The sequence below is a fragment of the Punica granatum genome, chromosome 5, assembly GCF_007655135.1.
Source record: "Punica granatum isolate Tunisia-2019 chromosome 5, ASM765513v2, whole genome shotgun sequence".
NCBI classification, from domain to species: Eukaryota; Viridiplantae; Streptophyta; class Magnoliopsida; order Myrtales; family Lythraceae; genus Punica; species Punica granatum.
This window is the reverse complement of record NC_045131.1, coordinates 11164811-11285088: the sequence shown is the minus strand read 5'-3', so window position 1 is coordinate 11285088 and position 120278 is coordinate 11164811. Positions and strand designations below refer to the sequence as shown.

General features: G+C 38.5%; 18 protein-coding genes across 21 annotated transcripts; 4 read left to right on the top strand and 14 right to left on the bottom strand.

Annotated features, from left to right (window-relative positions):
• Positions 1-11371: 11371 nt before the first annotated feature.
• LOC116208970 (exopolygalacturonase-like) lies at positions 11372-13505 on the top strand. The gene is made up of 6 exons (XM_031542547.1): positions 11372-11911; positions 12040-12168; positions 12284-12360; positions 12580-12891; positions 12979-13207; positions 13284-13505. Exons 1-6 carry the CDS (start codon positions 11372-11374, stop codon positions 13503-13505), a joined length of 1509 nt encoding a protein of 502 aa, XP_031398407.1.
• A 3297-nt stretch (positions 13506-16802) lies between these two features.
• On the top strand, positions 16803-18070 carry LOC116209539 (ethylene-responsive transcription factor RAP2-3-like). The gene is made up of 2 exons (XM_031543195.1): positions 16803-17102; positions 17195-18070. Exons 1-2 carry the CDS (start codon positions 16937-16939, stop codon positions 17731-17733), a joined length of 705 nt encoding a protein of 234 aa, XP_031399055.1. The 5' UTR covers positions 16803-16936; the 3' UTR covers positions 17734-18070.
• Positions 18071-19439: 1369 nt separating this feature from the next.
• Positions 19440-20460, bottom strand: LOC116206582. Its single transcript, XM_031539346.1, has one exon. The coding sequence runs from the start codon at positions 20253-20255 to the stop codon at positions 19677-19679; it is 579 nt and encodes a 192-aa protein (XP_031395206.1). The 5' UTR covers positions 20256-20460; the 3' UTR covers positions 19440-19676.
• Positions 20461-33986: 13526 nt separating this feature from the next.
• LOC116208036 (phospholipase D zeta 1) lies at positions 33987-43377 on the top strand. Of its 3 annotated transcripts, none has more exons than XM_031541226.1 (20): positions 33987-34418; positions 34955-35056; positions 35171-35286; positions 35381-35522; positions 36368-36538; positions 36898-37071; positions 37698-37940; positions 38074-38190; positions 38690-38829; positions 38924-39073; positions 39339-39495; positions 39616-40134; positions 40407-40517; positions 40845-40991; positions 41072-41269; positions 41450-41551; positions 41815-41946; positions 42135-42200; positions 42558-42619; positions 42741-42990. In XM_031541226.1, exons 1-20 carry the CDS (start codon positions 34194-34196, stop codon positions 42988-42990), a joined length of 3324 nt encoding a protein of 1107 aa, XP_031397086.1. In that variant the 5' UTR covers positions 33987-34193. The 3 variants fall into 3 exon arrangements, with proteins under 3 accessions (XP_031397086.1, XP_031397087.1, XP_031397088.1); XM_031541228.1 differs by having other exon boundaries at positions 34393-34418; positions 35364-35522; positions 42741-43377; XM_031541227.1 differs by lacking the exon at positions 41450-41551 and having other exon boundaries at positions 42741-43377.
• A 3263-nt stretch (positions 43378-46640) lies between these two features.
• Positions 46641-49659, top strand: LOC116206645 (probable protein phosphatase 2C 34). The gene is made up of 6 exons (XM_031539434.1): positions 46641-46890; positions 47766-48013; positions 48155-48460; positions 48740-48857; positions 48943-49166; positions 49299-49659. Exons 2-6 carry the CDS (start codon positions 47771-47773, stop codon positions 49521-49523), a joined length of 1116 nt encoding a protein of 371 aa, XP_031395294.1. The 5' UTR covers positions 46641-46890; positions 47766-47770; the 3' UTR covers positions 49524-49659.
• Positions 49660-51400: 1741 nt separating this feature from the next.
• Positions 51401-54711, bottom strand: LOC116208781. Its single transcript, XM_031542340.1, has 7 exons — positions 54153-54711; positions 53775-53972; positions 53113-53385; positions 52849-52951; positions 52590-52708; positions 52273-52449; positions 51401-52172 (listed from the first exon to the last, which is right to left on the bottom strand). The coding sequence occupies exons 1-7, from the start codon at positions 54444-54446 to the stop codon at positions 51435-51437; spliced, it is 1902 nt and encodes a 633-aa protein (XP_031398200.1). The 5' UTR covers positions 54447-54711; the 3' UTR covers positions 51401-51434.
• A 1149-nt stretch (positions 54712-55860) lies between these two features.
• LOC116208758 (pumilio homolog 24) lies at positions 55861-61062 on the bottom strand. The gene is made up of 17 exons (XM_031542309.1): positions 60672-61062; positions 60504-60557; positions 60338-60399; positions 60178-60259; positions 59957-60080; positions 59734-59817; positions 59232-59346; positions 58512-58662; positions 58291-58404; positions 58092-58163; positions 57895-57945; positions 57755-57805; positions 57432-57539; positions 57136-57339; positions 56888-56962; positions 56523-56770; positions 55861-56335 (listed from the first exon to the last, which is right to left on the bottom strand). Exons 1-17 carry the CDS (start codon positions 60906-60908, stop codon positions 56200-56202), a joined length of 1968 nt encoding a protein of 655 aa, XP_031398169.1. The 5' UTR covers positions 60909-61062; the 3' UTR covers positions 55861-56199.
• A 1033-nt stretch (positions 61063-62095) lies between these two features.
• Positions 62096-63981, bottom strand: LOC116207924 (leucine-rich repeat extensin-like protein 1). 2 transcript variants are annotated; one of them, XM_031541049.1, is made up of 4 exons: positions 63720-63981; positions 63523-63607; positions 62987-63434; positions 62096-62882 (listed from the first exon to the last, which is right to left on the bottom strand). In XM_031541049.1, exons 1-4 carry the CDS (start codon positions 63735-63737, stop codon positions 62426-62428), a joined length of 1008 nt encoding a protein of 335 aa, XP_031396909.1. In that variant the 5' UTR covers positions 63738-63981; the 3' UTR covers positions 62096-62425. The 2 variants fall into 2 exon arrangements, with proteins under 2 accessions (XP_031396909.1, XP_031396910.1); XM_031541050.1 differs by having other exon boundaries at positions 63715-63978.
• Positions 63982-66596: 2615 nt separating this feature from the next.
• Positions 66597-67656, bottom strand: LOC116207925 (pathogenesis-related protein STH-21-like). Its single transcript, XM_031541052.1, has 2 exons — positions 67266-67656; positions 66597-67165 (listed from the first exon to the last, which is right to left on the bottom strand). The coding sequence occupies exons 1-2, from the start codon at positions 67447-67449 to the stop codon at positions 66867-66869; spliced, it is 483 nt and encodes a 160-aa protein (XP_031396912.1). The 5' UTR covers positions 67450-67656; the 3' UTR covers positions 66597-66866.
• Positions 67657-69196: 1540 nt separating this feature from the next.
• Positions 69197-70478, bottom strand: LOC116207273 (major allergen Pru ar 1-like). The gene is made up of 2 exons (XM_031540177.1): positions 70231-70478; positions 69197-69727 (listed from the first exon to the last, which is right to left on the bottom strand). Exons 1-2 carry the CDS (start codon positions 70409-70411, stop codon positions 69429-69431), a joined length of 480 nt encoding a protein of 159 aa, XP_031396037.1. The 5' UTR covers positions 70412-70478; the 3' UTR covers positions 69197-69428.
• A 4333-nt stretch (positions 70479-74811) lies between these two features.
• LOC116209704 (major allergen Pru ar 1-like) lies at positions 74812-75649 on the bottom strand. Its single transcript, XM_031543440.1, has 2 exons — positions 75364-75649; positions 74812-75274 (listed from the first exon to the last, which is right to left on the bottom strand). The coding sequence occupies exons 1-2, from the start codon at positions 75545-75547 to the stop codon at positions 74976-74978; spliced, it is 483 nt and encodes a 160-aa protein (XP_031399300.1). The 5' UTR covers positions 75548-75649; the 3' UTR covers positions 74812-74975.
• Positions 75650-81344: 5695 nt separating this feature from the next.
• Positions 81345-82849, bottom strand: LOC116207229 (major allergen Pru ar 1-like). Its single transcript, XM_031540126.1, has 2 exons — positions 82567-82849; positions 81345-81862 (listed from the first exon to the last, which is right to left on the bottom strand). Exons 1-2 carry the CDS (start codon positions 82748-82750, stop codon positions 81567-81569), a joined length of 480 nt encoding a protein of 159 aa, XP_031395986.1. The 5' UTR covers positions 82751-82849; the 3' UTR covers positions 81345-81566.
• A 3812-nt stretch (positions 82850-86661) lies between these two features.
• Positions 86662-87632, bottom strand: LOC116207079 (major strawberry allergen Fra a 1-2-like). Its single transcript, XM_031539939.1, has 2 exons — positions 87349-87632; positions 86662-87174 (listed from the first exon to the last, which is right to left on the bottom strand). Exons 1-2 carry the CDS (start codon positions 87530-87532, stop codon positions 86879-86881), a joined length of 480 nt encoding a protein of 159 aa, XP_031395799.1. The 5' UTR covers positions 87533-87632; the 3' UTR covers positions 86662-86878.
• Positions 87633-91159: 3527 nt separating this feature from the next.
• LOC116206978 (major allergen Pru ar 1-like) lies at positions 91160-92070 on the bottom strand. Its single transcript, XM_031539824.1, has 2 exons — positions 91795-92070; positions 91160-91698 (listed from the first exon to the last, which is right to left on the bottom strand). Exons 1-2 carry the CDS (start codon positions 91976-91978, stop codon positions 91400-91402), a joined length of 483 nt encoding a protein of 160 aa, XP_031395684.1. The 5' UTR covers positions 91979-92070; the 3' UTR covers positions 91160-91399.
• A 1724-nt stretch (positions 92071-93794) lies between these two features.
• Positions 93795-94752, bottom strand: LOC116209522 (major allergen Pru ar 1-like). Its single transcript, XM_031543179.1, has 2 exons — positions 94477-94752; positions 93795-94364 (listed from the first exon to the last, which is right to left on the bottom strand). The coding sequence occupies exons 1-2, from the start codon at positions 94658-94660 to the stop codon at positions 94072-94074; spliced, it is 477 nt and encodes a 158-aa protein (XP_031399039.1). The 5' UTR covers positions 94661-94752; the 3' UTR covers positions 93795-94071.
• A 3882-nt stretch (positions 94753-98634) lies between these two features.
• On the bottom strand, positions 98635-99508 carry LOC116208969 (major strawberry allergen Fra a 1.06-like). Its single transcript, XM_031542546.1, has 4 exons — positions 99325-99508; positions 99040-99228; positions 98770-98888; positions 98635-98676 (listed from the first exon to the last, which is right to left on the bottom strand). Exons 1-4 carry the CDS (start codon positions 99506-99508, stop codon positions 98635-98637), a joined length of 534 nt encoding a protein of 177 aa, XP_031398406.1.
• An 8526-nt stretch (positions 99509-108034) lies between these two features.
• On the bottom strand, positions 108035-108643 carry LOC116208968 (pathogenesis-related protein STH-21-like). The gene is made up of 2 exons (XM_031542545.1): positions 108526-108643; positions 108035-108291 (listed from the first exon to the last, which is right to left on the bottom strand). The coding sequence occupies exons 1-2, from the start codon at positions 108641-108643 to the stop codon at positions 108035-108037; spliced, it is 375 nt and encodes a 124-aa protein (XP_031398405.1).
• A 1652-nt stretch (positions 108644-110295) lies between these two features.
• LOC116208967 (major allergen Pru ar 1-like) lies at positions 110296-110906 on the bottom strand. Its single transcript, XM_031542544.1, has 2 exons — positions 110723-110906; positions 110296-110588 (listed from the first exon to the last, which is right to left on the bottom strand). The coding sequence occupies exons 1-2, from the start codon at positions 110904-110906 to the stop codon at positions 110296-110298; spliced, it is 477 nt and encodes a 158-aa protein (XP_031398404.1).
• Positions 110907-120278: the final 9372 nt, after the last annotated feature.

The window sequence follows — 120278 nt, the reverse complement described above, 5'->3', positions numbered from 1 at the left end:
TTATTTTTTAGAATTTTTTAGTTTTCTTTTTTTGATTTTTTAATTTTACATTTTTTAAAATAAATAAATATAGATGGGATCGATCGTTATTTTCTCGGGCTTTTTATTGTTTTAGAAAAATGAATTTTAGTTTTATTTTCAAAATATATAGATATGAATTTTTGGGACCCATTGTTATTTTCTTGGATTTTGAGCCTATTTTTACAAATGAATTTTAATTTTTTGTAAAATATATGATATAGATTTATTTTTTTTATAAATATGATGTGTTATGCATTTGAGTATGTCATGATTAGATTTTCTGAGACTTATATTGGAAGTCTCTTTTTTTATGTAATTTTTGTTCCCATCTTATTCATGAAATTAAATTAACCTTAGTCTTAGATGTCTAATAATATACTATTATTGATTGTAAATTTACTATTTTTAAAAATTTCTAGCACAAATTTTATATAATAAAGTTAGTGAAAAATAATCAAGTTTAATCAAGTGCAATGCGCGGGCTCCACGACTAGTTGTTTTTTAAAGTGGAGACATTGATGGCAAGAATGCCTGAATTGCTTAATGAAATTTTCTAGTATTTTTTAGTTTCTTTTAAATTTTTAATAGACTACAAATTTCTTAATTCTAAATAGATATTATCTGGCAAGATCTAGATGAAAGATAATATATTTTAATAATATTCTAAATGAGATGATGTTAATGACTATTATTTAATAAATCACGAATTTCTTAACAAAATATAATTTGACTTTTCTAATAAAAGTTTTTTATCTACATAATATTAAATATCTTAACAATGATTTGAGGTTCGTCTTTCCACTGGGGCGAGTTGGGATTTTTTCCCAACTGTACTCTTCTTTTTTATTTTATTTTTTTATCGTTGCCACCTTTTTTTATTTAATTTCTCCGATACGTCGTATCCGATATTCAAAACTCGATGGGTCCGACTAATTGGTGATCGAATCAGCTAGTTGGTTTACTATTGGGTGAAACTCTCCCATTTGTAGATTTCTGCATTCCCAAGAGTTGAATGCATTACTGTTACATGAGCAATTATTTTATCAGTGTCCATTTAAAATAAGAAAAATAGAGAAGAGGAAACTATAGATAAAGTGCAAAATAAATACAACCGTATAGAGTTAGGCAGTTATTTTCTAACTATTCCGACAATGATTTTAATGTAGCATGAGTTTCATCGGAATTTCATCTTTACGAGGAATACCAAGATACTCATAGCTTTTCTATAACATTTTGGGCAGTATTTTAACACCTTATTTAGAAAATATGTGTATGACTTTTATTTTCTTATTTCACAAATCAAATCTTCTTCAATTATTTTCTCACTTGTTAATATAAGATTTCCACATATACAGAGTACTCATTACTACTATTCCACAAGTAACCCAGTTATTGACAATCTCATATAAAACATTTGATTAAGCGGTGATGTTGTTCAATAAACTCAAGTATCTAAATTGAGAATTTTGGCAATTGTAAAATTTTTTATTCCTGTGAGTAGGATTTTATAGTTCATACACATATAATGTATGCCTTATGAAATATAGTGCAATAATATTTAATAAGATAATTCAAGACCACAATCATAATATGTACTCATGATAAAAGTGTAATAATAATATTTCTTACTAATTAAGCATATAAATAAGCTAATTCATATAGTTGAATTAGTTATAATTGATTCAAATAATACCTAATTGAATTTGTTGTCTCCCGCCGCGAAGCGCGGGCCTTCTTGCCTAGTTAAATATATAAAGAATATATAATTTTTCTTTTTATAAGATTATTAAATAAACTATGATTTTTTAAACTTTTTCTAATTTTTGGAATGTTTTGATACTTTAGTTTTCAAATTTTTAATTTTTAATTTTAATATATAATGATAGGACATTATAGTTATACAATATTTTGTGATATTTATTAACTGTCTCCATCTCCAACTCTCCATATCATAATAAGAAATATTACTCACAGATTGTGATCGATTTCGTTATTAGAAAAACACTGCTTTCTGAAGACATAATTCACATTTTATCGATACATCTGCTGCAATTATCCACTTAATTATTATTTTTTCTTGCCTTATTGCTGAAATTCAACCACCTCGAGTTATCATCTATATATATATACATTTTTTATAGTATATTTTTAAATGATTGTAACTTACGCTTTTTTTTTAATAAGTGACTGTCTATCATTCCACCATTTGTATTAGTATAAATATATAAAACATATTTATAATATAATAAAAATGATGGAATAAAGTAGATCACGTTTTACACCATACAACGCATGGGCTCCATACCCAATAAGAAATAAACCATACTTTTGTTTAACAACTGGTATTTTGTGAGAAAAGAACGCATTTGCAGTGGCATATGTCCTTGACTTATAAGAACCAAGAGGGATCCAAGCTCGACCACTGCTACTAGCTTCCCCTTAATTTAAATTTATGTATTTCTTTGTGCTAAACTCATAGGCCATCTATGTAATTGGGAAGAAAAAAAATTGTATACCTTCCGAGTTGCTTGGCAACGGTTCATTAACATTGCAATCGTAGCTATCCCAAGGTTCTAAGCAAACTGATGAACAACTCGGAGGCTAATACAGAAAAATAGAAATTCTAATAGGTAATATAAAAGCACTGGTGGTCATACAACGAATATCGATTTTGAAACCTCTTGATTACTAAGAGAGACGCATGTTGTTGTGCTACACTCTCTTTGATACTAATCATTCTGATTTGAATGGGCAATAATAAATCTCCAAGAACAAGTCTAATGTGAAATGAAGTTATGAGAATGGAGAAAATTCACACTATGAGAGTTTTATCACTTAATAGACTGACCCTGGCTCCAATTGAATTAGTCGAGACCCATTGGACTTTTGGATACCAGAGTTTACATAGGAAAAAAATTTATGATTAAAGTTGATCTAACAAATTAATTAGCAGAAAGAAACCAAGTTAGTTCTTACCTCTTCAACATTTGCCTCACGGCGGGTCCCACAAGCAGAATCCTCTTTTTCCATTGGAATCAAATCATGTAACCGAGCTCTCTCATTAAAGCCTGCCCATAAAGACGATCCAAGAAGACCCAGACCGAGGCTTGGAAATTCGAGTTCGACGCGTTTTACATCTACCGAAAGAACGCTTCTGTTTACACTTCTTTAGCGATCCTCCCCTTTTTGGACGATGCTTTGGGCTTAAAATTTCCTTGGACAACTACATATCTATTATTTTGGAAGGAGGTAATGAGAGAGGAACAAGGTATCTATAAGGGCAAATATTAGCAGGCAAACTGAAAATCATCAGTTCATAATCTCATCGACATTAGTCCGTTGCATCTGTTAATCTGGAACATCGATTAATTTAGCAATGATGGAGATCGGCTTTTCTCGAAGGTGGATATGTACCAAACAAAGAATCAGTCAATCAGCTGCATGACTATAAGTCGCTTAAGAAATTAAATATTGTCAATACCCAGTCCATGGCTTAGACAAAACTCATTTAGAGGAATCAATAATGCCGTCCATGGCATTGTTATTTATGATGAGTAGAAACTTCTCGGTATTGTTTATAATGTTCCCTTGTGTGTTTATACTGCTTTCCCGGCTGAACTAGAGAAAGAATCAGTCCCGAAAAGGGGATTCTCATGATTGCCATATAAATTGAGGCTCCCCCTCAACATTTTTTCCCAGGAAAACATAGACAAGACACTACTCCTCCTAGTCTACTAAGACACTACTACAAACAGAGTCTCTTCCTAGCTCCCAGGAGAGCATTTCATGGCAACAAAGGAAGAGCTTTATCGAATTGGGCAAGCAGGTTTCGAGGCCATTGATAGATTCTTTGGCTTCCGGCGTGCTGTCGTCCCAGCTTCTGAAGAGAAGCGTTCTCTTTACCACCGAAACGAAGTCCCCCTGGAGACAATTGCCTCCCCTTACTTGGTTACCAAAGAACTGAAGTTTCCCATGGCCCAGAGCGGCTCTTTGCTCCTCCTCCACCTGCTGGACAGCCACATAACTTCCAGTTCAGCCGCCTCTTCCCAGTAAAGCATCAGAATCCCCCTAAAAGAATGGGGGAGAGGAGAGAATTCTCACCACCAGGACCTTATCAGGTCCAGTACCCACCTCAGGAAATATACGGTAACGGGCCTGCAGGCTGGGTTCCTGCAGCAGAGGCAGCAGCTATAGATAACATCAAGGCGGCTCATTTGTACGGTGGAATCACCAGGATTGATTACGGTCGGCTTAAATAGGTCGATCGCCTATATGTCTCGATATTAAGCACCAAGTTTCCATATGTACCCATTAAATGGTACTAGGAATAACGGGTACTCATGATAGTGTTAAAATGAGCTCGTAAACAAGTTACAGCCGAGCAGAATATTACTACTTTGCGTCCTATCAATTCCTGCTGTTATCTTCTTTTCTATTATGCAATTCTGATGAATCCTTCTTTTGAAGATTCAGACGAATATACGAGCCAAACTTGAAATAGTAAATTAGAGCAAGCATTGTGCAAGGAAACTTTTGCATAAGCAGGCAATGAACATGCGAAAATAAGCAACCCTTTAGTTCGTGCTTATAAAAATTTCATCCATCAATCTCAGAGAGTCAACCATCAGTTTGCCATAGGAGAATCTGGTGATGATAAAAGTGAACAACTGCAGGATCAACAGGACGAAGAACGCGATGACAGTGAAGACATGGCTGGGGTCCTCACGGAGCAATGCTTCAAACTTTTAGTGTTCAAGATCATGGAACATTACTCTTCCTTAGGCTTTTATTTTATTTCCGTTTAATTAAGCCATCACAATTGAACGCCTCCTGGAATTTTAATTCAGTCAGTGCTTTTCCAAACTCCGATTTGATTCACCATACTAGTCTGTGAACATCTCCTAATCGCCAGAGAAAATATCAAGAAGGCATTAACCATTTCAAGAAACGTTCAATGACAGCGTTGGAGGGCCATAATTTCATTTCAGCACTCATTTTCTCTCTCTCCACTCTGCAGCCGAGACACAGAGAGCAGAAACAAGGAGAAGAGTCAGAGAGGAGACGAAGAGAGACGAAGTGACCTGGTGACCCTGGAGGCAGAGGCTCAGACCATTAGGCAGAGGTCTCACGACCTTAGGAACGTTATTTTAATCGTTTGGTAAGCTCTCCGTCTTGTTTATAGATTGTTCATAATGTTTCTGGCGTGGTTCTACAAGTATTTAGAGAGAGGAAAGCTTAGAGGGTCGTTAATGGCAGGTCATCATAGCTATATTTACTGATCGAAATTGATCCTTAGGATTCTACAGGATTTTACATAATCGAATTTAGTTGAGTCTTTTGAGAACTATCGTGTTTTAAAATTTCTGCAAACGTGACAAAAGGTGGTTTTCGAGCTGTTTTTCCGACTTGTTTTCTTTGTTTTCTGGATCTCAATTTGATTCTATGCTGGTGTCTGTTATTAGAGGTTTACATAGGCGCCTAGAATGATGAATTCGGAGCTCTGAAGAGAGAGAAACACTTACTCGAATTTTGCCTGGCAAGCTGCTCAGACTGCTCGATGCAGCAGAGCACAGCCACTTCGAGAAGGCTGTGTGACGCGCTCCTGTCCCTTTTTGATGATTTTTCCGTGTACAAACTCGTATTTCGATTTCCTATTTTCTGTAATTCTCTGGTAATTTTCTGAAATGATAAATATTTGACCTTTTTTTGGAAATAAATGAAAATAGTCGTATTTTTTTGTCTCGTATGGACTGAATTACACGTTATGTTACAGTGTGGTTATTTCTAGAAATTTCTAATAAAAAAAAGTCCTGAATTGAAAATGTGTGTTTTTGATATCTTATAAGTTGAATTCAGTATTTTTGAGTCGAAAAAGAGATTTTTTAGAGATCTGGATTTTGATCCATAAAAGTATTTTGAAGTGCTGGATCTTGATAAATTATGCTTTCGAACATATTAGGTTGTTTAGATCGAGCTATGACTCTTTGCCGGCAATTAGGGGTATTTGAGCTTTTCGACTTCGGGGAGTTTTCGGACCATTACTTACATTAGAAGTTGAATATCAGTAGTGATATAATACTTCGATTATAGGTTTATCTCCTTATTTGGATCTTCATCTGTGAGTTGATAGCTCAGAGGCAGTCGAGGTAAGTAATCCAGACTTATTTCTATTATTTGCGAAATAACGACATAGAATTTCTATGCATGTTATCGAATTATGTGAAATGCTATAATATTAAAAAAAAAAGTAATTATTTTATTTGAGCATGAAATGATTTGTGATTTTTAAAATTAGGATCAAGTATCAAAACTTATTGGCATATGATATTAATTTTACTGAAATTGGTTCAAGTATGCCTTATGATATTCTTTTGAGTGTATGAAATTGTCTGGAAATGGAATTATTATTTATGATTATTGAAAATATATTTGAAGTACCTTTGAACATATTTGGATTATTGGCATATTTATAATGACCTAGAGGTATTCAAGATCATGTGATTTATCGAAAATCGAATTACTAGATTTTATTCTGTTATAAAGGCTCATCTGTCTATTACGTTCAGGTATCGCGATACTATTAGTGACCGTTGTCAGCGGGATATAAATTGGCATTAGTGACCGTTACCAGCAGGATATTAGTGACCGTAAAGTAGATTGCTAGATGGCTTCATGGCTTCACTTGCTATGAGGTTTGTCTTGACCTTTTAGTGAGCGGCCAGTCACATTCCAGTTGCTCAAAATGGGGTGTGACAGAAAATAAACATGGCAAAACCATACCTTGGACATGATGGAACGTCTCTAAAGTGAGTGACCGGTTACATGACTCTGTAAACTGTGTATTGTGTTGCATGGTGAAAGATAGCCTTGTACTATTCAGAAGGAAAAGTTCAGTAGTCTATCCATACAACTTTTCCTAACTGAATTAAGCTGAAAATGGGATATGGTCCTGAATTTGATTGCCAAGTTTGGGTGTACAAATTAAGGCTTAGCTTCTCCGGACATTTTTGGCCGACAAATACAGACAAGAACCACTCCTAAACCTACTATCTGATCCTAGGAAATCATTAATTTCATTTCATTGCACCCAAGGAAGATCCTTCAAAAATCGAGCAGGAAGGTTTTCAAGGCAATTGACAGGGTGTTGGCCTGTGTTCCTGCTGCAAAGGAGGCAGAACGCTGCTCAGTTGTATGCCGGATGCACCAGGATCAATTAAGATTTACGACGGTCCCAATGTACCGAACATAATTAAATACTGTATTCCTATATGTACAGGCATAGCACTAGGAATGTGAGTTGTACTAGTACGACTTAGATGTACTTATGAATTATTAATAATCTATGGTAAATCACTACTCTGCGCCCTTAATCACTGTTTCTCTGCTATGTCATTCTAATTACCGATTGGACCTGTGCCCTCATACATTTAAGAGTTCTGCTGTTTATCTAAAAGCTCTAGCTTTCACGGATGCTGCGACAACAATATGTACCAAAGATGGTCGACTAGTGACCTCTTTTGCCATCTAAGTGTTATGAAGTCGTCTCAAGGATCAAAGAATCCTCAAAAAATCAACGGTGGCAACACTACTTTTGCCAAGAGCATCGTCTTTAGCCTCAACTCTGGCCAAATAGTTGGCGAACGCTTGCATTTCAATTAAGATCAGGCAATGCCAGCCCCAAGTTGGTTTATGCAGAATTGGAACAAGCGCATAGAGATATACTGGAGACACTAGCTAAGGTAGGTCTGCCATAGCTGAACTGAAGTAGCTAAGATAACATTATTATTGTGCTGCTTAGGGCGATTCCAGAGCTTGGTCCTAGCAAATAAGTACAGAACATTTCTTAATAGTACAAGCCTACCCTAGCAGCATTATGACTTTAACTTTAACTTTAATTTTAACTTGATACATAACACAACAAAAATACATATTTCCCAACTCAAAAATTTTAACTTTAACTTTAACTCAACACACTACACAACAAAAACACACGTTTTTCAAGTCAAATTTATAATCACATCTCATTTGTCATTTTCCACAATCAAAATCAAAATCAAAATCAAAGTAACTTTAATTCTGAATCCAAACGGCCCCTTATTCACTTGGAAGAAAATATCATCAATACTGTGAATTGAAAGGGAAATGAATCAGCGACCTTAGCCTTATCTAAATCAAGGATCATATCAAGTCGGTTAGAACAGGTCCCATACACCCTTATATATGCTTTTCTTAGATACCGACTCCATTGCAAGTGGTTACTTCTTAGTCAGCTTAATCAAAATGAGTCTTCCCTTTTGATGCTTAACATATATATGTTTCTGATCCCTTGGGACTTCAAAGTATGGCCCCGAGCCTTTTTCTTAACAATATGTAACAAGCCGAGCTGTCATTAAGAACCGCACTTTCAGTCATTAAAAAGTTCAGTTTAAAATTCCCATTGCTGGCTAGAAAGTCTTTTTTGACTGGTTTGAGACGCATGAATTTTCTTTTGGAAACTGTTCTGCGCTCTTTCCTTATTATCAATTTTGAGAAAGCAATTTGACATATATCTATGGCACTCAATATTCTTTAGGGACTGTTGGTTCTGCAATGTTCTATTTTCTCGTAATTTTCCGGGTCAGACAAAAAAAAAATCGTATCTAGAGGATGCATGACAGAATTAACTGTTACAAGGTTCCACGTATATTGATGAGCAGAATTGCTTGTATGCCAGCTTCTTTCATCTAATATAGCTCGTAATAAATAACTGATCAAATTTTACGACATTACGACTTAGCAGCAGTTCAGGTACAAATATTCTGAAATCTGAACGGGCAAAAATAGACTAACATGAACTAGATTAGTGGGGAAATGGCATCATTGCAATAAACATTATGTTTTGCCTTTCTAATCAATTTGTGAATAGCAAGTCAAGTTGATCTAACAAATTAGCAGAAGAAACTGAGTTAGGTCTTATCTCTTCGACATGTGCCTCGCGGTGTGGGAAGAAAGAGTGTGTCCCACGAGCATAATCCTCTTTTTTACCATGAGAATTTAATCATATATATATATATATATAACTGAGCTCTTTCATCAAAGCCTGCCAACGGAAACAGGGTCCAAGAAGACCAAGACCAAGACCAAGACTTGGTAATTCGGATCAGATGTGTAAATGCTTGGGGCTCGAAACTTCCTTGGACAAGTAAAAATCTATTATCTAGGAAGGGAGTTAGCTAGAAGGGGATAATGAGAAAAGAACAAAGAATCTGCGAAGTATATTGGAATCACTAATCCATGATTTGATCATTAATAATCCACTGCATTTGTTTATCTGAAACATTTATTTATTTAATAACAAAAGGAAATCAGCTTTCTTCAAAGGTGGATACGTACCAAATGGAGAAGAATCGATCCAGCTACATGATCTTGCGCGAATTTTCCGGGGAAGGAAGTTAGAAGCGATTCGATACAATGACTTGAAGCAGTTAAAAGTCATCTACGAACCATATGCTTGGGCATTAAAGGCGGACATGTACCAAATGGAGAAGAATCGATCCGACTACATGATCTTGCGTGAATTTTCCATGAAGAAAGATAGAAGCGATTTGATAAAAATGATTATAATCTTGAAACAGGTAAAAGTCATCTTGATGCGGCAAAAGATGTAACAAATCGGTACCTCGATATAAACAAGTTCTGACGACCCTGTCTCGAGGGAAATGGCCTCCGAAACACAACTCACAACCGTGAAAAGACGAGATTTAAGCCGAATTCCATCATTTAGGGCCTCAAACAGGCATTTTATGCTATTTGGGCGTTTTTGTAATTTTAGAAAAAGTTTATGTCTTTCATGTAATTTAGGCCTTTTTAATCCTATTTAAGCGATGTAAACCCTAGGTTTAACAGTTGTTGTCTTTGATCATCTAATAAAGTTTAGAGCTACAGTGCTCTTTCGCCCATTCTCGGATTTGATTCGAGTTGGATACCAATTTCCTAGGAATTCAAAGAATCAATAGAAAATTGAAGGTCATAGTTCTGGTATTCTGCGGAATCAACGGATCTATGACAGGTTGTTCGTGTGTACGCTGCATCACATCTACTAGCCATATGGCTTGGGCATGACTAGCTCGTTTAAAAAATGATTATCATCGATGCCTGCTCATGGATAGGACATGACTAACTCATTTAGACGAATCAGTCACAATTTCCATTTTATTTAAGATGTGTTATGAGTAAAAAACATCCTGGTATTGCTCATGGATGTGCGTGTTTACACTGCTTTTCCTAACTGAACTACGTACCCAGCAATTAAGGAATCAGTCCCAAAAAGGGATTCTCATGATTGCCATATAAATTGAGGCTCCCCCTCAACAATATTTTGCCAGGAATACATAGGCAAGAAACTACTCTGAATCTAAGCCACTACAACATTAACAGTGTTTTCTAGTAGTTCCAGGGAGATCATTCCATGGCAACGAAGAAAGAGCTCTATCAAATTGGGCAAGCAGGTTTTGAGGCCACCGATAGTTTCTTTGGCAACGATCGGGCTGTCCTAGCTCCTCAGGAGAAGCGTTATCCTTACTACCAAAAAGAAGTACCCCTGGAGACAATTCCCTTCCCTTATTTGGCTTTCCGAAGAACCACAGTTTCCCAAGTCCCTGAGCAGCTGTTTGTTCCTCCTCCACCTCCGGGACCACATCCTAACTTCCAGTTCAGCCACCTCTTCCCAGCGAAGCAGCAGAATCCTCCTAGAAGGAGAGGGATCCCAACACTGGGACCTTATCAGGTCCAGTACCCACCTCAGGAACAGTACGGAAACAGGGTCCCGGCAGCAGAGGCTACGGATATAGATAACTTCAAGGCAGCTCAGTTTTATGGTGGAATCACCAGTATTGATTACGGTTGGTTTTGATAGGTCGATAGCCTATCTCTCCAAATTAAGCACATGTTCTTATTTGAACTGGTAAATGGTGCTAAGAATAATGTGAGTCGTGATAGTCTTAAAATGAGCTTGTAATCGGGTAACAACCTAGCAGAATACTACTCCTTTGCGTCCTATCAGTTCCTTCTGGCATTTCCTTTTCTATTATGCAATTCTGATGAATCCTTCTTTTGAAGATTCAAACGAATTTACTAGCCGAACTTGAAGTAGTAAATGAATAAAGCAAAAACTCCATGGAAGCAAGCAGTAACTGTTCAAAAACTTAAATTTCAGAGTTAACAACATATGAATTTAAGCAACCCCTTCAGGTTCTTGTTTATAAATTCTCATCCATCGAATTTAGAGAGTGAACTTTCAGTTTTATGCTATCAATTCAACATGAAAACTGAAATTGCATTGAGAATTTTTACGGCATTCGTTATTTCTCTCATGGCACTCGCCGATCATCCACTTGCTCCAGCTCCGAGCCCGTCAGTGAATCATCACAGAGCTGTTCCAACTCCAGCTCCGAGCCAGTCAGTCGGTCATCACGGAACCGTTCCAACTCCAGCTCCAGGCCCATCAGTCAATCATCATGGAACTATTCCAGCTTCTGCTGCAAGCCCATCAGTCGATCATCATGGAACTGTTCCAGCTCCATCTCCGAGCCTAAATGTTCTAGCTCCATCTCCGAGCCCATCCATCAATCACCACGGAATTGTTCCAGCTCCGTCTCCGAGCCCGTCAGTCAATCACCATGGAGCTGTTCCAGCTCCATCTCCATCTCCAAGCCCTTCAATCAGTCATCACGGTAATGTTTCAGCTCCAGCACCGAGCCCGTCAGTCGTTCATCACAGAACTGTTCCAACTCCAGCTCCAAGCCCATCGGTGGATCATCACGGACCCGGTCCAGCTCCAACACCACAAGGAGGGATATTTGATGTTGAGGATTATGGAGCAGTTGGGGATGGGAAAACCGACAGCACCACTGTAGATTTACTTTTCTTTAAACCATGTTCATTTCCTCTATCTTTACATAGATGAATAGCGATTAAAAACAGAATGTGTGATCTCAGGGATTTACAAGCATTGTTCCATTTGTCCGCATGAATTTTCAGGCATTCTCATCAGCATGGGAGGAAGCGTGTTCCCACCCAGGGGAATCAGCTGTCTTCATACCGGCAGGGACATTCTTCGTCGGTCACCTGATACTCCAAGGTCCGTGCCACAAGGGCGAGTCCCCAAAGGTAGATATCCAAGGGACTCTAAGGGCCCCGCGCCGTTTCATTTCCTCCAAGACCATGAACTGGATAGTCTTCAGAAACCTGCGTGGGGTTAACATAACCGGTAAAATCGAGACAGCTATTTTGGATGGACAAGGAGAGGAAACCTGGGGCGAAATCTGTCGTAAACACAGCAGGTGCAACGGCATTCCCTCGGTAACATTCCATGAAAATTATCTGATTTATTTTATTCTAATTGGATCAGTATGTATTGGTTTTTTACTAATCGTTTTCATATCAACATCTTGTACCAGACAGATTTCTTGACTGCACAATGTTTTGATCGGTATCCCTCGGAATTTATATATCTAGTTTCTTATACCGATTGTGTGAATCCTTGCAATTTCTGGTTAATGCCCGCATTGTAAATTCTAGTTTCCACGGCTTTTTCGGACAGACATTGAAGTTCAATAATGTGTCTGGTGGGACCATCAACAACATGGCGCTGCTGAACAGCAAAGGCTTCCATATTGGGTTATATAGGAGCAACAACATCCATGTCTATAACGTCAACATAACGGCTCCTGGAGATAGCCCAAACACGGATGGAATTCATGTGAGTCACTCCAAGAACATCAGCATATCCTCCTCGAGGATCGGAGTGGGGGACGACTGTGTCTCCATTGGGCCAGGAAGCAACAATATAACAGTCACAGACATCGAATGCGGGCCTGGCCATGGAATTAGGTACCTATTTTGTCTCAGGCCTCAGATCCTATATCTACATGTTATGCAAACCGTCATTATAAGGGCATTATGTTCATGATTATGCAGTGTGGGAAGTCTGGGGAAGAACGATCATGAGGAAAATGTGGCGATGATAAAGATAAGCAACTGCAAGATCAGTGGGACGCAGAACGGGGCCAGAGTGAAAACGTGGCCGGGGTCTTCAAGGAGCATTGCCTCGAGCATAGTGTTTGAGGACATTATCATGGACAATGTCTCAAACCCGATAATCATAGACCAGGAATACTGCCCTTCGGGTACCTGCAAGACTCACAAGGTAGTGATTTAATTATCGAACATGAGAGAACATATGCTCTTCCTTGGCCTTTTACTTTTTTGGTTTGCTTTTTCAGCCCTCACAAGTGAAGATTAGCAACTTGCTCTTCAAGAACATCAGTGGCACTTACACCTCCAAGTATGCAGTGTCCCTGCTGTGCAGCCGTGCGGTTGCTTGCGAAAACATCTCGCTTTTCAACATCGATTTGAGCTCCAACTCGAGCGAAACTGCTCGGACCGGCGGGTTGAATATCGAGGGGAGCATTGAGAGTCTTGAGATATTCAATTCTGATTTTTAGTTGGATGATATAGAGTTCAGTTTTTTATAGTGAGATTTTCTTATTTCTCTTGTGGAAATTTCTATAATCCCTTAGTCGGATTGTCCCTTTTAACTCCTAAAATAATTGAATGAGCATGAAACTTTTCAATAAGTGTTGATCTAACGGTATCGAGGATTATAATGGCATGCAGTCCCATTAAGGTATTGGATGATTTCTCTTTCTTGTCCTTTCTTTTTATAGGTTTCCCTTTCTTCTTCTTATGTATTCGTTTTGTCCCCACTTTTTTGGTGAAATCATTATTATGTGTTTCTTCGGATAATGGTAAAATCGTTTTGATGATGACCTAATGATAGGCCCATCCTGTTTTTGGGTCCAAAACTTTTTACTGGGCTGAAATTTTGGGCCAAACGAAGCCCATATAAACAAAATTTTCTTTTGAATCTTATTATTTATGATACCAAGCAATCCGTCTAACGTACTTTTGACATATAAAATGGGACATCTTGAATCTTATTATGTGCATAACATGATAATTGCGAACTAACTAGTCTCAGAAGTTCGACAATAGACTCACAATCGGCTCTTTTTGAAATCAGCAACTCGCGATCCGTCTAACATGCATGTTGATGTTTCTGTGTCAGTGATAAATAAGAGAATGACACTGATTTCACGAGGATGAGAATGAGAATAGATTGGATAAAAATCATGAAAAGAGAATTATGAATAACATATGATATGGTGTTGACGCGAGACATAATATTAACAATTTTAAGTTTTTTTTTTTGGGCTGGCGAACCGCGAAAGTAATACCAAATTCATTTCTATCATTTATTGCAAGGACCGATAACATAGTGATAAGTAACTCGAGTTGCACACAACCCTCCTAAAAACTCACAAAAACGTGTTGCATTAATATATGATATTAAGAGGGAGATATTCACCTTCTCATAACTGGTTCGTTCTTTTTGTTTATCTTACTTCAATGAGTGACAACCATTTAATATTGTTTTATTGTACCATGATCTCGACCAATTGAGGCCTCCTTAAAATAACAATATATATATATATATATACACATAATAGAGTATACTTTTTGTTGTAATTTTTATAGTAAATATGCAATTTAGTCCCTAACTTTGACAGATTGCGTCACTTCAGTCCTTGAGTAATTTTTTGCATCAATTGAGTCCTTGACTTTTTCATTTGCATCAATTTGATCCTCGTTACATGATTTAGGTCTCCAAGTTTGTAAAATTGCATCAATTTAGTCATTGATGCATCATTTGGGTCCCTCAATTAGTAAAATTGCATCAATTTGGTTCTCTGATTACATCAATTTGATCCTTTATCACATCATTTACGTCCCTTACTGCATTTTGTTAACTATAATGTTGACAGTTGACACCATTAAATAAGGAATCATTATTACATCAGTTTGGTCCAACGTTACATTAAATAGTTCTTTCTTCATTTTTCTTTTTCTTTTTCTCCTTCTTTTCCACCTACAAAATCCTACAAATAAAAATGACTTAAAATGACGTCGTTTAGTATAGTTAAAAGTTTATTTATTAAAAATAAATTTCAAACAAAAAAGAAAATAGAAGACAAACAATAGTTCATCTTCCTCTTCCTCTGATTCTCCCAAAATTTCATATAGTTCATGGTCTCCATTGCCAATATGGCCCCTCCTAGAACCCCTTAGCCTTTTCCTTTCTCCAAAAACCTTACCCACAATCCTCCCCCTAACCCCTCGAATGCAAACCCTAACCCTGATCTCGACCCTGACCGTCCCCCCACAGCCGCTGAGTCCAACCTCCTCTTGCCGTCGCCCGATGTCTTGGCCCTGTACCGCGCCACCCACCTTACGCGCCTTGAAGTCCTTCACCTCCAATGCCCCCGCCTGAAGTAGCTTGCCCAATGCTACCATGACCATTACTGGGCCCACATTGAGGAGCTCAAGGTCCTGTACGGGGAATACTATTGGACCTACAACATTAACCCTTTTAGGGACGCGTCGGAGCCATAGGCGCGTTAACCCTACCCCCGGGACTTGGAGCACTCTGGGGACGATCCCCACAACCAGTACCACCACAAAAATAACAACACCATTGCTACAGTCGCCCTTACGGTTGTTAAGGGTGATGCCATAGCAAAAGGCAACACATGCGTTTCCAGGGGCATGTCGATCCAAGGTCAAAAGCCCCTGGTTCGACGAGTCCGGATCTGGGTTCACGACCTTAGTGCGAAACCAAATTTGAGTTTGCGAGACCTAGCATGGCATGACGGGTTCCTGTGGTTCGTCGAAGCTCCGGCGAACCAGAGGAGGAAGGAGAAGTCTTTTTTTATTTAGTTTTATATTTTTTAAGATTAATTTTTTAATAAATACACCGATATAATGTATCAAAATGACGTGATTTTGAGATGTGCTGCCAAAACGACTTCATTCTAGGTGGAAAAAGAGTAAAAAAGAAAAAGGATAATGAAAAGGAATATATATATATATATATATATATATGAACAAGGACTAATGTGATATAAGTCTAAATAAAGTAATAAAAGGTTACTTCTTTCCGCTCAGCAGTTACATCCAGTAGGCCCGTTAATAGTTGACAGACTTATGCACCGTCAAGCAAACCAACGGTTAGGGACTAATCTGATGTGACACCGGGCCCAGAAGATGGAGCCCATGTTTCTCGCGGACCAAAATGATGCAATTTTTCAAACTAAGGGATCTAAATGATGTAATGAGGATTAAATTGATACAAAATGGAAAAGTCTTGTATTTGATTGATGTAAAAAAATTAGTCAGGGACTTAAGTGATGCAAACTACCAAAGTCAATGACCAAATTACATATTTACTCTAATTTTTATTTTCCAAACATATACTTGGTATAATCCAACTTGTATAAGCTACTAAAATGAGATTATATTAATACAATCACACAAATAATCCTCACTCAATTTTCAATCCCCTTTTGTTTACCTCGTTCTCTTTTCTCTCATTCTCTCACCTCTCATCCATAAAATCTCCGCCATTCCCGGCCCTTTTTCTTCTTTTCCCATTCAAATCCGTGCTAGATATGTGCTTTTTAAGTTCACGATATAATTTAAGTTCACGTTATAATTGAATGTATGTGTTTTTACTTTCACATTTTAATTGATACTACCGAAAAATCACACTTTAACTGATCAAATGGGAATGAAATACTATTTTACTTTATTTTATTAACAAATCACATGATTTAGCCGTGCGTACTCAGGGTTAATGTCTAGTATTTATGTATATATATAATTGTCAGTTGCTGACTATTAAGAAAGTGGCCCATCTGCTTTATAAATCCGCACTTCACCGTTCACAGTCTCCTCTCCTTCTCACTTTCTGTCACTTAGTAGTTCACCTCGTCATCTCTCTCTCTCTCTCTCTCCCTCTCAAACTAGCTAGGATACAATGTGTGGAGGTGCGATCATCTCCGGCTTCGTCGAGATAAGACGCGGCCGACGATGTGCCGGCGGAGACGATTTCTGGTCCGACCTCGACGCCATCTCGGACCTCCTCGGCCTGGGCTCCTCCGGCGGCGCCGATGTCCCTCACAACGCCACCCAACATGCCCAAGGTACCAACTCTTCTTTTTAGCTCATGTTTTGAAATTGAAACAAATCCCATATGCCTTTTTTTTCCCTTATTGATTTCTATTTTGGATGTTAGTGCCGAAAGCGAAGAAGAATCGGAAGTCGGCCGCGCGCCACGTGGCGGACGAGAATGGGAAGGGCGGCCGTGCCCAGAGAGCTGGGAAGAACGTCTACAGAGGGATCCGGCAGCGCCCGTGGGGCAAGTGGGCGGCGGAGATCAGGGACCCCAACAAGGGCGTCCGCGTCTGGCTCGGCACCTTCGACTCCGCCGAGGAGGCCGCCCTCGCCTACGACCGCGCCGCCCTCCGCATCCGCGGGGACAAGGCGAAGCTCAACTTTTCTCCTCCTCCTCCTGCTCCTCCTGCTCCTCCTACCCCTCCTCAGCTCCAGGCCAAGCCCCACCACCACCCGCCACCGGCCAAACGGAGGTGCGTCCACCCGGAGCCGGCTCCCTCTAATCGGCACCACGCAAACTGGGCGCCTGAGCTGAAGGAACAGATTTCGAGCTTGGAGACATTCCTGGGCCTGGCCGAGGCGGAGGCGGTGCGCGGCGGCAGGGAGCTGGCGGAGGAGCTGTGGATGCTGGAAGACCTCGGGACTCACCGCCAGCACTAGTGCAGTAGTGACGACAGCCAGCTCCTGTACTGATCAGGGACTAATACCGGAAAACCAGAGTAGTTTGGGGGCCTAAAGTATAATTAATGAAGAGTAGCTAACCGTAAATATAGAATAATAATGATAATAATTACTAACTAATCAGGTGCCTTGGCGTGTGGTCACGTTCACATGCATCCAGGCGTTTGTCGTTTTCTGCCCGCTTTTTTCTGTTCGGTTCCCAAACCTTGGATTATGCTAGGACCTGTCGGTGCATGTACTGTAGCCGAACCTCACTAATATGATAAATGATATGAATCCGTATTATTATGATATATAAAGATTATTGTTGGGTATATTTTTCCCTGTGTCCTAATAATAATGTCAATCACAATCGCGTTTACCGTGGGATCAATCGGGTGAAACCAATAAGGCTGCTCTATTCAAAGCTCAAGGTATAGAAGGGTCAAAACACGATCACCGTTTAAATTCAAAGTCATGGAATCTCCTGACACGAGACGTTGGATGCCTATCTACTCGCAAACGTATCGAATAAGCTGTCGATCGTATTCTCTGAAGCACATTATGCGAAGAAATGCGGAACTTCAAACCGGATATGGTATAGGAATACATCACGCACCTGCACAGAAAGTGAGAAACCAAAGGGAATCTGGAAAGACTTGAGTATTACCCCAACACCGTATCAGAAAAGAAAGTTCATGTCTCGTGACACTGACAACCCGTGACAATCTGAATCGGTCGATTTGATGCCCCTTTTGACATGTATTAAAGGTGCTTTCGGCAAAACTGACGCTATGAACTGCATTACAAGTCTCAAGCAGGACGACAGTAAAAGATCTCCTTGTCCCGTTGAAACTCAAAAGCCTGCCGCAGACAATCTTGATAGTCTCATGTGACCATTCATAACGGTGCACCTGACAATGCAGACCACTCTTTTTCTTCTTTTTTCTTAGCAACTGTTGTTTTGCATCGCCAATTAAAATGGAAAGCCCTTCCGGTCCCGGGGCTGAACCATCCAACGGGCACCCGCACCACCATGGGATGGGAAAACCTTCCATCTAGTAGAAAGGAATGGGAGAGGGTGCGGTCGCCAATCCAATGGTCTGGACCCCGAACAATCGAGAACTATAAAAGTGTTCACTAAAAGGGCATCTACCAGTGTGTTTGGTTTTAGAGTTGAGTTTTGATTTTAACTGAGTTGTAATGATTGCGTCGTTGAATTATGAGAAAAAGTGTTAAAAAATAATGAATAATTGAGAGAATTTAATATTAAAATTTAAATTGAATGATTAAAAAAATTGACGAAAAGAGAAAAGGTAATAATTGCATTGTTGATTTTTGTTGTGCAGTGTGTAGAGTTAACGTTAGAGTTCAAATTTTAAAAACCGACTCTAAAACCAGCCAAACGAGCTGGTACACATCTTCAGCTTCACCCCCACTTCGTTTGTCCTCTAGATGGCACAATATCTAATTATCATGTGAACTGAACCGATGCATGAGCCCTCTGGCTTCCATGCCTACAATGGAAGACCCGCATGGAACACAATTGTTTATATAACAAAGTACCTTGAAGTCCATCATTTTCATCGAGAAACTGCACCATTAACACGGACCTGGAGCAAATCGAGTTTCCATGTATATCGACATAGATTTTGGCCGATGAACCAACCCAATTTACCAACTAAAACAAATCAATAGCAGAATCATCAGCTCAGCTCAATGAACCGATCAATTGATCGACTGAATTATATACAGATCATCGACGGAGTAAGTCTGCAGCGACACGGAATCATACAACGGGTTACATTGAATATGCAATATATACATTATTTACATACGAACTATGACATGAGCACACCCAGCCCAATATCCACATTTAGATGCTGATATCAGCAATAAATTTTTCATCCGATTAATCACATTCATCGGCAATGTTAGAATGCCTAACACATTGCTGTCAGTCTAATCGGAACCTTCCCTCTACCCGCATCGGCAACCACATCGGCCGCAATCCTCACCACTTTCTTGAAAGCGAAGTGCACACAATTCGACAACGCAATCCAACATATGACCTCGTAAATGAAATCGAAAGCAAACCTCGAACCTGGGTGTGACCGGGAAGACGAGTCATCTGAACCGTACCCGCCAAAACTCCAACCTCCGCTGCCACCACCGTAGAATCCAGACCCTCCATCGAACGGACCATATCCGCCGGCGCTGTCATCTCCGTAAGGCGCGTAATCTCCCACGCCGTCCGAGTCGTCTCCGGAGAAGGAAATCCGCCTCGTGCTGCGCCGTTTCCGAAGGATTCTCCGAGGGAGGGTCTTGCAGGAGTTCGACTGCACGGGCGGGAAGATAGCGGTCGATATCTGGAGAGGCGAGGAGGCGGGAGGCGATTGGTCGGTGGAGGGCTCCGAGAGGGAGACGGAGGCCATGGATCGGCGGAGGAGGATGAGGTTTGCGAACCCTAGGCCTCGCGCCGCGGCTGACGTCAGATTATCGGTCATGAGCAGGAGATCCATGGCGGAGAGATCGGGTTCCGGCGATCGAGAAGATCTTCTGGGCTGATTACAGACAGAGGACGGGAGAATTAGGTTTTGTCGGGGCGATTTCCCCGGGGAAAAGGGACGGCCCCGGGACGGAAGGAAGGAGGAGGAGAACGAGTGAAGAACAAACGTGCTTTGCTTGCTGGCGGATTTTGGTTCCGTGGAAGACGATGACCGGTGGGAGGATAAATGATGCGACGTCGTGCGAACTTTGACCGGAGAGAAGAGACACGTGGTCAATATGCAGAGCTGGCGGTGGCGGGTCAAAGGGGAAAACCGATGTGGGCTTTGGGAGTATGGGCTGGGCCGAACTGATGGGTTTCATCAACTGAGGCCCACAATGTACAGGCCCAATATTGATCTTGTATGATCAATATTGGGAAAAAAAATTGGGGGGAAAAAAGGCAAAATATGTTCATATAAAACTAAAAAGTGAAAGGAGAATGAGATGAAGAATGTATGAGAATAGGAGGAGGTCCGGTTTCGACGAAGGGAGGTGGAGACCATAGGGATCGTTAGAGAAAACATCGAGAGCAGACGAGATACTAGACTAGTTTTGACAAAAGTATTTTGCTAAAGTTCATTTAGTAGCGGTATTTCTCCGTTGGAGTTGAAGAGAGGACGTTTCGAGAAAGTATAGGCAATAATTACATTCATATATATGTACAAGTATAGATATAGATATAAATATGCATGTCGGCCGTTGGCATCTGAGAAACGACTCGAAATTCCATGAAATTAATTATTTGGGGCCCTCGTTGACTGGTAGTTTTAACAAATATTGAAGTGGGCCCACTACTTCTCCGGTCCATCCCCGTAGCTTTCCATGCTTGATAGTAGCGAAGACTAATCTCAGTCTTTTCAATTACCATCATCCCTAATTCCTTCCTTTGAGTGTAAGTATACATGTTAATACAAATATACCATAATCCGATATGAAGGAACTATCAGCGTAAAGTTTGTCGGATCCAATCTACGTGCCTGTAAGTTGTAATTATTAATTTTTTATGGTTGAACCCATATTACAAAAAGTTGATCTGATAATGTAACAAAAATACTAAATGTTGAATATCAAAAATGTGTTTTTCAAGGATGGATTTTGCGGCCGTTTGATTTGTTATGGAATCTCCTGAAATCGAAAATGGAATCCGATTGTTGATGTTGTTTAAAAAAAATCGATTCTAATTTCCCAAATAACCAAATTAGAAGCCCCCAATTCGATTACAATAACTGAAATAGAAACTAATAATAAAACTACTTATTTTTAAAAATTATGAACCTCTATCGACAGTAAATAATCAATTTTTTTTCGAAAGATGGTATTATGTTATCATATATGATATGTCTTTTTATAGTTTTGCTCTCAAAAAGAGAAGTGCGAATAAATAATATTAAGTAAAGGGAGACATGATGGATTTTAAGAACATAAAAATGTTTGCATTTTATAAATTTTATGAGAATAAATTAATAATGATCATTTTCATTGTTGTGTTTTCCAATGTGGATAAAAAGAGAAAAAAGAGTATTATTTAAATTTCGTATATATTTAATTAGTATAATTTCTTAAGAAAAATACAATAAAGACAAAAGAGTCCGCCTATGTGAATGAATATTTATTAAAAAAATAAAGTATAAGATATGTATAACCCTTCAAAAAAAGGTTAAATAGATAGAGAGGTTATAGTGAAATACATAATGTCAAATCTTATAGTGATTAGGAAAAAATGAGAAAAGTTTATGCTCATATAGATGTAAAATATGATATTATATTTTTTATAGAGAATAACTGGTCAATTAATGGGGTCATTTAACTCGTTATATCAAATAAGTCACAACAATACATTGTCTGGCCAAGATTAAAAAAATCCGCACTCACGGACTAAAATTTGAAAAAGAATATTACATGTACTGTAATTTGTATATATAGTACTCCTAGTTTGAGATTTCTTGTAATTTTTCCAAATAAAAGTTGGGCTAACAGTATTTTTCTGGAAATAATCTGACTATAACAATCGAATCATTTGGCATAACGTATCAACGAATTACGTGATACCTTATTTGGATCAGATTTGATAATATTGAAAAGACGTAACTTTTCGACTAAACTATTGGATGATTTAATGTAACGCATCGACCGAATTACGAGGAATATTATTAGAGTTGGCTATGAAAAAGCTAAAAAAGCATAACTTCGACCTTATGATCAGATTAAGTGACACCTTATTTGGATCGAATTCGAAAACACAAAAGAAAGGAGGGAAATTTTAAAAAATAAATATTACAAAAATTAAAAAAGAACGGGTTACGATTGGATCATTTGGCGTAATACATTGATCGGATTATGTGATACCTTATTCGTTTAGATTTGAAAACACTAAAAGACGTAACGTTTTGATCATTTAGCATAATGTATTGGTCGAATTACGTGGAATCTTATTGCGGTCGGATATGAAATAACTAAAAAGGCTTACCGTGTCGACCCTACAATCGAATCTTTCGATATAATGTGTCGATCAAATTAGGTGACATCTTTTTCTAATTGGATTTGAAAACGAAAAACAGAAATGAAATTTGTTAAGATTACGGAATTCTGGTTCAAACCATGAGTTACATGCGTGCGTTTCGTCGATGAAGAGATCTGATCCATAGCCCACGTCTAGCCTTGAACACCTGCACAATGGGAGATCGGAGGGTGGTGCACGATTTTCCTCTCCAACACTCAAGTCAGTGTAAGCCGTGAATATTGGAAAAATGATGAATTGTTGATCAACCCTACAAAAATGTGAAGTGTATATATTTATAGATGGTTTAGAGATAGATTGTGTTATCACCATGACAAGTTATTCGGTCTATTTTATTATCACATGCCTCGATATATTAGAAAGTGTATTTTATTGTTGTAGGAAATTCCTTATAATAACTCTTATCGACAGGCCCTCGCCAATGGACCTCGCTATGACGATTGGACCTGTCTAATGAATGATCGGATTAGGCTTCGTTGGGCCTCGCTCGGGTCTCTGAACCTTTCGGGTCACATCTAGTCGGAGCTCGAAATCTTTAAAAAAAAAATTAAGAAAGAATTTTTTTTAATTAAAAAAAAGGGAGAGAAGGCGAATGGGGAAACCTCCTACTCGCCCCCTCCATACAATTGGCCCGTTTAAGATGTTTAAGATAATTACCCCATATGCACCCTCGGGAATGCTGAGGGTGCTGTTGCCCCTTTTCACTTTGGAAAAACTACAAAATCTCTAATATTATTATTTTATTTTTGCAGTTTTATCATTTTTTTACTTATTAGCGAGAGTATTTACTACTCCTTTGTTTTCCCTTGAATTTCTCGCCGACTAAATTCCCAGATTGGTCCCCAATTGTCTTTAATGGTTAAGTTGCTTTCGGTGGGGAAAAAAAAAGAAGAAAATCTCTGCTATCTGAATCTTAGACTCCCTCATATATGCATGCCTTAGTTGTTCAAGCACATGGAGCAATAATTCATTAACGATAAGAGAAACAAATATGACAAAGGCTTGATGCTGATGTCAATTCACTAATTTAAATTACATTTTCTCTCACGGAATCCTTACATTACATAACTTTGTCTACTTCCTCTGTTTAGTTGGCAAAATAATATGCTGTACATCCTCTCTAGATCCAATATTATGAAGAGTATATAGATTATATATATACGTATATACACATATATGCACCCATAGTGACCAATTATTTCTCCACTTAATCAATCCTTTCTCATTCTTAGAAAATAAAACAAAATAAAATGCACGAACATCCTCAGTACGAATCGGATAATTTAGATGTAGTCTGATTCCGAACTATATTATGAGATATGCTATATTCTGCAAATATTTCATTAATCTTCTAGATTAGGCATCACTTGATATTTTTCTAAAGTTAGTTTTTTGTTTCCTATTGTGGAGTAGAGAGGACTTGTATATCTTGTAGACTCTTCATCGTTGATGAACAGAATAACAGATACAATTCTTGATCTTGACATGGTATCAGAGAAAGGTTTTCTCAAAGACCTCTGAGACCGGGATTTTGTTTGAGGAAGGATGATGAGAAAGGAAGACAATGCTGAAGACTCGGGCAAAGGAGTGCAGACTTCAGCAATTTTCAAGATTGGAGCTTCGGATTCGACAGGATTACAGATTACTTCCTGTCTCCTTAATGGAGATAATTATTTGACGTGGTCAAGAGCGATGAGGATTGCGCTCACGGCCAAAGGGAAGTTAGGGTTCGTGGAGGGCAGAGTCCCGAAACCACCAGCAGGGGACCCGAACCTGGAGAGTTGGGAGATGTGCAACTCCCTCGTGTTGGCATGGATATTTAATGGGTTGGAGAAAGAACTTCAGCCGAGTGCCGCCTACGCCACTGAAGCGAAGACCCTTTGGGATGATCTCAAGGAAAGATATTCCCAAGGGAATGAAATGAGGATTTACCAATTGAAGTCGGATATCAATATTTACAGGCAGGAAGGCAAAACGATTCAGAAATACTATTCGGGCATCAAGACGCTATGGGATGAGCTCGAGAATTATCTCGATTCACTGGGATGCTCGTGCGATGCAGCAGCCCGTTACACAGCCCAGAGAGAAAAGGAGAAAATTTACCAATTCTTGATGGGGTTGGACAAGCAATTTCGAGGGGTACGGTCTGACATTCTCCGGGCCGAACCCTTACCTTCGATGAGCCGAATCTATCAGATGGTCTCGGAAGAGGAGAAGCAACACACTGTGGTGCGTTCCAGGGAGGTTGCACGCATGCCCGAAGGAAGAGCTGAATTGGGGGCTTTCGCTGCTAGAACCGGAAGCGAGAACGGGCAAGGGCAGAGATGGACCACGGAAGGGAGACCGATTTGCGATCACTGTGGCCGGGCAGGGCATGTCAAAAGCTCATGTTGGGTTCTCCATGGGCAACCTGCGAATGGGAATAACAGAGGGAAAGGGAAGAAATTGGGAGGCCAAGGAAAGCAAATCACAGGACAGTGGAAGGGATCGGGCCAGTGGAATGGAGGGAAGATGGCAATGGCCAACGCTGCACAGGAGGCAGCGGTGCCGAGCGGCTCTTCGGGACAAACCAAGCAATTTTCGGGCGGCTCCTCTGGACAAAACAGACAATTTTCTGGTCTGTCCAATGCCGTACATGAAGGAAGGGTTTCAAACAGTGCAGGGAACATATTATCGAGCTTATCCAATACACAGTATGAGACTCTACTGAGTATCATTGCAGCCCACGAAGGACGAAGCGAACCACTTGTCGGTAATACCGATTTCATTTCTGTTGAGAATACTAATTGGATAATTGATACTGGTGCATCGAGGCATATGACGGGTTGTGTGGATTGTTTGGATGATTTGAGATCGATTGATGATAAAATTCCTATTTATATTCCTAACGGGAATTCTACTCGAGCAACAAATATTGGCAATGTTCGACTTGGAGGTTCATTTATTTTGCGGGATGCATTGTTCGTGCCAACATTTAACTGCAATTTGATCTCAGTTAGTCAACTAAGCAAGGACATGGATTATTTTGTGACATTTTTACCTGAGTTATGCCTTATACAGGACCGCATATCGAAGAGGATAATTGGACTGGGTGAGCTCCGAAGGGGGGTATACTACTTGCGATGGGTGGCATCTTCGACTTTGGCATGTCAGGCACTAAGAATAGGCTCGGGAGATATCTGGCACAAACGTCTTGGGCATCCATCCAGTGGTATTAGAATAAAAGAGATTGATTTCGATTCTAGTTGCATGAGAAATAAGAATTGTGATGTATGTCTTCGAGCCAAACAGACTCGCTCACAGTTCAATTTGAGTTTGAATAGCTCAATTTCCGTTCCATCTTGTGCATTATGATTTATGGGGTCCTTATAGAGAGAAAACTATTTCTGGAGCAAGTTATTTTCTGACCATTGTGGATGATCATAGTCGGGAATTATGGTTATATCTGTTGAGAGACAAATCGGAGGCAAAGGAAAGTTTGATGGGTTTTTGTAATTTGATTAAAAACCAATTTGGAATAATGGTGAAGGTAGTTCGAAGTGATAACGGGTTGGAGTTTCTATCTCGCGATTTGCAGGATTTCTTCTTTCGAAATGGGATTATACATCAGACGACCTGTACAGATACCCCTTAGCAAAATGGAAGGGTCGAGAGAAAACACAGACATATTCTTAACGTTGCACGTGCCTTGTTATTTCAGGCATCTCTTCCAACACGATTCTGGGGAGAGAGTGTTGCGACGGCGGCATACCTGATTAATATGATGTCGACACCGGTGCTAGGAGGTAAGAGTCCCTATGAAGTTCTTTTTAAAAGGAAGCCGAATTATTCGAACCTACGGGTATTTGGATCTTTATGTTATGCTCATCACCGACCGCGTGATAAAGACAAGTTCGCGGAAAGATCTCGAAGGTGTATATTTGTAGGTTACCCTCATGGGAAGAGAGGATGGTGGATGTTCGACTTGGAGAAAGAAGATTTTTTTGTTTCGAGGGACGTTCGGTTTTGTGAAAGTGAATTTCCTTTTGAGAAAATTGGCCGTCCTACGATGAGCACCGGAAATCCTTTATTTATCGATCAAATGTGGAATGAAGAAAACATTAAAGCTGAGGGGGAGCCAGATGAAGTTCGGGACAGTGGTGGACACACCCGACGGAATTGGACGGAGCTATCGTTTGGAGACAAAGAAAGGGCCCGTGACAGAATGTTCAGCCCACGAATAAATGAACAGAGTGGGCTAGTAAAGGGAATGGAGGATGGCTCGCCATTGAACGGGCCCACAGAAAGCCCGAGTAATGCAGCCCAGTTCGTGGCCCAATAAGCCTTGGGACATTCTGGACACCATGGATCTGCCCAGCCCAGGCCGAATGTCAGTACATCAGCCCGAAAGGCTACTTCTTAGGGCCCAGGAGACTGAAATTCAGGATGTCCAGGAGATTGAAGCCTATCAGAATCTCCCAACTGAGCAGATTACCCGAGATGGAGGAATAGTATTTTCACGACGATTGGGCAGGGAAATTTTCGCGCCCAGGCATCTAAGGGATTTCATTGATCATAAAAATAAGGATTTTGTTACTCACATTGCCACCCATTACCCCACTTGCTCATTCCATCCATCGAAATCATCAGGTACGCCGTATCCTATTGAATCATATCTAGCTCATGCGGGTTCTTCCAATTTTGATTTATCTTACCTGGCTGCCATCGATTCGGATAACGAGCCCAAGACATATCGGGAGGCTGTTCGTGATTCTAGATGGAGAATGGCAATGGCAGAAGAAATTCGAGCATTAAGGTTGAACCACACCTGGACATTAGAGAATTTGCCCCATGGCAAACGACCCATAGATTGTAAATGGGTGTTCAAAATAAAACGACGAGCAGATGGGAGTATTGAGCGCTATAAGGCACGCTTGGTTGCCAAGGGATTTACTCAGGTAGAAGGTATTGATTTTCACGAGACTTTTGCTCCCGTAGCGAAATTAGTCACTGTGAGATGTCTGCTAACTGTAGCGGTGGCAAGGGGATGGGAAATACATCAGATGGACGTGCAGAACGCTTTCCTACATGGGAGTCTGGATGAGGAAGTGTACATGAAGCTGCCACCGGGTTTCTCTTCTCGTAGAGAAAGGGTAGTTTGTCGTCTCCGAAAATCCCTTTATGGTCTTCAACAAGCTTCTCGCAACTGGTATTCTAAATTTGCTGATGCCTTAAGAGGATATGGATTTCAACAGTCAGGTGCCGATCATTCATTATTCACCTTTTCAAGAGGAGACATATTTATGGGGGTTCTTGTCTATGTGGATGATCTCATAATTGTTGGCAACAACCCTACTCATTGCGCTTCTTTTAAGAAGTATCTTCATCAATGCTTCCGGATTAAGGATCTTGGTCCATTGAAGTATTTTTTGGGAATTGAGGTGACTTGTACTAATTCAGGTCTCTTCTTATGTCAAAGGAAGTATGCACTTGATATACTCACCGAATGTGGTATGCTAGGGTCTCGGCCATCTTATACTCCTATGGAGCAGAATCATGGACTCACCGCCACTTTGGGTTCACGACTTGAGGATGCTAGCAGATACAGACGCTTAATTGGTCGATTAATTTATCTGACTATTACCAGACCTGATTTGAGCTATTCGGTTCACGTATTGCCGCAGTTTATGCAGGATCCACGTCAGCCTCACTGGGATGCAGCCATAAGAGTTGTGCGTTATCTGAAACAGTCTCCTGGACAAGGAATTTTTATATAGCCCAACTCTCTGGATCTTGTGGCCTATTGTGATTCGGATTGGGCTAGTTGCCCTATAACTAGAAGATCGGTTACGGGGTATTTCATCACACTTAGAGGATCGCCAGTTTCATGGAAAACTAAGAAACAGTCTACGGTGTCTCGTTCGTCTGCAGAAGCTGAATATAGGGCTATGGCTGCTACTGTGAGCGAAATACTTTGGCTGCGGAGTTTGTTAAGTTCACTTGGAGTCAAGATTATTCATCCGACGCGATTATTTTGTGACAATCAGGCTGCTTTATACATTGCGGCCAATCCAGTGTTTCACGAAAGGACTAAGCATATAGAGATAGACTGCCACTTTATTCGTGAGCACATCCAGTCTCGGTTCATTGTCACTGCACATGTCTCCACCAAGCTACAACTTGCAGATATATTCACAAAGGCATTGGGTCGAGATCGTTTTACAGTTCTCCTTGGCAAGTTGGGCATTCGACAATCTCATGCTCCAACTTGAGGGGAGTATTATGAGATATGCTATATTCTGCAAATATTCTACAAATATTTCATTAATCTTCTAGATTAGGCATCACTTGATATTTTTCTAAAGTTAGTTTTTTGTTTCCTATTGTGGAGTAGAGAGGACAAGTATATCTTGTAGACTCTTCATCGTTGATGAACATAATAACAGATACAATTCTTGATCTTGACAAACTATTAATACATTTTAGGGCAATTGAAAACAGATCCATTAATACCCTGAGTTAGAAAATTAAAAAGAAAAAATCGAACATGAGAGAGAGAGAGGGGGAGAGAGAGAGAGAGAGCGAGAGCGAGAGAGAGTGACACGATGGTGGGACCACTTGCTGCCACCCACCGACCTGCATTGAGGTTGCCGATGGCCTTCGAAGCCTTCGGGGTAAGGGATGATGACCCCTCCCCGCTATGCATTTACTTTTCTCTCTATCTTTCTTTTTTCTTTGTTAAAATAAAATTAAATACGCAATTGAGAGAAAAGTTTATGGAAAAAAATTCGGTCAGTATTACACAGTTATATGACTTTGAAAAACTCAATCTAAAATCGATACATATACATATGAAGGTGGAGAGAATTTATGAATTATAATTACTTCTTTTTACATATGTAAGTTATTGTTGAGTTTTATACGGTCATGTAGCAGTGTATTACTTACTGAATATTTTTTTTAAGTTAATGAAATTATGGAGTAATAGATTTGGCAATACAATGAAACATTGTGCTTTCTTTAGCTGCAAATAAAAGTTGGAATATATTCTCGGGAAAGTTAGAGTGGTGGTCCTATAAGTTTGCCTTTTTTGAAAGTGATCTCTATAAGTTTAACTTTACAAAAATAAGTTCTGCATATTGCGTAAATGAGACACTTTTGGTTCATCTTATAACCAGTCATTAACGGGTGATGAGATGAACTTAACACCGTAAAAAATATATATTCACAGTTGGTCGTTAATACACACATATGGATCAATAGTTGCATGTCACCTCAGAAAAATCCAAAAAATTGATTGACAGGCCGCATTCAGATAAATATCCTAGTTCTTCTTTTGCCTCATACCTTGGCACATGTCCAACCTACCTCCCCTAAAAAAAAAATCCGTTGAAAGTTGAAACTGAAAAAATAAATAAAAGATAAAAAGCGATTTTTATTTTTAACGGTTTGGGAAATAGAAACTAACCTTCCTTCTGGTTCTGCTTGAAAATGACGTTCATTTTTTTAATCCATTTTCAAAGAACTAAAAAAAATTATAAAATTGCAAAAAGAAGTCTTTTATAGTTGTACAGCTTTTAAAAGAAAGAACAAAATTTTTTCTAAACATCTCAAAGAAAAAAAAAGGGTCATCAAAATCATTCTATTTATAAAGAGTATAATAAAAGAACTTTCAAAAATAAATCCAATTCTATTCTTTGGATTAAGAGAAATATATGAATTTAGTGAAATTAAAAAAGAAAAAGATTCAATAATGAGTAATAAGATGATTCATGAATCGTCCATTCAAATTCGATATTTGCAAGATTATTCATTGACAAAAAAAAATGAAAGATATGGCTGATAAAACAACCACAATTAGGAATCAAATAGATAAAATTACAAAAGATAAGAAGAAAGAATTTTTAACTCCGGAACTAAATGATAAAATAAATATTAGTTCTAAAAAAAGTTCTCCTACTAAACTAGTACAACCAATAAAAAATATTTCGTAGAAATTAAAAAGAGGAGAGGTTAGATTCATCCATAAATCATATTCTTTTTTATAATATATCAAATAAAAAATACTTGTATAGTTGAAGGGAAATATCCAAATACATATCGTATTATTTTCAATAATCCATATTTGTAGCAATGAAATGCCATTGTTCCTCCTCAAGTGATGAATGATTGATTACAAATATCTATGATCTATATTCTCTACAAAGGACCAAAAATACCTTGCTTACATATCATTAGAAAATGCATTAACATAAACAAGGCAGTAATAAGAGGTAATACAAAAAGTGTGTAGACTATAAAAATGAGTCAAAGTGGATTGTCCCAACCACTAAAGCGGTAGCCCAGTGGAACGGGTTTTGTTTTCCAAAGGGGAGGTTAAGGAGTCGATACTCGACTTAAATACGAAAGAGCTTTCGTTAGCAGATCATTGTCCTCAACTGTGTGGGAGCTGTTTCTGATCCATTGTACGCTTTGATAGGGTCATGATGACTTAGGTGAAATGATGTTTTACCTAGTCATTTACCCATTCTGACGAATAGAACATTCAATGGCGGTTGATGAGCTCCTTTGATTTTCAGAGGGGTTGTTACGCTGATCTTCCCCTCCCAGCCTTTATATTCAACCAAAAAAAAAAGTGGATTGTCCCACACCAGAACTTTCGATTACAGGAATAGCTTTTGGTATGCCTATTACAATTTTGACTGCCCAATATTCCAAAATTTTAAAAATAAAGAATAACTTCATAAAAAGGGGGTAAAATTCACAAAAATTCAAACCAAATTAAACAAAAATCAACAAATAAAAATTTTAAATATAAAAATTCAAATAAAACTCATAAACTTTTCTAAAAATTAATAAAATTCAAAAAATTATGAAAAGCTTAGAAATATTTTACAAAAATAGAAATTTAAAATATGAAAATTTAGTTATTTTATTTAAAAATATGAAAATGCATAAAAAATATAAAAATAATACAAAAATTTAGTTGTTGAATTTAAAGAAATTAAATAAAATTTTAAAAGTTTTAAAACATATGAAAATACAAAAAAAAAAATTAGAAAAATTATATAACATTAAAAGAAAATACATAAAATTCATAGAGAGAATGTGTTGTCTAAATCGAGGGCTGGGCTCTTCTTTGTGGCCACACCTCCCTCTCGGAAAGGTCGTAGGAGGCGTCATAACTACCGAGAGGGAGGGGTGGCTAGAATGGAGGAGCCCAGCCTTGATCTAGACCCATGCCTCTTTCTTTGTGGTGTCTTGACAAAACACAGAAAGAGAGTAAGGGGTATGGATCGAAGCTGGGTTCCCCCTCCCTCCCAACGAAGTCGTCGAAGGCTTTAAGGCCGTCAGTGATCTCGCTGGAAGGGAGGGGTAGCCAAAAGGCGAACTTGGCCTACGACCCAGTTCTTGCCCCTTGTTTCTTTATTCGAAATAGAGAGACAATAATGATTTTTAAAATTTTACTTAATTTTCATTTTTTTTTTGCATTTTCAATTTTTTAACTATTTCAAATTTTCAGTAATTTTTTAATTCTCAATTTTTAAGTCCTTTTTCCAAATATCCTATAATTTTCCTTTTTAAAAATTTTAAAATTTTTCTGATTTTTATTTTCTTTGTATTTCATTATGGTTAATTTTATTCCCTTTTTATATTTAATCTTATATATTTTTATAACTTTTTTAGAAATTTTTTAATGTGGCATATATTAATTGCCAAATCTCGTTTGTTAATGACATGTTACGAAATTGACCAAAAGTGTCTCATTTTTGCAACATTTAGGACTGTTTTTTAAAAAATTAAACCCATACATCTCACTTTCAAAAAAGGGAACCGTTGCGGTTATTTTCTTGTTTATTTGCCAAAGCATTGAATCTGTTTATACTTATTCTCCGCATTCCATAGAAAATAGCCTAGCCATGACGGATGCATGGTATCTTGATGATTTTCTTGGGTTCTGTAAAATGTCGGGTCGGATTGATTTGAGGAAGGGAGATGGGCTGAGTTTGATTTAGGCCACAAGTGTTAAGTCAAGCTATTGGGAGCCCGATTGAAGAGAGCCTAGCAAGGTGAGTCCATGATTTTATTTGGCAGCCAAATATTATTCTTAGAGATCAAGCATGCAATATTCATGTGATATTCTAGTGTTATTTTAGTTTTAAGAAGTCGAATAGGTCAGATATCCCTTCGATTTTATTTGATATCTTATTTCAGGCAATTTAGATTTGCTATGTAGTCAATTTCCTATTGAATTTTATTTCGAAATCTTATATTGTGGCGTATCCGATTATGATATATTCTCTATTATTTCATTGTAAGGCCTATATATACTTGTCGTCTCGTTCGTTGTTAGGTTATGCACACACTCAATAATCAAACTCGTACTTTTCCAATCTTTAGTTTATCGCACTTTACTTTACCCGTACTTTCGTTTGTCATACCTTACTTTATTGCACCTTTCAATTCCCGTTTCATTTATCCTTCAAACGAGTCCCCATGGATCGAGAAAATTCATCCTTGGAGCTCCCGGATTTTCAAGACGAAGATTTTACCTTCCTTCGGCACCACTTGCCGAAGATTGTCGAAGGGTTGGGTTCACTCATATCGGGTGAACTTCCTTTACCTTAAGCTCGGTTTTCTAGACTGAGTTATTGGCCGATTTTTATTAAGCGGGATGCATAGCTGCTTGATTGTTTTCGAACTATGTTCTTGTTCGTGTATAGAAAATTGGTGAAGAAGTCAAACAGATAGAAATCCGTGAGTCGTGTTATCTTCTGAGACGCAAACTATTACTTGAAGTTAAACTTAATCGCCGATCAATCCCGCAGACATTTAGCCATGATACACGCTTTGAATCGGTAGAGCCGACTAGTGGCACGTCTCATATCTTGGAACCGCTTCCTGACATGCATGGATCTTTTCATCGTATTGTCAATTAGGTGATCGTGCAATTTTGACATGACAGGAATGTATAGTTTATTTTTTTTAAAAAAAAAATAAGTAATGAAGAAACTCCGATTCTAGAAGTCCAGACTATCCATATTCAATAACCGTCGCCGCCGGCCCACCTGCTCGGACTCCACCGCCCCACCCAAAAAAAAAAAAAAAGAAGAGAGGAGAAAGTCTCACCTTTCTTCGTTGTTTTCGTGGGTACATTACGTAACAAACCCCCCCCCCCCCCCCCCCCCCCCCCCCCCCCCCCCCCCAAAACAATTCCGAGCTCTTCTTCTCCCTCCTCCTTCTCTGATCCAATCCAACCTCGCCTCGCCATCTCCTCGATCTCTCCTCCTCCGCCACTAATTCCTACAATTCAACTCCACTCAATCGCCCTCCCCGCAATTGACCAGACATGCCTTGTAAAAAAGCTCTGTTCTTGTTGTTCTAGTTTGTTGCGAATTGACGCGAGCTCGGGATGGCGTCCGAGCAGTTAATGCAGGGCGGGAGCGGCCCCCGCTACTTCCAGATGCAGTCGGAGCCGTCCGTGTCGGCGATGTCGTCCCTCTGGCCGGGCTCCGGCGAGCCCGCTCGGATGTTCGACGAGTTGCCCAAGGCCACGATCGTCTCCGTCTCCAGGCCCGACGCCAGCGACATCAGCCCCATGCTCCTGTCCTACACGATCGAGTGCCAATACAAGCAGGCACACCTTTCTTATACCATGCCTCTTCTCGTACTTTGTGAACCGGTTTGGGTCGTGCCGTCGGATTTTAAGGCATCTGTTTGCTTGTTTGAAGTCGTATAAGACTTGCAGCTTTACTGAATTGTGGTTTTTTGGGTCGATTCCGATCAGTCTGAGCTTCTTGTTGTTTAAGTGGACGTGGCGCTGGTGCCGCCGCTATGGGTTGCATGGAATTGTATGCTAAATGAGATGATGTATGCGCCTGCTTTGTATGTCGAATTCTGTCGTGAGATGAAAGACGAGGATTGGAAGACAATGATTTGTTTGCCAACTGTTGTTCTAACTCCCAAAATCTACGAGTAGATATCATAGCTCCACCTTCTCTTCGTTCGCTCGGATTATATAGAAAGAACTGCCTTGCCATACTCACAATTTATCAGCTCAAATGAGGGACATAGCAATTGGGATTTGCAATTTATGATGGCGAGATCCATCGAAAACTTCCTCCACCCATCAAACTGGAGCTCTGATTCTGGGAGGCATTTTTCTTTTTGCAGTTCAAGTGGCGCTTATTGAAGAAAGCTTCCCAAGTCTTGTACTTGCACTTTGCACTGAAGAAACGAGCTTTCATCGAGGAAATTCATGAAAAGCAGGAGCAGGTCCGTCGAGATTATTGTTGGTGGTTCTTTCAATGTTCTTCTTGCTTCTACTGTTTGCTGCTAATGATAAGATATTCCATTTGATGTGTTGTTAATTGTGTCCCTATGTTAAAGGTTAAAGAATGGCTTCAAAATCTAGGAATTGGAGATCATGCACCGATGGTTCAAGATGACGATGATGCTGATGACGAGGCGGTTCTGCTGCATCACGATGAGAGTGTGAAAAATAGGTGACCACTAGCATTGTAAAGTGCATTGAATTGATCCTTATGTCCTGAAGCCTCCATAATTGTTACAGTTCTTACAGGTCACTTTTTTGTCCAGAGATGTTCCCTCCATAGCCGCTCTCCCAGTTATTCGGCCAGCCCTGGGTCGGCAACATTCTATTTCGGATAGAGCAAAGAATGCAATGCAGGAGTATTTAAATCATTTTCTTGGGAACATGGACATTGTTAATTCTCGAGAGGTTAGCTATGCTGAGATTGCTAATGCTTAGATGGTTCATTCTGAATATATATTCAAACCATGGCAATAAATGGTGGTGTTGATGGGAGGTGCTTCTGGATAGGTGTGATAGTGTTTGCCAATTGATGTTGATCCATCTAGGATGACCTAGCCGAAGTAGCTGCTTTCGTGACAGGATTGTCTTATTATTAGTATCTCCCAGTGGCACAAAATCCTGGCCCCCATGGTAACTGTATTTGACGGTCATGTGATCTTTTCTAGTTAATATTTTTTTGAGGTTACTAAGAAAAATTCCAGAATGTTAAAAGTTTCCTAAACTATCGCTTCCAAATCAACAGTGGTAATTCATCCAGTAACTAGTACCAGTTACATATGACATCCGTTGTTTGGTGAAGAATCGGAGCTAATTTCTGATATTTTTTAAGCTTACACTTTTTATAGTTCCTCTTGGGTGAAAGGTTTTTGATGAAAAGGAAACTAGTATTTGATTAGTTCACCTTCATTGTGCTGCGTTATCGGTTAAAAAATTGGCCGAATGAATTGCGTTATAGCTTGTGAAGACAAAACTCATGCTTCCTCTTTATGATGACCATGAACTTGTAATCTGGAATTATTCGTCCAACAGATGTGTTATCTAATTATGTCTGGACATGAAAGCTGGATGTGTTTTATTGATTGCGTTTGAATTTTTTCTACCTTGATGTCTGTTGGTAGTTTTCAATATATTCATCAGTTTTCTTCTTGTTAATTAGGACATATATTAATATCATTCTCTCTGTAGTTCTGTCTTCCTTGATACAACATCCACATGACTTATGAATCACAGAAAGCGACCTTATTCTGTAGGTCTGCAAGTTCCTGGAGGTTTCTAAATTGTCTTTCTCTCCTGAATATGGTCCAAAGCTGAAAGAAGATTATGTAATGGTGAAGCATCTACCCAAAATTCCAAGGCCTGATGATTCCAGAAAATGTTGTTCCTGTGGGTGGTTCAGTTGCTGTAACGATAATTGGCAGAAGGTAATACTACTCTGACAATGCAGGCTGGGGGAGCATTCATTTAGTTGAGCCGGTTTTCTAGACTTTAGTTTCTTGTGTTGATTATTATTCTGCTTGAGGAAGCTTGTGGTTAATTTGTAGTATCCTCTCTATTTATGTTCATAGATGACAGGGATCATGTATTGTAGTGTAGGTATTTTATTTGTTCTGTGTCCTGCAGCCTTTCTGAACCCTTACAATATTCTGTTTTATTTGATTTTTAAGCTTGGCCAAACTTTGGGTTATTGGGTATGGACTGTTGCTTTGTTTTTGATATCTTTTTATCCCACGTGAGTAATATCTCGTAACTGTCTGAAGGGGGTTGCAACTTTTGCATTCAGGTATGGGCTGTGCTGAAACCTGGGTTCTTAGCATTGCTGGCGGATCCCTTTGACACAAAACCGCTGGACATAGTTGTCTTTGATGTACTCCCTCCCTCTGATGGTAATGGAGAAGGCAGAGTGTCACTGGCAAAAGAAATAAAGGACCCCAATCCCCTGCGCCATGCATTTCGGGTGAGTAGCATGATGATATCTTCATTGAAGATATTGTTTTCTCAAAAGCTTGTGTTTGAGATTGGAGTGAAAGCAGCATGAAAATTGCTAATTATTGATCCACTTAAGATTGTCTATATGAATCATTTATTTAGAAACTTAAGGTAATTGAAAGAAACACATATCATTTTCTCACTTGTTTAGGACAATGGCCTTGTTCGTGGATGATGCACTGACTTTGGGAACAGTTAAAAGAAAGTAGGAAACTTTTGAAGGCCTGGAAGAGACTTATTGAATGATTTTGATGGTTTCAGATCTAATGATGGAACAAAGCTTTAGATTTCTTGAAAAACACATTTTTGGGAGACATTAAGGCACAAGGACATGAGAGGATATGTTAGTAAAATTTGGTGATGTGGAGTGATTTGAAAGTAGTCAATTTGCGGTTAATGAGGATGATGTGAAAACAATACAATCGAACACACTAAGGTGGAAAGTTCCATGTTTTCTAGAAACCCCCCTTTTCCATAGAAACATGATAGGCAATGAAATGGCAAAAGTGAAGGTTGTTAGCATTTTATCAAACTCTACCCAATAAGTTCCCCTTTAAAGTTATTTTCTGACTTGAAATATGGATTCATGAAAAGGTGACTTGTGGTAATCGGAGCATTAGGGTAAGAGCAAAGAGTAGTGCCAAAGTCAAAGACTGGGTGGCTGCAATAAATGATGCTGGACTTAGACCTCCTGAAGGCTGGTGTCATCCCCATCGTTTTGGCTCTTTTGCGCCTCCACGAGGTTTGACAGAGGATGGTAGTCAGGCCCAGTGGTTTGTTGATGGGCAAGCTGCATTTGATGCAATTGCTTCATCGCTTGATAATGCAAAATCTGAGGTTTGTTTCCTGCTGCTTCCCGCTCATAGATTCCACCTACCTTTGTTTGATAAAAAGCCAACACCTAAGCTTATTATAAGTGGCTGTAAGGTATCTGCAAAAGAAAGTTAATTGGCTGAATTTCACAATGCAGATTTTTATTTGTGGATGGTGGTTGTGCCCGGAATTGTATTTAAGGCGTCCTTTTCATTCTCATGCTTCCTCAAGGCTTGATGCTTTACTGGAAGCAAAAGCCAGGCAAGGAGTTCAGGTATTTGCTACTTCAATATGCTCCAAAGCTCCCTTATGAATTTCTCCAAGGAAGAGACAACATCCCTCCTATTCTTATTCTACCTCTCCCTCTCCCTCCCCCTCCATGACCCTATAATCTCCTCCATCTCCCAGACAGTTAGCTTCTGAATGAATTGATTAGATAGCAAATTCACAAGGGACGGTTAGCTTTCTGAATGAATTGATTAGATAGAAAATTCACAAGGGACACAATGGGGCACTGCTTCATTATTATTGTCATTGTCAATATTATTGTTGTTGTTGTTGTTATTTTGGATAAGTAAGAGAGACTGCATCATTAGTTTGTTTAAGTAGTAACTCTATAAAATATGAAGAACCACCTCTTTGAAATAAAGTGATAGGTCGTTGGTAGTAAAAACTATTATTTGTGGTAATTTGGTTCGAAATGGGAATTTTCGCTTAACTTGGTGAATAGCTATGGCTATGCCATGTATGATGGAAAGGGTACCATGTTGCAGATTTACATTCTTCTCTACAAAGAGGTTGCGCTTGCTTTGAAAATTAACAGCATGTACAGCAAAAGAAAGCTCCTTAACATTCACGAGAATGTGAGAGTGCTGCGATATCCTGATCATTTTTCCAGTGGTGTTTACCTATGGTGAGCAATTTCAGAAATTCTGTTGCATATGCTTGGGATCCTTTTATTTTGTACTAAAACTTAACAATTCATCATAGTATCTGGCTGCGTACAGGTCCCACCATGAAAAACTTGTCATTGTTGATAACGAGATTTGCTTCATTGGAGGTCTAGATTTATGTTTTGGTCGTTATGACAACTCTGAACACAAGGTGGGTGATAATCCTCCCACTATATGGCCTGGAAAGGACTACTACAACCCGAGGTATATTAATACTTCCTTACTTCAAATCGTGGATTTTTCTTGTTATATTGTCAGGTTATCCAATAGAGAACTAATTCAAGGAATAGTTGTAATAAGTGATATCAGATTGTATTTGGGAGTAGTAGTCATTCCAATATCCGACCAGGCTATTTTTTCAATAGATATGTGGATGGCTGTGACAATTAGTTGTTCTTTCTGATCTCAAGCTATTAATGGATTTTGGTGGCCTTTTATGCTTATGTTACATTCTTTTTATTGGTGTCAGGGAGTCCGAGCCAAATTCTTGGGAAGATGCAATGACAGATGAATTGGATCGCAAAAAATATCCTCGCATGCCCTGGCATGATGTGCATTGTGCTCTTTGGGGACCTCCTTGCCGCGATATTGCCAGGCATTTTGTCCAACGGTGGAACTATGCAAAGGTTGGTATTTTGGTTGAATGCAATGAAAACATTGAAGTGTTAATAAGTGCAAATATTTCTTCACAAATGGTAGAAATGAAGTTATAAAATTTTGACTTCTGTTTTGGGAATGGACTCCAGAGAAACAAGGCTCCAAATGAGGAAGCAATTCCTTTACTCATGCCTCAGCAACACATGGTCATTCCACATTACATGGGAAGCAAAGGTATAGAGATTGAAAGAAAGAATGTTGAAGACAGTAACAAGATTCTCCAAAGACAGGATTCCTTTACCTCTAGATCATCTTTGCAAGATATTCCGCTGCTTTTACCCCAAGAACCTGGTAGCATGGATACTCCACTCACTGGAAGTCCAAAACCTAATGGTTTTAGCTCTACTGGTCATGTAACTGATCATCAGAGCAGGATCATCAGGAACCAACCTTTTTCTTTTCGGAAATCAAAAGCTGAAGCACTGGTTCCAGACATGCCCATGAAAGGTTTTGTTGATGACCGTGAATTGGAGCTTCATCGCAAAGTGCCTTCAACCAGTGGGAAAAATTTAGATTCAGAATGGTGGGAAACACAGGAGCGGGGTGATCAAATGGTATCGCTAGATGAAACTGGGCAAGTCGGTCCTCGCACTTCATGCCGGTGTCAGGTGAGTTATCATTGTGGAGCTACTGTTGTAGTATGGAATCAATAATTTAATCGTGGGCTCTGGTAAATTTGAAAACTGATTCAGCTCCTACTTGGTAATGGTCGCAATGCAATCTGGCTATTTTGCCTTTTGCAATTTTTTTTTCCTTTTAATAAGCATTGCAAAGAGGAGCATGATGTTTAGCATGCACACTCAGACATGCGTCTGCTGCTACTTTGAAATTTGTAATTTGCCTTACTCATGTTATTTAGTAAACTTTCATTCATTCTCAGGTTATCAGGAGTGTAAGTCAATGGTCTTCTGGAACAAGCCAAACCGAAGAAAGTATTCACAATGCTTATTGTTCTCTTATTGAGAAAGCAGAACACTTTATCTATATAGAGGTATGAATAAAGGATTTCTGTTTCTTCCTTGTTTGTTCTGGGGTTTATTTATCCAAGCATGATGTCTGCTGATTCTGTTCAATTAAAATAAGCTGCTGGAGAATTATATGCAGCAAAAATAAGGGTATTCTGAAAATTTTCAAAAGAGGGTGTTCTTTGAACAGATTTTTTTGTTAGTTACCGTTCTCTTTGCGAAGCACTTGTTTGCTTCAATAGTTACATGTACATTGGGATTTTTTTTTTAAAAAAATCTGGGAGGCTTGTATGAATATCTGTTTGTCTACTTTCCTGACTTTTCTATGCTATTCTCGGGCAATGTGTTCCCAGAATCAATTTTTTATATCAGGTCTTTCAGGAGACATGATAATAAGGAATCGAGTGTTAGAAGCTCTCTATCGCCGGATTCTTAGAGCACATAATGACAAGAAGCACTTCAGAGTTATCATTGTCATACCTCTCCTACCAGGATTCCAGGTTCTTTATTTTTTATCCGTATGCCTTGGAAAATTTGATTATCTTTCTTTCAATATTATGATAAAGTTCAAATTCAACAGGGTGGGCTCGATGATGGTGGCGCTGCATCTGTCAGAGCCATAATGCACTGGCAGTATCGAACTATTTACAGGGGGAGTAATTCGATATTGCACAATCTGTATAATTTGCTGGGTTCAAAAGCACACGATTTCATATCTTTCTATGGTCTTAGAGCTTATGGGAAGCTTTCTGATGATGGTCCAATTGCATCTAGCCAGGTACTGACAGAGTGAATCGATTTTCCTTTCATATCTATGCCTAATTTTCAGACCTATAGAGAAGGATGTTGCTTGCTTTCTTCCCTCACACATTATGTGCATCTCTTCCTTTTCATAGAGCTAATTGAAGCTTCTAGCTTGTCTAATTTTAACTGGCACTTTGATTATTTCGATTTCCAGATTTATGTGCACAGCAAAATCATGATCGTTGATGACTGTATGACGTTGATTGGGTCAGCTAATATTAATGACCGCAGTTTGCTGGGTTCCAGGGATTCTGAGGTACTAATATTTTGTAATGAGTTTCAGTATGATGATATCTTCCAGCTATGATAATCTCGGGATCAGGATATCTCGCATAACCTCAAGCATTTAGAGCCATTTTCTTGTCCTATCTTGCATCCCGTTTCCATTCTTGCTATCAGCTGTTAATTAGACATTGGTACTTCAGCTTTTTTTTTTTCTAACATTTGCATTTTTGCATGTACTTTTGTTCTTCTGTCACGTTAATGTTTTTTGTTGCTTCTGTGTCATTTGTATTTCAGATTGGAATACTTATTGAAGATACGGAGTTTGTTGATTCTGCCATGGGAGGAATGCCATGGAGCGCTGGAAGATTCTCTCTGAGTCTTCGTCTCTCATTGTGGTCTGAGCACCTTGGTCTACGCCCTGGAGAGGTAAAAGAGCGCATAGTCTATTATCTACAGAATTTAAGGTTTTTTGCCCTGTACTTGTTGAGATCAAAATTACAAGCAAATACCTGTTTTTCGAAAGAAAATGAAAATCCTATTAAAAATATGAATAACCGGCTAATTGTGCATTAGTTGGTTGGAAATTGTATCTTAACTCCTTCCTTTCTGTGCAGGTGAATCGAATAATCGATCCTGTGGTTGATTCTACTTACAAGGACTTGTGGATGTCAACTGCAAAGGTGAGATTGCAAAAAAAAAAAAAAAAAACACAAAATGTCAAGTGATAGTGAGAACTTTTGAGCTCTTTAAATTTTTTACTACAATTTGAATATGATGCCACATTCCAGAAGATGATCAATCAATGCTTTCTCATGGCCTGGAAACATAATATTAATTTTATGCATGTAAAAGTTTCTGTTATACGTGGCTGTCAGTCTTATTAGGTTAGTTTGTTTTTGCCCAATTAATTTCATCAAGTACATCAGCAAGCAGGCCGGAAACTTGCCTCAAAGATGGAAGTGATGTTACTCTTTCAACCCTTGATCTGAAGGTTTTCTTCGTTGTGCCTAAATTTATCTGGTTGGTATCGGTTGCAGATGAATACCGCGATCTACCAGGATGTCTTTGCTTGCTTACCCAATGATCTCATACATTCCAGGTACAGTATACTTGTCCAACTTCTCTTAATTCGGTACATCATGTTTCTTCCCGGAGGACCATCTCTTTTGTTCCATATGGTAGAATAGGAAAGGCGTTATTAATATGTGTATTATGAGCAGACTCGCTTTGAGAGAAAGCGCAGCGGGTTGGAAGGAGAAACTCGGATACACCACCATTGATTTAGGAATAGCTCCTGACAAGCTTGAGTCTTACCACAACGGAGAACTTAGACGGATCAATCCCATGGACAGATTAGAGTCAGTGAGGGGCCATCTCGTTTCTTTTCCCCTGGACTTCATGTGCAAGGAAGATCTAAGACCCGTGTTCAACGAGAGCGAGTACTACGCATCTCCACAAGTTTTCCACTGAGCTCTATCCCCCTCAGCTCCTCAGGAATGTCTGGGGTTACGCTGTATCTCACTGTTGCAAATAGGTTTTTTCTTGGAAGAGATTTTGCTTCATCGAGTTGGAGGAAGGTAGAGGGCAGATAAATTATTCTTTGCCTTTCGAGGGAATGTAACATAGCTCACATCAGAGGGATACTCTTCTCGTACTCATCTTGCGATTCTGCAGTTCATTGCTGCATGGTCAGTTCTTCGTCGATTTTTTCTTCCTTCTCTTATTTATTTCACACCAATTACAGTCAAATTTCGTCATGTACAGATTGAAACACAATGTAAAATTGATACTATAGTTCACGAATGGTTCATGGAACCTTTTCTTTTGTTCTCAACGAAGAAACGCTTCACTTTCGGAGATGTGATATGGTATTGAAAAAGACATCAGCACCAGAGAGTTCGGTAGTTGACAGACTTGGCTTATGGATCTGTTGTGAGATGAGGGAATGCCTCATCTGCCCCAACCAAATAAATAAATGAAGGAGTGCAAATTTTTAAATTTTTAATACCGTACAAGATCAATATGAGCACTCAGATCCTCTTTCAGTTAATATGGACTCTTTACTGTACATTTTTTAAAAGTATTTTTATGAAATATTGTCTTACGAGAGATTAAGAAACAACTAATTGTACATATTATATTTAATTGGCATTAAATATTTTGAAATAGTTAATAGTCATAAAAATGGTCATGACTCGTTCTACCTGGAAAAGAAATAGTCATGACTCAAGAGCCTATAGTTGAATATATAATTAATACACATATTTTACTACAGAGACATTTATTAAATACTACATTTTTTTTTCTAGTGAATTAAATACTACATATTAATAGATGAAAATGCATACTACCTTAATCAGAAAATTGTACAACGAAGTAAAAGAATTATTCAGAAAATTGTATAATCTATAATTGTCACATGAAAAAAAAAACTAAAAGAAAATTGTACATTTAATTGAGTGTTTTAATAGGGATAAAAAAAAGTATAAATTAATTTGAATGTATGGATAAGTATATTATAGAATTATTAAGCTCATTGTAAATGAAAATAATATGAAATATGACAATTAGAACTAATGACTTAAAAATTAATTTATAAATCTCAAGGACTACTTTCTAAGTTTTGATCCCCAAAAAAAAGTACGTTATTTTAAGATTTTCCATATACAATATTATATTAAAAACTATAAGAAGTAAAATGAATTAATAAATATTTAAAAGCTTGTAAATGAACTTAACTGAAAAAAGTACCAATGTAACAATGGAGCAGAAGTTGCATAATTAAAGTTATATTTTTGTTGGATTAAAGCATTAGAAATCCTTATAATTAGGTGTGCATATTTTTGTAATTTTTACCTAAAAAAATTTCATAGGACAACGATAATACAAAAAACATATAAGATCAAAATTATGAATTAAGATATTACTTGAAAAATGTTGTTACATTTAGCATTAAAAACTAAAAGCCTTGCGTTGCTTGGAATATGTAGAATTGGGACATTAATACGTATTAAATAATTGAAACAAATAATTTTAAATTAAATAATTTTTTATGTCAAAAAATTAATCAATTTCATTTTTCAGGAATGTTTCATACAGCAAAAAGTTAATGTTTTATGGTACTAAGCTGTTGCAAGTAGAATTTGATTTGTATTAGAGATACTTAAATTTGAATGCACAAAATAGTAACAATTTTTTAATTATAAATTTCTTTTTGCTCGAAAATTTTTAATTATAAGTTAGACTCTTAAAATATTTCAGGTAGAAATTTAAACAAATATAAATATATGAAAATCCTTGCAACACACAAGAAAAATGTTAGTTATATCTATGCCAATATCATATAATCCCAAATTTTCATCTATGAACTCTTGGGCCATAATAAATTAGGCCCTTCGTTAGGACTTTCAATTGATAGTAAGAATTAGCGTGATAACAGATGATCCACACCCCTCATTATTAGTATCCCATGAACAAAAAATCAATGGCCTTGTCAGCATCGAGTTTCGGTCACAAACCTAAAAAATGCGCCGTACCAAAAGTCCATTGGTTAATATGCTTCGGTGAGTCGCTATATTGTTATTATAAACTTTTTCACCTAACCCACTCCTACTACGTCCATATTCATAAATTGTTTTGTAGCTATGTGCTCTCATACTAGACCCCGAATCTAATTCTATCATATGGAAAGGATTAATAGTGCGGTCTATGATGTATTGGGCCGTCTTCTAGCTTTCGTCCCCATTTTGGATGGTGACTTTATATCACCTTTATATCCCCATTTAAATGTATGTGTCTGCATATATATATATATATATAAATGAAAAGCGAAGGTTTGAAGTGGATGTTAATCTTTTTTATAATAACAAAGACCAGAAAGATAAAGTCGTTGGATGAAATTTGGTAGGGGTAAGAAGCATTGAAATTGATTTGTTCCACCATAAATAGTGGCCATTAAACAGCCACGTGGCAACCCTTAAATATTGTTCGGAAGACTTATTTTACGCGTTCGACCGGTCGACTCATCTACTCGATATTTTTTCCATTTTCTGTGAAATGTTATTTGTATGATCGCATAAATCTGTATAAGCGACTGTCCTCGATAAAAAAGACCGGATCAAGACATTAAATCGATGCAGTTTTCCTTTTTGTCGTAGTTACGGTCTTTCAGGATTCACATCTAAGTCGTATATATCACTAACATCATGTCCATGATCAAACATGGTATAAGTGTCAACCTCACTTTCGAAAAAAAATGTAACGCTTCCATGGTTTTGTTATGAGGTTTTGTATGGCAAATATATATACCTTGAGGCTCTTAATAATGTGCTATGAATTTAATGAATTAGGGTCTTCTAAAAGTTTCCCTGGTAGAGCTGATAATCAGTAATAATCGTGACGAATTCTTCGGTGATCTTTTCTGGTTTTAAAAAAGAAAGAGCAATGTGAGATTATTGGTTGTATCTAAATATACCCATTGTAAATTAAAAAAAGGTGGATGGCGAGTCGGTCAATAAGAATACGACATACATCTTTAAGAGCAAAAAATTCCAGCCATGCAAATACATTATCATATCATCGATGATCTAATCATCATTGATTATTATAATGAATTTTTAACCGACGATCTGCTTAGTATATTGTAGTCATCCCATGATTATTGTTTTTGCTTATATGTCTCCATATGCACATTTGGCACTATTCATTACCAATATCTACTGTAAAACCCTCTATGCCAATATATATTTGATAAATTCTGGTAATCTTGTTCAGGGGAAAAAAAATCTAGTAATTTTTCGAATAATCGAGTGGACTAATACGATTATCGATTAGGGCCTTTCAGTCGAATAATTGCTCGATAATCATTCAATACGCAGGAAAAACCGTATTTGCCGCTTGATAATTATTCAAATATCTAATGACTTGATAAATGTTGTTGAGAGCACTATTGAAATGGCGGGCAATGGGACGGTGACTTACCAAGGAAAAGAAAAGATGTACCTTTCAGACAATTTTGATTACCCAAACTGCCCCCGAGAGCCAATGTTCGTCTGCCCCCCTATAGAAGGGCACTTTGGTAACTTCACAGGAACAGTTTTATAGTAGCTGCAAAGCCATACATTACGTACGCGCCCTTAAACCTTCCAGTGAAGGCTGAGAGGTTCATAGGAAATGGATTCTGGGCAATCTAAAGAAGAAGATCTGCTCTCTCCAAGCTTCAGCTGCAGTTTCCCGGACGGAACTGACGGATTCCGGCCATCGCCGAAGGTTTTCCGGGGAAAGTGCCTGGTCTCGGGCCTTCCCTAACAAGTGTTGTTCTGTCTCACAATCGTATAGATCATCAGCTGCTGATCAGAGGCAAAACAAAAGGTCTCCTCAAATCTTCCTCTACTCTCTGCTCTCTTTGTAAATCGGTTTTTTGGTCGATTGGAGATCTGTTGGAAAGCTTTGAGCTTGTATTCTTATATAAAATATTTAAAAGACTAAAACATATGGTACACAAACATTTTCAGATTTTGGAACTTTTGTCGATCTCATCAAGCAACGTAGACCAACCCGGAAAAGGGTACTCTTATTTTAGGAACGACAAACAGATAACCCGGATCTTGAAAGATCCAGGCTAGAAAGTTTCTGTAGGGAGTTTGTCGAATAATTTCCTCAGATGATAGTTTTGTTTCATCATAGAAAATTGTCTTTTGTGAAGAAAAAATAAATTGTTAGGGTGCTTATATGTGCTGATATACGAGACAAAATCAGATAAGAAGTTTGGTATCATATAGTTTGTGGGGCAATTTGTTTCGGCTTAATTTGAAAATAGCTGCTTGGGGAGAGTCCTCGGAATCAATTTTCTGCGCACTTTGCCAATGTTTTCTCAGCAAGCAAACAAGTTAAGGGTCATGTTTAAAGTTCAGCAGTTCCAATGGGTTCTGATGCTTTTTCAGCATGGAAGTTTTGAAAACCGAAGCCCGGGAATATTGTCAATCCTGCGTGTTTACGTCACGATCTTTACTGTTCATCCTGGTCTTTAATTGCCGACTTCTTTTAGATATTTATTCCTGGTTCGTTTAGATCTTTTACAAAATATTAGATGTTCACCCTAAGTACTAGACGTACTGGTTTCCATTCCATCCAGGACACAATGATAAAAAGTAACAGATTTCCTTTTTTCCATGGTCTTGCCAGGAAAGATATCTGTTTCAGATTATTGGTTTAATAGTTTACCTTTGGGATTGATTTGGATGCAGAAACAATGACTTTCTTCCCATATCTACTCGAAGGACTGGCTAGAACTGTGTCGATCAAGAGATCCAGAAGTTACGGAAACGATGTGGGGAGAGAGGCAGCGATAGCCTTGGCAAAGGAAGCGAGGAGGAACGAGTTAGTGCTGAGCTCTACAGGAACCATCAGGAATAACAAGTCCAGCAAATTCACCTCCGTTTGCTCCAAAAGAGGCAACAAAGGAATCAACCAAGACAGCTTTGTCGTGTGGGAGGTAATATGTCAGATTAATTTGGTAGTTTCATTACCAATATCACCAATATTGCTTGAATACCTGCATTCGATGACAATCCTCTAATCTGAAAGCTTTGTTATTTCTGCTGTTCTGATTTATGGTTGCACGTTCTGTTGGTAGGATTATGGATTTCAAGAGGACATGATGTTTTGCGGGATTTTCGATGGTCATGGTCCTTGGGGCCATGTTGTAGCGAAACAGGTCCGGCAATTACTGCCTTCTGCTTTGCTATGCAATTGGCAAGAAACTATAGCTCTAAGATCCCCCAGTGAGGATCCTGAGGCGGATTTCGAAAGCCTTAGTTGGTTCGAGATCTGGAAGCAGTCTTACTTGAAAACATATGCTGCAATGGACCTGGAGCTGAAGCATAATCGCAGAATCGACTCGTATCATAGTGGAACAACTGCTTTGACTATCGTAAAGCAGGTCCTTCCCATTTCAATGTCCTGTTCCTTGTTTTTCATTTTCGAATTTCCCATGCTTGAGTAACGAAGAAAATGAAGATTCAATATCTGAATACATATCCCACATATCATATCTCATAATCTAGTCTATCCGGTTTATTGCTGTTGAATGAACTTGTTGCACGTATTCTTTCGTTTTTTATCGAGAAAGAAAAAGATGGAAACCTGACTGGTGCCTCAGAGTTTTCCAGAGGCTTATTTTTGCTGATCGAGCTCTATTTCTTTCTGCTTACTAAATCAGGGTGATCATCTTATCATTGCAAACATTGGTGATTGTCGGGCTGTCTTGGCTACTACTTCGGATCACAGCTCGCTACTACCAATTCAACTGACTGTTGATTTTAAGCCTGATTTACCCCGTAAGCTCGATCTTTCGGTGTCCATCGCCATTTCTGAATATGATGCATTTCGAGTGTCTATTGATCCTATATTTGTATAATGTAGAGGAAGCAGAGCGAATAACGCAATCAAGAGGAAAGGTATCCAGTTCACATGACGAACCCGGCGTGTATCGGGTGTGGAACCCAAATGGTGAGACGCCGGGATTTGCGATATCGAGAGCCTTCGGCGACTATTGCGTGAAAGAGTATGGCCTAATTTCCGTGCCTGACGTGACCCATAGGAAGATAAGCAGCCAAGACCAGTTTGTTATCTTGGCAACAGATGGGGTATCCTTCGATCTCTTTGCCGTTAATTCGTTAAGCAACAAAAAATAGCTAACCAGATCAGCTTATTGTGGTTCTTCTGATAAATTCCGCACCATTCCATACAAAAGGCTAAGTTGCTTTCCTCTCTTTCAGGTGTGGGATGTAATATCGAACAAAGAAGCTGTCAGGATTGTCAGCTCGGCCCCAGATAGGGAGAAATCCGCGAAGAGGCTCGTGGAATGCGCCGCTCAGGAGTGGAAGCGCAAACGACGGGGCTTTGCGGTGGATGATATCTCAGCTATCTGCCTGTTCTTCGATGCTGCATGGACTCAAGCAGCGAACTATAGCTTGAAGGTCACTAAAGAACTTAGTCCATAGGACGGATAGATTGCTTGCTGGTTTTTGGCTTTTCCTTCCTCTGTATATAGTATAAGCCTTCGTGTTCGGGGTCATGTATGCGTGTCGGAAAAAACAATAGGTTTAACAAAAAGAAAAGATTCATGTTCACTCTCGATATCTATTTCAACAAGTTAAAAAGACATGGAAGTCAACAATGGAACAGCAACTGCTCCAAGTGCGTGGCAGGACTTCATCCCGAAGTAATAATCCAAATAAAAGAAATTGCTAGTAATATCAGTGGACCGTAGCCAAGGTAGCCCGAATTTATGGGTGGATAGACTTCAAGAAATTGGATCAGACATGATCATTCATTAACGAAATAATCGGGCTCAGAAGGTGGCATTGGAACAGGTTTTTCTTTGAACTTACGAAGAATGCCATCCACCTGCTAGCAGGGGTCATTGATCAACAGGACGAGCTAGGCGGTAGCCCCAGAGCTCCCCAGACCTCAACTACGACGGTGATTGCTGGCGTTGGGACACCTGGTATAGGAAAAAAAAATCCAAACACGTGATTAGGATAACTTTAGTCCGATGATGTAAACAAACATAGCACAATAACGACCCGGCATCACTGGCACCGGCATCAGCGACCCGGGCCTTATCACCGGCCTTAACATCAGCAACACGAGACAGACGAGATCATAAAGAAGCAGACATTTATGGAGGAGGAGAAGAGAGAGCAGAGAGGGGGAGTTGGGATATGGTTATTGGTTGGGACGAAGTATCTCTGTTTTCGTCCCACATCGGTCAACGAGGGATCCCCTGCTCTGCCTGGAGCTTATAAAGTGAACGGACCGGGGCAGAGGTCGTTCTTAACTCGTCCTGTCAGGGGTGAGAGGCGGCCTGCCAATGATCGAATAGAGACGACGGGCCGTGCCGACACCTACGAGCAAACGAACACACCTTTTGCGGCGAGTGGGCCACTACATCGCCTTACTTTGCGGTGGGCCCGCCCGCCAATTTTTGGAAGCCTACCTACTAGGTGGGCTATCACCATCCTTAAAGCCCAAAGCCCAAGGAAAAAGAAGCCCATTTGATTCTTCGTTTTGCGATTTTTAAAAGTCTGCCTAATATGATGTCTAATATGATGAGCTACGAAGTCATTCTCAAATCAAGGGTTCAATACTTTTAGCATTTGTCATTCGCTCGAGGTTATACAAATGTCTTGTTTTTTAATTTTTATTTTAAGTTCAAGTGTTAAATCGTATTTTGTATAGTTTTGTATTTGTACTAAAGTACCAAATATATTAGTGTAGCATTATATCATGTTAGAACTGACATCTAAAAGATGAAAGAAAATTTATAATGAAGTCATACATACGCATGTAAGTGCCAAAAAAAGAAGAAGAAGATCCTTATTGACTTGCAAATAGTTTGCTGAAAAGTTGAAACGAAATAGGTTTGGGAAATATTAGTTTTGCGAAGTAGGATATATCGTAGTTTTCTTTTTAAGTTTTATGATTTAATATAATTGAATATAAACCATGTTATATCTAATATAATATTTTTTTATAGAATACTATTTTATACATGTCCTCCTAATGATTTGCATTCTAAAATTATCTTTTAAAAATAATATTTTTAAAAATGAAAGTCAAGAAAGAGCACTAATGTTAATTTTCATCTTTTTCACTATTATAAATATCCATTTCAATTTAGCTTAGAATCTTTTATAATTTATTCATAGTTAAAGATGGACAATCCACTTGATGAAGAACCAGTTGAACCGCGATCTGTTGACACCCAGGCCGGGTTTGAAAACATTGAGGTGTGTCATTTGACAGCTGAACCGGGTTAGAAAACATTGAGACTATCTGACATACTCGTGCGGGTTCGAAAACATTAAGTCTAATGTAGGTTGAAATAGGTGCAACAAATGTTTTTCATTTCATACCTCACAACTACAGGCTACATCATTTTCCAGTTCTCTTATCAACGTCTCCATCATCTTTTTATACATTGGCATATAATGATCATTTATCATGGTCTTTGAGAGCCGAATCCTACTGTACAGTTCTCTCGGCGTCTCATAAATCCCGACCCGTTCCTCAGATGGCCCGTCAGGGTCTACCTCGGTGTCGCCGGATGAACTGGACAGCGAGACCATATGCATGATTCTCCCAGGAGGATAGAACCGATGGCTTTCCACCTCATCCAAAGAAGCAGCCTGGTCCTGGTTCTCGACTGCATTTTCCTCTTCGGTGATCTCCTTGGCAGCAGCCGCTTCTTCTTCCTTGGCTTCAATGTCGGGTTCAATCTCCTGCCTATGGAGCTCCTTTTCCAACTCAAACCAAAGCTCACCTTCTGTTATGCCGCCTGCTCCTGCCGTGTGGACTTGATCTACTCGAGAAAGCTCCTCCTCCTCTTCATCTGTGCTGTCAAGCTCAGAGACACCAGCGGAGTTATAGTCGGTCTTGTTATGTGCCGACTCAGGAGCAACCTCTTCGGTTGTGAGAGTCTCAGAGGTGGTTTCGATTAGAAGAGAATCTTCCGACAAATCCTCCACTTTCGAGCTTGACAGCATGCCCACAATGCGGCGGCGCTCACCCATGCATGACCATGATGATAGTGATGATCGGGTCCGAACTACAGCTTGTGCAACGTTCTGTGCACGCTTCATCACACCCTATATGAATACACCAAGCATAATCTAGTCAGTTTCATCAGAGTAAGCTTTCACAATATTCTGTACTATCTCCACTGACTCCTTTAACACTGATGCTAACCTGAGTGCGGGTGGATACTGGCCGCAGAAGAGCACCAGCACTAGCAACCCGGGCTTTAGCGCTGGCTATGGAGGGCAGATGAGATCCTAAAGCAGTTGCAGAGCGATAAACTACATTTAAGACCCTCGTACTCTCCACTTGGTTTCGCAAATCATTCAGCCACGATGAAGCTGTCACCTAATATAAAACCCAACCATTGTTACATTACAGGAGCAGAAACTAAAGAAATTAGGCAGGCTCTGAAAAGAAAGAAAGAGTGGATGAGAGAATAGCAATGTCAGTTCCTCAAAGGAAAAAGCTAAAAAGAGTTTCAGTACCTGGGAACGGAGGTCATCAACAGAAGAAGCTGAAAACGTGGGGACCAGATCAGAGCCATTAATTATAGTAGTTACGAAGTGCTTCCCTGACTCTGCCAAATCCCACGTCATGCATGCGGCTGCAGGTGAAAAGGAGCAGTAAGCATTACTCTGAATACATCATATATTGTTTTTCTTCATTCTCAGCTTCAGACCTTGTTCATAAGGTAACATTTTCATAGCAATGCCGAGAAAGATACTCCACAATAGATGCTCATACCAGGGGCAAAAGTGACACAAATGCTCGAGGAAAACTCCTTCTGTTCTCTGAGGATATACGTTAGCAAAGCAGCTGTACCACCACCAAGTGAATGCCCGACTACCTGGACATGACAATAAGGCATTGAACTTACAGTCTCAATTGAATAACTAGCTCAGAGAAACAAGAGAAAAAAATAGAAAATCTCAAATTGAAGGAGACCCTCTGTCCTTCCCAGTTAGCATTCATCAAAGAGTATGCTTAAGGGAGGATAACAAAATTTACCTTAATTTTGTAGTCTGGGCATTCAGCAAGAGCGCTAATCAGGAAAGGAGTGCTAAGTTTTGCAATCCAACGAGCAGCAGCGACCATCCCGCAGTGTGCATATCCTAATACTAGATTGCTTATCCCACCATCATGTAAAACCGAATGGTGAAAGGGGACCACAGCACCAGTGGCTGCAGTTAGAGTATCTTTGATGCTGTGTGTGCCCCGAATCAACAAAAGGAAACACTTCAAGTTCTTGTCGCGTATGATGGTGAAAGCTGGCTTAAGAAGCTGCAAACATCGGCAATTCAAAGGGAGCTTTAGATACCCTTGCTGGAAGAAATCCAGCAGTATACGTTTTAAGATGCCGTACGAACAACAGAATAAGCATAAACAAAGGCTTCGAGGAGTTCTGTTTAATACAAATCACCACCCTTCTCCTTTCACTCTCACACTAAACAGAGTGGAGGTAAACAGAACGCACTAGGTGCAACATTGTATTATAATATAGAGTGTATCAGAGCACAGCAAGATCAACTCGGTTCCAAGAGAGATAAAATCAATTTTTTGACAAACAATAGTTCCAAATGAGAATGGATTCAGCCACCCTCAAAGGAGGTAATAAATTAGCATTAAGGTAACTGTGCTTCAGGGCCTTTGCCCGTTTAACTACAACTTACCCCAGCCTTAGGCTTCTGAAGGAGGACGTCTTCTTCGGAGTACCCAGAAGACTCGAGGAACACCGGAAATGGCTTTTTCGAGAACAGCATACCAAGGGTCAGCAACCTCAGGAGACTGTTCACCTCAGCAAGAATCTCAGGGCCTTTTAGTTGCACACAGTTACTCCCAGCATAGACACTCGCAACTTGAATGTCACCCTGCACGGAAAAAAGTTGTCGACAACAGTTGTCTGTCTACTCAAGCTCCTTCATTTCGACAATGAACTACAGCAAAAGAACTAATCTTCATAGCCCCATTGATTGCATTGCTTCCAAAGCTCGCATCGAAATCCAAATCAATCAACTGGGACAGTGAAAAGCCACTGAATTTCCGCTTACCTGCCTCCGCATCAGGTAATTAATCCCAAATGCCAGGTCCCCAATCGGCCACTTCCCCAGGGTCTCCGAGTATGTGAACCTCAGCGTCTCCGACAGCGTCGCGATCGTCTCATAGAGCGTCGCCGGGGCCTGCGCAGGGCGCCGGGACAGCCTCCTCTTCACGGATCTGCTCGATTTCGACAGGTCCCCGCCGCGATCACCGGTCTCCTCATCGGGCGACGCCAGTGTCCTCCTCACGACGAAGTAAAGCAGCACGGCCACTCCCGCGGCGGTCGCCATGGTCCCGGCCGCCATCGGAATCGCCGCCGGCGCTCGAGCTCAGCAGCCTCACAACATCAAAGGGGCAGCTCCTCCGAGGCTATTAAAGACGGACTCCGGCAGAGAAAAAGCGGCAGAAGCTGAAACAGCTAAAAGGGTATAACCGGCTTTAATGGAAGAGGTGAGATTCGATGCTGAAGAGGGAAAGGAAGAGGGAAGGCATCGTTATCAATGCCGGAGAAGGAAGGAAAAGATAGAAGGAACAACGGAGGAGGGGTTAGCGAAAGGTTACTGCAACTGGCAACGTACTTGAAATTACTGAAACAGATATAGGACGTAAAGGTGTGTCAGCCGCAATGTGGATAAGACGGTGAAGGGCATTATCGTCATTTTATACGGCTAGGTGTTAATTGGTTACATAGGCATGTTTGATTTAACTTAATGAAATAAGTGTTCAAAAGTTAATTACAAATTAGTTATATGAAAAAATGAACTTGAGAGTGAGGAAAAAAATGAGAGGTAAATGTCTAAATTAATTAATTATTAAGTCAAAAAGTACTTAATAAGTTGAGTAAAAAAATTTAACTTTGATGAAATAAGTCTTTTTTTTACTTATTGGTGCATTTAACTCTTCAAAGCACATTTTTTGAACCTTACTCATCTTCTTATACTCTTCTTTTCTTAATTAATTACGCGCTTAATTTTTAAGCACTTAATTTAAAATACGCCGCTTCAGTAAAAATGTTTTGTAATAAGCATTAGCATGAGCATTTAACGTAAAACATAATTAAAAAAGGTAATAATGCGCAGAGACATTATGCTAAATTGAGTAATTACACTAAACCAAAATCTTAGTGAGAACTTAGAATCCTATATTATTGATATTTATTGATTGCAAATCGTTAGCAGTGATACTAAGTTTGTTTTTCGCTGCTTATCCCAATATTTGAGAGTTTAATAGGCCCGATTAAGCTAGTTTAAGCTAAATCTATCCATTAATAGGTTAAAACTCCACTAGTTATATATTTTCTTTATCCACCAAATTTGAATCGATATTTTGTTTAAAAAGATCAACTATTGAACCGTAAACCAATTCATATTAATTAATATTAAATATTTTTTATTTGTGTAAAAATGGGTCTTTTTGTTTTTATTTGACTTGTAATCAGGTTTTGTGGGTAGCAACTTACGATCACCTCGATTAAGTGCTTTGCATTCGTGTAGAAACATCAGAGCCAAGTATTACATAGCTTGTGGGATAAGGACAGGGTAAGTTAGTGGGGCCCACGTTTGTGGTGGCGAGGTCGTCTCCGTAGGTCCCGCCGCGTTCGGGGACTGCGAAATGGCTGGATCCAACCTTCTGGCCGTGGGTCCCGCTTATTAGGTATTTACGCTTTTGTGAAAGCGACCTCGCGCCTCCTCGACTTCTTGGCACAAAATACTATCAAAATGTTCAAAAAATTATGCGAGACCATGAGTTGAACTTGAAGTAAGTCATCCTCCGGAGTCTGGGCATCGGAGTGTCTCGAACTTAGAAAATCAAACACAACCCGTGGTTCGAACACCCTTTGAGAGCGAAATAGGAAGAGTCATGCCAGCTTAGATGATAAAACATATGCTAACATACAAAATTTTCGCCTATCGAACAGGCTGTAACTGCTTTGAGGACTTCCAAGACCAGTCCGCGCACATTCATCGGTGTATGATCTTACGTAACCTCTTCTGCTTGTGTTATCTGAACATGAGCTCAAGAGCTAGCATGCAGCGAGAGATTCCCGGTTTCTGCGACTCAATTATCGTTCTTTGGCTGCTTCGTTTCGGGGATCTTCAGCATCCCGCCATCAACCAATGGCTGCAGCTCTTTCTTGGCGAGTTTACGAACTTTAGTATCGGAGGACTCCAAGAACGCAGAAACCACCTTAGAGCTGCAATGAGAACATCAATAAGAGATCAAGGGTGTATAAGTGGCAGAGGAGAAAACCTCTTCGGTTATAAATATTGAAAAAACGGTGTCAACTTGACCACGTAAATGCCGTTGATTACAGAACTGCTTCCTCCTTTCGGTGATTAGTCTCTTTTAATTTCCTAGAAAAATGGACCCTGGGAAGTTACCTGTGACCTTGAGCCCAAGTTCCGCAATTCCCTTTCAGAGCTTTCTCCCACAGCGTGCTGGCAAAAGCTGGGCAGTCTAGGACAAGCTTTCTGATTGTTCGACTGGAATGGAAATTTTCGAGGACGTGCTCCTCTTCTGCGTCTTCGGACTTAGGATTAGCTGCAAGAGCCGCTATAGCTTCGTGCAGGGAGCTCAACTTGTCACCTAAGGTCGGGAGGAGAATGCCACCAGCCCCACCAGTAGCAACCTGCACATGTTTAAGAAACAAGTCCGCGATGATTTAACTCTTTAAATAGGCAGTCAAGTTATAATTAGAATATACTGGTTGACAACTGCAATTCAGTAATTAGATTATAGTTGTTACCTCGTAGAGGACTTCCTTGCCAAAGTTCGACGTAAGGAGCTCCTCCGCATTCTCAATACACACATTGATGAGACTCTGAAAAGAAGTATTACCACTCATTGACTTGTCTATGTTGTTCATTCAAAGTGCCCCATCACTACAATCAGAACTTCAAATCCTTTGGACTGATGAACTAATCTAATTTCTTTTTTCAAAGTAAGCTTTTCTGATTAATCATTTAGATTAAAACGCAAATTCTAACTAGATACCTCTGCAAGGCCACTATTGATCAACAACTCTTGCCTTCTTAAAGAAGGATCCTTTTTTCCACCCTCTGCAGCGCGAGAAGCCTCCTCATGATTTTCATCCTCACCAGCTTCGTCCTCAATCATTTCAGCATCATCATTATTTCTGGCCTTACCAGTGTCAGTGACATGCGCTGATTTTGTTTCACCATGGGCGTCTGAACCATCCTGATATAGAGAAAAAGTTGAAGCAACTATGGATGCTTTGCTTGTGTAGCTCATCGTAATAATTCGAACAGAAAGTCCGGACTTGATTTTACCTTGGAACTTAGCGAAGCAACAGCTAAATTGAGAGAGGAAAGATCGTTGGGACTGAAATATCGCGAACAATTGGGGTGCAGGAGCTGTAATAATGGGCGCCTTGCATTCTGGAAATCAAGCAGATCATCCATAATTAGCAATAAAGCACCAAATTGATACGATGTATCAAAACAATGGACGAAGCTACTAAAGCTCAGGTGATCCGCCTAAGGTCTACTTCAACACCGTCCGAAAATATTCGAAGTTGAAAGGAGATATTAAGTAATATAGAGGATATGAAAGTACCATCAGCAGGATGAGAAGAAAGAATGAGTATATAAACCTTATCAAGAACTGCCTCTTTTAGAATTGCTTGAAGCTCACGAATGACTATCTATCACCCAAGAAAAAAAATTAATGAACGTCAGTGCAACATAGTGAAAGCAGAGAGAGCATCCACAGAAGAAAGTTATTAGAAGTAACCTTCGTAACAAGTTTCGTATCATCAACCACTGAAAAAAGGCTAACGAGCACCTAAGACAAGGCATCAAACACAAGTTTTATTGCAAATGTAAGGTAGCTCTATTCAGCAAAGATCTAGACAAGCATACAAGTATATGATCTTGAAAATGTGAAAACTGCTACTTGAGGAATGAGCAAAAACTGGAAACTGAACCAACCAATGTCCCGCATTGATCATGAGCAATCTTGCTGACATGACCTTTCATTCCCTTAAGTATTTTCTTTCTTTCCTACAGACAGTCATGAGAGACAATATATCAACAACAGTTAAGGTTCCACGAAGTGAACCACTGAAAGTAATAAAACTATGATTTCAAAATTAAGTTGAATGAAATCAGGCCAGCAAAATGAACAAACCTTTGCACTTCCATGCTTTACGCACAGAATTCCAATTCGAGATCCCTCTCCAGTGTGGATCATTCTAACAAGGAGAGCACCTGATAACTGCTGCAGCACGTCTGCTGCTGAGGACTGAAAAGACGACAAAAAGTAAGAAAAGCAACCCGTCAATATTGCAGCCAAGCAGCACACAAGATTACTCTCCAGAAATAATTTACATGACCTTCTAACTAAATTACCTTATCAGTTATGCCCAAGTACTCTAGCAGAACCCTGTGGATAATTGAGTGATCAACAATTCCTTTCTCTAGTATTGGTTGTATCACGCTACTCATGTGCCTTGCTACAGAAGCTTTCTGAAGACCAAGTTTTGAAATCACCTCTTCCAATCTGGTAGATGCATAAGGTATAAGCACGGAACAGCAGCAGAATAAAGAATGTGCATTGACGTTCCCCCACCCACAACCGACCAACCAAAAAGAAAAAAAAAGAATGGGCTATTTAACGCAGCAAGCTGCGGAGGAGCACCAGTAAGCCGAATATTATAATTCCATATGTGGGTCTTAGAATACAGATGGAGATAAAAACCCAACCACCACTTCTAACACATTAAATCTTTGGAATGCCACAACCCTGATGATAGCCTCCAGGCACATAACTTATGAATGCCTAAAAGGTCGTCAACTGTCTGACCAAATTCAGAAACCGAATAAACGGTTTTACAACCCTAAAAAATATGGCAAATAAGGTCTGACGTCATTACAAAATAGCACCAAATGTCTGATGTTGTAGATCTTAGCATTAATGACAGAGAAAGCATGAAAGAAATAAAAGCAGAAAAAGGTTCTCCAACTTTCTGCTATAATAATTCAAATCACAATTAGGTTTCAAGAGAAAAAGTCTAGACTTGCATTAATATTCTGTCAACTTAAATAATGTTATCAACAAGAAGCACTTACCCGCTGTACTTCGTTGTGACCAGATCCTTAAACAGTTGTAGCTCGGTAGAATATAATTCCATCAGAAGCTCTTGTTTTTGGCTTGCATTTCCCAATTGGTATGCATGCTCAACAACTGCCAAACAATTCATGCATTATAACTGCTTCATTGGGCATACTTGGTAAAGAATAGTATCCCCCAGTTACTATGAAAGAGTTTTCCCACCTTGGAGGAGAATCGACCAATTACATGAGATATATTCAAGCAATTAACCGTTATCGCATGTTTCCATTGTTTTTTCTCAGAGTCACTGACCTAGGTTGCTCCTGGGTAGCTAGCCTCAACATAGCATCATAAATTAGTGGGACTTGAGTTGTATTTATCACTAGGCACTAAAAAGACCCCTGACATGCAAGCAGAGGCAGCAAGAGCGAGCTACTAGCCCTTCTTCAGAGCCTCAGCTGAGTTCTCCAGAGAAATAGGTCCTTAATCTTATAAAGAAGCAAAATCATCATCACATACCGACAGACCCAACCATGTGACGGAGGAGAGATGCAACATGTCCATGGAGTGAGGAAATAAAACCCGCCAGCTGCTTTTTAGATGCTGCAACAGTGTACAAAGAATAACTAGAATTAGAAAACAGGGCCGTAAAGCCGGGAGAAAGAACAAGGCAATAATTTTTTCTTTTCTAACATGATCTCATCCGTAAAAGATTGCAAACAAATATTTAAGCTAGGCTCACCATTATCTAGCATTTTGTTCACCAGATGGACGGCGTAAGTATTGCAGGCGAGAGTGAGAAAATGCGGCTGAAGTTCCTCGTACACTGCATCTCTTTCAGCTTGTGAGCAGTACTTCACACAAGTCTAGAGAAAAAACAGTCAGGCCACGACAGAAGGGGAAAAAAAAAGGATAGAAAATTTGATTACGAAGTGCTGGTGGAATGGCTGGAAATTCAAGAACCTGAAGAACCCGAGACGAAACATGGGAAGCAGCAATCTCGGAAATTTTGCCCTTCATCTTTGTTAGAGCTTCACTCACTAACCTGAAAATAACTATAATATGTCAAGATGAAACGAGAGACCCATCAAAGCCTATTGCCGATTTACTAAAGACAACTGACCGTGATCTATCCTCCTTGGCAATGTTGTGCTGTCTCATTTTCTCCCAAAGTGACGCAAGCTCCTAAACAAAGCAAGGCCACCCAACATAAGAACATCATGAAAGTCCTCGCATTAATTAACGTTTCCCAATATGGTTTTACAACCGAAGAGAATAGGGCTGCTCACTTGCTCGAGAGTGTAATGGCGCTTCCTCTTCTTCTTCCGAAGCTCGGCGAGCTCCTGACGAAACCACAGACACCTAATTCAGTTCCATATACTTGAGAAGCAGTACAGAGGGTGTCATCCGCTGCAATGCCATCCCAAAATTCAAGAACTAATCAAAACCCAATTGACCTTAGCACGTTGGCGGCGCTCTTTCTTTGTCAGAGGCTTCTCCTTCCCGGCATCCGGTTTCTTGGGCTTTGACGGATCATGCTGCTTTCTCTGTTGCAGTTGGGGCGGTTTACCGCCTTTGTTTGAGCTCGGCTTTGCGCTAACCAGCTTAGCCTTCTTGGTGGTAGGGCTCCTGGCATCAACCTTACCATGCTTCCTCTTCTTGAATTTCTTCGGTTGCTGGTTCTCTGCAGCCATCGCTGAAATCCCCGAACTCGTTCCAATGGCTAGGGGGTTTATTGTAGCTCCTGCTTGAGAAATCAAAATGAATTGTCAGACAAAAACCGTAAGGAATGGGGATTGGACAGCCCGTCTGGTTAGGGTTTAGGGTTTTAGTTGCCGCAGTGTTCGTCAATCGTCATCCATAGAGGAGGAGAAACTCATGGTTCGGGTCGGAGCCCCAGATACCCGGATCTCTTTTTGGGCCGTGTTGGGCCAAGCCAGTTGGGCCTATGGGAATACTAGGAAAACAAGAAAAAGAACAAAAAGAGGGGAAAAAAATAGAACTACTAAGAAATACAAAGGCGGAGTATGAAAGACTAGTGTAAAAGAGAAGCTTCTTGATACGGTATGAGCACGACAAAAATAAAAGGCCTAGTTCGCTCCAATTAGCACAAGAGTTTCCCCTTGATATGTGTGTTACACCATATGAAAGCATCCCAAATGTAATGGACTAGAGGCGTTTGGTTTGAGTATATTTAGATTACAGGATAAGTGAAGATTAAATGGATAATTTAATATTAAAATAAATTTCTTTGGATTGTTGGTCGAAATGTGTTGTTATATTTGATAAATATATTGGATTGTTGGAAAAATAGGTAATAATATAATATTTAACTTATTTTTACAGGGATGAGATTTAGATCCCATAATCATAATCTAACAATTCTATGTGTTTCAAATCCAAGTATCTACCAACCACAGTTTGTTTTAACTCGAGAAAGTGATTATAATTGTTAATTTTACAACTAAATACTGTAAAGTATAATGTGAAGCTCGAACTTTCCAATATAAAGTTCTCGCTTTATATCGAACAAACCACCTCTAAATGTATAATTTTTCCGGGGAGTTTACTATGAGAAAAAAAATGTTTTTGATTGGGTGTAGTCTAAAACAGGACTCCTGTCTATGACTGTTGGTGGACTGTTTGGCATTTGAGTTGAGTTTTAACTCAATTCTATTTTAACTTTGAATATATATAAATTAATTGGGTTGTAATAATTAAGTTGTTGAATTATGAGAAAAAATGTAAAAAAGTAATTAATAGTTGAGAGAATTTAGTATTAAAAATTGAATTGAATGGTTAAAAAAAAATTTAAAAAAAAAAAAGAAAAATTAATAATTATGTTAAATTGAAGATAAGTGGATTGAGGACAAATGATGTATATAAATTCAAAAAGGAGGAGACTAATGAATGGATTAAAGGAGCATATATGCCTGCAGAACAAAAAGAGCTTTACGTGTGATTCTTTCCCAACACAAACAAAACAGGGCAACAGCACGTAGTGATAATCTCTCATTCTCGCTCTCTTTCTTTCTTTTTCCCTCGGAATAGACATTCCGGGTCAACTTGATTCCTCCCTTCCCTTACAAGCTCATCAGAATCTCATTCCTTCCCCCATCATCAATGCAATCCCCATCACAAATTAATAAAGATTAATAATTTATTTTCCCTTAAACTTTTTCTAATTCTCTCACATTTCTCTCCTGTATGATCACATGATTCTACACGCATTCGGGTTTTCGTCGCTGAAGAACGACGCGATGTTTCCGTTGCTCGATCCGCTGCTGCTGCTGCCCTGGTACTGGTAAGGATAGTTGTAATAGTCCTCGGGGAACTGATCGTGTCTAGTGGGACCGTAGTAGTATCTATACTGCGGTTGCGGGGGTGGTGGCTGTACGTAGTCGTGGTATTCAGTCACGTAAGGCGAGGGCTTGTGCGTGTTGTAGCTGTGCGTCACATAGATTGGCTGCGGCTGGGGAGGAGTCGGCTGTGGCTGGGGAGGAGGTGGCTGCAAAGGTGGGGTTGACTGCGATGGCGTCCGGGAAGGTGGATGCGGATGCGATTGTGTTGGTGTCAGCGGATGTACCGTCGGTGGTAATTCTTGGTGAATTTCGTGTCCCCTTGGATAATTACCATACCAACGGTCACTGCCGAAATTACGACCATACCTACCAAACACGATGCTCATGTTAGGCGATCTCATGTTTTGTAAGAACATTGGTTGTTATAGTAATACAAATTCCGAGTGACATTGGTGATATAGTACACGTACCCATATCTGTAGCCATAGTCCGGTGGCAGGGGGTGGTGGTATACAACATGAACTTCTCCGACGTCCTTTGGTCCAGTGGGCGACTGCCCTGCTGGTGGTGGCGGCGGCGGCGGCTGGCCATCCTGCGAGAGCTGCCCTTCCTTCTTGTCGGGTTCTGGTTGTGTAGGATTCTGGGGTGCTGGGGGCTGGTTGTCAGGATGCGGGGCGTCACTGGGTGGCTCAGCTGGTGGGGCGTCCTGTGGTGGAGTATTGGCGGCGTCTGCAGGTGGTGCACCACCTTCAGGTGGTTGTTCTGGCGGCTGAGCGGCTGGGTCGGGCGGTTCAGTGTGGGAGCATATGATGGCATTTTTCCTAGTCTTCTTGATGGCCTTGACAATTTTATCAGGGTCCGCCCAACCCACAATCGTCAGTTTCTGGTTTGGAAAATCAATGTAGAGATCATATATTCCTGGAAAAATGTCAGAACACAAACATTAGAATGCAAAAATAAGGAAAAATTTATCAGAAGTATGGCCACTCTCTCACTCTCCCCTCACCATTAATGCCATGGAGTGCCTTCTTGATCTTCTGCACACAACCATTGCAGTCCATCCGGACGTGAATCTCGGTAACACGAGGCTTCTGCATGTCCCGCAAGAAACATTCCGGTCAGAAACAAGACGAAGCGCAACAAAATTATGCAAACTCAATGTTGTAACTAATTACACATGAAAGTGCGGTTGCCGTACGTTACCTCGAGCTCCGGAACCATGAGGGCGGTGCCAAATGCTAAACAAAGTTACGAACTTTGAGAGAGAGAGAGAGAGAGAGAGAGAGAGAGAGAGAGAGAGAGAGAGAGAGAGAGAGAGAGATGGGGAATGGAGGGGAGAGCAAGGGAGAAGAATCTATAGCTGGCATGTATATGAGCAAGGAGGAGGAGGGAATATTTGAAATGCAAAAGGGAGTGAGACATGTAAAGAATCTCTCTTTTCTTTTCTTTTTTTCTTTTGATAAATGTTTTTTTTTATCTAATTTCTGCATGGGAAATATCACAATTAAATTAGTCCTTCTCAAAGATTAAAGGGAGAAGCTAAAGGAGGAGGGGTCAGTTTTTGTTTGGACCCTGAAATGTTGAGCTAAAGGGAATTTGCTTTAAGATGGATGGCTATCTCCTAATGTCTGCAATTTTCTTTTCTTTTTTTTCCTTATCCTGAGCCGACCAAGGAAATTATTATCGAAAAGGGGGAGAGAAAGTGAGTGCTGAAGATGTACAGAGCAAGAGCAATCAAATACATGATGAAATGGTTGTTGATTATGTTGTTATCACATTCCGGGAAAGATGAAATCTGCTTTTCATGTGTGAAAGGATATGCACTCTCATGGTATCCTTGTGACTCAAGAAAGGTGTCCACTGCCAAATCGGAAGCAAGCCGAAACACGGCATAAAAGATCAGGATTCTTTCGTGTCTCTAATGGAATGGTTTAGAGGGAATAGCAAGGCATAATCCCACAATAATCCTTCATGTGTTTCTATAAATGGGTGGATGGATGGAGACTGGCAAAAAGATTTGATTCCTTGTGGTTTTAGCAAAAGTTACAACTTTTGTTTGAGCTGTAATTGCACTTAGTTGCATCCGTTTTTATCATGTTGGCCTTTCATTCTACGAACAGGATCGCCAAGTATGGGCAAGGAAAATGCCGGACATACAATTTTTGACGTTGCAAATTTTTCACTTTAAGTCCCTTTACTAGCCATTACTTGAAGAATATGAAAGGAATATTGCCATTTCAGACCCACACGCATTATCAGTAGAAACCTGCAATTTCGACTTCACGTATATATAACAGCAGTAGAGCTCTGTGGGCAAAAAAGGAGAGATGTTGCGGTTTTGATCTGACTGGTGCATTCCTCTACCTTTTCCCTGAAGCCGATCCTCTGTAATGGTGAGAAGCACAATTATCATGTTCCATCTGAAACCAAGGGGACCGAGTCTTGGAAGTGTAGCATTACTGCCAATACGGAATAATTCTTTATCGGTACACCGCCCCTCTATCGATAGAAAAGCGAGTCGTGGAGCATCTCTTAAGCACTTTCATCGTAGAAAAGGTTCGCAGTGAAGGGGCATTCCTTGTATAATATGCCCTATGGGGGGCAGGGACACTTTGACTCAGAATTGGAAGGAGGATATCAACTTGGTCCAGTCATTGTTATGCTGAGCTATGATTCCGTCATGATTGCTTTGGACTCCTTTGCTTTAAGGGAAGAAAGTGCCGCAGAATTCATAAAACTCTCGCTGTGTTCTTGTACTCTTTTGCTTCTTGGATTCCCTTTGGAACATTGTTCGTGGGGAAGCACACAATACACAGCCTGCTCGATCCCGAGTCTTCCATGGACTCTCTCTCGAAGAAATATCTGCCAAAAATTGCTCGGGGCTAAGAGAGACACAGACTGATTACCGATTTGGAAATCTAGCACTGCACTACAGATTGCTAATTAGAGTATTTACTGCTTTTACATTTTCGCAACCTTCTTGCCTTTGTGGCAGAGGAGACAGAGATCCGTCTGTCACCCTCCTGCTTTTGCTAATGATAAGGTTGCTTTTTCGACCGGTGCGGATTAGATCAGCCGTGTTATGGGTGTTACTTTTTCTGGACTGCTCCATATGAATTGCTTACACCAGATTCTTTATATGACATTATGCGAGTATTGGGTGCAATTGCTACAATTCAAGAGCCAGATTTGTTAACCGTTTTTGCCTTGCCGAGCAATCCCGTGGCTCGATTTGCAGGAAGGACCGTACCCATTGAACTAGGAAACTGAAGAGAGATCTGCAGGATCAGATAACAGAATATGACCCATGACAGGAAGGGTACATCGGAGGGGGGTTCGAAGTCCAGAACTGGAATCACAGCTTAGATCCAAAGCAAGGTCTAGTCACTATAAGAGGCCCAAGGCCACATGGGAGTGTCAAAGAGCCCGTGGCGGCGGCACAATTGCCAGGGCAGCCTACTACCCGGGGTATGACTATGGTATTTGTTCCATGCCGGCATTAAAAGATTATGTAGGAATACGAGACCTCTTAATAACAAATTTCTGCTCTTCCTTTCGGTTGCATGCCTTACTAACTCGCCATCAGAAGTTCTCGTATAACGAGAGTTAAGCCCACAAAAGCCCGCCACGAGCCGATTTGACATGAGCAATGACTAGAAAAAAGATTACTAAATGAACAGATCAAGCGCCAAAACTGATAGCAATGTTCATAGTCTTTATTTGTCCCGAGCACGGAAATGATTTTCTTCGGAAATGCATCGAGAGGTATTTGCAGCTTCCTGGGAAAGAGAAGCCGAAGATAGCTTTGCAAGCGGTGCCAGTTGAAAGTATTCCTCATAGAAAACAACTGGGGGAATAAACGAATCTATAAACAGTTTTCAGGACATCGACAAAATGATAATCGGTGGATACAGTCAACATTAGGCAGCTGGAAATAAAAGTCAAAGCTGCCTACCTTCCTGTCAATGTTCGAAATCGTAGTATTTAGTAATGCCAAAAACTGAATGGAAAAGAAAATTAAAAATAAACCCCTTCAGCATGATCTGAATCTAAAATCTCTGTAATTGATCGAAACCAGAGTTACTACGCCCATCAAGTTCGAATTGCAAAGATTTAAATGCAGTTATCGACGCACAAGAACCGAAAATTTACAGGTAGGTGAAGAAGAGAAGAGCCTCTTAGATCTTCTCAATGGATCATAATTCACACAGATCCATGTATCAGAAAGAAAGAAGGAATGAAGCAGATTAATCAAACCCAAGAATTCACAGAACGAAAAAGAGAAGATTGATTCAGATCACATTTCGTGTACCATTTAACATATGGTCAGGAAAGAAATCAATCACACTATCACTCGTAGGCGTGGGGATGGGCCATAAGGTAGGCCTCCACGACCTCGTACATCCCGATAGCGCGGTCCTTGCCATGCTCAATATCCTCCTCCTTGATCACCGTGCCCTCCTTCGCCTTGTACTCACTGGTCAGCCTGCAGAGGCATCCCCGGAGACCGTAGGGCTCGAACTTGACCTCGTAGGTCACGTACTCGAGCTTGTCCATGAACGGGTCGGTCTCAATCAGAGTGTACTTGCACATGAACCTCTCCTTGTCCAGCGCATCGATCCTGTGCTTCATGTATTTCATTGGACTAGCTGCAAATCAGAAAAAAAGGAAAAGAAACCAAACTGAGGTTATCATTTAATTACCAATTCATCAATCTTTACATATATATTGTTGTGATATTTGACGGACCTTCAGTGAAGTTGATCTGCTTGATGCTCCCGACATCTCCGTCGCCTTCGACGAACTCGATGTTCTTGACGGAGGAGAACATGAGCTTGGGGCAGAGGTTGTGGGAGTCGAGGATCAGGGCCTTGAACATGCGGGCAGGGGTCACCTGTGTCTTGAACGTCTGGTGGAGTGTCGTTACAGCCATCGTCGCCTCCCGGACAACTTAACAATTCAAAGGAGTCCGATCTCTCGCTAAACCAAGCTCGATACGGGAACGAATTGGTGAAGGGTAAGGTCGGAGAATAACTGGATTTTTTCTTTCCCACTGGATCTGCAGAGTACGAATGTTTTGAAGGCTGTGGAGTGGAGGGTCCACTGTCAACAAGGTCTACGATGGATCACGGACATATATAAGAAAAAGATATTTATTCAACTGCGTATTTGTGCAGCTCAATTCAAGATTTCTTTCTTTTCCTTTCTTTTCTTTTCTTTTCTTTTTGTGTAAATTCTGGTATCTGAAGTTTAATGAGCTCCGATTAATTTAATCAATTTAAGTCGGCATACTAAAGAGTAAAACTTTCCCGGTGTAAATTTTTTTCATCCATAATACTCGAACTCCGAAAGGAATGAAGGCTGAAAAGTTTGAACCAACTCCCGATAAAAATATTTTTTTTTGGGTGTTCTTTCTCCATAGTTGACCGTTTCAACGCGGAAGGCACTGTTGATGAAGGCTCCATCAACGGCTGCTAAGTTAGGAGCAGAGGGATCCACCCACTTTCAAAGTCAAGAGTGCTTGTGGAAGGAAAATTTCTGAAGTTTCTTTGAAGTTAAGGTAGCATTATAACAGGTCACATTGTCTAGGACCATTCTCTTGTTATAATATATATGTAGCATTTCTAAATGTTTGAAATAGGTCAGGTGCACTTGGGACGGCCAGGGAGAGGGAATTGAGACCGTTATCAATACAGCATAAGCAAAATCCTGATCATGAGCCAGGCCTTTATACTCGATCTGAATAGTTGTTAATAGAAAATAGAGGAGAAATACTAAGGCGACATTTGGTAACGGAGTAGAGTATGATTCTACTTAACTCTATGAAATGAAAACAAATGTAATTTATTAAAAAACGGTGGTAATAATGGTTAAGAAAATGTATGTGAGAGAATTTATTATTAAATTGAAGAAAAAGATAAAAAGTAATGATTGTGTTATTGAATTGAGAGAAAAATAATGAATAACTGTGAAAATTTAATATTAAAAAATTAATTATAATAATGGTTAATAAAAAGTATGTCATAGAGTTTATTATTAAATTAAAAAAAATAAAAAAGTAACGATTATGTTATTGAATTGAGGAAAAAGTAAAATTGAGTTAAATGAAGTATAAGTTGTTCCATAAACAAACAAAACTTATTTATTATTTTCCCATATTATGATCCGGGTCGGACCGGGTGGATCCTGGTCCAATGGGCTAGTCAGGCCCGGGACAACGGGCCTAGGATGTTGCGAAGCCCGCAAGATCTGGCCCGGGCCAGTTGGGGCCATGATCAACGTAGATCAGGTGGAGCAAAATCTAGTAAACATACTTATGAACCGTTTCTGTACTAAACCTGTTAAGAAAAGTCGATTAACTCGAGCTAGTCGTAACATGTCCTTTGACTCGCCTTCCGACTCATAATGGGTACTCCGAGTGTCAATTAGCTCTGCGGGTTATGACTTTTGAGATTATAATTACTTTCCTCAAACTGCATTTGAGGGTCGAGGGACCAAAACACTTGTTGAGATGGCACTCATTCTAGCGATGGGCCTTTGAAGTGCACAAATGTTTGAAATTACCAATCATTTCGGCCTAGCAGCCCGATTGGACGAAGAGCCCAATCATTCAGGTGACGGAGAAGATAATCTACATAATGACTGAAATCATGAAAGGAAGATAAAACCGAGTCATGCCATTGCATATTGAACCGACAATATATTGTTGTTTATTAATTCATAGCAAAGCTTGTTTTCTCGAATTATTTTCGATAATATCGACCCGAGAATTCACTAAGATGACCCACAAAGTATTTTGACGAAACACACTTATTCTATCCCAACAAGACAAAGCGAAGTAAAACCCACAACTCCAACAGCCAAACCAACGACCCAAATTGATCCTTCCAAAGTTTGCACTCTTCATTTGTTTCAAGCATAGGCCTCGGGGTTCTGAGTGAGGTAGGCCTCGCACAGCTTGTACATGCCCAAGGCCCTGCTCTTGCCTTCCTTGATGTCCTCCTCTTTCAGCTCGATGTCTCCCTTGGTGTAGTACGTGCTTCTCATTTTGTTCTTGCTCCCGCCCTCCGGGGTTGGCTCGAACTTGACCTCGTACGAGATTGACTCCAGCTTGTCCATGAGGGGGCCACCCTCGATCAGGGTGTACTTGTATGTGAACGTCTCCTCGTTGAGCTCGTCCACCCGGTTCTTCACGAAGCTTAGGTGACTGCCTGCGCATTGAATATGCACTTGTCCTCATGTTATAATTGGTACACATACTAAAATAAGAAATAACATTACTGGCAGCTGGCTATTAAGTATTAGAGTCAAGCTGTATTATGAAATTATCAATGTCTTCGGCTAATAAAACTTTGACGAGCTAAGAATCCTGTCTCAATGATTTAAGGAGCAAAATTTCTTTAGATGAAACTGTAGAGTTTCTTGGATCAATCTATATTGAGATAAATTCACATCCTTGGGTAGGAAATTTAAGCTAGTAGCGGAGACCTGAACCGTAAATCTAAATAAGATGAACAAACTCTCTTATTACCTGAACCAACATTCAATTTGGTTGGTAAAGTGATGGGACTTTCTACCTGTGAACCTAATACTGTCAGGAAATGAAAATTGCTATTTAAAGGATGGAGTTATAGCATTCATTTCTAACAGATTTTTGAGAAAATTTTGCATCACTTTCTATTGTTTTATATTATACGAAGAGAGAAATTATTGCCTTCGGTGAAGTTGATCTGCCTAATGCTTCCAGCCCCGCCATCGCCTATGATATCAATGCTCTTGACGGCCTGGGGCATGAGCTTTGGGATAAGGTTGTGTGAATCGACGATCAGGGCCTTGAACAGCCTAGCTGGGGGGATTGGAGACGTGAACTCGTCGCTGAATGTGAAGACACCCATTGTTCGAGTTGGTAATGGATTTAATCGCGACAGGAATGAAGAGGAAGGATGAGGCTGAGAAGCTGTTGGGTTTAATTAATTGCTTGAGGGTGGTAAGGGAAGAACATGTACATATTTATAGGGATAGATTGGAGGAGTTCTAAATCCTCCAAACTTTTTCTTATTGGTACGGCATGGCTTTCTTTTGATAATGCGGGCGTCCATTTCAAGACAAATTTAATTCAATCTTAATTGGACTTGATGCGTTTAGCCTTTTATGTATAGAAAGTCTCTTCTAAGCATATGGGCATGTTATTAATTTAGTAAGAAAAATTATAAGGGATGACACAGTTGACAAACTGCATTTCATATAAGAGAACATTACTTTATCTATAATATAAAAGTTCAATACGTAACCACCTTGTGGATTGCATCTCACATAGTTTGCCAGTGATATAATAGATGGAGTCGATAAGCGAATTTTATGTGTATTAGAGTTATTTTGCGTTACGTTTTTCAAATTAGTAATCTTAGGAAATAATGCCTAGGGGGACAACTTATGGACCATGAAAAATGTTAGTTTTGATCACCGAAAAAAAAATGTTAGTTTTGTTCTTTCATGGACGCATCTTAAGGGCTAATGTTAGTACAAATGCAATGTACAAAGAATTGGATCTAAATTCCCAAACATATCTAATGAGACGAAAGGTCTGCAATATAGAAAGATTGGGGGTGGATTCATATTGAAATGGGGACTTTCACTAATTAAGATTGGCATTTGGACTTAAATTTCATCCACTTTCTGATTCCTTGAAAAACTTGTCAATCATTAAGACTATTCATATTCCTCTATTTAGATTTCTATTTTTTTTATACTAGGACAATGAATCTCTTTAATAACCGAGAAGGACAAAAAAAAAAAAGACTTGCCAAAGTATGTCAGAAATCCTAAGACTTATTCTATAATGTTTGGATTTGTCTTGTACACATCTAGTGTATGTAGCTAGCTGTTTTGGCTTCAGTAAGGCCAAATTCAAAGAGAGTTGAGGCAAAATTGATCAGTGATCAGGATCTCGGTAGAAATCGATGGAATTGGTGTTGCGGAAAGCGACGGAATGTAACTGATTTATTAGTAGTGACTATGAGAATAACGTTACATGTTATAGCCTATGGAACTGATCCATGGGCTGTTATCTAAATTCATAGGAATATCCTGAGAAACTTCGTCTAGGAGTTTGTCCTATCCAGAGCATATTCCACTTATCCAGTTGAGAGCTTATCTATCTATTGTCTATTATGTTTCTGAAAGCAGGGGTAATTGATTAATATATGGTCCGTTTGGTGCACGAGAAAGGAATGGAAAGAATTGGAGTGAGTTTGGGTTCGATAAAGTGAAACTTAATAGCACTGAGTGAATAATTATGATTTTTTTATTGAACATTACAAGGTGGATGGATTTTGTTCTCAGAAAGGTAATTGTACAAAGAACTGGATCTGAATTCCCATACATGTCTAATGAGACAAAAGGCCTGTAATATTAATTTAGAGATTGGTCGGGTGGAGCCATTCGTTTTGAAATGGGAACTTCCAAAAAATTAACGGTTAGCAATTGGACTTAATCCCATCGATTTGATCCCTTTAAAAACTTGACAAAAAGCATATCCAGAGACTCCTTCGTAGTATTGCGGTTGTGCATATCCAATGTATAGCTAGATGTTTCGGCTTCAGTAAGTTTGAATGCAAGGAGAGGATCGAGGAAAACTTGATCAAGACCTTGTCAGAAATCGATTGAACGGTTATTCAGAAAGCAACACAATGGAACTAATTTATTAATAGACGTTACATGTTATAATTGAAAGTGATGTTTGGGTCCATATACCGGGGAAAAGAATGATTTTTAGTTGATCCATAGGCTGTTGTATACTTACAGGAATATACTGAGAAACTTCATCATTTAGGATTTCCACCTATACAGGAGCATATTCCATTTATCCGAGCTTATCTATTATTTTTCTGCGAGGTAGGGAATTTATTAAAATATATATATATATATATAGATATATAGATATAATCTGGATGTCTATTTAGCACAAAAATAAAAGGCTATTATTGACATCAGATCACTGTACTTAATTTTTTTTTGTATGTACTATAATATTTAGAAATCTAATGAATGGTGACTAATTCAGTTCGAGTATGGTCAACCAAAGGGAGTAAAACTCTCGTAATTAAGGGACTTTCTTATTTTTATTATTTTTGCAATTATAAAAGATATTCGTGAGTTTAATAAATAATAGAAAAGGGAAAGAAGAGATACGAAAATTTTATGAATAATTTTTATTTAAAGAAACAAAAGAATACACTGAGAACTCAAATTCGATCAATTCCTAAAATCACACAGTCTACTTCACTTTGTTGTGTGCTCTAGGAGCCACTAGGAGGATTGTTATGATTTTACTATGCAGTGCTCCTACAAGGTAGGATGACATATATATGCATCAAATTATTATTATTTTTGGTTGAATAAATTAAATTAAACTGCTCAGACAATGCGATATATGTGCACGTCATGCTAAATCATATTCCTACAGAACCTTTCTCAATGCCCTCTTACTCGGGAAGTTAAAAGGAAATGCGCAAAGTCTAACAAGAAAGATTTGATCATTGAAAATCCATTAAAAAAATGATTTGAACATTGAAATTACTTTTTTTAATGTGAGTTAAAAATTTTTATATCCAAATTGGACTATGCTTGTAGTACTAGAATTCAAAACTCATTGAAAGTATTTCGAGACCAAGATTAGATCGATAGCCATAACATGATATATTCCGCCATTAAGTTGAGAATACTCATCATCTCACTAAAAGATTTTTTCTCTCTCATTGATATTAATGTATAAATATTGGAGGAATTCACCAAAAATATATGATGGCTATATGCACTAATACGGGTTGATTCAAATGATTTGACGTTTATTCCTCAAAAGTAAGTTATTGGGTTAAATTCTCGTGGGAGAGAAGAAACTCCATATTGGATGAGTTTTACCCCTTAATAAGTCGAATCGGTTCAAACTAAATTAATCGTAGCCCATTGAGCTCCCGAATAATACTGTGCACAGTGAATATTATAGCTATGCATAGATGGGCAATCACCTGACCTTGATAGCGAACTGCCACAATTTTAATGCACACACTAAGACACGGTTGGGAGATTTTGGTTTCGAAGCGCCCCGTTTGTTTTCAGAGAAATTTGATTTTAACTTTAACTTTAACTTTAACTCAACACACTACACAACAAAAACACACGTTTCCCAAGTCAAATTTATAATCACATCTCATTTGTCTTTTTCCACAATCAAAATCAAAATCAAAATCAAAGTAACTTTAACTCTGAATCCAAATTTATAATCACATCGCCATTTAATTCTAGAGCCATTGTCGATTCTTTAGATGGACAAAGAGGGAAACGACGAACCATAGCATTGGAATTTTGATGAAACTTAGCCTTTTTTGCCCACTCGTTGTGCGGGTCTAGTGGAGGAAATGGAATAAAAAAGAAAAATTTAAGTTCATTAGGCCTCATTTCGGAGTGCAATGGGGATTGCATAAGTGTTTTTTCTATTAATTTTTAAGTAGAAACAATATTTAATGAATTATTTTAAAATAATGATTTTGTTAATTTTTGCTCATTCAAAAATAAATATTTACTTTTTAGCAATTATATTTTAGTACTTTTATTTCAGTACCAATACTTTCAAACCAAACATAATGAAAAAAATTATAATTTGACTCGAGATCGTGTTTATGCTCTAATGCAGAATTGTGAAGGGGCACTTTACCATGAGCTAGGAGTTTACAAAAAAGCGGATCTCATGGGATAGCTTGAATTATATTATATGTAGATGATCACATACCCGTTGAACAGGAGGATGGTCCCGCATTGTCAGTTTGGCAAAATGAATGACAATGAAACGTAACGGAATACTGCTCGAATTGTCATAAAGTAAAATTGCTTGTACTTCACCAATATATATTGATTCAAGTGGTTCGGCGCTTGATCTCTTTAAGTAAGGTTCTATGATTGAATATTGTGAATGAATGAAATTCATACTGAGAGAGTTTTAACCTCTTATTGAGCTAACTCAGCTTGAATTGAATTAGTCAAAGCATGTTGAACTTTTGAATACCAAGGTACACACTGAAAAAAAAAATGTACGTATTCCCTTTCGATTCTAACTTGCCAAGCGAGTCATTAATTGCTTCCATGTACGAAAGAACATTCAGATGCTTTCCCAAGTTTGGGTTCCATATCCTCGCCGCTAACAGTGGTGCGATGCTCCAACTTAGAACTTAAAGAATTGCAAGTATCAAGCAGACCCGTATTAATCTCACATCTCTAAAATTGGAAATTCAGGAACAAGTTCAAGTTTCACTCATGCAACATAATATTTATTGTAGTACTGATTTGGGAAATCTTATTCTCATTCTCCTGCGGCATATGATCGCCTGAACACATACATATAATTCATAAACATCTGATGATCATGCAAACAGATATAGAAACTCTCATGGCATCACACTTTTATTAGGCATAGGCCTTAGGGTTGGCCAGGAGGTAAGCTTCCACAGCCTTGAAAACAGCCATGGCCTTCTCTTTCCCGGCCTTGATCTCCTCCTCGTTGATCGTGACTCCGGGCTTTGGATAGTACTTGCTGACATTCGTCCCCTTGCATCCCCCTTCAGGTGTAGTCTCGAATTTGATCTCGTATGAGATCGACTCCAGCTTGTCCGTCAGGTCGCTTCCCTCTATCATCGTGTAGCTGTATGTCATCTTCTCCTTGTCCAGGACATCGATCCTGTGCTTTAAGTGCTTCAATTGACTCCCTGCACAATAATTACACAGTACACTTTGAAGCTACGGAAATCCAAGTACGTTGACGACTAGAAAAGTGAAACGAATGACATCAACTGGCCTTCGGCGAAGTTCATCTGCCTGATACTCCCGGGGCCTCCGTCTCCTTGAATGATTTCGATGTTCTTAATAGCCTGGGGCATGATCTTGGGGATGAGGTTGTCCCCCTCGAGAATCAAAGCCTTGAACATCCTAGGAGCCGGGATTGGGCTACTGAATTCCTCGGTGAACGTAACGGCGGCCATGATTTGTCGCCGGAAATGAAGAGAGAGACCACAGGCAGACGAATATCAACCAAAATGGCAGCTTTAGAACTTATGGAATGGGATGGGAGATGCATGGTGTATGGAGGAAGTGAGTATTTATAGATTGGAAGACTCGGGTGAATTTCAACAGTCTGTCCAAGTTTGCAGTGAGGAATTTAATGTGCGGTTGCTGCCCTTTCATTTGTTTTCTTTTGCTTTTTTTTTTCAATGTCCACCCTGATATAGCCGGAAGCCCAATGAGCTCTCGACTAATCCAGTCGAGCCAGGTTGGCCCATTAAAAGGTAAAACTCTCTCTAGCGTGGATTTTCTTGATTCACAAGACTTGAACTCGAAATATTACTTAAGAATAATAAGTGTCGAACCGTTTGAATCAACCCATATTTTTTCTCTCTTTCCCCTTTTTCTTAGGGTCAAAGTTATTTATATACTAAGGAATATGCCTACGCTTCGCCGCGGATTACAAAATTCCCTCAAATAATTTATTATATAGGTGCAATATTAAGAAATTATTATTTGTAGTACCCGCTCATTTATGATTATAATATTCGAAAATAATAGATTTGGAATGTTTATTGTAGGATAGATAAAGGAAAAAAATTTTACTTTTAATTCAAAAAATATTTGTATAATAACTCTTTATACTGTGCCTCAAATTTATTTATAATAGTTATAAAGTTATGTTCTATTTTATTGAGTTATTTTCTCAATTGATATTTATTAGGATATTGAAATATATGAAAAGAGAATTTATCTGATATTTTTAATAAGAAAACCATTAGATAGATCAGGACTTATTGTATAACCAGGGCATGCAACGAAAAGTATATGTTACTCTAAATTACTTTCAAACGTATGTTACTATTACAAAAGTATTAAATGAATTACAAAAAAAATCATTATATTAAAAATACCTTATTAACTCTCCAGAAACTACCTATATAATCAATTTAATCAATTGATTTCCAAAAACAAATATAGAAAGAAAGACCTCCTCTCTTAACACCCACATTAGCGTAGAACACATATTTTGGTAAGAAAAGGAAAAAAGATACTTGAATTAATCCCCTTATTGAGCCACTTTTCTTTCTATATAAACGTATAACTTAAATTTTTTACTTATTATAATATATCATTACAATTTTATCTATGCGTTAATTAATTGTTATTATTTTTTCAAAAAAAATTATTATGATATATTATTATTTAATAATTTTTTATGTTATCACGAATGGTACGTAGAGCCTCGAGTGTGAGTCTTGCAATTGCAGAATATTCACGATTGGGAGAGATTTATTCAATAGTGGATCATCCTCACTCGAACCTAGATTAATTGGACCTAGTGGACTTTCGAATATTAAGTGAAATACACCGAAAAATCATAAATATGAAGTGACTATTTATATTAGTGACTAATTGTTGAACAAAAAAATTTGTGACAAATTGAAATAGACTTTTTATCAATGTGGATTGATCATGTTGGTTTGAGTCGGCGTCGGTTATTCTTAGGTAAGGCATTGGTTGCAAGTTTTTTGATTAGATAAAATTGGAAGAGATTTATCCCTAAGTGGGTTGATCACACTCGAATCTAGATTAATCGGATCTAGTAAACTTTGAATAGTAAGTGGTGCACACCAGAGAAAAAAAATATGTATAATTAAATTTAATAAAAATAGAATTTTTTTTTTTAAAAAAAGAGGAATGGGGTGCGGATGGGAAAGACGCCCACTCGCCCTCTCTATTTGATGGACCAAGTATTATATATATATATAATATAATATTTACTATTATTTTATTTTTTCAAATTGAATCCCGAAAATTATATAAAATACATATTTACTATTTTAATATCTTTTATTAATTTACTTAATTGATATTTGTTATAAAAATACACTTTCACTCCTCTAATAATTAGATTTGGTAAAATAAGAATTGAGGACCAATTTACCATATATATATATATAATACTTTGTTGTTCTTTCACAATTTTTTTCTTGAAAGCCTTCAAAATTACAAAAAAAAGAAGCCTGAATAGTGCAAATAAATAATAAATATTGATGGAGAAAAGGAAAAAAAACTATTTGTGTTTTGCAGTCTTTTATCAGTTTATTTAATTAATTTTTGTTATGCAAGATAAACATTTTTTTTTTCTATATGTACCATGGAATAGCAAATGCACTTTCACTCTTCTAGTATTAAGATTTGATAAACTAAATGTTAGGCGCCAATTTTCCAAAAAATATTAATTTGAGGTCCTTTCTCAAATTTTTTTCTTGAAAGGATTCAAAATTGCAATGGAACAAAATTAGAAAAGAACAATCAATGTGGGTTCGGCTCAGGTGGTTCGACCATCTTTTCTCTTTCTTTTTATTTATTTATTTATTTTTAATGTGGCTTTGAGTCTTGTAAAAATTGAGATTTTAAAGCTTAATGGGTCGACCCGATTATAAATGAATTAGCCGAGGTCCATTAATCTTTCGGATAAAAATATATATATATATATATATAAAGTTATGTAAATGAATAAATAGTATTAAATTAATAGAAAATAGAAAAAAAAATCACCTTGAGAGTATAAAACTGGTCCGCTTGCCCTCCCTTGGAGATCGGCCTTTTTTTTTTTGTGAATCATGGTATCCGAGATCGACCTATTTTCATTGTTTAAGATAATATATGAGTAAAATTAACTTTTATATATAATGGCGGATTGTGATTTCCGAAAACTTTAAAAAATATCAGAGTAAGATTGATTGTCATGCCAGAGATAATTAATCTGATTAGATGAATGCCTTCTATATGACTACTTGTAGCAGCAAAGACATAATGGCATCATCTTTTCACCTCTTCTAGCTATAAACTTCTACTTTCCACAAAATCTCCAAACCCATCTATAATCTCACCTTCAAAACTAAAAAGACGTTTTTGCACCGATTGCGCTTCATTTCGAAGCTTAGATGACATGGACCGCATTTCTATTGCACGCATAGCCAAAGAGTCTTCTGTTTTTCTGAAATTTCATGATTTGCTTAGTGAGATCTCTCTTTTTGGAAAAGAATAAAGACCCTCTTGAATTCTTGGAAGATCCTTGTGGTGCAGGCGGCCCTACATTTCAATGGGCTGCCGTACAAAAATTAATAATAGGGGCGTTGGAAATTCATATATCCTATAACTAGAAAAGTTGAAAAGAAGGCCCATACATTAATGAAACCAAGGCTGTCCAATAATTATTGCTTGAAAAATCTGTTAGCTCGTGAATTAATTTCATCACCCCTATTTTCACTGGAATATAAAAATTACCCTAGACCATATATTTCGAACCAGGATCAGTATAAGTTGGATTTTATTATTATCATCGTTAGATGTATATTATCTTTAGATTGCAAATGGGTCCACACCCACGGCATTTTCCTTTGCTCTGGCGGGTGGAGGGACGTGCCCGGGTTAACTGCCGGGTATCATGACTGATCCACCTCTTGATCGAGAAGGGAATTTAAAACCTCAGATAATTCTTTGACTGTTGCCCGTCTCTAGTCAATGATAAGATTCACCCCGTAATTTTTTTTCATTATATCATAAGCCTATGAATCTAGTATAATGAAATAAAAATTCTTATAACTAACAGAAGGGCACAAATAGTTTCAATGAATATCGCATTTAGAACCTCTTGATTATCAAACGCCACTGCGCTACACACTCTTTCGATATGTTCATCCTGTGTTAAATTTGAGGTTCTGACCTTCGAACTCTTTCTACCCTATTTTTCCATTTTTATTGCTGAATCTCTGGTTCCTATGCATCTTCTTTCCATAATTTTAAAATCCAAGATCCTGTATTATCTTTTCATAGTATTTTTTGGGAGAAAATACATTTTTAATTTTTTATATCCACTTAATATCGAGGTCCAATGGGTTTGACTAATTCAGTTCAATCCGAGATCAATGCACTAATGAGATCTCTCCCTATTGTGAATTCTGTAAAGTTCACAGAGACTGAGACCTTGTTGAAGGATAAAGAGGGGTTGAAATACATGAGAGAACTCATATTGTATTTCTTTTTTCTTTTTTATTGCTTTTTGCTGATTGAGCTCATCAACCGTGTCTTACGGGAGGCTTTAATGTCAACATATGGGGCTGCCTACTCCTACTTCATTTGATAAAATTTCATCTATCTATACTGATCTGTACGAACAACCATACTGGTGTGACTTAAATTGATGTCCAGTTGATTTGACGGCGAAACTCGATTTAGTTGTGGCCCTGCTGATCGTCGATCGGCCATTGGTCCAAAGAGGTCTACTTAGATTTTGTCCTGAAGTTAAGATTGTCAAAACCCTATATCACAATATTTCATGGTAATTAAGCTTATGTACTCGTACGCAGTGGAGACCAGCGACGGACTCAAGATTTTGATTGAGGGGGGCGAGTCACTGGTGGGGATAAAAGGAAAAGTAATTTTGCTATTAAGGAGAGCGAACATAAATAATTTATAAAAATAGTAGAAAAACTTATAATTATCCATATATAACATCAAAATTTTAGGGGCGATTGCCACCCCCAACCCTCCTCGCTCCATCCCTTCTTGAATTGTTGTACAAGGACTTATAACTAATTTACTTAAATATCTCTGTGATACGTCATTTATCTATCTACACCTTGCTACAAGCAGTAAAAAGGGAGGAATGATATACGTCATGAATTCGACCCAAGTACTTACCTAAAAAAAAAAGTCATGATTATTGCGCTATAAAATGGTGTCATGATGAAAAAAGCGTGATAGAATTTCAAATTTTGCCCACTATTGATGTATAACGAGCTACTCTCACATACATTCACTATGACCTTATTGACATGTTCTCATGTGGCACTCGACTCGAACCAATTTGATGTACCATAATAAAGAGAGGGTGCATGAATAGCCCATTATTCTGGTTGTGTCTAGCTCTGTCACATATGAAGCCATATAGTGACAAAACGCGTACGTACTCGTCCAATCATGTTTATATAATTACATATATGTATATGTATATATATATATTTAATATAGTACAACGAATATGGTGTCTCATAGCTATATATATTTTGTTCATACTACAATGTATATAGAATATATACTGATGCTGCCCTTGACTATGTCAATCTGTTCAAATCATTTACGTAAGAGCGGGTCAAATTTTCAATCTACATATAAAAATACATCTAGGAAAGGTTATCCGAGATTTTATTATTATTATTATTCTTCTTTTGGGTAATAATCCGGGACTTTATTATTAATGGATAAATAACTCATATTGTAAGCTACCAAACAAAGGAAAGTTGGTCCAATCAAAGTGAAATTGCAAGGCTTCGCAGTTGGAATTAGTAGCTTGGGTCTGCCTATCAAAAGGCAAGAGATGAGAGATATATTATATTTAATATCAATTAGCTAGGACTTATTTTATGAGGTTAGCAATAGCAAGGAGAGTGCTGCAGCAAACGGGATCAAATTCTTACATTGATCAGATCATTTGATTTGCATCGATTATACAAATTTCCGATCCAAGCTTAGCTATCTGGTTTTCGGAATACTTAAACAAATCAAATGTCAATACTATGGAATGGATTCAACGATTACCATAATTTCGATGTTTAGGTTTGATATCATGTTGTATCAAAATTTACTATCTATAATATTATTTAGGAACCAGTTTTCTGAATTAATTTCTTGGAATTTTCATTGAGCGAACAAAAACTAAACTAATTTCTCTTCTTTTTAACCCACAACGACTTTCCAATTGGGATGTAATAAAAAGAAGAAGGCGATTTTATGTCGAATTTATTCATAACCATACATGAACGTTTCCAAACACAAGCACAGATAATCTCAAGAAAAACTTGCATGCAAGCATTGGCAAGGCCAACATAGTTGATCGGACACATCAAATACCAATGACGCATCTTTTTCCCTAACATTTTGTAATTATTGTCCCATTTACTTGAAAGTTGAAATTTTCGTGATTAATATTTAAGCATATTCAGGGTTGGCCAAGACGTAGTCCTCGACGGCCTTGAAAAGACCGATGACCTTCTCTTTGCCACTGTTGAGCTGCTCCTCATTGAGGTGAACGTCACCAATGGTGAAGAACTTGGTGGTAATCTTGGTCACAGATCCTCCATCGTGGCCTGCCTCAACCTTGATCTCGTACGAGATTTTCTCGAACACGTGCATCAGAGCATCCCCCTCGATCCAGCTGTAGTGGTACACAAACTTCTCCTTGTCGAGGACATCGACCCTGTGCTTTGCATGCTTGAATTGTTCGGCTGCAAGAAATTAATACAGGAAAGCTTAGAAGAAATTGAACGAAGCATATTATTCTTGATCAGTACTGTACTCAAGGACATGAGCAGTTCTTTGATTGCGTGAAGATGAGTATTTTGTAGAGTAAACTAACAATTTGCCCCTAAAGAAATCGATGTTATATCAAATCTGACTTTAAAAAAATTTATACATCAATTTTGACCTTAACCTATTTAAATGTATATCATATTGCCCCTTCCGTCTGTCTACCGTTAAAAATTCGACGGAACCTTCTGACAAAAGGAGCAATATGGTATACATTTAATAGGTCAAGATTAAAATTGATGTAAAAAAGAGTAAAAAAATAATACCACATCAGATGTTTATGTCCACTGTTGGACTGCAGACAAATGAAAATGGTCATCTGATATATACTTAATTTGTCAAGATCCAATTTGATGTAAAAAAAATTTTGAGATCTGATTTGATGTACTATCAATATCTCAAGGGGCAAATAGTTAGTTTACTCTATTTTGTATGTCATTCATATTTTGTTTGAAATTTTGAGAATATTATACAACCGTGTGCTCCAAAAGATAAAACCTTGTTAGATAAGATATACTTTAATAATTTATTTATTCATTTACATCCTATGTACAGATTTTTTTTTAATGATACGGTTATGGTGCTTAATGTAACATGGGAAATTGTACATGCATGGACTAACCTTCGCCGAAGGTGATCTTCTTTATGGACCCAGGCCCGCCATCGCCCTCGAGGATTTCGACGCTCTTGAAAGCCTGGGGGACAATCTTAGGGAAAAGCTCATCCGCGTCGAGAACGAAGGCCTTGAAGATCTTAGCCGGGGGGATGGGGGAGGCGATCTCCAATTCCTTGGCTATGAAACCCATGATCACTTGATTAATTTATAAGCTATGGAGTCGAAATATAAAGGGATTAATTAATTACAAGAGGTCAAGAGAGAGTGTTCGGGTCTGAGGGAAGATGAGAACCAAAGAAGGTTATTTATAGATTTTAGAGGTACAAGGAGATGGAGACTTCGTGCTAGAGACTTCCATTTGGATATGGAGGGGGAGTCGGTGCGTCCGCTTGTTCTTAATTTAATTTAATTTTCTCTTCATCACATCGAATCGTTCTAACATGATGAAAGGAGGCGATTATTAGTTTTTTTTTTTTGGGTAGGAGGAAGGTGATTTGTTTAATTGTTATAATCGTTATAATCGAGGATATTAATATATATGTGTATATATGTATACATGCATGTGGGTTGTTTATTTGGTCAACGAGCAAGTTGATTGATTGATTCATTTCATTGATCCATTGGTTGGCTTTTGCATGTAATTAAAAATCCAATTGACTGTAGTGTTGTAACTAGCAAAAATCGTTCACTCAAAAAGTTTTACCCTTTAATTGAACGATTTCACATTAATTGAATTATACGAAACTCGTTGGACTTCCATATATTAGAATGCACATCGATAAAAATCCATTATCCAATTGATTGTTGACATATATAATTTCAAGAGCCTGCATACGCTGCCCATGTGCCAACATTTTTTTGGTAGGTACCCATATGCTAACATATTCCATTACCATGAGACCTTTAAATGAAAATATACGTAATAGAAAGAGAATATAATATAATGGCACAAATCTTCACTAATTAATCAAGAAGTTACATGTTATTTTTGTACTGAGACTATTTATGTCCATTTAATTAAGATTCTATTTCATTGTAATAGGCCTAAACCTGTACCAAAAATAAAATATAAAAAGCATCACGAATCAACTCTATTTTTGTTCAAGCGACTAATTGCAACCTATCTTTATGGGTTCTCTTGAAAGGTCATACTATAGGGTAAAAAATTCTTAGTCATGAATTATCTTTCTTTTTTTTTGGATAATCACACCAAAAATCACGAACTTACACCGTTTTCTTAAATATAGCATTAACTTTCAAATTTTCCAAATATAGCAAGACGTTACCCCCGTCAGATCAAAAATATCACCCGTCAACAATTCCATGACGGTTATTGACGTGACAACAAATGGCTGCCAACGTGGCCTAATAATTTTTAAGCTCCAATAGAACAATGACAAGTGGTCCTCTTCCCCCAGCTGATTTTTCAAAATGACCCATACTTTTTTTTTTGAGATTTTAGCCTAAACGTTTTGGAAATACCGAGGGGAAGGGGGATAAGCAGGTGAGGAACAGGGGCCCGACCCGACTGAGGGCTCCCCGTCGGCCAACGTGGCCTGAGTCTGACCACCTCACCGAAAAAATAAGGGAAGAGGGTGGGGGGGGGGGGGGGGGGGGTCCCGTCATGGGGCTCTCCCGCCGGCCCTCGACCCCTTAGGCGAGGTGGCTGGACTCGAGCCACCTCGCTAGAAGGGTCGAGGCCGACAGGGGAGCCCCCAGCCGAGTGGGGGGCCCCTACCCATCTTCCCTATTTTCGGAAGGAGTGGAAGCAAGGTTCCACCGTGCATCAGAGGGAGAGAGAGGAGAAGCCGAACCTAAGAAGCCATCGGAGAGAGGAGAAGAAAATCGGACTAGGCCGGCAGGACAAAAGCCACCGAAAACTCTAGTGGAGGAGATATTACAAGCATCGGAGTACGGATGGAACCTACTTATCAAGGAGGAAGGGAGACTGCACTGGACGCGCTCGATTGAAGTCAGACGGGCCGGTGAGGAAAGCTTCTGTCTGAGGGATTTTTTAGAGAGAGGGAGTTTTTAGAGAGAGATGAAGAAGAGGAGGTAAATATGCCCACTCATGAATTCTCTTAATTCCCAAGACTCAATGCTAAGGCTTTTTTTTTTTTTTTCCTTTTGGGCCAAGATAAGGCCTCGTTCAAGGAAAAAAAAGCCGTTGAAATACCTGAATTAACTCATGTTGGCTTTTCCTTAGGGCTTTGATGTCAACATATGAGGCTGCTTTCGCTTACTATATTTGATAAGTCGAATTTCTGGTGGTGTGATCTGGCTTAATGAAATCGATATCTAGTTCGGTTTGATGGTGAAATTCGATTGTATCATGGTCCAGTTGATCCTCAGTCGCTAGTCTAAACAAGTCTACAGAGACTGTACCTTGAAGTTAATTAAGATTATCAAAACCCTATATCATATTTCATGGTCTGCTGAAGCCGAATTATTTTGTTCATACATATAAACGTAATCCATAGACGTTTCATGATCTTCTCAAATTATTGTACCTCCAACCTGGAATTAGTTTGACTTAAGATCTCTTTAGGTAATGCATATCTCTACACTTTGCTCCTAGTGAGAAAAGGAAAATGACATAAGGGCTTCCGCCCAAGTATTTAGCTAAACGGACAAAAAAAAAATCCCCATGATGCTGCATTTTCTTGTAAATGCAATGGGCAATTCACCATATATTAAATGATTGTTTCCTTAAAATGGTGTTGTCATGGAAAAAAAAGGGGGTAAAAATTCAATGGTTAAGCCAAATCTTGCCTACTACCGATGTGTCCAACAAGCTACTCTCTCATTCATTAGAACCTTATTGACAGGTTCTCATGTCACGTGTAAAAGTCACTCGACTCGAACCAATTTATATACAATAACGTGTACTATAATATAGAGGCGGTGCATGAATAGCCCATTATTCTGGTTGAGTCTAGCTCTGTCAAATACAAAGCCGCATCAAAGCTCGTAGTGACAAAAAGTACTTGTCCAATCATTTTTTTACTGATGCTGCTCTGTTGACTATGTCAATCTGTTACAATCATCTACGAACAGGTCAATTTGTCCATATATATATATATATAAATACATCCAAGAAAGATTATCTTATAGTAGATTTTTCTTTTTCGGGTACTTGCCCTAATATCTGAAAGTCTAATAAGTCTCAACTAATTCAATTCGAGTTGGGTCGACTCATTACGGAGATAAAACTCTCATAGTATGTATTTTCTCCATTTACAAGACTTGAACCAAGACCTTACTTAGGGAAATAAGCGCCGAACTCCTTGTATCAATCTATATTAATATCTTATCGTCGACTTTATTTTGGGTGTTTTTTTTTTGTTGGATATGTTATCATGGATTTTATCAATAAATATAAATAACTCGTATTACAAGTTCCCAAACAAAGGTTGAAGTTGGTCCAATCAGAGTGAAATGCAAGGCTTCAGGCAGTTAATGATAGCTTGGCTCTGCTATAAAAGGAAGAGACTCGATCCCATATAATCCTCTGTTCTGGACATGTTATATTTATCCAATATGGCGAGAACGAAACTTCCAAATCTTCCAAAAAAAGATCAATTCAGTTTTTGTCTTTCTTGCAGTAGATACCGAGTCTTGTTAAGTTTAGAGCGCGATCCGCTCTTAATCATGAGATTAAGTTGAAGACCTCATTCATTGATAGAGTTTTTGAATTTTAATAGTATATATAAATATAAAGATACATATTTATTAAATGCCAATTAGCTCGGACTGAGGTAGTTTTATGAGGTTAGCAGTGGCATGGAGAGTTGACTTGCTGCAGCAAATGGGATCAAATTCTTATATTGATTGGTTCGTTTGATTTGCATCGATTATACGAATTTCTCTGCAGGATTGACAATCTGATTCTCAAAGCAATAACCGAAACGAAATCAAATGTCAATACTATGTAATAAATTTAGCGATTACCATCTTTACAGTTAGGCCGCGGATATCAAGTTGCGTCAAAATTTATGATTTATATAATATTATTTGGAAACCTTCTTTATGAATTAATTTCTTAAAAACTAAAATATTTTCTTTTCTTTATAATTCACAATGTCCCCCTCCCATTGGAAGTAATAAAGAGAAGAAGAACATTTTCCATTGAAATTATTCATAACCATACATGAAAATTTCCAAAACACAAACACAGATCATCTCAAGAAATCTTGCAGGCAAGCAGGCAAGGCCAACATAGCTTATAGGACACATCAAATACTAATTAAGCATGTTTTTTCCGTTACTTTTGTAATTATTATCCCATTTAGTTACTTAAAATTTTCGTGATTAGTATTTAAGCATATTCCGGGTTGGCCAAGACGTAGCCCTCAACGGCCTTGAAGAGACCGATAACCTTCTCTTTGCCACTGTTGAGCTGCTCCTCATCGAGGTGAACGTCACCAATGGTGAAGAACTTGGTGGTAATCTTGGTCACAGATCCTCCGTGGTGAGCTGACTCAACCTTGATCTCGTACGAGATTTTCTCGAACACGTGCATCAGAGCATCCCCCTCAATCCAGCTGTAGTGGTAAACAAACTTCTCCTTGTCGAGGACATCGACCTTGTGCTTTGCATGCTTGAATTGTTCGGCTAAGAAATTTCCAAAGCATCATTAATTCTTGATCAGTAGTGTCTTTAATTTGTTTAGTTGCTGTATATACTCATAAATATATGCTTTGATAATTTCGTCACGTTGTAGCGTTGTCCTGCGAGGACTGTTATGTTTAAGCATATAAGGTGAATTTGTATATGCAAGGGACTAACCTTCGCCGAAGATGATCTTCTTGATGGACCCAGGCCCGCCATCGCCCTCGATGATTTCAACACTCTTGAAGGCCTGTGGGACAATCTTTGGGAATAGCTCGTCGGCATCAAGAACGAAGGCCTTGAAGATCTTAGCCGCGGGGACAGGGGAGGTGATCTCCAATTCCTTGGCTATGAAACCCATGATCACTTGAATAATTTAGCTAAGAATCGAAATTAATCAAAAGAGAAAGGAATTTCTTAAAGTTAATTAAGAGAAAGAGATCAAGGGAGAGTGTTTTGGTGTGAGGGAAGTGAGAACCAAATGAGGGTATTTATAGATATGATAGGGGTCTTCGTGCTAGAGTGTTCCAATTGGATATGGACGGGGAGTAGGTCAGTCCTCGTTCTTGATTTAATTTTATTTTCTTCATCACATTGAATTGTTCAAACATGATGAAAGGAGGTGATCTATTTGATTCTTTTTAAATTAAGGATGTTAATATATACGTGTATATATACGTGGGCTTTTTGTTTGGTCAACGAGCAAAGTTGATTGATTGATTCATTTCACTCACATATTGATTGTCTCTCTCATGTCATCAAAAGTCCATTTGATTGTTGATGTAATTTCGCAACACTACTGTGAATCAGTTCATCATCCTTTGCCTATATGTTTAACAAAGTTAATGCTCTTACATATTTTATCGAAAAAAGTTGTTTTACTTTTCAGAACTATTCTCTTACCATTAAACTGAAAAATTAAGAGAAAATCATGTACCGCTCCGTTTGTTTTCAAAGTCGTGATTTAAGATTTTAACTTTAACTTTAACTCAAAACACTACACAACAAAACACACATTTCAAAAGTCAAATTGGTGAGCCCCATATATTATTAAAATACAATCCCATTATAATTAATTATCTATACCTTCCATTCATTTCATATTTCAAAAGTCAAACTGGTGGGCCCCATATATTTTTGTCTTCTTCTATAATCACAATCACAATCACAAATTCGTGACTTTAACTCCGAAAACAAACGCATTGGTAGTATAGCGATGCACATTCTAACTTAATAATCAAGAAATTTTAGATTAGAATCTCATATTCCTTTATTAGTTAAATTTTTTATTTCTTTGTATAAGGCTTACAGGCTTATGTTGTAATTAAAAAAAAAACTACATGCTATCATTTCAAATTATAAAAATACCCACTTGGACCTACACGGACTCGAGCCCATCTGCAACCCAAAAGCTTAAGCTAATAGGTTACTAGACCCAAGTCTCATATAAGTTTGTGGTTTCTTTCTCAATTTTTCGATGTGGGACAACATATCTCAACACTCGCTCTCACGTGGCAACGTCTGGTCCAACACGTGCCACGTGCCTTAAACACCCGCCCTTAACAACTGACCCGAGCCGGGCATCCTCTTCCGTGCTCAGGCAAGGGGGGACAAATACCAAACTAGTCTCGAGCTCCACACTCGGGCCTAACTAGAGGTGCACCTTTAGCTACCTCGGAACTGGACTGGACCACTCTTGGGCCTGATTAACATGAGGCGCACTCTTGGCTACCTCGAAATTGAATCTGGCGTGGTGTGAGCCCACATGAGCACGCGGAAGTATAACCCGCTCTGATACCATATAAAAATACCCACTGGGGCCTACACGGACTCGAGCCCATCTGCAACCAAAAAGCTTAAGCTAATAGGTTACTGGACCAAAGCCTCATATAAGCTTGTAGTTTCTTTCTCAATTTTTCGATGTGGGATAACATATCTCAACACAAATCAACTCTGTTATTTGAGCGACTATGCGTGCAACTTGAGACGAGTTACTTTCTCTTGAATGGGTACATTATAAGTTTTTTTCTAACTAGTAACTATCGTTTAAGTTACTTGTTCCGTTGGGTTTATGAAAGATATATTTCCACCCCGGATAGAATTTAAGATATAAGTCGTTCCAGTTGACCTTCTTTAGTTATAAAAAAGTTTTACGAATCTAATAAAAAATTTAAAACGGGAAAATAAAAAAAGTGACAAAAGCCTCACTTACAAAATACGAAATATTTTGACTTCAGACAAGAATGTTTATTATGACACTATCCACCCCTTTTGAATACGAGCTGAATTTTTATTTTTATTTGCATCATTTAATATTCAAAAACTAAATGGTCCTGACTAATTCATTTTCGAGTTAGGTTAACTCATCAAGGGGTAAGACTATTTTACTCACGAGTTTTCTTCATTCATAACATTTAAATATGAGAATTTGATTACGGAGAACAATATTGAATCACTTTCTTTTGGATACCAGCTGGTTTTTAAATATATGTGAACGTGTTAAGAAGAACATGCAGTTAAGTGGGGAGCAGTTCATGGGTGGCCGATTAATTAAATAACGGCACCAACCAAAGATTCTGTTTATGTGAAATTTAAGAATTTTGATTTTCAATTTTTATTTTCTGCTTCTGAACGACAAATTTTTTTTTTGAAGTACTTGATTTATCAATTTCTCCAGAAGTTATGTACTGATTAAAATTAAGCTGATTTTCATTTATCTCATTTCAAACTAATTAAGCTGAAATAGGAAACTCAATTTTATAGTCCTTTAACCAAGATAACATGCAAGAACCAGCACAAGCAAACTATGAAAAAGTCGATCTTGAATATATATATATAGAAACACACACACATACAGGAATTTATAAGTAACTTTTTGTGTTAGTATTGTCAAGACCGTCCGAATTAAATATTTTCCGCAAGGTCTAGCATAGTTTAACGGTGGAGGCCCTGTCTAAATGGTGGTGGTTTATTACTAAATTATTCTGGGGATTTTCTATTATCCTTGGTTTTCTTCATAAAAGATTTTATATGAAAAACCATTTATCTTGGACGAATAGATTCTTATGAGCAACATGAGTTGTTTCAAACGGTTCGATATTTATTCATCTTAATCAAGGTCTCGGATTTGAGTGTTATAACTAGAGAAAATCTATGGTAAAGCTTTACCTTCCAAGTAGACCGACCAGACTTAGACTAAATTAATCAGTGTATGGGCTTTCGATTGCTAGGGTGTAGACCGATAAAATAGATTCTTATATCTCACATTTAAAAACTTTGGCCCCTAACCTACGAAATGATAAATTAAACATGTTAATAATATTTTAATAATAACAATTGTAATAATGATAGTAATCACTAACAATAATTGATCCCACCAAACGAGTCATGGAACAGTCGTGGATGCCAAGTCCATGAGATCATAGGCTCAACCAAATGTTCTTGCTATTATCTATTGAGCACGTATCGAAAAAGTTTGTAGCTACATACTAGAGCACGTATTGAGTTAGCTCAATGTTTTTCACAAAGTTTTCTTTATATTCAAATGGAAACTGAATCATATCGATGTTTTGTAGAGATATAATACATATTTGATTTTTCAATCGAAGTATTAGGAGAATAGTTATGCAAAGTATATCCTCCAAACGGGTGGAGGGAACAATTTAAAGTAATCACATAAAGCTCTTACTTTCTATGGTTTTTTTTGTTTTTTGGCCAATACCTCCTATCACTTTAGTTTAAGAATTTTGAGATCGTCTTTACAATCAGTAATTCACCTCAAAATTTGAGGATGACCCACCCACCAAAGAAAGAAAGCCACGCCAGCCTCGCAAGGCCAGGGAAGGCCTTGATGAGGTCCACTTGGCTCAAGGCCCATTGAGGCCCGATTTCTTTACCAAGGTCAAGAAAGGCCTGAACAAGGCCTAGATTGGGCTTTGGTAGGCCGAAATTGGATGAAGCAATTGATTCAGACAAATTGGCGCCAATAGATCTTCAATGGAATTTCCTTATTCAATTCATATATTGTTGTACAAATAGTGAAGACATTGCTTTCGAATGAATCTTTCACACAGACAAATCTCTCTCCTTATATATAGCCAAATTCTAGAAGATAAGATATATCGTATCTCGAAGGTACAAATCGGTGACTGGGAGAAATGAACAGAAAAACGAACAAAATGCTGAAACTCGAATCATCATACGAGGAAATGGGCGATGACTGGCTAATTTAAGCATAGGCATCTGGGTTGGCGACTAGGTATTCTTCGATAACTTTGTAAAGCCCCATAGCCTTGTCTTTCCCCTGCTTGATCTCCTCCTCCTTAAGCTCGACAGCTTCCTTAGTGTGGTACTCGCTGGTCATCTTGCAAACGCACCCACCGTCGGCTGAAGCCTCGAACTTAACTTCATAGACCACGGTCTCGATCTTGTCAAATGTCACATCGCTCCCGATCAATGTGTACTTGCACACCAGCTTCTCGGAGTCAATAGCATCAATCCTGTGCTTCAGCCACTTCAAGTGACCACCTGTTGCAAAAATGGAGCAAGCTCAGAATGCCGGGTAGCTCAATCTAAAATCAATAAATCAATAGTCTAAGCTCATTGAACATAGTCAGTTCCGACCATCGGCGAAGTTGGTCTGCTTAATGCTTCCAACAGCTCCGTCCCCCTCGACGAAGACGATACTCTTGATGCCCTGGGGGGCGATCTTGGGGATGAGGTTATGGGAGTCGAGGATCAGGGCCTTGAACATCCTCGATGGAGTGATTGAAGTGGTGAACTCCTGGGTAAAGCTGGTGACACCCATGTCTTTCTCGAGAAAAAGTATATCGCGACGTGCTTCGGGAAGTTATCGAGAGATTGCTTATAGCCAATAGAGCTTGAGTTGTGCAATTGAAGGAGAGGGACGAGTTTATATATAATAGGCTTTGAAATTAGGATTAACTTGTGAAGTTGATGGCAACCCCATCGGTGGGCCAAGATGATCTAGCTGAAGCAGAAACTTCGTAGTACCCCAACATGGACCGATTGCTTTGCGGTCCCTCTTTGTCCTGAAAAGTTGACTTCTAGAAGGTGATAGAAAAATATACATATCAAAATACCTAAATAATTAACTAATAAGGATTGCGATTCAGCGCTTATTCTCTTTAAATTTAAATGAAATTTCAGGTTCGATCTTGTAAATGAAAAAATTTCTTAATTGGAAGGGATTTATCCCTAGATTTATCTGGTTCGAACCGGATTAGTGGGAGTCCATTAGCCTGTTGGATGTTGGGGCACATACTTTAAAAAAAAAAGTGTGAATAATTTATATTAGTTGTTCAAAGATGACCAACAATTTCTTTGGACGGAAAGTAGCTTTCAGATTTGTTCAAGCGAGAAGAAAAAATCATTATTTTTTCACCTGGGTACCTATCCCCCGCCCCCCCCCCCCCCCCCCCCCCCCCCCCCCCCCACCAAAAAAAAAAGAGTTGTTACGAAGAGTGTCAACAATCTAATAGATAATCCCTTAATAATTTCGTCTAATTGGTACGATGTTCGAATTTTATCGTGGCAAATTAAAAAAAAATTCAAAATGATGTGTTTTGCAAACTGATTGGTAACCATACTTATTTATATTTAATGTACAGAGATGTGAATCAGTGGGAACATTTTTATGATTTTATAATAAGCCTATTTGGGTTTGGTCCAACTGGTCTCCTCGGGTGCATGTGGGTGCTTTGAAGCTGACAGGGCAGGTATGTAAGTCGGGACAGGTAGAAATACAGGCGATTAATAAAAAGTATTCTCCTGCACGGCAGAAATATATGGATTAATTAGGATAGATCTTTAATTTTCTTGTTGCTTGACCACGATAGGCCGCTCTTCCTGGATTAAATAATGAGATTTTTTTGGAATTTTTTTAACTTTCTTTCATATTGAGACGTATCCCGAAAATCCGTTTTGCGACTAACTTCATAAATCACTTGAACACCCTAAAAATTCATGAGATAAGTAAGTCTATTATTCAATCGTGCAAGTAGTTCAATAATTACTTTATATGACTCTACGGTAATTCGAATTTGGATTTTTACCAAGAGGATTGTGCGTTGAGCCGTTAACACAGCTATATCAATCCTACTTGGGTTTACTAGGACTTTAAATGACGCTTCCAGAAAATAGTGAAAACATGATACGGGGAATAAGTCGTCGGTGGATAGCAGAAACCTGAAATTGATGGGAGAATATCCTTAGATACCACCCCGTATAATAAGGTGGAATAAATTTTCCAAATATTATATATAAAACCTATATATAATTATATATGTACAAATAAAATAATCTTAAAAGTCTGTTAAAAAAATAAATAAATAAGTCATTTCCAGGATAAAGATGATGTTGATCCATTTGTGCTACATATGATTTCTTTGAGAGTCTGGTCATAAATTTGATATTTTGCGGACACAATCAAAATATCTCTTATATCATTTACAGTCATTTTTATCAGTGAACACCTCCATATCATTAATGTGTTGCGCTCCACTTTTTCTGTCCCGATGTTATCATATGGTCATTGTATCAGATGAAGTCTCAGAAAAATTGTTGGGCATTTGCCTTATTGCTTTTATCCGATGAAGCCGAGATTAGACGGTTAAGCAGAGAAGCCTAAGATACTCCCGATTTTTATTCGATCAAACATTTGTATGCATCACTTTATTCTATCCATCCCGCAAACACCAAATATCTTTTCTTCGGGATACAAAACACCGATCCATTTACCCCGACATGGGTAAATTTGTTGTGTGATCAAGCCAAAACCATGACTCTATGCAAACATTTGAGTAAACAAACTCCAAAATCAAAATACACTCGACATCCACAAGCTTTTATATATCGGAGGAGGCTCCGAAGCCGCCTTGTTTAGTAGGCGTCCGGGTTTGCGAGAAGGTACTCCTCGACGACCTTGTAGAGTCCCATGGCCTTGTCCTTCCCTTGCTTGATCTCCTCCTCCTTGAGCTCGACGCCCTCCTTGGTGTGGTACTCGCTGGTCATCTTGCAGACACACCCGCCGTCCGCGGCTTCGAACTTGACCTCGTACACCACTTTCTCGATCTTGTCGAATGATATGTCGCTATCGATCAGGGTGTACTTGCAGACGAGCTTCTCGACATCGATGGCATCGATCCGGTGCTTCAACCACTTGATGTGGCCGCCTGTTACATGAGAATCATGGAGTATCGATCAGAATGAGCACATTCAATTCATCGGTAGTAGTGATCGGGAATAATAGACCACTATAGTATAAATCAGTTTAAGTATACTGACCATCGGCGAAGTTGGTCTGCTTGATGCTTCCGACTCCGCCATCGCCTTCGATGAAGTCGATGCTCTTGATGCCCTGAGGGGCGACCTTGGGGATGAGGTTGTGGGAGTCAACGATCAAGGCCTTGAACATCTTAGCCGGGGCGACCGGGGTCTTGAACTCTTGGGTATATGTGGTGACACCCATGTCTGCCTTCTTAAAGAGAGTTAAGAGGATTAAGGGACTGTGAAATTTCTAATTGCTTGAGCTTTGGAATTGGAGGTGATGAAGATACTGAAGATGGCTCGTGGTATTTATAGGGAAGGAAGTGCTCTGTTCCTTAATCCAAGTTCAAAGTTCAGAGCACTCCACATTGGACTGGCCAGCCTATTTTTCAATTCCTTTGAACGGTTGTGGGACCCTCCTGGTCTTCTAGATGATGGCATGAGTGTGAAATACGGTGATGTTTTTGGAGTATTAGTCAGAGTGGCTACGTAATATCCAACAAAAATGCATGTAAGTGGTAAATATCAATTGTAGTGGTCTCATAAATTTTTATTCACATGTATTTTGATTGGTTATTACTCATCTAGAATGAATGAGTAACATTTACCAATAAGTCGATTTCTTGAGGCTCCATTGCTTGTTGTTTCGCTGCAAATTGTCAATGTGAACAAAGAAAATCAACTAACGCATTTATGGTAGGATAGCGCGGGGCTGTAAATGAGACGACATTATTCGCAAACAATTTGGGTTCGGCTTAACATTAGCTCGAGTTTGGCTCGCTCTTATTAAGCATGAGCTCGGCTCGAGCTCAACCTCGCTAGTTAAACGAGCCAAGTTAAGGTTAATAGTATTCGGCTCGCGAAATTCACGAGCTTAAATGAGCTTTTATTATTATTATTATTATTGAATGTAGTATTTTAATTGAACTCCATGTGATCTGAATTTAAGTACTATCAAGTTGTAATTAACATTTTTAAATTATATATAGCATGATATTGTTGTTTTATAATTTAGTTTATAATCGTTTTTTTTTTCAATCTAAACGAGTCCGAATTCAAGCCTAAGCCCGAGTTGAGCCCAAGTCCGAGCCTGACTTTCCTACTGATTTTGGCCCATTGATTGAGCCTTTGATTTGTCCAACGAGCCAAATTCAATCTCAGGCTTTCAGCCTCGATCAAGCTCATACCTGAACTTGAGTCTAGGAAAAGTTTTGACAAGTCCAAACTTGAACATTATATATTCGGGCTTGGCGCGACTCGTTTACATAGCTAGGATAGCCCCTTGTAGTCTTCGCTCAAAAGGTTCTTCTCATGTTACATTTATTTCCTTCTGAAATGCATCAAGACTTTTTAGCATACTTGTAAAAGACTCATTTTTATTTTTTAATCGGATTCCAATCGACAGTTCTCTGAATGTATGAATTATCTCGTCAGAGCACATAAAGTTCTAGATCTTCCACTTACTAACTTAGTTGTCCACAATATATTGTCATACGACCTTCTTCTCCTTCTTCTTCTTTTTCTCTTTTTGTTTTTTTTTCTCCTATTATAAAAGTGACTCGTAAACCTAGTATAATAAAATATAAATTCTAATAATTAATAAAAGAGTATGGATAGTCTCACTGGGTATTAAACCTGTAATTTCTTAATTATCAGGCATGAACATGCACTATCGCAATATGCACCGTTAGTCTTTGATATATTGTCATACCTTTCCACGGACTTTTCTTTGCTAATAAAAGGTAGATAAAGGATGTTTAGAAATAAAGAAAAAGTAGATAAAGGATAAGATTGATTGATCCAATATTTTATTTTCCAAATGCTGTGATCTAATATGATTATAATTTGCTTCTTGTACACCTCATCAATGGGGAAGCCTTCAGACTTGCATCTGGGCCAGCTGGCCTGGCTCGGTCTAAAATCTGTGGAATGGGCCAGCAGAAATGAGCCGGCCGGGACGGGGCTAAGATTGGCCACTCTTGGCAAACATCGGCACGGCCGGAGCCCATTATCCCGAAATGCAATTCTAGTATCTATACATAACATATAAAAGCCGGAAAAACAAAATGTGAGAACTCCATTTGAAAACCTTTAGCTCATGTTAAAATGACGTTACTTTTTCAAATCAATCCATTTGATAACATTCGTTTTCATGTTAACTGACCTTTCAATTTCAGTTTAATGAATTTTACTATATTTTTCAATCATGTTCAACATATTTTGATTATTTGTCTATATTATTTACATGTAATAGTATATGTAATTATTTTTTTTCGAAAAATTAAAAGATTTCTCGATATTTTTAAAAAGCTTCTCGATATAAATGATATTTTTTAAGTTCAATGTACCAAATGCCCTATAAAATACAAAACGAAAAATTTTTCTTTTTGCATCATCTTTTTATACACGATAATTTTTTTTAGGCTCAAAATCCTCCATTTTCTGTTGCGCCCATGCAAATTATAAATTTATAATATATTTTTATATAACAAGGAGTATTCGGATTTCGCCTGATTAATTATTGTAACCACAATGAATTCCCAACAAATAAATGGGACAATTTCTCCAGCCATGCATGCCAATCCTTGGGTTAATACCATAGGATTGTTGACTCTCTATACATATGATCTTTGTCTACAACCATATGGCTTGATTACATATTTTTTTGCCATCATGATATTTAGTTCCTCCATAATTTGTAGTATTTATGATAAAATATATGTTTTTTTAGCTTTTCTATATCTATATCCATTTGTATATCATATGTGTTAAGTATTGAGCATATAAATTTACCACGCAATGTGTGGGTGTCAACCGGTACATATTAGTTTAGCCTACTTATACGAAATTCTTCGTTCGTTCAACGATGGTTTTCCACATAAACATACTGGGCTCACAAAATTCTTTCATTCGTATCATTCAGCTCGTGGTCAGCCGTATCTTTGAGTCTCCTGATTAATATAAACTTAGATTTTTTCCAATTTCTTTTTCCAAATTTTCATAATATATTTACAATTTTATTATGTGTTACCAAGGAGGCTTCTACAATTTTTTAGAGATAATAATTAATATAACTACTACCAATATCCTTTATTTATTTCTAATATTTTGTATTATAAATTTATAATACCAACAAATCCCTGCACAACACGCCGTTTATATGACTAATTTTAGTTATAAATACAGGGTTTGTCATATATTAAAAGCACCTTGTGATCGGATCAAACTGATGCTCATATATGAATTAGTTTTAACCATTAAAGTGAGGTCATCTCGTGGTTTAAAAATAAAAAATAAAAGACATGCTACTTCCATGGTTTACTTTCCCTACGAGCTGTCGGATTAACTTATGCCCCCTAACCAGGATCAGCTGCTTAATAATTATGTATTCCGAACTATCGCAATCTCAATCCTTTAGAAATCCTATCCTAATAGTTATCCTGTCTACCAAACATGCCTGGTGATTTTGGATTGATTACTTGAAATTGATTAGATAGTTTATTGGAACCACCGCATCAAAGAGAGAGAGGGTCCAGAGTGGAGGAATCGCCCTCGAACGAAAAAAATCACGGATTTAATTCTCAATTAGCGCAACTAAAAAAATAATATATTAAATTTTTATTGGGCTTATATGGACTTGGGCCCATTTCTACTTAAAAGTTCAAGCTGATAAGTGGTGGTACCCAAGCCATATATTAACCCATAGATTTTCCTTTTCTTTTTCGATGTGGGATTTATCTCATTTTACTCCTCAACACCCGCTCTCACGTGCAACGTGTGTGGTTTATTTCTGCCTATACGTTGTCACGTGCCCTTAAACAACCGCCCTCAACAATTGAGGTCGAGTCAGGCTCTTCTTCCGTGCTCAAGCGAGGGGGGACTAACACGAGGCGCACACTTTGGCTGCACTCGACATACTAGGCCTGGCGTGGTGTGGGTGCGCACACGCGTGTAGACACGTATACGCGTAACTTATGCTCTGATACCATATTAAATTTTTATTGGGTTTATACGGGCTTGGGCCCATTTCTACTTAAAAGCTCAAGCTGATAAGTGGTGGTACCCAAGTCATATATTAACCCATAAATTTTTCTTTTTCTTTTTCGATGTGGGATTTATCCCATCTTACTCCTCAACATAATATGTACTATATACTAATAGACAATCGTGCTACTTTTATTTCCTCTCCCTCTGTCTCTTCATAGCTATGCCGAGAGCCTGAAACCAAGAAAGCCAGCAGGATTTGCTTGATCTGATCAATAAGGGCTGCCAATTCTAAGCAGAGACGGTGTGATTGTCCCAAATGCATGCCTGGATCAACTTGCAATACAACCCCTCCGAGAACAAGCATTTGAATTCAACGACTGACTGCGCTGTACAACTGATTGCACTATAGACCTTGCCATTAGTTATGCTCCAAAATGAAGAATCTAATAGAAGGCGAACACTGGGGACAGGAATTCTATTACATGTTTTATACATAGGCGTCGGGGTTCTCGATGAGGTATCCTACCACCGTTTGGTAGAATATCAAGTTTCCTCGTTTGGCTCTCTCGAAGTCCCCTTCTTCAAGCGTGATACCTTCCTTCGGGTGGAACTCGGTCGCTATCTGGATGATGCATTTGTTGGGGCCTGAAGCTATGTACCTGACCTCGTAGACCAACGACTCCACCTTCCGTTCTTTCATCCAGATGCTGCCCTCGATCAAAGTTGCCTTGAGAACATAATTCTCTGGATCGATGACGTCGACCCTGTATACGTCTTCCCTGCCTGCCAAGGAAAATATAGATCAACATGACATGTTTCCAGTTACAAAGACTTCACAGGCATGTCCGCAGCCTCTCGTGTTTGATGTTTAGTACCAACCTGACTTAAAGATGGTTCGACTGATGGTTCCGGGTCCTCCATCTCCTTTGGTCAGTTTCACACTCTTGATTACATTAGAGAGCAGCTTTGGCAGAAGGTTGTGCCCGTCGATGACCACCGCCTTGAATACCCTATCTCGGGAAACAGGGATTACGAACTCATGGTAAGAGCAGGGGACATTCATGGCTTGTTGGACAAGGCTTGTCCAACATGCAGATTGTGGTGTTTACGATAGGAGGGGATACTCTTTTTAATTGTGTTATTTATAGCTTTCTTTCACGCGCAGTGAGAAGAGATCCTAAAATTGCCTTTGGCAGTTTAAGTGACAACCCAAAGTCCCTAAAAAACCAAAATAACAATATACCGAAAAGGATAAACCAAAATAGCAAAACCAAAAAAATGTAAAACAGAATTTCGACTCATCTCGTTAATTTAAAGAACCAATGGAGCTTCCGATGAAACTTCGTAACCAATATTTTTATATATTTCCGATATATATATATATATATATATGAAAGCAGGATAAATGTGGACCCAGTTAGATGGCCGAAGAATATTCCGTTTCTGAATGAAATTTTCTTGGGGTTTTTAACTTTTTTATTTTTATTTTTAAATTTTTAAAATTTTAAATTACAATTATCTTTACTTATGATATTTTCTCAAAAAATATATCTACCAATAAACCCAGAATCTACCAGTAAACCCAGAAAAAAGTATGTGAGTTTTTTTGCTTTTTATTGTTTCACTTCAAATTCTCGATCTCGAAAATATGAAAACCGTGATAAATCAATCTCAACTTTTTTTCTTTGATCTTTTTGGTACGGCCATCTATGTTCTTATGACAAATCTCTTTCACAGTAAATTTCATTCTTTGCCTATGTATGCAACATGTTGTGCATTGAATTTTTTTCATGATACATATTAAAACTGAAGTGAGTTTTTTTTAAAAAATACGTCTATCATTAGACATGAAGGTGACTTTTTCAATTGTTTATTTTACTTTTTGTCACTTATGTACAACTAATAGCTTTAGAATGTTTGGATGAAATTTTTGCGAAATTTTCTAATTCTTTAATTTTATTCTATATCACGCCAAAATTCTGAATAAAAAAATGTAGTTGTGTGTGCGCATTAGAAGGATGTCTTTTTATACTTCTTTAATATAGTTTTTCATATCTAATTCATCAATTTAAATTACCATTAGCGACATACTTAATAATATATTTTTATTTATTGTATGCTTTCCGTTGAATGGATTTTTCTCGATTTTATTTTTTTCTAAAAGAACAAATTTTAAAAATTTTTAAAATGTATAGATATAGATTCGGGACTGTTCATTGTCTTCTCATTTATTGAGCTTTCTTTAAAAAATATTTTTTTTGATCTTTTAATTTTAAATTTTTATAACATATAAAAATAAATTTGTGGAACCGGTCCTTATTTCTCCTTTTTCTTGGAAAAAAGAATTTTGTTTTATCATAAAACTTTTTAAAACATATAAATTTACGGGCCGTTTGGATTCAGAGTTAAAGTTACTTTGATTTTGATTTTAATTTTGATTGTAGAAAAGGACAAATAAAATGTAGTTATAAATTTGACTTGGGAAACGTGTGTTTTTGTTGTGTAGTGTGTTGAGTTAAAGTTAAAGTTAAAGTTAAAATCAAATTCTTTGAAAACAAACAGGGCATATTTTCTCGGGTTTTGAGCTTTTTTCTATAAGCAAATTTAAAATTTTTTAAACGTATAAATATAGATTTATAGAAACGATTATTATTTTTCTATTTTTTTGAATTTTTACAAGATTATAAATACTAGAAAAGGGGTACTTTCAACTTTTCAAACACATTCTATAAATAAGATGATAGTTACAAAATCGAATTTTCGCTCAAATAATAACATAAGATATAAGATATAAATCTTGATAATGTTGGGGATAGAAATTCATCCTATCATGGTTGGAATTTTTCTTTTAAATTTTTTATGCACAATCTTGACAATGGTGGATTTTTTAAGACTTATATAGAGTTCTCTTCTTTTCTGTAATTTTTTTCTTATCTTATTCATGAAATTAAATTACTATTAGTCTTATATGTCTAATAATATATTGTTATTGATTCTAAAGTACTATTTTTAGTAATTTATAGCACAAAGTTTATATAATAAAATTAGTAGAAAAAAAGATCATTGTTAATCTTGTGCAAAGCATGAGCTCCACAACTAGTATATATATCCATGTCTATATATATATATATATATAGATATTCTGATCCCTAAACAAGGGCTCTCCATTCTCTACCCAAAAGAGAGCTCTCCATTCATATTATTATGGGTAAACCTTTTGCCTAAATTCTCAGCTCAAGAAGATCCGAATCTTTTCAAGTCTTTACTAATACTACATACATAAATACCTCGGGATATTTTATTTATTGATTGATGCATTTTTCAAGAATAAACATTAACTGATACCTTGAAATCTTTTCTCATTAGGACTTCTTAGTTTCACGTGGCCTGCGTCGAGACACTACAAACCAATCTTACTCCTCTTTCTAGTCTATTGTGTGGGGTGAAGCTACTCCAGCCAACACTGCCCTGGCGAGGTAGCTTGTGACCGATGGGTCCTCGCTTGAGGGGTGGTGGCCAGGATCAAGCCCTTACTCCCCTTGTATTCCTTCTTCTTCTTCTTCTTCTTCTTCTTCTTCTTCTTCTTCTTCTTCTTCTTCTTCTTCTTCTTCTTCTCCTCCTCCTTTGTGGTCTTCTTCTTCTTCTTCTCCTTTGTGGCTGGCTCAGCGAGGTTGCTTGTGACTGAAGGGTCCTCGCCTGAGGGGTGGTGGCCAGGATCAAGCCCTTCTTCATCTTCTTCTTCATCGGTCACTCGCTTGAGGGGTGGTGGCTAGGATCAAGCCCTTACTCCCCTCGTATTCCTTCTTCTCCTTCTTCTCCTCCTCCTCCTCCTCCTCCTCCTCCTCCTCCTCCTTTGCCTCCTCCTCCTCCTCCTCCTTCGTATTCCTTCTTCTTCTTCTTCTTCTTCTTCTTCTTCTTCTTCTTCTTCTTCTTCTTCTCCTCCTCCTCCTTTGTGGCTGGCTCAGCGAGGTTGGTGGCCAGGATCAAGCCCTTACTCCCCTCGTATCCTCTTCTTCTTCTTCTTCTTCTTCTTCTTCTTCTTCTTCTCCTTTGTGGCTAGCTCAGCGAGGTTGCTTGTGACTGAAGGGTCCTCACCTGAGGGGTGGTGGCCAGGATCAAGCCTTTCTTCTTCTTCTTCTTCTTCTTCTTCTTTCTTCTTCTTCTTCTTCTTCTTCTTCTTCTTCTTCAGTTTCTAAAATAAATTTTAATTTCTATGCATTTTTTTTAACGAGGGGTATCCGGGCATATAGGTGGCCCAGTAGAGAGTATTCACCTCAATGGTCTCTATTAGGGGTGTAAATGGTCAAGTCGGCATGATTTTTTAAAAAAAGTCGGATTCCGAATTTTTCGGATCAGTTTTTCCGAGGGTGAAACCTGTATAAGAACCTAATAAGATATATAAAAACCACCCATTATAAGATCGGGGTTTCGAGTTGGGTTCTCGAGTTAACCTGACTTTTCAGAAAAATGAAAATATATCTTCTCTAATATGTAATGTCAATCATCCCAACTCCCATGTTCCACAACCTTACGAGAAGGTCTTGTGTGCAACGGTGGTATCACGTAGGACTATGTTACCAGACACATAAAAATTATTTTTGTCAACAATAGATTTTTTCTATTTTTGTTTACATACTAAATACTAAAGTAGGGAAAAGATGGAAGAAATTAGGGGAAGAGAATGGAATAGAGGGGTTGGAGTAATGTTTCATATGTTTTTATGTATTTTACATAACTAATAAATAAATATATATGTATACGCTGAGCCAACAAACATATATGTATATACATAGTCAGGTTGGGTTGATTCCCATCGGATTTTTTTCTTGAACCTGAACCAGAAAAGCAAATACGAGAAGGAAAAAAACTTTAAAACGAATTTTCCACTACAAGAGAAGGGTCCTGGGGCAATCCATAAAAGGACCTGGGGCCTCCTAGGTCCTTAGGTCTCCCCGACCCATTCGAAAGGGTCGCTTAAAGTATAGTTGTTTTAGAACCCTGGGTCACCATAGACCCGATCAAAGGCGACCCAAAATGATGGGTTGGCTAAAGTGATGGTCGGCCCATGCAATGTCTTGAGATGACCCAAACTTTTGGGTTGCCAGAAGCTAACCTTGGTAGACCCAATGTGGGTCGAGAAAGCCTTGACTTTGGCTGGCCTAATGTTTTGGGTAGTGAGAGCTGTGCGTTGGGCGACCTTCCGTGGGGTTGTGACATGTTATCCAAGGCCGACTCTTCCTTTAGGGTTGTTATAGGTCTGTCATTCCCGACCTTCGAAGGGTCGGCCCAAGCAGGAGTACATGTTTATATAGTTCAACCCCTGGTAGAAGGCTAATAGCTCGCTGTTGGTACACGAGGACAAAAAACGGCTGCCACTGTCAGCACATTACTAGCGTGTTATCAGTTTGTTCCTCACCTATTTACAAGCTGTTTGCCAATTGCAATATAGAAAAATATAAATTACAAATTAATCAAATTTGTAATCCAAATAATTAAGCCCATAATTATTACATAAAAGTTTATGAGTGGTGCGGTTACGAGACCCGACATAGGTGACGTCCTAAGTTTAATATTAAAGCAATAATACTAACGACAATAACAAAAATTCAGACAACAACGCTGAGATTCTTGGGTTGTGTCGTTATTTGAACTCCACATCGATGCTTCTTGAGCTGGGATACCAATTCTACTTGCTAGGATCCCTTAATCATATCCTCTTACCCTGTCATGCATGTCCGGAATAGTGTCATCCCCTGCCCATATCCTCTTACCCTTTCATGTCGACTTCAAGAACTTAATTAAACATCGAATACCGACTCAAAGCAGAAGTTCGAAATTTAATTTTAGCATCGAATACAAACTCCTTTACCACTTCCAGACATGTCTTCTCCCAGAAGCAACTTAGCAAATCTTTCCTTCATCATCTCAACCTCTGCAAAGAATAAGCCGAATAATGAGTCCGCAGCACATTAAACAAAAGCGAAACAGCCCAAAATTTCTCATTTCGTAACTTATAATCGAAACCGAATGCTCGAAATGGAACAATAGGCATTTCTTGGCGCTGCATCTGAACCCGGAAAACAAGAGTATGAACAACACGACATTTAAATCCTCAACCCTGTCGAACATATAAGGCCAAATCTATGCTGTTCCCGGAATTTTCCTCACTGTTCTAGCAGACAAAACACATTTTTGGACCTTATAAGGTCCACATTTTTCAACGACCAGCAAAGGGCAGAAATGATTAAGTCACACTCCAATAATAGTAAATGCAGAGATTCAATGGAGAAGCGAGGATCGACGACGCACACTGTCATTACTGTACATGTAAGTATGTTGCAGGAGTATAAAAGTACCGGACAGTTCGACGTCCTTCTTCTTTTCCTTGTGGTTGTCACAGAACACGATGTCCCGGCCACCGATCCACGGCGCCATGATGGGAGCCCTGAAGTTGAAGCTCCAAGCGGCAGGGAGTGGAGGGCGGCGGGGGAAGGAGGCGATGGAGATGGATGTGGCACCGTCAAAGTTGAAGGGGAGGTGGCAGAAGCTGGCGCTGGAGCTCTCGGACTCGCTGACCTTGGCGCTGAGGCTGTACCTCCCGCACCGGTCGCAGTCGTCGTTGTTGGAGGAAACGCTCCCCCTGTCGTCGTCAGATCTGCGGTGGTTGCATTTCGACATCCACCTTTGCTCACAGCCTCATCAGAGGTGCTTGGGTAGACTTATGTGATATACATATCACTTCCAAATTTAACTTCTCAAATTCTAAATTTTCAAATTTTCATTTTGATGCCTAAAGTCCGATATGAGGCGACCCTTTCTTTTGGATCGCTAAAAAACAGACATAGGACTTGTCATAGACCTTGCTTGGTTGACCGAAAAATTTGGGTCGCAAAAAACCATATCTAGGCCGACCCATTATTAAGAGTCGAAATAGACCATACCTATGGCGACTAACTTGTGCCACCGTTAATTATTGGGTCGCGAAAAATCATACCACCCTTTTTGGTGGGTCGGCATAGGCTGGCCTACCATGTCCATTTTTCACCAACCCGTAAAAAAGTTGACCAAAGCCCTATCTTGGGTGACTCAGAGTGCGTTTGGATTTAGAGTTGAGTTGAGTTGAGTTTTGGTTTTAATTAATAATTGAGAGAAAATAATGATTAAGTAATGATTGTGTTATTGAATTGTGAAAAAGTAATGAATAGTTGAGAGAATTTAATATTAGAAATTGAATTGAATGGTTAAAAAAATTAAAAAAATTAAAAAAGTAATGATTGTGATGTTGAATTGAAAATAAGTGGAGTTGAGTTGAGTTGAGTTAAAAAATTTTCAAAAAACAAACACACCCTCAGTTTTATAGGTCGCCCTAAACCCATTTCAGGTGACCTTTGGAAACCCATTTTGATGGGTATTCGATTTTTCGGTGCAGCAGGTCGGGTCGATTCCCATTGGGTTTTTTTCTTGAACTCGAACCAATAAGTGAATATGAGAAGGAAAAACACTATAAAACGATTTTTCAATTTTCGGTACGATACGGGCCGGGTCTTTTTTGTTTTTTGTTTTTTTATGTCGGGTTGTTCGGTTTTTGCTTACACACCTACTCTTTGTGGTGACTCAGAACTTAAGACTTTACAAGAAAGTCACTCTCTTTAACTACCGAGTCAACTCTATTTGAATTATTTTTAATGTAATTTATTTTAAGTGAAATTTATTTTTATTCGTGGAAAAATTATATTAACATTTGTTTTAAGGGTATTGTGGCCATTTTAGTTTCATATTCCTATCCCTATGCTTGACATGCACCAAATTATTGATTATGATATTGCAAATTCATTAGAAATTAAATCCCATCCCTACGAATACAACAAGGAAAACATTTTCCCAAACACTTCTGGTCTTCAAGTAGGTTGTGCCCATCGACAATGAATCTTGGAAGTAGGAATTCTTGGTAAGAGGTGGGAACCCATTAGATAGCGAACCTATGACCTCTATCTCAACAGGCGAGAGTGTGTGCTATTGCGTTACAATCTTTTTTGATTGTCCCCTTTACCCAAGCGCAAAAAAGTTAGTCGGGCTCATGGTTAGTTGTTGAGTATGGATATTGACATGTTTGTTTTCAGGGTTAAAATCACAAAAAAATTAACTTTAACTTTAACTCAACACACTACACAACAAAAATACATATTTCCCAAGTCAAAATTTTTAACTTTAACTTTAATTCAACACACTACACAACATTTGTCATTTTCTACAATCAAAATCAAAGTTACTTTAACTCTGAAATCAAACGCACTGTTAAAGTCGCGTGTGATATGGTATGGTATGGTAAGTGTGAAGGACCATAAATTATCATGTGCTGGCAGCTGTTGAGATGTAACAATAAGAGTTAATTTCTCATCCCAAAATTTGGAAGAAATCATTTTTTGGGCTAACCATTATATCAACTTGAATTTTGGATTGGACATGTGGCCCAGCCACTTGCATGTCCTGTGAAAATTTTACATTGTTGTATGAGAGTTTTATGAGCATTTATGGGCCCACATCAAGTTAGATCCAAAGTAAAATTCAATCTTTTTGGATCACATCACGCCAAGCCAAGAGTCGAGAGCCGTTGAAAATGCGCCTCGAATTGGTCCCCTAACCTGATTGTGGAAGAGAAAGTCAACCTCGTGGAACTTAGCCTGAGCAAGGAAAAGAGAGCAAGGCACGTTAAGGGTGGAGACACACGGATGTACGAAAAAAACTACAAGTTACCACTTGAAGGCGGACAGTGCAAAGTAAAAAATAAGAAGAACAAAGCCTCATCAACCACATTGAATGCAATTTGGGGTTCGGAGCTCGGGTTTTGCCATCTTATAACTTGAGTTTTACTGATTGGATATGAGTTCCTACTTATATCCCAATGAGAATTTTACAACCCTAAAAAGAAAAAATTGGTGTTGAAGACTCGAAAATGGGAGATGCAGAGGCAATGACTCGACAATTTATTATTGAACTTGATTTAGCCCGAACAACAATTTAGACTACATGGGATTTGTGGTCCCCTAATCCAAGTCAGCCTAAGATCCGCCATCGTCAGGTTGGACCCATAAATTGTGTAGTACAAACGCTGGAGAGCTGGATTTAGGTCATGTTGCAGGGTCAGATTAGGCTAGAACAGAGGATCTTGAGCACGAAAGTGATTAAACCAAGCTGGATTTGTTTGATCCGATCATAATAAAGGAGTTGCCTGGGGCTAAAATGTGGGGCCGAGAAGATGCCGGCTCAATCTTAATCTCTTCTATTTCAGGCCAATCTATTGCTCAGGAAGAGTGCCCAATATCAAAGCAGAGACAGTGTGGTTGTGCCAAATGCATGTCCGAATGACCATTCGATATGACTGGCTCAAAGACGATCATTTGATTCCATTTTAGCTCATAATATTGAAACCTCAATCTCATCATGTAAATTGGAATGATCTAAACAAATTTCCTGGCTCGGAAGTCTAGAAAGGTTGTCAAATTACAATTGGGGGAAGGCTAATTCTATTCAGATTAGAAGACATCTAATCGAATGAGGAAAATCAAGGAGAGGAACTCCATTACATGTTTCATGTGTAGGTGATGGGGTTCGCAACGAGGTATGCTGCCATTATTTCATAGAATCTCTTGTTTGTGTGATGGTTTCTCTCAATGTCATCTTCTTCGAGCGTGATACCTTCCTTCAGATGGTACTCGCCTGCCACCTTAACGATGCATTTGTCAGGTCCTGAAGTGACATACCTGACCTCATAGACAATAGAGTCCACCTTCTCCCATAGCGTGCCGTTGCCGCCCTTGATTAAAGTTGCCTTGTAAATATAGTTTTCTGGATCGAAGGCATCGACCCAGTAATGGTCTTAATCGCCTGCCATTCAGATGCCGAGGAAAAATAAATCAAAGCAATCGACATTTTTCCAGTTATAAAGACTTTACAGGCATGAGTGCAGTCCTGTCTTCCAACTCTTTTGCCCTCTCGTGTCTGATGTTTAACACAAACCTGAGTTGAAGACGACTCACTCGATGGTTTCAGGTCCTCCATCTCCATTAATCAAATGCGCACCGTTGATGAGCTGGGGAAGCAGCTTGGGTATAAGGTTGTACTCATCGATGACGAATGCCTTGACTGCCCGATCTCTGGGAAACAGGAAGAAGGACCTCTTGGTAAGAGCAGGGGACATCCATGTTTTGTTGAGACGAGGAGATTGTGAGGCCTATGACAGGAGGGAATGCTGGTGCTGAGGTTGTTCTTAATTTCCGTGGGAAAATGATTATGTTATTTTTTTATAGCTTCATTCGCGCACAGCGAAAAGAGATTTCAAAATTATCTTTGACAGTTACAAGTGACAACTCGCCATCTTAGGCCCCTAAAAACCAAAATATCAAAAAAAAAAAAAAATAGTCGACCATCTCATTAGATCGCATGAAATTTCCGCTGGAATTTGTTGAAGCCGAGAGGTGACAAGGTCAGCTGGAGTCGTGCTGTGTGGTTTTATGGCGCTGTTCCGCGAGTGAGTAGCTTTGGTTTGCTGGGTGCTATGGCATGACAAATTAACAACAAAGAAAAGTTTCTTCAACGGATATGGATGGAGAGGAATTCAAAAGTTTTCAAGGGGGAAGCTATTTCGGTTCCCGGGTTGTCGTAGAAAATCGCATATCATTTTTGTTATAGAATTCATATTTTGTCTTAGGTCAGATTTAAGTTAGCCGGATCTTCTTTGGCTGCAAAGTTGGGCTTGCGTACTGCCATTGATTAGCTTCTGTGATGCTTAGTTCTGCTAGGTGTTTAGTTTGGTAGTTTCTTTGTTGCTCAGCTGTGACGTGCGCTGAGGTTTTGCGTGGTCTGCTGAAAACTGTTGGGACTCGAGAGGGCGTTGGATTTGTAAGAATGATTTTGATTGAATGAAATACCAATACTTTTCCCAAAAAAAAAAGTTGAAATTTTATTAGTTTCCATTTACAAATTCCCCGGTCAAAATTCGGGAATTCCCAAAGATGAAATTTTTATTGGTTATTTTTTATTTTTTAGCAACCGATCTTTTCTCTCCTTCCATGCGCATTTCCTTAAAAATATGTCCAAAATGAACACCGTGCGCATCTCTTTATTTAAATGTGTCCAAAATGACCATAAGTAATATAAAGTCATCAAAGGGTATGGAATCACAAGCAGAAGCTAAAATTATATTATGTAACGTAATTAATTGTTCAATACCTGTTTATTGGTTTTCGCTAATTAATCTTCTAATTATTTGTTCAAAATAAATAAATTAATTACGGTTGGGGTCCCTTTTTCTAGACAATCCATCCCCTTGTTTTGTTCATGATACCAAAATATCCTCAATAGCGTATTGATTACTCTAACTAGATATTGATAAATCCCTTCAATCCCCTCCGAAATTCTCATCTCTTCCTTTCTTAATCTAATAAATGAAATTTTTTTCTGTAACTGAGGGGGCCGAAGTACGAAAAGGAAAAGCATTTAATTAGAATTTGAAAAATTATCCAACTCAAAAAAATTAAAAAGCATGACTGAAAATTTATTATTTGAAAAAGAGTAGGAATTTTTTACTTATATATATATATATGCTCTTCTAAATAAATAATCATCAATGGACTCTTGATACGACTGCTTTGAAAACACAGAGGCATTTGGTTCCAGTATATCATCGCATAATGAAACCTCAATCTTATCGTGTAAATTGGAAAGATCGAAACAGCATTCCCAACTAAGAAGCCTAGAAACCCTTACAAATTACAATTTGGTTACACATGCAATTAGAAGGAATCTAATATAATGAGGAAAATTATGGTGTGAGGAATTCCATCACATGTTTTACTTGTATGCGTCGGGGTTCGCGATGAGGTATGCTGCCATGGTTTGGTAGAATCCAATTACTCTTTGTTGGCCTCTCTCAATGTCCTCTTCTTTGAGTCGTCTGCCTTCCTTCATGTGGTACTCGATCGCCATCTTAACAATGCATTTGTCGGGGCCTCCTGAAGCTACAAATCTGAGCTTGTATATCACCGAGTCGAACTTCTCATGTAGCATGCAGCCCTTACTTAAAGTTGCCTTGTAAGCGTAGTTTTCTGGATCAAAGGTATCGACCCTGTACAAGTCTTCGCCGCCTGCAATTAGTTCCAGATGCCAAGAAAATATGAATCATACGATGTATTTCCGGTTACGAAGAATTTACAGGCATGCGTGTAGTCTAGTCTCCAACTTTTTACCCCCTCTCGGGTTTGATATGTATAATACCAACCTGATTTGAAGATGACCCGCTGGATGGTTCCAGGTCCTCCATCTCTATTGACTAAATATACATGCTTGATGAAATGAGGGAGCAGCTTGGGCATAAGGTTGCATCCGTCGATGATGAATGCCCTGAATGCCCGAACATTGGAAACGGGAAGTACGAACTCACGGTAAGCACAGGGGATGTCCATTTGTTTTTTTTAGGACATGCAGACCAATTATTGGGTTTACGACAGGACGGAAGCAATGCCAATGTCGAAAATTAGTGAATGTTATTTATAGCTTCATTGCCCTGTAATAGTGAGAAAAGATCCCAAAATTGCCTTTTGCAGTTCAGGCGACAACTCAAAATCATCCCATCTTAGCTTAATTATAGCTTAGGTCCTCAAAAAATCAACCCATCTTGGCCTAACGGAGGAAAACGAAGCAATTTACTCATTTGCCAATATACATTTGGAAGCGAATGAACTGCTCTTAGAAAAAATGCCATAGCATGTTCTAAATGTAGGCGTCGGGGTTCGCGATGAGTTATGATACTATGGTTTCGTAGGATTTTATGACTGTATGCCCGTCTTTATTGATGTCCTCTTCTTTGAGCTGGACACCTTCCTTTGGGTGGTACTCAGTCGCCATCTTGACCATGCATTTATCGGGGCCTAAATCTACACACTGAACCTCATAGACCACTGAGTCCACCTTGTCGGATAGCAAGCCGCCCTCGATTACAGTCGTCTTGTAAGCATAGCTTTCTGGATCCAAGCAATCTATCTTGTACAATAGCTGACCGGTTGGCCGTCTGCATCCTGACAACAGACATGAATTGATATGATATCTTTAAAATTTCAAAGAGTTACGAGCGGATACTCCAGATTTTTTTTTTCTCTGTCACGGGGTTTGATGTTTAATATCAAACTTCAGCGAAGACGATTCGCTAGATGCTTCCGGGTCCTCCATCTCCACGGATGAATTCTAGGCTCTTGATTACATGAGGGAGCAGCTTACAAATAAGGTTGTGCATGTCTATGACCAGCGCTTCCAAAGCTCGATTCCGGGAAACAGGAAGTAGAATTTCTTGGTAAAACCCGTTGATATCCATATATTGTTCGATGAGGAGAGGTCGTAGGGTTTATGATTGTGTTACTGTTCTTTATTTGGTGTCCTGAAGGAAAGTGAACGGTATTTATAGCTTCATTCACTTATAGTGAGTAAAATCCCAAAATTGTCTTTGGCAGTTCCAACTGAAAACATTAAATCAATCGATTAAGTCTCTGAAAACCAAAATAACAAAATATTAGACAAAATTATAAAGGAAGTCAACCACTCTGATCGGATGATCAGTTGGAAATTCCAATAGAAAATTAATTTTGAGTTTCTCTTAACAAACTCCAGTCAAGATCGGGAAATTCCAAAATGAATCCCTCCCCATGCATCGATACAAATTACCAAAGGTCCCAATCCCATTATTAATAGTGCACGTGGATAGATAATTATTTATTTTAATTTTTTTTTCTAAATGGATCCAATTATAATCATCATACGTCTTTTCTGTCCTTCGGCCATGCCCATCTTGCTAAATAAGTATTTTAGAAAACAGCATGAGCAGTATTTATTTCGTAAAATGTTATGACATTAATTGTCTTACTCCCATTATTGAAAATCATTTTCCCATTCCCCGACCAGCTAATAATGTGCACTTTATATGTTTAAAAACGGTATTTAAAAATAGTATATTATTTTTTTATGGATATGTTTAAAAATAGTATACCATATGCCAACCGTACTTATTATAATCGTTAGAATAAGGCTAAGTAAATGAAACTAAACGATGCATTTCCTGCCGAAAATAATTTAAATGATATATATATATATATATTACATACATAATTCTACATTTCTATATCATTTCTTTCTTATTTAAGTAGACATTTTACTATTACTATTTTTTCATTCGTTCATGTACATTCTCCAAAAGAAAATCTCGAAAAGAATGTCTTATTAATTGTTTTAAAAACGTTGAACTATAATGATTTTGGTTGTTTATAACTTTATATTCATAATTTACTATATTCAATTTCCCCATGTTTTACTTACTTTTGTCTTTTTCTCTAAAAATATATCTTAAAAAATTGTCTTTATGTAAAATGTGTCCTTAAATGACCATATATAACACAATTGTATCCCTGAAATGCGAGATGTGACAGGGTCGAAAGAAAAGGTGGGAAGAAAAGTGGAATTAAAATAAGTGATGTAGAATTCTTTATTATTATTATTATTATTATTATTATTATGAGGAAGGTGTATAATTTTTTTTTATCTGTGGCAAAAGAGGCTCATGTGTTTAGTAAATGGAATGAAAATCTTAAATATCTAATAAAAGAGCACAAATAGACCTATGTTGGGTGTGTCTTGCATTAAGCAGCAATCTCAAAGACCCGGTAAACGAGGAAGATATCAGAAGAAATATTATTTCATATATTTAGAGGTATCTTGTAATCTCCTAATATATTCAAAGGGGAAAATATTCTTGGAGAGATATTATGATATGTTTAGGATATATCTTTTGGATGTTACAAATAGGGTCTTGTATGGCTCGTTAAATAAGCCTCAGTTGCAGTGAGACCTTGGTCCCTTGGGGGTCGATTGAGAGATTCTCGTATTACGGGGATAGTGATGGTGGATCTTTTTGGAGTTCTTAAGGGAATTTTCTTTGTAACTCTAAGGTATTAGAGTGAGAAAGTTGGAGAGAATTGAGAGATCGAGTTAGACTCTTCTCGGTGTGGGGTTCGCAATAGGGCTGGGATGAGAGACATATCCGAGAGCTGTAATCTCTGGTTAACTGTTCTAGTGAACATAGTCGCTAAATAATCCCAACGTGTTACATAAGGCATATATTGTATAATTGTTCTGTTTTCCACAATTTTTTCCATCCCTCTGTGTAAATAACCCAATATCGGCTCACAATCAATAACATCTTCACCATCTAGAGTAAGGATGAGCCAAAGAACACCATGCATTGATGGGTGGTGAGGTCCCATATTGACTATCATGAGGTCTTTTCTTGTAGTTGTTACATTCATAGGTCATTCCTCGATTCATTTTTTCATGAATTGCTGAAAACAAGAAGAAGTTCATCAAAATTCAAGATCTAATAAATCAAATAATTCAAGTTATTTTTCAATTTAACGAGTTTTTGATTCCCGAATATCCAGCCGACTAATTAATTCTTTATAACGTACTTTTTTTTTTCTTTGACAAATAAGACATAAGTCGTTGCCATTTTCCCAGGATTTTACATAGACCTCTCTGAGATAAATAGTCTTTTCTGTGTAATTCCAAATGTGAAGTAAGTCTTCGTATCTTATTGGTGAAGCTAACTACTTGAAATTCAACAGACCCACTGTTTTCTAGTGGATTCTCCTGTTCTACGCTGTGCACATTTCCCCTTTCTTGTCTAAAGGGTTTTACTACGTATATCCGATATCCGATATCCGATCTTATTATCTCTGTTATCTCATCTCGTATTACAGACATCTTGTCCCAACAATTGGTATCAGAGCCCGGGGTGCTAGAATCGAATATGAAGATGTCGGTTGTGAGAATTTGAGGTTGAGAAGGTTGATGGATCGAGTGGCAATGGATTGTGCAGATCGAGTGGAAAGTATTGCTGGTGCAGCATGGCCTTGATGGAGGACTAGAAGGAAAAGCCCCGATGGCCATGATTTGGGCAACGAAAAATGAGGTGGCCCTTGGAGGCTGTAGCAGAGCAGGAGGCACATGGATGTATTGAAGTGCGTTGAGGTGAATACGGTTCAAGGTGGAGACTCAGAGATCCAACAAAAAAACCGTGAACACGAGAATATTGATTGTCGCGATGCTTGACTGAATGCAAGTCAAGGTGGAGAATTGTTGGGCATGTCTTGAACTAAGCTACAATCTCAAAGGCTCGGTAAACGGGGAGGAAATGAGGAGAATTAGTATTTCCTATATTTCGAGATGTCTTATAACCTCCAAATATATTCAAATGGGAAAATACCCTTGGAGAAATAATATGATATTTTTAGGATATATCTTTTGAATATTATAAATAGGATCTTGTATGGCTTGTAAAATAAGCCTCAGTTGTTGTGAAACCCCGGCTCCTTGGGGGATTGGTTAAGAGAATCTTGTATCACGGGGATAATGATGGTGAATCTTTCTAGAGTTTTCTCTGAGAAATTTCTTTGTAACTCTAGAATATTAAAGTGAGAAAGTTGAAGGAAATTGAGAGATCGAGTTAGACTCTTCTCGGTGTGGGGTTTATAACGGAGGCTAGGATGAGAGACATCTGCAATGGTTATAATCTCTGGATCATTATCTAGTGAATCCTCCTGCTTTGCGCCATGACGTTCTCCTTTTCTCATTAAGAGGAGTTCTACCACGTATATCCGATGTCCGATTTAATTTTCTCTGTTATCTCATATTGTATTACAAGCATCTTGTCCAACAATTGGTATCAGAGCCTCGGTGTTGGAATCAATTCTGAAGATGTTAATTACAAGAATTTGAGGTTGAGAAGGCTGATGGATCTAGCGGCAGCGGATTGTGCAGATATAGTGGAAGGTATTGCTAGTAAAACATGGCCTTGATGGAGCACTAGGAGGAGAAGCCTCGATGCCCATGACCCAAGCAATGACAAATAAAGTGGAGCCCTTGGGGGCTGTAGCAGAGCATAAGGCGCTTGGATGTGTTGAAGTGCGTTTAGGCGAATACGATTCAAGGTGGAGACTTGGAGATCCAACAAAAAAAGCTGTGACCACGAGAAGATTGATTGTCGCGATGCTTGGCTGAATGCGAGTCAAAGTGGAGAATTGTTGGTCGTTGATGTGAATCGGAGAATGGGGGTGCTGAATATCCTCGGGGAGAACTCCATGCTCTGATAACATGCAAGAAAGGGAATATCGGGAGGAATCCCGATTTTCCTCTCTGATGCTTAAATGAGTAATGGGGCGTAGAATAGATGAATGAACTGTTCGGAAAGTTACATACTTGGAGTATTTATGAACATTTTCTAAGCGTTGACAGTTACATAGAAAGTTGTTCAAAATTAAATTCGAGTAACTGTTTCTACTAAATTTGTGGCTAGGCCTGTTAGTAGGTTTTGTGGACTCCCTTTCTAACTAGGCCTTTAAGGGCCTATAGTTCATGGGCTCATCAGGCATGTCTTGTATTAAGCTGCAATCTTGAATACCCGGTAAACGTGGAAGAAATCAGGAGAAATATTATTTCATAAATTTCGAGATATCTTATAAAATCCTAACATATTCAAATAGAGAAATATCCTTAGAGAGATATTATGATATGTTTAGGATATATCTTTTGAATATTATGAATGGAGTCTTGTATGATATGTAAAATAAATCTCAGTTGTTGTGAAATCTCCCTTTGGGATAGTGATGGTGGATTTTTATGGAGTTCTCTTGGGGAAATTTCTTTGTAACTCTATGATATTAGAGAGAGAAAGTTGGAGAGAATTGAGAGATCGAGTTAGACTCTTCTTGGGGTGGTGTTTGTAATGGAGGCTATGAGAGACATCTTCGAGGGAAAAGTCTTGCTCCAGTTAAGTAACCTGATGATCATGAGTTTAAGGTTGTATTTGATTCCCAAAAGGTGATCATTTCCAAAAAAAGGTTCATTCATTGGGAAAGGATATGCGAAGGATAACATGTACGTCCTTAGCATGAATAATTAAAAATGTATGCTCTTAGTATGAATAATTAAATAGGCATATTTTTTTTTTATTGTTGATGACATAAATCTATTTGGCATTACAGGGTGTTTAATTTCTCAATGTACTTGATTGTGTGATTTGGTCAAGCTGATTATTGGACTCTTTTAATTTGCGAATATTTTATTAATGATATTGGATAATAATTTGGTTATTAATTAATTATAATTCATTTAAAAAATTTATAATTTTGGAATCTTATAAGTAATGTTGAGATATGGTCACTGTGAGATATAGTGTATTAAATTCATGATTTGATTATGAATGAATATATATAAATCAATGAATAGGAAAATGTATTTATCAATGTCATTGACCATACTCATTAGTCTTGAAATGGAAGTAAATCCATAATTTATTTGGTGGATCTAATGTGTAAATTGATAGAACGAGTTTTAGTATGTTTTAACAAATTACGGTTGTTTAATTGACAATAAGGGATTATGTTCTCACATGAATGTATTTATAAAAGGAAATATTTATCTCTTTTATAACCATTCAAGAATGCCGATGGAAGTTTCAAAATAAATTAGATTTGTGACTGTTAATTTTTAGCATTCCCATGAGAAATGTGTCTTTGACCTTTGCACGGTAAATGGTTATTAGTTTGTAATTTCACTTATATGGATTTTAGAGTAAGGCGTTCACATATGGACAAGAAAGTATTTTTTGATTTTTATTTGTGATCTTGAAGCACGACACATGATTTTGAACAAAAAATATATACTTGTCATGTGCGAATTTATGAGGCGTAGTCTCTATAACATGCAATTATAATATATAAATTTACGTGAATGAATTTATTCATTATATATATATATATATATGTATATATGTGATTAATATCTTGACATAACTAATATCTCCATTATTTATGTGATGCATGTGACCGTCCGGTAATTATTCTGGAGCTCAAATATATTATAGTGATGAAGAGTCTCAACGAGATGTTAACAATATTTTCATGTCACGAGGTGCGTACGGAAGAAATACACAATAAGGAGGTACATAAAGAAACTATGTATGATAATTGAGAATTATTTAAAACCACAAGAAATATGGGACTTTACCGGATTATAAAATTAGTTTGAGTGAATCCTACCCTCTTTACATCGATGCCACTAAATAGGAGAATCGACTCCTTGAACGTAAATCGAGTTTTGAGGGTTCAAGGGCTCTTCACTATAAAGTATACATGAAATCTAATACGTGTTTATATTTTCAGTGCATTATGAATTATAAGAAATAGTGGGGGTAATTCCCAAAGTTCCCTACCTGATTTAATGCATCAAATTTCCACAATGAGAAGGATGGACATTTGTTCTTAACATTCTCGCAACTTTTAAAGTGGAGTGATAAAGCGGTTGTGGATACTCCCGATGAGACTGCCTACGCAAGTATGAAAGTGAGAGGCCGCTTCCTACAGATTTTTCCAGTAAAATCCTAAAGTACTTGCTAAACCAGAATAGCGCAAGGCTGTACTAAATTGGCGCTGCCTATAGTGTTCTATAACCCATGTATAGTGTGAACTAAATTCCTTAAATTTATGTTCTAATCTGCGGTTCAAGCCCTAGGTCACAGTCATGCCATGCACTATACAGTAACCGCCTATTTTGTTTTCTTTATATTATATTATTTTATGTGATATTATTATTAGTAAGGGGGATTGTTGTATAATAAATCATATTTAATAATAATAATAATTGGTCAGATGTTTTTTAACTGTTTGATTTGATCAATTTAATTTGTTGACTCTTTAATTGTTTGGCCGTTGATCATCCAAATAATTGCATGTTCAATTGACTTAGCTCAAATATTCTTGCCCGTTCAAGGAAATTAAAAAACAATTAGTTTTCTTTTACCGTTGAAGTCTATTAACTTGTGTTATTAGAATCTTGAAGTTTTGCAATGCTATATATGCATACATAGTTTTTGAGAGCAAGAATTCTATTTTAAGTTCATATATTATTTGATCTTGGGTTGAGTTTTAGTGAGGGAGCGTCGTGTTTGTAGCCACGATTCCTCCTTGTGGACATTATATTCCGGGGTTGGGTAATTCCGTTGAAGCCGCGTGTGCGCACCCGAATTTCATCTCGTCGGGGCACGCGTGCGCGCGCCTATGCAACGCGGCTTGGGAGTGTCCACCTTCCCGGGGACGCGCGACGGACGTACGTGAGAAGGAGTCGCCACTTGCCATTTTACGACCCGAAGGTCGAGGGCCGGCAAGTTACCCGGGTCTAGGGGTACGGGGTACACCTAATTGCTAAGGCATATGGTCTGCGAAACCCGAAGTTCCGAATTCGGGGGTTCTGTTACATGCGAGCCTATATCTCGCATGCCCTATCGGTACTCTAGCTTGTCTAGGCTTGCCATTTTAATTTAATTACCGCTTAATTAGGTTCCGCTTATCTTACGCGTTTTGACACCGTAAATTCGAAGGAACACTCCGACCGTCCACTCTCCGACCGGGATTCTTACATGAATAAATGTACAACATAAATCCTTACATTGTCCTCTCAAATAAATAAAATACAAATTACAGCAACTGAATCCCGGTCGAATCGCATTCGGTTATTATTCCACTCGTGCTCACCGTGTGGTTTGAAAAGAACGGAATTGAAATTAAGATGCGCTCAGTGTTAGGGGGGGTAGACCCCGTGATCTACGGTGGGGCGTTGGATCCCCTATGGGTCGCATCCTAAGGGATCGAGCTCGATCCGCATAACAAAACAAGTGCAAGAATGTAACAAAACGGGCATAAATAAGCAAACAACGGGATTTTGTTATTGCCGAATTTACGTGAATTAACCGATTATTAACCGGAGTATCTTGGCATACAAATCCTACCCTAAAACAAACAAAGTAGGTACAAGGTGTGAATCGATCAAGGATCGCCTCGGGAAGGTATTTCGCATTTGGCATTATTTTATGAGGACCTGACGTACGTGACGTCTGTTGTCAAGCCTTGTGTTTGTGGGTTATTTTTAGGGTTGTTCTATGTTGTGACACTACGGTTGTTACAGGTTATTACCAAACATTGATTCCGCCTGTACATCCTAAAACCTAGTGCCTATCCCACTATGCCCATTTTGTCTTAGCCGAGTATACAATTAATTCGGTATTTGTATTTTGAGCTAATCCACCCGAACTAACTACCCGAGACTATGCTAGAATAACAAAAACTCATCGGTCGGATAGGCGGGCTATGCAGATGAACCTGCGCCTAGATAGGTAGCCCATCCCTACCCTGATACCGCATGTTTCTCTTATTCTAACCCTAGGGGGGTGTCGCTAGGTTGCAAATAGACGATTTGCCCTTGAGATAAAAATTGTTTTCGGGAAAGAGAGATTACGCGGTGCGGGCCACCTCGGCCTGTGACCGGCGCTAACTGATCCCCTGGACCTTCCAGGGTTGTCAAGAACCCTAAAAGAGCCAAAAGATCGGTTAATCTATCCGGAAGTGATCTAAGAAGAACTTCCACGTCCAGACCTGAGTTTCCTGAAATCAGGTGAGGCCTCGAGTCAAGACGCGCAAGTCCTTCCTAGACATCCATGTCACATCGAACTACATGTCTCGAGTTTTATAAAATTTGCAAGTTTTGAGAAGGGCACCAACGCATGTTTGCAACCTATCGACGCGTGTTACCGGTTTATTACCAATTCGTACAAAATTATTAGGGCCAAGTGAATTAATTAATCTTGTGAATGTCCAATTACCCAGTTAGTGAAATTATTGATTAAATTAATTAATGTTTTGCCAAATGCTCTAAATATTCGGGTTTCGGATCGTCGAGCCGAT

Bases quoted from the DNA above. Each gene is read 5' to 3' on its own strand.
- LOC116208781 (XM_031542340.1), bottom strand. From the start codon at position 54,446: ATGGCGGCCGGGACCATGGCGACCGCCGCGGGAGTGGCCGTGCTGCTT. The intron at 52,709-52,848 runs GTATGAGCATCT...TTTCACCTGCAG, and splicing joins TTGTGTCACTTTTGCCCCTG to CCGCATGCATGACGTGGGAT. The intron at 52,450-52,589 runs GTACTGAAACTC...GTTTTATATTAG, and splicing joins TTGATGACCTCCGTTCCCAG to GTGACAGCTTCATCGTGGCT.
- LOC116206582 (XM_031539346.1), bottom strand. From the start codon at position 20,255: ATGGATCTCCTGCTCATGACCGATAATCTGACGTCAGCCGCGGCGCGA.
- LOC116208968 (XM_031542545.1), bottom strand. From the start codon at position 108,643: ATGTCCCCTGCTCTTACCAAGAGGTCCTTCTTCCTGTTTCCCAGAGAT. The intron at 108,292-108,525 runs GTGCGCATTTGA...CCTTCGATCCAG, and splicing joins GCTTCCCCAGCTCATCAACG to AAAACTATATTTACAAGGCA.
- LOC116206645 (XM_031539434.1), top strand. From the start codon at position 47,771: ATGACTTTCTTCCCATATCTACTCGAAGGACTGGCTAGAACTGTGTCG. The intron at 48,858-48,942 runs GTAAGCTCGATC...TGTATAATGTAG, and splicing joins TTTTAAGCCTGATTTACCCC to AGGAAGCAGAGCGAATAACG. The intron at 49,167-49,298 runs GTATCCTTCGAT...CCTCTCTTTCAG, and splicing joins TTATCTTGGCAACAGATGGG to GTGTGGGATGTAATATCGAA.
- LOC116208036 (XM_031541226.1), top strand. From the start codon at position 34,194: ATGGCGTCCGAGCAGTTAATGCAGGGCGGGAGCGGCCCCCGCTACTTC. The intron at 38,830-38,923 runs GTGAGCAATTTC...GGCTGCGTACAG, and splicing joins TCCAGTGGTGTTTACCTATG to GTCCCACCATGAAAAACTTG. The intron at 41,552-41,814 runs GTACTAATATTT...TTTGTATTTCAG, and splicing joins TGGGTTCCAGGGATTCTGAG to ATTGGAATACTTATTGAAGA.
- LOC116207079 (XM_031539939.1), bottom strand. From the start codon at position 87,532: ATGGGTTTCATAGCCAAGGAATTGGAGATCACCTCCCCTGTCCCCGCG. The intron at 87,175-87,348 runs GTTAGTCCCTTG...GAAATTTCTTAG, and splicing joins GAAGATCATCTTCGGCGAAG to CCGAACAATTCAAGCATGCA.
- LOC116209704 (XM_031543440.1), bottom strand. From the start codon at position 75,547: ATGGCCGCCGTTACGTTCACCGAGGAATTCAGTAGCCCAATCCCGGCT. The intron at 75,275-75,363 runs GCCAGTTGATGT...ATTATTGTGCAG, and splicing joins GCAGATGAACTTCGCCGAAG to GGAGTCAATTGAAGCACTTA.
- LOC116207229 (XM_031540126.1), bottom strand. From the start codon at position 82,750: ATGGGTTTCATAGCCAAGGAATTGGAGATCGCCTCCCCCATCCCCCCG. The intron at 81,863-82,566 runs GTTAGTCCATGC...AATTTCTTGCAG, and splicing joins GAAGATCACCTTCGGCGAAG to CCGAACAATTCAAGCATGCA.
- LOC116208967 (XM_031542544.1), bottom strand. From the start codon at position 110,906: ATGGACATCCCCTGTGCTTACCGTGAGTTCGTACTTCCCGTTTCCAAT. The intron at 110,589-110,722 runs GTTGGTATTATA...AACTAATTGCAG, and splicing joins GCGGGTCATCTTCAAATCAG to GCGGCGAAGACTTGTACAGG.
- LOC116208969 (XM_031542546.1), bottom strand. From the start codon at position 99,508: ATGAATGTCCCCTGCTCTTACCATGAGTTCGTAATCCCTGTTTCCCGA. The intron at 99,229-99,324 runs GTTGGTACTAAA...TTTCCTTGGCAG, and splicing joins TCGAACCATCTTTAAGTCAG to GCAGGGAAGACGTATACAGG. The intron at 98,889-99,039 runs GTATCACGCTTG...GCCTTCTATTAG, and splicing joins CGAGTTCCACCCGAAGGAAG to ATTCTTCATTTTGGAGCATA.
- LOC116209539 (XM_031543195.1), top strand. From the start codon at position 16,937: ATGTGTGGAGGTGCGATCATCTCCGGCTTCGTCGAGATAAGACGCGGC. The intron at 17,103-17,194 runs GTACCAACTCTT...TTTGGATGTTAG, and splicing joins CGCCACCCAACATGCCCAAG to TGCCGAAAGCGAAGAAGAAT.
- LOC116206978 (XM_031539824.1), bottom strand. From the start codon at position 91,978: ATGGGTGTCACCAGCTTTACCCAGGAGTTCACCACTTCAATCACTCCA. The intron at 91,699-91,794 runs GTCGGAACTGAC...TTTTTGCAACAG, and splicing joins GCAGACCAACTTCGCCGATG to GTGGTCACTTGAAGTGGCTG.
- LOC116209522 (XM_031543179.1), bottom strand. From the start codon at position 94,660: ATGGGTGTCACCACATATACCCAAGAGTTCAAGACCCCGGTCGCCCCG. The intron at 94,365-94,476 runs GTCAGTATACTT...CTCATGTAACAG, and splicing joins GCAGACCAACTTCGCCGATG to GCGGCCACATCAAGTGGTTG.
- LOC116208970 (XM_031542547.1), top strand. From the start codon at position 11,372: ATGGCACTCGCCGATCATCCACTTGCTCCAGCTCCGAGCCCGTCAGTG. The intron at 12,892-12,978 runs GTACCTATTTTG...ATGATTATGCAG, and splicing joins GGGCCTGGCCATGGAATTAG to TGTGGGAAGTCTGGGGAAGA. The intron at 13,208-13,283 runs GTAGTGATTTAA...TTGCTTTTTCAG, and splicing joins GTACCTGCAAGACTCACAAG to CCCTCACAAGTGAAGATTAG.
- LOC116208758 (XM_031542309.1), bottom strand. From the start codon at position 60,908: ATGGCTGCAGAGAACCAGCAACCGAAGAAATTCAAGAAGAGGAAGCAT. The intron at 60,400-60,503 runs GTGAGCAGCCCT...TGCTTTGTTTAG, and splicing joins GCCATTACACTCTCGAGCAA to GAGCTTGCGTCACTTTGGGA. The intron at 57,540-57,754 runs GTTTATATACTC...CTTGATTTCCAG, and splicing joins AAGAGGCAGTTCTTGATAAG to AATGCAAGGCGCCCATTATT.
- LOC116207925 (XM_031541052.1), bottom strand. From the start codon at position 67,449: ATGGCTGTAACGACACTCCACCAGACGTTCAAGACACAGGTGACCCCT. The intron at 67,166-67,265 runs GTCCGTCAAATA...TCTGATTTGCAG, and splicing joins GCAGATCAACTTCACTGAAG to CTAGTCCAATGAAATACATG.
- LOC116207273 (XM_031540177.1), bottom strand. From the start codon at position 70,411: ATGGGTGTCTTCACATTCAGCGACGAGTTCACGTCTCCAATCCCCCCA. The intron at 69,728-70,230 runs GCAATAATTTCT...TTCAATGCGCAG, and splicing joins GCAGATCAACTTCACCGAAG to GCAGTCACCTAAGCTTCGTG.
- LOC116207924 (XM_031541049.1), bottom strand. The intron at 63,435-63,522 runs GTGAGGGGAGAG...ACATTTTTCCAG, and splicing joins GGCACTCCATGGCATTAATG to GAATATATGATCTCTACATT. The intron at 62,883-62,986 runs GTACGTGTACTA...CGTGTTTGGTAG, and splicing joins GACTATGGCTACAGATATGG to GTATGGTCGTAATTTCGGCA.